The 126,874-nt window shown below is 39.4% G+C and overlaps 2 protein-coding genes across 4 annotated transcripts; one reads left to right on the forward strand and one right to left on the reverse strand.

Annotated features, from left to right (window-relative positions):
- The first annotated feature begins 10,105 nt into the window (after positions 1 to 10,105).
- On the forward strand, positions 10,106 to 22,745 carry LOC138584160 (grainyhead-like protein 2 homolog). Of its 2 annotated transcripts, none has more exons than XM_069656327.1 (15): positions 10,106 to 10,405; positions 11,395 to 11,581; positions 11,691 to 12,125; positions 12,270 to 12,325; positions 13,226 to 13,484; positions 13,659 to 13,770; positions 14,787 to 14,881; positions 18,251 to 18,409; positions 18,516 to 18,573; positions 18,839 to 18,978; positions 19,203 to 19,240; positions 19,540 to 19,631; positions 20,222 to 20,307; positions 20,513 to 20,577; positions 21,492 to 22,745. In XM_069656327.1, the coding sequence occupies exons 1-15, from the start codon at positions 10,392 to 10,394 to the stop codon at positions 21,604 to 21,606; spliced, it is 1,911 nt and encodes a 636-aa protein (XP_069512428.1). In that variant the 5' UTR covers positions 10,106 to 10,391; the 3' UTR covers positions 21,607 to 22,745. The 2 variants fall into 2 exon arrangements, with proteins under 2 accessions (XP_069512428.1, XP_069512429.1); XM_069656328.1 differs by having other exon boundaries at positions 13,226 to 13,382.
- An 807-nt stretch (positions 22,746 to 23,552) lies between these two features.
- ncalda (neurocalcin delta a) lies at positions 23,553 to 97,462 on the reverse strand. Of its 2 annotated transcripts, XM_069655578.1 has the most exons (6): positions 97,375 to 97,462; positions 94,399 to 94,516; positions 36,477 to 36,889; positions 29,438 to 29,543; positions 27,374 to 27,493; positions 23,553 to 25,891 (listed from the first exon to the last, which is right to left on the reverse strand). In XM_069655578.1, exons 3-5 carry the CDS (start codon positions 36,852 to 36,854, stop codon positions 27,396 to 27,398), a joined length of 582 nt encoding a protein of 193 aa, XP_069511679.1. In that variant the 5' UTR covers positions 36,855 to 36,889; positions 94,399 to 94,516; positions 97,375 to 97,462; the 3' UTR covers positions 23,553 to 25,891; positions 27,374 to 27,395. The 2 variants fall into 2 exon arrangements, with proteins under 2 accessions (XP_069511679.1, XP_069511678.1); XM_069655577.1 differs by lacking the exons at positions 94,399 to 94,516; positions 97,375 to 97,462 and adding an exon at positions 58,852 to 59,146.
- Between the last annotated feature and the right edge of the window lie 29,412 nt (positions 97,463 to 126,874).

Here is a 126,874-nt window from a genome sequence, read left to right on the forward strand (position 1 = left end):
TTCAATTCTTCAACTTCTTTAACTTCAACTCTTAAACTTCAACCTTTATTCCTTTAACTTCAGCTGTTATTTATTTATATTCAACTGTTATTTATTTAACTTCAACTGTTATTTTTTTAAACTTTAACTGTTATTCCTTTAACTTCAATTTTTATTCCTTTAACTTCAATTGTTATTTCTTTAACTTTAATGCAATAAAGCCCAATTTAGACGGAATATCACTTCAAACATCAACGCATCACAGCATGTCCGCACAAATGATTCTTTTTACAGTGCATCTAACCAGCTTAAACCCAACAGCCTCATCGAACCAATGCCCCAATATAGGTGAGAAAATACTCACCTAACCGGTTTATATATTGTAGGAGTAGGTGAGGACCACAGTGTAGACTGTAGGCAGCTCTTCAGGAGAGATGGTGGCTGGCTCAGGACCAGGAACCTGGATCAGCTCTGCAGGGGATTCCACAGAAGGGTGGGAAGGATGGGCCGCGGAGGTCTGTTTCCTCTTCTGGGACAGTCCGGCGGACTGAGCAGAGCGATGTAGCTTTGGGTGTGAGTCCTGGGAAAGAATACCAACAAATGAGAGGATGTCAGGCTCCAGTAAACTTCTCAACGACATATTTTTACAAACTCACAAGAAAACTAGAATTACGCCAACGATCTGGTTGGAAGCAGATTAAAGAATTTGGATCTTCAGTTGAGGTTCATAAAGCAGCTTTCAGAAACATTTAAATATTGATTTGCTTGTATAATCAAACAGCTTGAAGTATGAAAACTTCTTGAACAACTTTAAACAAGTCTGAAGATGAGCTGAGGCTCCATGACACCATGTTAAAAATAGTAATAGTAAGTTTTTATAAAATTAAGGAGGAAAAATGCAAATTCAACTTTTTTAGAGCAGAAGATTGGATCAAATGACTTGATAGATTAAAACAATTAAAGACTGTAGGCTCAATGTGACGATGTAAAATGATTATTGCTTCAGGTAAACAAGTGTCTTGACTTCGATCTTCTGCTTTTTGATGCAAAAACATTTGCAGGCATACAAATGTAAAGAAGAAATGTAGACCAGACAGCATTTTAGTTAAGCCATGTCCCTTTTAATAAATCTACTAAATGTTATGCATTAAATGAGTCAGGATTCTGGATAGTGCATATAAAATGTATTACAATTCATGTAGCTGCTTATGAGCTATGAGATATATTTCATTTGTGACACCTCTAAGTAATCAAAGCTGCGTACCGAATGTGGTTACAATAGTTAAAGCAAATTTTGATTGATGATAATTTATGTCAAATTAAACTCAAAGACACATTTTTCCCCCAAAATATGAAAAATAAATGTGTTACCTGGTTCCTACAGCAGGGACACCGGATATGGGCTTGTGGCTTTCCCTCAGCACAGCGTGCAGAGATCCTCCTCGTCTGACAAAAGTCGTAGTCGAGGAGAGGGAAAGTCACATCACACTGCAACAAAACACACAGAACAAGGCTTCAGGATCTTTTTATGGCTCACCGTGAGAAAGGCAGGTCAAATTAGACACATTATAATCTATAAATCACAATATTAAGGTAAATAATTTATTTTTAAACTGTCTTTAAAGTAATGATGAGGTGTTACATTACTTATGTGTATTATAGTATTACATTTACTGTTTTTAAATACAGTTTCCATTCATTCTGACTGTTCTGATCTGCTTTTCTAATCATTAGTTAGAATACAATGCATTCTGTTGTTTATGTAAAAAAAAGTCATATCATTTCAAAAATGTTTTTCTTTGCCACTGTTGCAAAGTGTATGCTAACACGTACTGTTAGCATGAGATGCTAATTGAAATTCATATTTATGTTACAGCATTTAACAAATAATAATGAACAAACATGTTTTTCACTTGAAAAAAAAAGGCCTCTTATAACTATATAATGTCATTTTTGCAATGACATAGTTTTTCACATTCAGATTCATTGGAAATTACATAATTAAGTTTCTTCAATTACTTAGGACTTATGAGTGCATATATAGTACAAATACAACATTATGATATATAGCTGTGTTTGAACCACAAAAGGTTTTTAAAGGGCTTAAAACCATATTTTGTCCGGTAAGCAGGTACAAGTAGTTTCATTCATGGCTACACTAATTCACAGTATTACCAGCACAGAGTTTGATACTATTTCACACATTGTGTGCATTTATATTACAAAAACAACATCATGATATATATGCATTGTGTGTTTGAACCACGATAGGTTTTTATGGGGTTAAAGCTATATTTTGTCAGGTAATAAAGCAAGTTCAAGTAGTTTAATTCATGCAACACTAACATCCACAGTATATTACGTTTATAAGTTAAGTTTTTCTCATTATTAAACGAAGGGTTAAATATTTCCGGTACAGTCTGCATCATACAGTAAACACGTAAATTCAAATCTCACATTTTCCATGACGAGACTTTGTTGTTTTGTTGTAGTCGGTCTCTGAAGTCTGTAGTTGATGTCGGGATGAAGAAAATCCTCAGTTGAAGAGTAAATTTCCGAAAATATCTTGCTTCAAAATTTTAGAAATATTTGTCGTGGCTGTCTGACTGCTTCAGTTTGTTATAATGATGATTTGGTATAAATGATGCACCTGGAGACAAACCATGGCAACCATGGAACGCTGCACGGCCTTTCTATACGCACGCGAGTTTTTACATTGTCACCAAAGTTTTATCCAGTCAGCCTGTTATCAGTGTTGCAAAGTGACTTACTGAAATCATTAGTTTAATTTTTAGGTATTTCTTTTTATTTTAGGACTTTATTTTCTACTTCTGCTCCACTTTTAGAAGGAAATGACTTTACTGCACTACTTTTATTTTGATAGATCTGCAGGTTACACTTTACATATGATAACTTTTTAAGTATTGGAGATATTCATAATGTTTATCAATATTTGATTATTTATTCTTATTTATTTCTTATTTTAAGATATTTTATTTAAAAGAATATAGGAGAGTATTTATTTATGCTTTTGCCACTATGCAAAAGTGAAAGAGCTCCCTTTAAAGTGGACTAGTTGATGGGCTTTATGGACGTTTCAGCATCAGTATGTGAAAGTAATTATTCGTAAGGCTGTAGGCCTAATTGAAAGCGGCATCACTGTTGCAGTGTTTGAGTTATTGTTACTCTGCATATTGATGATTATTTGAATGAAAGAATGTGTCGGACTTGAGATGATACACAGCTGTGATTGCGCAATAACCCACCTTACCGGAGGCGCGTGTTCATTAATTCATAAAAGCTCTGATACCTGAAGGTGTTAAGGAAAAAATGTCGGACATTGCATCAGAAACAAAGAGTGACACGACGCCTGTGCATTCAGTTAAAAGGAGCAAAAAGTTTACTACCAAGGCTTGGTATTTTATGGAGAATTTTATGCTGATGACAATATCCCGTGGCGCTTTAATTCCAATTTCTCCTCCCAATTAATGGTTTCAAACCTGTGCTCGAGCACGGAATGCACTTCATTCATTTTGTCAAGTTCGCTGGCGTTAACGGAGTTAAAAGTGTCTTCCCTCTTCTTGCCGACTAATGTTGGCGCTGTGCCAGACAGATAGCCAATCAACGCTGAAATATGAAATGACGTTGTAGTGGGGCTACGTGCTGTCAGCCCCACTTGTCATCAAATTCATTCGATCTACATTAAATACAGTAGCACATACCAATTACGCCCAAAGAATATGCGGTAATCTTTGATGCAATTCTCACGGGTTCCCTTCTATTTGTAAAGAATTGTAACCTCTCAGAAATAAACGTTATTAGAGCTAAACAGATTTTTATTGGGGATATTGATGTTCAAAATAAACCGTGCAGTAACAGACACATCAGAAACACGCCTCCTGCAGCAAGGTTCTTTTGGTCCTCTATCATGAGCGATCTACAGTGGAAAAAGGCTTGTTTTATTCTAAATAAATACTGTATTAATAACAAAGTTTAAGAAGTGTAGGATTATACCTGTGTTTTTTGTAATACAGATAGAGAAACGATATTTCACTTATTTTTTCACTGTCACCATTCAAATTTATTTTGGAATGAAATGCAAAACATTATAAATGGAAAAATGGGTACTAATGTACAAATTAATGTTTTTGATGTCATGTTATACATTGTGTTCAATGGGATGAAAAGTAATATTTCCTATATAATTCAACTTCTGATTATTCTTGGTAAATTTCATATCCACAAATCTAAATGGTCTGGCTCCAAACCCTGTTTTCATCGTTTTCTGGTTGAATTCAAACAGTATGGCACCTTAATTGAAAATGTAAAGAAGGAAAAAGCTACAAAGACTTTTGATATCTTAAGGTCACTAGATTTTATATAAACTCTAAAAGGACTAAAATCAACTGGACTCCCCTGGCCTGCCCAATGTTCAAGCTTGTATGTATGTTCTGACAATTGTATACACTTATTGTAATGTCTCTTTGGTGTAAATAAAGTTTAACAAAACAAAAAAACCCTCCAAAAATCAAAATAATAATAATAATACAGTAGCACTCTGAGCATGCGTATTCTATGCAATACACACTGCATTGGAAGAGAGGGGTGTCAGCTACCCGATCTGTTCTGCGCATGCACAAAAGTCAGCGCTGACGACACTGTCCGATCTGTTCCACTCAAGTGTCGCTCGACTTGAGAGAGTTGTGTTGGTGTGCTGGCGGTCAAATTGGCCTGTTACATGAGATTAGAGAGTCGTGTCAAATTAGCAATTAGGATGTATGATACAGAGTTCTACGAAGCCCTCCGGCTATACCTACAGAACAGTGTGGCTGGTCACTGTTGAACCCTTACATACTGTTCGGGTCAAATTTGACCCGTATCTATTCAGATGGATTTTAGATCTGCCAGTGTGGGTCAAATAAAGGAAAATTGTGTTTTTTTGGAAACTTGAAACTGTGAGAATGTACATGTCATATTTGTATGCATTTTATATGCAAAAGAGGTGACAGAGTTCAAGGGGACCTCACCACTGTCACGAGAACTGTCTGTGTTCCCAAAACATTTGCCCAGGTTCCCACAGAGACAGACACCTGCTGGTCTTTGAAGGGGCATGGGGAATCCCAAAATACTGAAAGAGTAAACAAACAACATAGGAGTGATCATATATGGTGCATAAAGGGAACAGAAGTCATCCAGAGGTCAGACGGGTGCAGGTGCACAGACACAAGATGCACCTGCACCTGCAATGTAATAAAATAATGTACAAAGTAACAAATTGGAATCTGTTTGGGTTGGGAGGGAGGTGGTGGGGGCCATAACATTATAAAGGTGGGTATGAGCTGCCATTTCAGTGACAGACATCATGGCAGCAAGACTGAATGTCCAAGAGGCCCTGGATCTACTCTTCCAAGATGAGTCTGATACTGATTTAGAGGAGGACGTGTCAGAGCAGGAAGACAACGTGGAAGAAAACTCCCCACCTGATGAAGATGACTCTGATGGAGAGGAGCAGACAGCAGGGCAGACATTTATGTCAAAAAACAGTGCTATCTCTCATCTGCCACCTGCCCTAACTACAACAAGGGGAAGAGAGGTCTTTTCTTCTAAGTTTGCATTTACTCAGGACACCACAGTTGTCTCATACATGCCCAAGAAGAACAAGAATGTCATCCTTATGAGCACACTACATAAGGCTGCAGAGGTGAGCGCACGGGAAGACAAAAAACCAGCTATCATCCTTGACTACAATGCCAACAAAGGCGGAGTGGACAATCTTGATAAAGTAACAGGCACATACAGCTGCAAGAGAAGAACCGCCCGCTGGCCTCTTGTCATATTCCACAACCTAATTGACGTATCCACGTACAATGCCTTCATGATTTGGAGTGAGCTAAACCCAACCTGGGGGGCAAGCAAGAGGAACTGGAGGAGGTTCTTTTTGGAGGAGCTTGGAAAGGCCCTTGTGGCTCCTTGCATGCAAAAGCGACAACACCTCCCCCGCACAGCAGCCTCAGCAGCATTTGTAAGGGCAGTGCAGCAGTCTGAGCCTGGCCCTGATCAAGAAGCAAACATGAGGCAACAGACGAGAAGGAGATGCAGCTTCTGCCCTGCAAAAAAAGGACCATGGGACAACCTCATGCAAATGTGGGAAACACAAGTGCAAGATCCACACACGGGAAGTGTCCCACCTCTGCTTTGAATGCAGAGACTAGTTGACTATAAGCACTTTACATCTTATGATATAGCAGTGAGGACAGTGTTCAGTAGCTATATTATGAAGTCCAAAAGTTCCAGAATGTTGATGTCATTTTCAAGGTCAATAAAATATATTCAAATCATTATGGCTTTTATATTTTTTATTTCTTACATATATTACATGACATTATACTGTGTATAATAAGATATTTTCATCAACATTTATGAAGGATTAATCATTCATTTGTTTAAGTGGCATAGGCTATTTAAACATTCTGAATAGGTTTGTAGTTAAAAATTTGGTGGAAATACTTGCTACAAGGGAATTCTTGGTCCGGGTCAAAATTGACCCAGACCATACTGTGAAGGTACAGAATATGAACAGTATGTAAGGGTTAAGTGCCCCTAACACGCACACACACCCTTGCGCCCCCTTTTTGGCTAGACAATCTTCAATCAAAGCTCCAGCTTGACCACTTTGTGTCTTCCTATCAGTCCAAACAAATCATTGGCTCTTTTAATGCAGGATGTATGCTTCTGTTTCTGATCCAGAGCTGTGTATTTATATCAGATGACAGCTTACTTATATATGATCTCTAGGTGACAGGGCTCTGTGACAGAGTGATAGTAGGGCCCCAGAACAGTGAAGGCCATATGAGTGGGGAGAACCAGGTAGGAGGCCCTTGGAGAATGGGATGCCAGAAGATGCTCGCGGTCAGACTGGGAGAGGCCAGACTCCATTATCCACGGTACATTCACCACAGGCAAAGGCAGGAGGTAGCCTGAACAGCAGTGTGTGACAAACAATAAAAACAATCCTTTTAGCGACCTTGAGTCATTCTTTGTCTGTATTGATCACCACGTTATTTTAGTAAAACATCTTTTAACACTCAATGTTAATAAAACAAGCAGTTGTGCAACCTTTTTGTGCTTTATGTTGGCTAATAACGGCCACGTACTGTTATTTGTATTGCAGTGTAGTGTATTTGTCTAATATTGTGTTGTAAATAAAGTAATTTAAAAAAAAGACTTGTTGCCGTCGTGTTACAAATCGGGCTGGAATAAGTATGCGCACGTGCAGAACGGATCGGGCACTGGGGTACTGACCGAGACATCAGCTGTGTCCCAATCCAGGGGCTGCGTATTTGAAGGCCGATTGCATAACTTGTACCAGAATTAATCAAGCCTGGCTGTTTAGCTTGGTCTGAAACCGAGTCATGACTAAATTCAGCCAGGAGAGGTGGAAAATCCCAGTTTAATCTGCTATCTTGGTTTTGTGAAGTAGCCCTCTGCTCTTTTTGTAAAGTGTCTTGAGATAACTTGGTTATGATTTGGCTATACAAATAAAATTTGATTGATTTTTTTAATTTGATTGATTGATTGATGAACGTAAATGTTTAACCTACATTATTTAGAAGGAAACCCGCATACTGTCCAACTTTACTGTACTAGACCTTCATCAGGCAAACTGTTTGTGAACAGGGGCTGGTCAGCTTAAGTAGGGAGTGGCTGCATGTTTGGACACAATACTAAAAATAATAAAGATATCACCAACATCAGCCTCCTAAGTAAACCTGAGTAAATAATGTTAAAGAAAAGATCCATGATAAATTATCAACTCACAAATTCAAGTTAAGGAAAAGCTTGCCAAAAAATTATATTACAACCTAAACAGAAATCATGACAATAGGTCATGAAAACGACAATGAACTAAATGATGAATTTCAGGTTAACATCTTTCTGTGATTCCTTTTTGATTAAACATATAATGTACAAGTTGATCAAAATATTCTCCCTTTATTTTTTCATTATTTTCAGATTTTCCCCTGCTCAGCTCTCAGTCCTGGATGGATATATTGTACGCACATTGTTAATCAGGGTCATTCTTTACATTCAGGTCACCTGTCTCCTTGTGTTTATTTATATGTGAACGCGTATTCAACATATTTTTTACATTTTCAGTCTCGCAGGACTATCTAGTTTTGAGCTGAGATGCAGTAGACACTGAGTGATTCATCTCTGTCTTTTTATCCACAGATGACCTGCCATGGAGGTGCATTCTTTGACTTTTCCCCCCCAACTTTTGGGACTTCAGGGGCTCTGTATAGTACCGAAACGTTTTTTTTTTCTCTGCAAGTTGGACAGTGTGCGGGAGTTTACTTCTATTTTGACAGAATTTTTCCTCTCCCACGCACCTGTCCACATTCAGCACTTGAGCTTACCCTTATACCAGATATATCATTGTTGTTATATATGTACAATACAATGAATATAATGATAATTATTTATACATATAAATATAATATTCATTGATTTATAATATTCAAATGTCTGTGTTTCAAGTCAAGGAGTCTTCATCAGTTTGCAGTGGACTCACATTAGTCCCATCTACAGTCCATTGCAAATAGAGACTAGGCCTCTGTGTTTTATGGGTTCTACAAGGAAACAATAATAGATTCTTTTCCATATCTTAGTGTTTACTTAAATGTTATATTGTGTTTAAACTAATCGCCTAAACCCTTTCTTGTTTTCAGGACAGCCAATGTCTTAGGCACACAAGCAAGCATCTGCTGTCAGGAGAGTCAAATCTAATCACTGTCAGACTTAAATAGAACAATTATTCTGATCCTAAAAGCTTTTAGAAAGATATACGTTCCATCCAAATGAGTAATATGCATGGTAATATGACCAGGTTACCTAATCGTGTCTGATGGTTGCATAATCTCATGAGAAACAGAAGGATATGAATAACACCATTATTAGTGACAATGTGCCCCCTGCTGGTCATGTTCGAAAAAGGGTGATATTGTTTTGCAAATTTAACTACAGTGGTTTGCGTCCTCAATAAAACTGTAAATGTTTTGAGTTTGATGAATTGTGTTAAACGTAGTGCACTAATGTAATCGTTAAGGCTACCAAATAAAGGGCTATAGTGGAGCAACAACCGTGTCATACAAAATATTGCAATTATTTGTTAAAATATACAATGTAATATTAAATGTTGTTTACAGGATTTTCTGTCACAAGCAACTAGTATACATCTGGATATTCTTGTAAATAGTTATTAATTTACTATTTCATAGCGATTTAGAGTTTAGTCTTGTTTGCCCCGTCACTTGGAGACGTGTTTAAAGTCACATATAAACTGCTTTACTTTTCAGTGGATTTACAGGGCGTATTTAATCGTGTTTTCGTGCAGTGTGAGGATAATGTGGCCCACAGAGCACCTACAACCATGAAAATACACTATCTTGCATAAACTTGAACTACTATTGAACAGTCGCTTCAAAGGCCATCTTATCACACTTTCTTCAGCTGAGTAAAAAATGTTTTTACCACCTGTATCTTTTGCCCTGACCTTACTCCTCTACTCTTCCCGCTGTAATTTGTGGCGTAGCTCCTTCAAAGAATAGCCGTGCGCAGCGTTTGTGCATGGAAAGCAAGCTGAGCAGAGGGAGAGGTGAGTAGTGATGTTGGTCACGTGGCTTACATTCAACACTGTACTAGGCACTAGACTCGTACGTGGCTTTGTTCTGATTTTACACTCATTGTTAGGTAATAGCATATTATTAGTATAGTCTTTAGTCTGATCAAAATAACTCAAATCATTTAAATCACATTTTTAACACAAAGTGTTTGAATGCCGATGTCCCTTAAAATGTGGGCCGACTAAGCGAAGGGACTTTCTTAAAGCTGGCATCAGAACACAATAAAGCTGTAAAAGAGCCTACATCAATGTGAAACGACACAGACACTACATTTGAAATCGGCTTGTCAACCTTTCCCTCATATTAGGTCACGTCCTCCCCCTTTTTATTCACCAATTGGAATACAACTGCTCCACCTGTGTACGATCATCAAACCAATGAGCAAAGCAACTTTCGTTTCCTTGTTTGTCCTGCTTTTTCAGATGCTGAACGCATCTCTGAGTTTAGCAACTTTTCCAAACAGGATAGAAACCTGGCCAGTGCTAGAAAGGTAGTTTTATTATCAGTCAGTGTAACCCCACACTTTACCTGACATCACAGACATTTGTTGATGTTTTAGTTAGCAAGATTACAGATGATTTCATTGGCTGTTTTGACTGAGAAGCTACATAAAGCCAGCCTCTGGTACGCCTAGTTTCCTAAGCTTCCCACACAAACGTACCTGCACCAACTAGAAAGTCCAGTTTCTCAAGCAAGACCAAGAAAAAACCCGGGAGTCCTGGAGGCAATATGGACCTGAACAGGTAAGCGCAAATCCTTAATATTATGAGTAATTACTTCTGTCAGTTATACTGACCATGACATGCTGACCAATGTTTACAACTGCTTAAAATATTTTAGATGTGTTATGTCTATTTGTTCTTGCACATACGTATGTTTCAGACCCTTTCTAATTTAACAGTTAAAACATGTTTTTTATAATTTATTTCTTGAACAAATGTTTGGTTAGAGTAGTTTCTATCAAGTTGTAGTACTACAAAAATGACCTTTCTCTCAATCATTGAGGGGCAGTTATACATGCAGTTTTAATATTGTTAAAAATGTATCTTAACTGTGATTAAAACTGCAGTATATGGAAATCAAAACATTGTAATTATTCTATTTCTTACTCTATACATTTTATTATTCTATGACTGCAATATGATTCACGATTTTGGGGAATGATAATTTTTGCATCACAATGTTTATTTTAAAATCATGATTTTGATATTATTTGGGGCTCTGTATCCAGAAGAAGATTAGTAGACCAGAGCATCTCAGCAGCAAAACGTTTTATTATTGTTATTGTTGTTTAGTCACAGCTTTGTGATTTGGGCTTTGCACTTTTCCATATTGCAATTTCATTAGTATTTCAAGAAATCATGCAGCCATACCTTTGGCTATTTAAAATTGTGTAATGTGTGCCCATTCAAAAACTGGGATCTTATACACGTCTCTTCTTGCCAACCTCTCTGAATGATGTCTCAAAAATTGAATAAAGTAACAGAACTGAATTCAAAACTGTATCAGTCATTCTTATTGTGAATTAAAAAGGATATACAATCAGTTATCCCTCAAAGATTAACCTACATGAACACACTTAGCATGGAGGGGGCAATTAGATTGTAGTTTGGTGAGAAACAACCAGGGGCAGACTTGGCAGCTTGGCAGAGTTATTGTCTGTTAATGACAGATGGTTTTGCAGGAACAACATGGCTCATTGTCTCTTCCCATTGCCTCGTCATTCTCTCAGTAAACGGCTGGTGGTGATGGTACCGAATGAAGAGCTGGTTCCCTCTCGCAGAGTTTTTAGCAGTGAGGATGAGGCGTGGAGGAGCTACCTGGAGAACCCGCTGACTGCTGCCACTAAGGCCATGATGAGCATCAATGGAGATGAGGACAGTGCAGCAGCACTGGGACTGCTGTATGATTACTACAAGGTGTGAAAAGCATCATATTGCAGTCCAAATGATAATGATATAAGTCAAATTCACATGATGTGTTTAATTTGTTTCTGATCATATATTTTGTTTTGCTTAACCATGTGAGGTTCCCAGAGAGAGGAGGCATGCCTCCGGTGGAGTAAAACCTACAGACCCCTCTGCCCTTGGACCTGATAACTGTGGCAGCTTGGAGATACTAGATCATCATCTTCAGGATCTCTCATTGCCTGTCAACCTCTCCCTAAACACCAGCACCACTACAGAATATCAGGGCTCCAAGTATGAAACACCTTGCCTCACAGGAGACACCAGAGGAGGGGATGGTAAAAGTGGAGGTGGGGCAGCTCTGGCTCTGGTCAAGACAGAATCCCAGGTGTCTATGGGAGTATCCTGTTCTGGAGATTCCTACAAAGACGAACCCAGAGAGCAGATAAGGATGGTTTACCAACAAAGTCACTATAATTTGCCCCTTGCTGGGTACTTAAAAGATGAACAGAGAAGCAGTCCAGACAGCTTGTGTGAGGATGCTGTTGAAGGAGAGGTGAGAACTGTGGTAAAGGGGTTGTGAGTTCCAGGCAGTATATTTCCTGCTTTGAAAACCAGCATAATTTTTTTCCTGCTCCAATAGTGGCAGTTTTCATAATTTCACATTATATGTTAATTTATGTTATGTCACTTTTAACAGACGTACATCGCAAGTCCGTCCTCAGGAGTTGAAGAATTACACTACAGCCTACCAGTGTAAGATAAAATTCACAGATCGGTGGAAGACTTAAACATACATTTTTTTTTTTAGACCTGTTTTATGTGTTCACACATATGATTTAAAAGTTGAAGGGTCGAAAAACCATATTAGCTAGATCATAACTTACACAACCTTTTATATAGCACAGATTTTAGGGATATGAAGTATTCAAAGATACACCAAGAACTAACGTCACAGTGTGCCTAAATACCAATGTTGGCACTTGGGAAATCATCAAAATGCATCTGCACTATGCTGATTACAATGAGCATATCTCAAAACCTAAACAATGTGCAGAGTTCAAATAAGTAATTTAGTGTAAGCAAATATGTTCCCCATGTTTCTATGTTCTGATTTGTTTATCACTGTTTTGTGTGTTTGCTTTGCAAAATCTGGTAAAAACATGTCAGATTTGTATTTTTATTTTTACACAATTTTAATACTTTTATGATTTATTATGGTTTGTTGACAAACCTTTCATTTTAACTCTTGCTGCCATAGCTGCCTTCTCATGCTCCATTTGCAAAAACACAGCCTTTCCTTAACCAAAATTCTCACAACATTAAAGGATCAGATATAATTTGAATGTTTTTATTTACTATAATGGCCAAAATGACTTACATGGTTGTAGAATAAAGTACATAGTTGTATTTGTTTAATGTTAGACAAGATACTTCTAGAAATCACAAGCAGAAAACATAGTCTAACTAAAATAAAAAAAAACTTTTGCTAATACTAAGTCCAGTCAGCAAACAAATTTCAAAACAAATAAAAAAAAATTCAAATTTTTTTCTTTAAATTTCGGTCACCATTTGTCAACATTTGGTTTATTCTTATGTTAGAAGATATACTGTATATTCATGGCGTTTGCCCCACACGTGCTCCTGTTGTTACAGTGACAGTTTCCAGTACTGTCTGGAGGCCAGCATGTCGCTGCGGCCGCGGCAGGGAGACGAACCCATGGCTTACCTGAACAGGGGCCAGTTTTATGCGTTGACGCTGTCGAAGACCAGCTGCACATCGTCCCTTCATCAGCCCAGAAGCAAAGTGCGGGTGAGTGGGCTGACCTCTTCACACAGGCCTGTTGGGAGCCAATCCAGTAGTGAGCAATGCACAATGGGAGGCTCTGAGCTGCAGCGGGACAGTATTGTACAGGTGAGGGAGGGGAGATTGTACATGTAGGGAAAATGCAGAGGTTGAGGGATTAACTGTTAGCTTATCGTTGGATAGCTTGAAACCTTGATTAACTTGTATGCATGAAATCATTATTTTTTCACTCATTGTTTAGTTTACTGATATATATTTAGTTTATCTGTGCCTCCGCTTCAGAGTGTTATCATGGTTGTCTTTGGAGAAGACAAATGCAGAGATGAGCAGCTGAAGAATTGGAAATACTGGCACTCCCGGCAGCACACTGTAAAACAGAGAGTCCTGGACATTGGTATGATGATTCTTGTTGTCCTCCTCACTGACAGGCCTACCTACTACATCCATGGCACTATGAACTTTATAAGTTGACAGATTGGGCATAGGTACAGTTAAGCAGAAGATATTTTGACACTTGGGCTCCGTTAAAAAAAAAACAGTAAGCAGTTAGCAAACCTGTAAAAGCCTCCAGGACAATCCTGCTATTATCCTGAGGTGAAACCCGACACAATTTGAATAACTGTCAACCCTCAGTTCCAGCAGAGCACTACGAAGAGACAGCCAATGGCTCTGCATTTGCATAGACGTTAAAAGGAGAAATAGGTGGGACCTGGGACTGAGGCCACGATCAGCAAGAGACAGGCCTCAGCCTGTGGTGGAAAACTCAGTGGAATGAAGCAGAGATGTTAGACACTGTTAGTTTTGTCCATGGCAAGGTCATGACCGTACAATGGTAAAATCTATGATCTCATGTAGGGGCTTGTAGTAACTTCCGTTCACATGTTCTTTAGTGTTTTAGGAAATAACAATGGCCTTATGGTCATTTTTACTCATTTGGAACTTTATCAGTTTGTGAAAAATCTCAGATATTTAACATCTCTCCCCAATGGGCCTTGAACCTTTTGAATGAAAAAAATCTCACAGAAGCAAAGATAAGAAAAAAGTAAAAAAAACGACACAATTAATATTTTCTTCTTTATTCCACATAAACATCCCACAAGCCCTCAAAATTATTTTAAGCCGTTGCAGGGGCTGACCACCAAGTTTGAAATCACTAAACTAGAGGAAAAGCATAGCAAGTAATTCAACTTAGTTCCACCTTGACCAGCTACAATAGTTATCTGCAATATCCGCATTCATGCATCACAATTAACAATTTAATATATCAGGGGACATTAGACATTTAAAATGCAGGAAATCTGCTTGTGTGCAGTGTGTTTATATGGTTGTATTTTAAGTGTCCTGAAATGTTACTGTTTGCCATCCAAAACAAACTGAAACTCTCTTCTCTGATTTTCTTGATCCATGCAGCCGACTACAAAGAGAGCTTTAGCACGCTTGGGAACGTGGAAGAGATTGCCTATAATGCTGTCTCCTTCACATGGGATGTGAGTGAAGAAGCCAAGGTAAGAAGTGGAAGAATTGTAAGATTGTGCTGTTTAAGTCACAAGTGAAGCTACTAAAATGAAAAAGCTTTTATGATATATTCTTTAAGCCTCACCTTGAAACCCAAGTTCCCAATTTGGTTTTGTCATGTTTTTGTTTGGTCCTTTTGTTCGTACAAAACTTGTAGCCACTTGTGGGGAAGATTGCTCAATGAAACCACAAGTTTTTGTCTTGAGCTCTAGCTGCAGAGTCATGTCAGTGGACTGTTGACACCTAAGGGCTGGAGCATAACTGCTGGAGCATATGCCAGGCCCCTGGATCCACCCCCCACCCCTTGGTCCTTTCTTTGTATTCCATTAAAATCTCTTGTTTTGGGATGGGTCATGATTTGGGATCACATACATGCCTGACACATAGCAACAGACCCTTAAAGAGCTGCTTGTGTAAAGACAGACACATCCATGCCCACAGCACAAAACCAACCTCAGGGTGTATCGAGTGTTTGGAGATTTTTGCTTTAATTCCCATTGGGCTAAAATTGAATGTGAACTCCAAACAGTCTCACTGTAAGAAAGGTAAATGCAGCTTTGTCAATCTGTGGGTAAATATTTACTGTTTGACTTAAACCTTCATTACACTGTATGATGACACAGCATCACAGCGTTTTCACTCAGTTTCAGCTTCTTCTGTTCACTTGTTGTACAGCTGATATGAAAATATTATACTATTGAGTACCATTATTTAGATTAAATTGTAGACATTTAATTAAATTAATTGTTATATTGGGGGACAGTATATTACCATACATTGAGTAAAGAAGGGAACATAGCCAGTGCACAGTCATCCACTCATTTTGGAGCAAGGAGTTCAGCATAAAAAGGGTGGATAAACATTGCTATGCCTCTATTCTGGTTGCTGTGTTGGCAACTTGTCAATCATAGGTAGCTACGCCATAAACCTTTATGGTCTGTTTTACAAAATGAACATCATGTTGTATTGACCAAAGTTCGAAACTTACAATTGAAACCATGATCTGGAGAAATGATTTGTATTGGTTCGTTTCTCATCTGCTTCCATACAATCAAACCTCTTTTAGCATAAAGTGGAGTTGCCCCCTGCTGGCCATTAGAAAGAATACAGCTTCAATGGCATTTTAACACATCTACTTCTTTTATACAGTTTTTGATCAAAACCGATGCAGCAAAGGTTGAAGCATGCTTACTTTTATATACTAATATTGGGTCAAGTCCCAAAAATCCTACACGCAGCATAATGTAATCTGCTAGCATTTTCTTTTGACAGACCATCTCTGCCTGTTGAACATCAACTTCTTTTCATTTTAAATGGCCAAAAAATATCATCGTCTTGCACCATCTTCAGGTCAAATTTCCTTTTGTCTTGAGCATAACTTACATCACCTCAATATAGTATAGATTTTAAGCATATGAATACTTTATGTGTATGACCAGATACTTGTAAAGTGAATAGCATTCCCATCAGCCTCAGCTTTACTTTATATGTTGTGAAAAAACAATAAATGCCCATAAAAAAACCATAGTGCCCATAAGAAAAAATGAGTATTCCAACACACTAAATTAAAGTGGAAGACATTGTTATTATGATCTGTTAATCAGAACAGAGTGTCGATTTTGTTATTGTGATCATGTTTTCATGCTGAAGTTCATTCAAAACAGATTGGTAAACAGATGATCATGCTGCACACAGAGTATAAAGTGTCTCTCACAAGCCTCCATGCACCAGCACCTGTTGGCAATAAGGTGGTTAAAGTTGAATAACTCTGTTTTTGTGAGGAAACATGTAGACTTGCATGTCACTGCTATCACCTCTCTTTTTTTCCTTGTGGTGCAGAAATTGTGGTTTTCAAACTTAATTGGATGTCCAATTAGGTTTTGATGGGCTGTCATATAAAAGTGGTATTTTTAATGGAAAAAAACAGTTCTCTTTTTTTTGGCATGCTTCTGCTGTTGCCAGGCAACAACCATCATCCTGTGTTCAAATGTATTGATAGGGGAGATGGGGAGATAAGCTGCTGTCTCCAGTATTACTGTGTTTGTTTGTTGGTTGAGCGGATGGCACTGAACATCCTCTTATCACTGCCCTCATGAACATTTCTCTTTTTAGAAAAGGTTTTTTGAATGCTTACACATGCATACACACGCACACACGCACGCACGCACACACACACACACACACACACACACACACACACACAGATGCCAGTAGCGTAGCCACCAGTGCTTCTGGAGAAATTGAAATGGCTCACGTCTGTCGAGGTGTGAATTTGTGGAGTTGTGTGGGAGGCTCATTTGTGCTCCACGATTTTACAGCAATTAGCTCTCACCTCTGCAGGTTCAGACATGATGCTGTTTGTGCTGCACAGTGGGAAAATTTCTGTTTAGGCTCAGTTTGGAATCTTTACCGTTAGTTGTCTCTGGTGACCTGTTGCTCAGGCTGTCGGTCCTGTTTAACTGGAAACTTCATCAGGAGTTTATGTTGGTTTTCGGCATTGAACAAATGTCATGATGAGTAATAGAAATCTGTTCCGTCATGTTACCATGTGTGTGAGGATAACCACAAGTATTGTTGGTGGGAGAGTAAACTTCATTTCAATAGGATTGTTCTTCGATTTTTGTGGAATTTTGTGACCAAAGCCTTGAATTTCTATAGGTGTGGTATAGAGAGTCCTGGAACTATTATAAAGCACTGGTAAAGCAGAGTTTCAGTTATCAAAACACTGTCTTCTGAATCATCAAAAAAAAGCCTACTGGAAGCCTATCTGTCAGCATATAAAACAGTTAACATGTTTGCAGAGCAGTGTTGCTTCCAGCCTGTGAACTACGGCTGCTGATGACTCATGACCCTGCGACCCTCTCTCTCATCAAGGCAGCGTTTATGAGTCAGGCCGAGATTCACCAGGGAACAAAGTAATCCATCGAATTTAATTCTTCATCTGAGCCAGAGTGGCTTTAAAACTACATGAGCTGTAACTGAACTGATGAAAATACTGTACAAGACAGTAATACTTTTGTTTTCAGCTAGTCTTTGACATTACTTACTAGGGAAATAAAAGTCATCTAGCTCCTAGTTTCTGCTCCCTGTTTCAAACCCCAAATTGTTCAAATGTGTTCATTTGAATTTATTCAAAATTACCACAGTTTAACTATTTATAAATAATTTCAACCATTTATTAATGAATAGAAAGTAGACAGTGAGGGATTTATGTATCTTACCTTTTAACTCAACGAGTAACGCTTGTTGGGAATGACTGATGTATGATGACTCTTTGATAATCCTCTCTCTGCCTGCTTGTTTGAGGTCAGGGAACTCAAGAAACTGACCCTGCCTTTTGTCTAACTGTTGTTTCCTAGGTCTTCATCTCTGTGAACTGTCTAAGCACAGACTTCTCCTCGCAGAAGGGAGTGAAGGGGATGCCTCTGATTATCCAGATAGACACCTACAGCTACAGCAGCTGCAGAAGCAGGCCTATTCACAGGGCCTTTGCTCAGATCAAGGTCTTCTGTGATAAGGTCTGGAGCAGAAGGCTTACACTTGGATGAAATATTTTTTTTTGGTTTTCTTCACTGTCTTTTAGCATCTTCTGTGTCTTCCATGAAACCCTTTTATGTTTTGCAGGGTGCTGAGAGGAAGCTGCGCGATGAGGAGAAGAAGCAGCTCAGGAAGAAGATGAAAGGTAAAAACAGATTTCTGTTTCTCTTTAGTTTGGTTAAAAAAACTAAATTCATAATATAAATAACTTTCAGTTTTATGGGAAATAATTTGAGCTTCATTTAAAATCCACAGAAACAATGTTACAAAGAACTTCCTACTATAACCTAAACATTAATAGAAGAGCTCAGCATAAACTAAAAAGCCAGGCAAATGTAATCAACCTCATCAGATCTGTACTTTGAATGGTTGCCTAGCAGCAAATGCTGAGTTAACACTCTCTGGATTAGGGAAACTCAGCTGCTCAGGGACGACCTCTCCGATTAAGAGGGCTGATAACACGCTGTTAAAAACCGTGATGGACCTGGACTCCCAGCCTGTCCTCTTCATTCCTGACGTCCACTTTGGAAACCTGCAGAGAGCCGGCCAGGTGAGGGGTCTTTTTCTGTCTCATTGTCTGAGCTCTCTCACTCTCTCTCTCACACACACACACGCACACACACGCATACACACACACACACACACACACACACACACACACATGGATGTGGCTCAGTTGTAGAGTTGGTCGTCTTTCAATTGGAAGGTTGGTGGTTCCCTTCATGTGTTCCGTCATGCAGTGTGCCTTATGTTGCTCTCTGACTCCATTTCCAGGTGTTTGCCTTCAACACTGAGGAGGTCAACAGAGACGGGTGAGTATCATTCTATTCTCATTTGTTCTAAACAGTCATATGTTTGCTGCTCACGTCAACATATGCTTCTCAATTAAGTGGTTATTTGTAGATCATCTCTTTTTGTTTAAAATGCTAAAGAGGGATGGTCAAAGATTGTTTAATGGACATGGGATAATTGTAGTTGGCTTATATCAGACCTCATAGAACAGAAAACGAAAGAAAAACTGTTGTTAAGCTAAAATGAGACATTCAAAACAAAGCATCCACTAGTCTTTTGAAGATGATGAAATGTGTCTGTGTGCGTGTGTTTGTGTTAGGAGTGTTCTGGTGAAAAGGGTGTCATGTCCTGCTGAGAAAGATGTCTGTCCACCTCAGCCAAAGAAGCCAAAAGTGGAACTGGAAAGAAAAGGTTTGTAATAGCAAAGATTTTTTTTTAGAATCGCCTCTGGTTGAAGGGCTGCCCCTTAGAGTCCTCTTGCATTTTGTCTCTCTGCAATTTAGTTGTTAAAGTTGTGTCATTGTACACAAATTAATGCAGGGGCAGCATGACAGGCTTTACCATGCTATACTGTACCAAACAAATTCTTAAATTGACCCTTCCGTGGTCCTCGTTCAAGGTTTTTACCTTGTCGAGAGTCGAAATATCCCCAGAGGTCTCCTCTTCCAGCACGCCGGCACGCCCACACGATTAAAAGTGTTAAAACCAGTTTCATATTAAAAAATGAGTGGCTCTGCAGCAGACACATAATGCAGTGATGCAACCTGTAATACTAACAAAGCAGTAGTAGTAAGCTGGAAATTGTTTAATGATTAGTCATATGGCTGGAAAAGGTTCTGTAAAATCAGATACAACTGACCTAATTCTGAGTCTCAATACAGCCCTCGTTTGTGAATGCCACTTTTTTCTTATTTCAAGTCTTTTTGTTTTATTATTTGACTGAGTGAATGAATGAATGAGTGATTGATTTTTTTTGCCTTATCTGTTGCATGCCTCATCAGTTCTGCTGTATGTGAGAAAGGAGTGCGATGAGGTGTTTGATGCCTTAATGCTGCACACCCCAACCCTCAGAGCATTGATGGAAGCAGTGAGTATTACTATTATGAGTATTATTTTTTTAGCTACTTTAGGCTGACCTCGTGAAACAAACACATTACATCCTTTGTAATGAATAATAAGTCAATCCCAGATATTTAATACAGTTCTTTTAAATAATTATAACACTTAGAAAGGGCTGAGGGTGTTTAACAACGTACTTCAACGTAGAAACAAAGTGCACTTTTTCTTTACAGATCTCAGAGAAATATGCACTGCCTGTTGACAAAATGGCCAAAGTTTACCAAAAAAGCAAAAAAGGGTGAGTATACCAAACTACTGAAGACGGCAGCCTTCAGTTTTTAAGTGATGTTGACCTCTCAGTGAGGCTGTACTTAGTCACTTAGGTATATAGTTTGCTGTTAAAGTAATGTTAAGTAGGTATCTTCCATGTTTGTTTTGCTTGTTAGCATATTTGCTAATTGACCCTATACACAAAGTACAGCTGAGGCTGTTAGTTTTTTACCTAATTGGTTGGAAACCAAAGTATTAATTAAATCCTGAGGGGGACTTTCAAATCCAGACCTACTTTCATGACAATCCACCCAACAGTCTCCACACATGCTATCATAAATCACAAATATCAAAGCCACCAGATGAAAAGTTGGAGGATCACCAACCGAGCCAGTAGGATAAAACCGCCCGGGAACAACTGATGTTTGAAAAAATGTGCCAGTCCATCAAGCAGATTCTGATATGTTTATCTGGATAGACGTGTGATAACTATGAACTGCCGGCAGCAGAAAGATGTAAAGTTGAAGGATCAGCAAAGTCATTAATATTCATTCTCTGTGCATCAAACATGTCAATCCATTAAACCACTTCAGATGGGTCGACATTTTTTATGTCAATCCATTTATGATTTATGAATTTCTGAGGCTAATACAGATTTTTAGAGCTATAATTTTACAGATTCACCAATATGGTGGCTGATATAGACTACCAGTGCATCAGCTGTGATGCTCATGTGACTGCAAACGGTGCTGAGAGTTTTGTAAACAATGGAGGTTTTTATATGGTGTAAATCAGTACATGATATAGATATGACCGACCATTTAACCACGCTGCTAGCAAAGCTAAAAACCTTGCAGATTAAATTAAGCCATTTGTTCACTGGCGATTTTGCCTTGATTTAAACGGGGGACCCTGTCTGTCTCTTAATGTGCTTGTCCTCAGGGTTATGGTGAACATGGATGACAACATCATTCAGCACTACTCAAATGAGGACACCTTCATCCTGGCCATGGAGAGCTCAGCAGACTCCTTGAATATCACTCTGTCAGAAATCTGATGGTTGTTAGCCTGAACACTGTTTTCCTCCATCACCATGCTGCCTGACAGAGGTGAATACTGATGGGTCAAGTTTTCACCATGCCAGCATAGACATTGTGAAGTAAGATCAGATGACGACTGCAAAATATGTTCCTCAGAGGAGTCTTGGTCAGGTTTTTTGCCCCTCACTGATCATAATGGCTAAATTAATCCACATAGACCGCCACTTAATGCAGTACCTGTTTACAAGCTCAGATTTGTGGCTTTGGGGAGGAAATGAAAGATTTTTCCATGTTAACTTCCTCTGCAAAGTCTTTGCTATCTGATAGGAATTCACTGCTTTCTAGTTGGTGTAACAAAGAGGGGTTTATCCTGGTCACCATAAAGCATCCAGACAGCTTGCTGTGGTTTCACAGGAAGAGGACATAACAGCGTACAGGGGGTTTATTGGATTAACAGCAGAGACTGCTGTGAGCTTCCTCTGAGCCCTCTGTCATCCTTCCTCTAATGTCTTCATGTGGTGGGTGGAAGCTTTAGAATTACTTGATCACGTGTTTGAAAGGCTTTCGCTTCAAACAAAGTCTCTGCACATCTTCTGGTGACACTTAACATTTAAAGTTAATGGCTCTTGTTTTGTAAGTATGTGATTATTTATAGATATGTCAGCTGTCATGTCATGATTCTAAGTTAAAGGGATCTTTCTTGATGTTAATCATCTTTTATTGATTGGAAGATTTTTACTGCGTACTAAATGTTCCAATTGGTGCCAGTGAATAACAGTAACACCAACTTGCGATAACATGCTGCTGTCTCAGACTCTACAGTATAATTACACTGTTATGGAACAAGACTGCAACTCTAAGGATGCTATTAAACAGCTTCCTCTGTACATGTTTATTGCTCTCCCTCTCACTGAAGAGGCTAAAGTCATTAGCATTTATGACATCAGTCACTGAAGGCCCAACTGGTTGATCCATTTACACAATCCTTTCCAGAGGCTACTGGAGACTATCAGAGCTCATTCGTCCTATCACTGTTTTCTCTCCGCACTGCCTGTGTTTGCACCCGATTCACTGACCGCTTCTGTATCCTTTATGTACTTCATGCACCTGGATGTACAGTCTTTTAAATGAATCAATAAATATAGTTTCATATGCAGTCACTTCTGCTTTGTTTTTCCTAGAACTTTTTTCTTTTTAGCAGTTTTTTGAGTAATATATTTTTTGGCAACTGAAAATTTGCCAGTACATCTTTCTTATAAGAAGCATTAAAAAAGTTGCAGTAGCTTTATATATTGATTTTATATTTGTATATGCCACAATTAGAAAACAACTTTAATTGTCAAATTGTTAATATGATTATCCTTTAGTTAATGCTTAATGAGTAAACTGATCTTCTGCTTCCTAACATTTTGGGTATGTTTTATGGGAGGTTGATAAAAGTCTGTCCCAATACTTACACTTTTATACAACATGGAAAAGTTAATGACCGGATGAAATGTTAAAATAAAACCTATATTAATTAACTATTCTTAAAGCCATTGGCTAGTACCTTAATAGAAAGTTTGCCTGTGAGTTGACATGAAATGACTCTGCTTACATACATGTTATCCACTTTTCAAGTAGCACTATAAACAAATCACTGTCTATGTAGTCTAATACTAAAGATTAAGACCAAATACCTGAAATGTAAATTTCAGTTTAGTGCAAATTTTAAAAACCTGGTTACATGTTATGCTGTTAGCATAATGACAGTTGGATTTGGCAATAATTCCCACTTTGCCCAGGTACAGCCTCAAAGAGCACATTTTAATATTTGCTAGCTAGATCGGAAGCGTGGGGATCATTTCACAATCAAAAAATAAAATGTCAATTTAAAACAGTTTATAATGACGGAGAGTCCAGTAAAACTGCAGTCATGATGTCACATAAACCACTATATTAAAAAAACGAAGCCGACACCACATCACATCACATGTTTGCACACAATAAATTGTAAATTTAATTCTCTCCTTTTAAAGTTGACCAAAAAAAAAACAGGAGTCCAAAACTGCAGCCACTAAATACAGGATACCATACAAAACCTACAAAATGCAACAATTACAAACATTTTGTTCAACAGATAACCATTTTACAGTATAAATTTATACAATACTGTTTTTGTTTAATTTGGCACTTGACCACAAGATGCTATTTTGTGTTTAAACAGAAATGTTACACCTGAAGGAGCTTTTCTTTTTCTTAGAAAAAAGACAAAAATCATTAAAAATACAATAAAAGAAACACATAGTGACAGCATCACTGCAGTAGTAGTGATTCTGTGTTTGTTTGTCTGCATCTTTTTTTCTTCACAAAAAAACCCCAGCAGTTATTTAATAAAACATTCAAAGCTTTTCTTGTTGAAAACAATGCAATAACAGAATCAGCTTCTCTCTGCCCTGTGGAGGGCTCAGTTACATTCAGATGAGGCTCACACCGATACTGTTTGAACTTTCTTTCACAATTTAGGGGAGAACTTTCTGCTTTTCTTTCACTTCTTCTTGTCTTTCAAGTGAATAAAAGAAAGAGGGAGGGAAGATGAGACCAACAAACATGTCAGTCAAATCAAAAATATTGGATGTGTATTGTTAAGATGCCAGCTCTTTCACTGGTGTGTGTGTCATTAGCATGCCAGTTGTTTTTTTTGTAATACTGTAAACTGGTACATGCTTCCTTAATGAAAGTGGCATCAGAATCTGGACTAAAGAATGAATGAATCAATGTGTACATTTGGTTCTGATACAGTCAGATATAATTGATGTTGATATAATTATTCAGCTCGACTTAGACAGAAAAAGGCTCTCAGCTGTGACTACCAAGCATCCCCTTTAAACAGTGTGTCTTCATGTGTACAGATTTTTGTGCATGGTGGTCCTCCTAAAGCTCCTCTTATTTTCCTTCAATCAAGTTTTCCACATGAACCCTAAGTATGTCAGCTTTGGCAGTCCATACGCTGCAGTAACACTGACTACTGGTAGCACTAACGATGAAAACACTAACACACAGAAGCGGGCACAAAGCCTGATTGGTGACTGGCCGTTTAGCTGCTGATATCCATAAAAATACATATAAACACACACATGCGCATAAGTCACATGCATACGTGTTATTTAGTCTGTTCACCTCTGTACCCAACTGTTCACTATTCAACATGCAGCATTTAAAAACATCTAAAAGTGAAGTCTGGACAAGTATGTCTCTGTTCTTTCATAGTATATGTCAGAAAAGGAAGTAGTTTGCATGCTTGACATCCTGCAACAGTTTTAATAAACAAGCATTTTTTTTTTAATTATTTCACAACATTTGTTCTGAACTGGACTTTTGCTTTACAAATTTAGATGCACTTTAATATATCTACACTGTACTCAATGTATTTAAAGACTAGTTTTCTAGAGTTTTCTATTCTGCCTAAGCTAGAGTGCAGTATCACACTGCCACTCTGAAACTCTCTGTCTTACTGGAAAGAAAAACCACTGGAACAGATGATGGATACAGAGATGTGATTCATCCTTCATAACATCAGTGAGATTTCATAAAATCTAACTACTGGTTAGGGCGCATGTATGCATAGTAGCATAATGTTACAATTTCATTTAATTTTGTCCCCAAAATATGAAAACAAAGTCTATCAAATTTGCAAAATACACGAACACACGTACACATTCTCACAGTAGAAAAGAGGAAACTAAAAAGCAGTGCTCGCTCTCAGTAAAGGACAAACTTCACAAGTCCTCTCTGTAGATTAAACAATCTTACCTACAGTAAGAGCTGTTATGTGATGCCGTCGTATCTCTCTCTCTCTCTCTCTTTCTTGTTGTCTCATGCACACGCTCTGTCTATGATACACATACGAGTGACAGAGGGTCTGTGTGGCCCCGGCTGGAGACTCAAATGGCCCAGACAGCCACGCAAAGACACAGATACAGAGACTCCGGTATATACTGTATATACAACCTACTGTGGACCTTCTTTTTACTCTGACAGGCCTATAGGAAAACTGAGGGATCATGGTCAACGATAATCTGGAGATTTTGGATAGCCGGATGAGGATTAAGGGAAGGTCAGGTTCAGGTTCTTTGTTGGTGTTTGGAGTGTTCAGATAAATAGCTCAGGGGGGTTAACTGGAAAATGTGCCTCCTTTGCTCATCTTTGAAATCCTCAGTGCATATTGAAGGCCTTTCATCTTCATCGTCATCAGCTTGTCATTCTTCATCAGTCTGCTCCTTAGTGGAGAGTTAAGGGCATTGAGAGTCACCCATAGAAGCACTGCAAAGAGACAGATGAAGAGTCAATTCAGCACTGTTGTGAAAACAGGTGTTGGTAATATGTATAATTGTTTCACCAAAATATTCATATCACGTGTTGCATTAATGGTTTGCAATTATGATACTGTAATATAAAATAGAATAAGGGAAGTGCTACAAGGTCATCAGCACTATTTGTGGAGCAATCTGATCAAAGTACATTTCCGCAGTACAAGATCATTTCAAAATGGTGTCACTGCTCACTTATATTTGTTGTTCAAAAACCACATGATGTGGCAAAGACGTTCCCAAACTGAGGCACGTGTATCAGTAGTGGCATGTGAGCTGCACATGCTGGTTCAACTTGCTGAAGGTCTCAAAACTGCACGCCACTCTAATATAATTACATGATATTACAGACAGCAGTTACTTATTCTTATTATAACATTGCAATGATGTAAGATTTAGTTGTTAATTGAAATATTTTGGAAATCTAAAAAAATGAGACTAGGCTGATTAACATAGGGTGAAACTGAAGTGATGGAGGAAATAACATGATTCAGTACAGATAACGTAGCTAGACTCAGTTAGATTCTCTCTATGAAGATGAATAACATTTTTAGTGCTGCAAACCACAACTTCTCACAAAAAAACAAGAGTAAGAATGAAAAAAACTTTACTACTTGTAATAGGAAAACAGTTTGAACCAACTTAAAGATCAGTCAATTTAACAGAACCTTCAAAATATGCTCAAAGTGCAGGAGGAGGTAATCATGACATCACTGTTTCTTTTGTGTATTTGGATGGACCAAGGACACCTGCCAGGCTGCTATATTTCCTCTAAACTACTAATTGATTTTATGACAAAAGTTTAACTAACTTTTGTCATAAAACTAAATAAATACTTATTGACTTCACAAAACAGTTGACAAAGTCTTTTTAGTGTCATAAACACCCATGCAGAGGCAACACAGATGCCTGGGACTAAACTTTAGAAAAGAGCTGACATTTTCAGAGAATGCTTGGAATCTTTACAAGAGGTGCCCACAAAGACAGAACTTTAGAAATGGACAAATCCTACACATGGGGGCATTAAACTGAAGTTTCTTCAGAGCCTCAACACCTTCCACAACTTCTCCAAAATAACAGGCCACCTCCCACAAAGTCTCTAATATCAGTCCATGAACTACAAACATTCACAAAGCCAGTGACATGTTGGATGACCCAGCCCACATCCTGCATGGTGCTCAGTCTCTGAATAGCTTCCCTTGAGCAGGAATCATCAATGCCAAGAGGCTCGGCAGCTCGTAGGAGAAACACCATCATTCCTGAGGCTGAACCCCCGCCTTCCTGCTAATGGCTTTCTCATACTAACACCACCAGTGCGCCTTCATATTCTCACCTAAATGAACTTGCAACACTTTCCCTTTTGCCGAAAGTTTAGTTAACTGAAGCCTTTACTGTGAGCTTTACTGCAGGTGGAGATGCTGAATGCAGGCCTTACAGGTTGTGTTGATGCCTCAGGTTTAGAACTGTCCAGCACTGCTGGGGTCACACTGCAACAGGCGGACGATGGAGGGGTCGCTCTTCGCACCTTTGATGAACTCCTCCAGGGACAGCTTACCTAAAACACAAAAGACCGCAGCCCAAAATTTGCAGAGAAATTATGGTTTTGTAATTTACGAGTCAGTGCATACAAGAGAACCAAGTGACAATGAAGGGGCTCAGGTTACAAGGCCCTTATATAGCTATAAGTGTGAAATCTAATTTAGATCAATAAAAATGCAACATTTAACATGTAACCTCGCATTTTGCATTTCAAATACATCCATACTTTACAATTTTTTTTGAGTTCTTTGTAGATTTTTCAGACCATACTTGACATAAGAGTACCAATAGCAGTACCAGGTAGATGTTTAAGATGTAAATTAATGGGTTTAAAATCAAACTTAATGTGTGTTACATTCTGACTGTGCATGCTGTTATATTGCTTTCTATTTGTGATTGTTAAGCCAGCCCTTGGAAAACTTCAACCATTGTGTTTGTTCACTACAAACTCCGATGCAGAAAGCTGATGTTAAGCTGTCTAACATCTCTGCTCGTAACAGACATACACTTAATAACATATCATTTTCCCCTCTACATTTTTTCATAGTTGCTCTAATATTTGTTTGTTATACTATGTATATTGCAGTTGCAAGAAAAACAGAATAGAGGAACACAAATATATTTTTCCACATACGCTTCGTTTTTCCAGATCTGGAAATTATAAGGAAAACATGACCGGCTTGCAACATGCAGAACTGACTAAATGTTAGGACTGATAACAGCCAATCACAGTCATTACTGACACTGACAGAATTATGATGCACTTTAGATCTTCCTGTTGTCATTTGTTCACTTATAATGTTGTGGAGTGCTTATTGGCTGCTTCATAATGAGACATTGATCTGCTCAAGTTCACTTAACAACTCAGTGGCTAAAAGCCTTGAATAACCGTCACCTGATCAGTCATGGCTGGGCATTGTGTCGGGGTTTGACCCAGTAAAGTGTTTTCACAGAGTTTTATTAAAATTAAACAAAACATCTGTTTCAAGGTGAATCTCTTGTGATTCTTTGTCTTTATTCTCATTCTTGAGCCTTCACTACTTGAACTTGTACATGCTAATGATGTTCTACTTTGCACCAACAGGTGGCAGTATTGAGATACTTGTTCTTCCTCCTATCCACCCTCATAATACAGGGACTCAACATACCGCCACTACTCGTGATTTTTATCAGAACAAGCGAAAACGAGACAGCTCATGTCGACTCAGTCCATCTTATTTTGTGTTACTTTGTGTACTTCCCTTTTCTCCCTGCTCCTCTTCTCTCCTCCTCCTCTTCCAGTTCTACTCTTTCACCGTGTCTTCTGACTTGTTCCTCATGGTCCATGTCTTTGTTGCTCCCCCATGTTTATGCGTCTCCTTTGCTAACCACTAGAGTGTTTGTGCTGTATGATCATGTTCTCTAAGTATCTACAGTACAATCTGTCAGAACAAGTGTGTTGTGTCTGACTAGAATCTCAGGTCAGGCATGACTTCAGTTGTCAATAAAATGCTGCTTCAGGCTGGAGGGCTCTGCAAGTGCCTCTGTAGTGGACAATGACAACAGCTGCTGGCAAGCCAGGTGGCAGCGACAAGCTGTAAAAGCCTGTTGGGTCCCTTTTCTCTGAAAACCATCATTCAATAAACTAATGTATCATTTTTAAAAGGTTTAGTATGTTGTTGGAACATATTTTGTACTTCAACTCAGTTCACGAGCTAGAATCAAAATCATCTTCACATGCCTGCTGTTTTTTTTCCCTTCCTGCAATACCATCAACCAATGACTTGATGTTATTTTTTCCAAGTACTACTGAGACTAGGTCATATCAGGTAGACACTCTGCAGTTGTTCATGACTGATCAGGCATCTACATGAGCAACAGAGCGTTTTGAAGTTTTGAATTTTTCCTTTACCATTAATCTGTTGTTGAAACCATGTGACACAAACCCAGCTTAATAAGAATGTAGATGAGCTCAGCCTACCGTCCCTGTTGGTGTCCATCTGCCTGAAGATCTTCTCTGTCCTCTTCTCAGGTGTTGACTCGTCCTCAGGCATCTTCATCACAGAGGACACCATCTTATAGATTGCCTACAGGTGGACACAAGTGAGGTCAGATAACCAATGATTATTGCACAGGTCTTTAAATTATGTATTATATTATATATTTTTACATCAAATATTAACAGAGGAAAGTTGCAACAACGCTTTCCAAAGGTTACAAATAAACAACACACCTTTTCTTATTAATCAACTCCTCACTCAGCAAAGGGGATCCTAACTGAATACGCAGTTTTATGCCAGAGTAGAAGAAGATACACTACCAGTCAAATGTTTGGACACATTTTCTCATACAAGTGAATGGGAAAGTGTGTCCAAACTTTTGACTGGTAGTGTATATTTTATTAGTAAGAGTAGAGTGAGAGCAGTTAAATTAGAATCTAATGCTTTTTTATTCAAATTTTAACCAATGGTTGTTGCACATTTAGAATTGACTATATAAAGTTATAGATATGTTTAAACCATGTTTTAGTTTTAAATTGATGCATCCAAATGAAATTGGTTGACTTTTTATTTTCATACTTATGGACTCTGGCTTTGTAATAATTTGCAAGAAGGCAGTCAAGATTTCTCTACGTATATGTTTGGTTTACACATGTTAACTTCTTTTTGCTGCTATTTTGGACAGGTTGATTTTGTGATAGACATAATGAATCTCAAGAGATTTTCTGATTGCATTAAGATTATTTAGGTTAAATAAAAATAAGAATTAAAACTCCTGAGGAACTGTAATTAACATACATTCAGTCATATAGCCACAAGTAAATATAAAAGGAAGCTAATAATCTATGAACCTGATGTACACACACATGATGGAAATGTCTCCTTTTGCTGTTCTTACCATGCTGATGCTTAGAAAATGTTTAGCAATACTTTTCTTCTCTTAGCTTCTATTCAGCTGAATGAAGGAATGAAGTAAACATTAATTCAAGTGAGTTAAGAAGAGAAAATATTCCAATTTGCTAACCTTGAATGCCTTCATAATGAACATTTTATGCATATCAAATGAACCCTTAAAGTCAAGTTATGTAACCTGCTCCCGTGATTTTTAATCCACTGATATAAGCAACCTTTGTTCTTCTGTCACAGACAATAGACAAACACAGGTGAGTCAATATAACTCCTATTCACAATGCTTACAGCCAGTCAGATGAAAAATTTGTTTCACCGGTTCTGTGGTTGCATTTTGGTGGTTAAGCTAGGGAGTGGTGCAGACAAAAATATGCACATGCACAATACCTCACAAACTATTTATCAGTGTTGTGTCTCCTCTGCTCTCTGTTGCATTGCAGGCAGTTTGGCAGTAAACAGTGAAATCACAGCCCACTCTCTCTGTCTCTAATAAGGAGGCGGATTTGAGGGGAATGGGAGCTGACATGTGAACAGAGGAGGGCTGATTGTGATTACAGTGAGTGCACTGAGGGCTTTAAATAGGTGCTGGTTATGCCTTCTATTCCACAGTAGCAGGGCGACTCGGCTCCTGGGTCGCAGTGCAGCTGAGGAACAAGAAGCAGCCTCAGTTATTATCAGTCTTCATTTTAGTTTAGAGTACGCTCTGTTATTAATCAAAATGCTTCAAACTACTGTGAGTGTAAAAGACATTTAACCAATATTACATGGCGGGGATTTAGCTGCTGGTCTAATCCAGAGCAAGCCAGTGCAATACATTTCTAAATCCCCAAATTACAAGCAACCAATATGAAGTGAAATGATCCACAGCATATAGTGCTCTAAATATTCCTGACCAGACATGGTGCTGTAGAAGCTGTTAGGGCTCTTTCATTACCATAAACTCACACACTGTTGGATTATTTTGACTTGATCCCACGTACAAATACTCACTATAGAAGACTAGACTAGAGGACAAGTTTCCAAAGATTCTTTCAGTGTACATGCATGGGTTTCTTAGTTAGCCAAGTTAACACAATAGGAAGCAAAAAGTGCAATTAAAAACCAACGTTTAAATATTTGTTTTACGGAATCAAAATCAAATCAGATTTGTTTTGAAGATGTCAGACAATTGAGTATTCTTTTAATTAGTCCAATACCACATATGACTTGAAATAGCAAAGAAAAAACAGGTGCCAGCGGTTCTGTGAATTGATTCAGGCTTTAAAAATAATGATCTATTTGTGACTGTTCTATCCTCTGACAATGTATTAGCCTCTGGGGCTTACACCAAATATGTCCATCGAGCCAGTGGATATCCTGATAACTGATATTGGATATACAAGCCAAGACTTCCTTTTTTTATCTCAGGTGGACAATGTTAACAGTCTGTTTACCAACTTATTGCCAATCTGTATGACCACTTTTCCTTTCCTGCAAATTACCTCAATGCTCAAATGTGATTGGTCAATACGTCTAGGACTACAATGCTTCCAACACCAGAATGCTTCCGACACCAAAAATGTTAGGCCTCGCCTGCAGATGCTGCATTTATATGCAATAATTTGAGGAGACTAGAGTTACACAGACAGCTAGGGAAGTCAGAAACAATTGAGATACCTATAAACACATTTAGTGTTATCATGGTATTTGATTACAGTTAAATAATGTAGAACAACACCAGCCTTATCCTCTTACACAGTCAGTCTCCAGAAAGCACATCTGAGGTGGTTAAAATATCCTGTAAAACCTTAAGCTTTGTCTTAATTTGCTGTGGCTTTCTCTCTTTTTTCTTCACACATGACACCACCCCCATCCTTTCTTGATTATTGTCTATCTCTATCTCCTCTCTCGCCTCCCACTAAGGATTTTCTTCATTTCTCTCACAATTTTTAACAATTGACAACCCCCTTGACATTGCCTTTTCTTCTTTGTCAGCTAACCTCTCCTTTGTCTGTAACACAGGTATATAGACAGTCTTCACTAAGCTTCAGAAGCAGCATCCATTTTATAGCCTGAATACCACAAGAAAAAAAAAGACAGATCTTTCATACAAGTTCAGCAGGGATCTTTCAGACAAGAACACAACATCGTCTCCTGTGGTGCCGGAAACAGCCTGAGTCACGGTTAAGTGAGGACGGATAGAGGGAAAAAGCACATAGACTCTGAGCCACAGCTGTGGACTACTACCTTGCCACTTATGAATGAGAGTGAAAAGGAAAGCATCATTATATAAATGTTATTACCTTTCCTCTACACCTTCCCCATATCTTGCAATGCAGAGGGAGTCCGAAACAGACAGGCAGTGTTTAAAGTAATCATCTTGAAGATTAAGTCACTATCTATCGCCGAAAGAAGTAACACAATGATGATTGAGCCTGTGGTCGAATGATGAAAGCCTTTGCATTTGCAGTATTATGAACTGGGTGTCGGTGGGGACTTTTGTGGAAAAAATCACTAGGGGCGCCCAGTCAGTGACGCGTTTTTTATCACCCAGCAGTGGTTGGTCTGCCAGAGAAAACAAGAAAAGATGGATTACTACAGATACAACTTCAAAAATAAGTGAAGTGGGCTCCCGCAATTACTGTTTATCGCCATAGGTGCAACCAAAGAGAACGAAACTTCGAGAAACACCGAGATTACCACTTAAGAGAGACAAAAAAGGAAAGAGTGAGGGAGGATGTCCCCTTGTTGAGACTTATTTGCGCCAACACGGCCTGCTGACTACTGCTGAGTTGTTCATACATACGCAACAAAGCAGAGTCTCTCCTCACCCTCACAGCACAGAGAAATATGTTTCCGACGGTGGCTCTATCCGCCTGAGCAGCCTGAGCAGTAATCTATTCATCTAAACGGCTATTCTGTTCAATCTCACTAAATTACCTGTATGAATGCTCTCTCCCTCCCTTTTTGCTTATCGAGACAGCGAACTTCCCTCAGGGCCTGTCTGCTCAGCTGATAGCGCCCCTTTTCAGATGAAAGGAAGAGAGGTTGGATATCAACTATTGATGAGGGGATGAGACACTTCTATGTTTCTCCATGCATTCAGTTATGGTCATTATCTAAAGATGATTTTTTTATTATATGAAGAAAATGAGTCAGGCTGGCTGCAAGCATTTTCATTCAATTACTCCCACAGAAAGTGTAATTATGAGCATCACAAGCGTTTACACGCACCCTGCAGGAGAGACCATTAGCTTGCTGGAGTGAGCTTCAGCTCCTAGTCACTGTGGTGTACCACGCAAGTACAGGTGTGTTGTATCTAATCTGGACTACCTGAAGAAAAACCCAGGGATGCATAGATATATATATTGGGATGATTATAATTTTGGGTTGCAGATATGTTGGATGACTTGCAATCCTACATATATATGAACTAAATCAATGGGGTTGAGCTATAGAAGCAGTCTAATTGTTGATTCTGATGCCAAATGTGGCTGCTCTCCTACAGCAGAGGCTAATATAACTACTTCCTCCTCTGTTTTTTGGATCTGTGCATGCTCGTTTCTCTCTCGGGCAGTTGAACAGAGTGAGACGTGTACCCTTATCCTGCCCACTCTGCACTCAGACACAGAGCTCAGCGGCTTGCTGTTTTACATTTTGCGTGTCCAGTCTGCCTTACATTAGACACAAAACCTTTTTGGGTACTCAGCTGCAGACTTTACTCAAACACTTTGAGCTCAGCCATTAGTTGAACTTTCGCTGTAACTCGCAGAAGTCAGCGTACCTGAAAACTTTTCTCTTCGGCCTGCTCTCTCTCTGCAGAGGCGGTTGGCTTTGAACCAGGACGGTCAAACAGCCAAATGCATAAAGGGAGGAGATAGAGGTGAAAATAGATGAATACTGTGTGTATGTATGAATTCCTCTCCATGTGTCTGGTGCTCTTTCTTAAACTGCCCCTTAGCAACGATGACTGACACGGTCTAATCTAATGAGAAAGCACAGACCTACTGCTTCTACATTTCAAAAGCTCAGATCAAATTTAAGTTAGAACTGAAAAGCTGTTTTTAATGTGCATGATGGAAATGAAGAACCTTAACAAACTACAGCTACTTACAAACTGCCACCTACAGCACAGAGTAATTGGCTAAACAATACACACACACACACACACACACACACACACACACACACACACACACACACACACACACACATACACACACACACACACACACACACACACACACACACACACACACACACACACACACACACACACACACACACCCTTTCCACACTGTTGTCCTCTTATTCACTTCACAAACTGATGAGCCCCAGAGACAGCCAGACATGAGCGTGTGAGTCATACTTTCTTTTGAACAAGACCACCCTTTAATGGAAAGTGGGCAGCAGGTTTACGTAGTCAGAATGTATCAACAAGTAGCAGGCTATGTCACTGCCGTCTTGAGGTAGGGAGGCTAATATAACCTTGAAGCGTGGGCACATGTGATCCATTACATATTCATATTTCCAAAGATTGGCTTCATTACCTTACTCTCTGGCAAATACACCTATACCATCAGCGCTTTAGGTTTAGAGTCATCGCCTCCCTCACAGATTCCGACAAACTCCAACAAGTCAAACAACTCCTGGATGTAGGGATAGAAATGCAAAGGACCCGCAGCGCACCCCTGTCCCTCTGCAGCAGGGGGACAAAATACAATAAAAATAAATTAGCCTGAAGGTCCTGTCAGGGAGTCCTTCCTAATCTTAACAGCTACTGGCCAACTTTGGCAGCGTTAAAACAAACTAAGTAGGCTTAAAAATGTGCTCATTCTAGAAATAGACAGAACATGCACAAATAAACACCATAGTACAGGACTTAGGTGGGGGGCTAGTGGCGTAATGGATAACGCGTCACTACGCCACTATGGATTATAAGATTCTAGGTTCAACTCCTGGCTGGATCGTTGCTTATTTTTCTTGCACACCCAGCGGTGCCTCAGGAAGTCCCTGAGGGTCATCAAGGACACAACACACCCTCACAACAGCCGGTTCTCCCTGCTGCCCTCAGGCCTGAAGGCACACACCAGCAGACTGAGGGGCAGCTTCTTCCACCAGGCCATCAGACATTTCAATAAATAAAACAACACAAGTGCAATTCAACCCCCTGTGCAACACCTTCACGAGAATGTGCAATACTTCTCTCTTGAATGTATACAGTCCTCTGCCTTACATGTAAATAATTTTGCCTTATAACATATACACTAGAAAAATGTAAATATTTCTCAAATATCCTTATCATTATCATTACTTTTATTTTATGTTACTGTTTTGTTACTGCTTTCTTATTTTATTATTATTATTATTTTTTAAATTCTATTTTATGTCTCTATATTTAATATTTTACCCTTTATAATCAGAGCGTCCCAGCATAAGTATTTCACATGATTGTACTTGTATAACCGGAGTGACAATATACATCTTGAATCATGAATCTTAATACAGTCCCAATACAGACCTCAAGCTCAACTTTAAAAAACTCTAAAGGAGAAACATATACAGTAAAATGTAGATGTATTAGCAGACATGTATTACACTAGGCCTTAGTTCTATTTGTGGCACTAAAATTGTGCAGTGGATGAAAATCTACAATAAGACTAGAAGCCTGTTAATGGAGTAAGGCTAATCACTTCCTGTTTCCAAAACTTCTTATAATGTCAGGAAAGGAACATTTCATAACATAACATGTTACACTTATGTTATCAGAATCAGAATTACAATCAGAATCAGGTTTTTTGCCAAGTAGGTTTACACATACAAGGAATTTGTTTTGGTGGTTTTGGTGCAGAAATATTAACACAGAACTAAAAAAAAAATAAGTAAAAGTTATGTTAGTTTGTAAATGAATAGAGTGTGTAAATGTGCGCACATCTACGCAGCACAGAGATAGATATGAATTCAGAACAGATATCTCATAGTCACAGCCCACACTTGAAGCCATGTCGTCTTGTTTCTGCATGTTTCTGTATTTCAGACACTGCGATCTTTAGTTATACATGAGCTGTTTGACATTTTTTGTGCATAGACACATTGAGTGTGATGTGTTGATCTGCCTCCATACACACTCACCTGAACAATCTCAAGCATCTCAGCTTTACTGATGTAGCCATTTCCATCCAGGTCGTACATACTGAAGGCCCATTTCAGCTTCTGCTCTAGCTTGCCACGTGACGTCACACTGAGTGCAATGATAAACTCCCGGAAGTCTATTGTTCCATCTCCATTAGCATCAAATGTGCGAAAGACATGTTCGGCGAACTTTGACGCGTCTCCGTATGGGAAGAAGTTACCGTAGATCTTCTTGAACTCCTCCATTGAGAGGTTCCCGCTGGGGCAGTCCCTCAGGAAGCCCTTGTACCACTCCTGGATCTCATGCTCTGTAAAGTCAGTGCTCTCCAGGAGGTCCTGCATCACCTCTGGACGGAGCTTGCTGTTCTGCTTCCCCATGTTTGGTGGTTCCGTCAATCACTCGGCACACACAGCTGGGAGAGAGAGGGAGAGGTTTGGTTTTAGAGTGAGATAACATCAGTAGACCATTTAAAGTGTGATACCGTGTTCTAATGATTTATGGAATTTACGGGCTGCTGTTTCTCATTGCAAATACATGTGTCAACTTAGCTCGCTCTAGCTGACAGATGTCTATCATTGTGAGGTGTGGAAGTAACACAAGTTCTGTAGATGCAAGAAATATTTCTTACAAAATTACCTCTAAAATGATTTTTTTTGTTAACAGCAAGTTACTATTTCGAAGTACCCTCCTCAATATGAGCATGCATTTATTGCTTTATTACTGGTAAAATGGTTCACATCCCCAGCCCCAAAATAATAACTGCTAAAGTTAACTGTGTCATTATCATGTTTTCTACAGCTGGTCCTTTGAAAAAGAAGGTGATTTAAATTAGTTGTGTTAATTTGCCTATGGAATTGTATTTTACTTTAATAGGGTACCTCTGCAATTGTTTCCATTGTAATCTTGTAATTTTAATCCTGTGAATGTATCATCTGAATAAATGGACTGTACTTATATAGCGCTTTTCTAGTCTTTGAGACCACTCAAAGCTGCTTTTACACTACATATCACATTCACCCATTCACACACACATTCATACACTGATGCTACCAAAGTGCCCAACTGTCAATCAGTCATTCATACAGCAATTTGGGGTTCAGTGTCTTGCCCAAGGACACCTTCTGATTGAAAGACGACCGACTCTACCACTGAGCCACCATAAGCCCTAAGCCAAAGACAGCTGCTGTGTCCTCAAGTGACTTTACTGAGGTATCAACCAAAAATGTAAGCAAACCTTCTTTTCAGACTTCATCAGGATTAAAATCACTCCCTTTTTACAGACTATCAGAACTTTCGATGGAAAACAGCACTGTGTACTCCGAGTACACACAGCACCATATGCACATCATGGGTTCAATTAGTCTATAAAATCTCTACACACACTCTTTTACCGTAGCAACACTGGAAGAAAGCTGGTGCAGTCAAAGGGCGATAAATAAAGATAGAAGAAGAAGATATACTTTATTAATCTCAGAGGGGATATTCAATCTTTTAACTCTGTTTTCACAAACAGATAAGCTGAGCTGTTAAAAAACATCTTTCAGATTCATAAGCAGGAACTGGCTCATCAGGGTTTGTGCTGTTGATCTTTATGAACAGCTTTATAATCCCTATTTGCAGTCTGTTTAAATGTAAAGTGAGGAATATCACATTTGCTTAAAATAGGAATGATGATGAGTCATCGTCTACATGCAGCTGATTGAGTTTGAGCTGAAGAGTGCATGTTTGCTAGCTGGAGAGATAGTGTTATAATAAGATGACTGGCACAAAGGTCATTAAACACCTCAATGAACAGCCCTTAAATTGTTCATTTAATGAATTCACATGTTGAACTTGACACTATTATACGTTTAATTGATAATGTAACGTATAGTAAAGTATATTGATAATCTTTTTGAGACTCAGAGTTCAATGAATCATTTATTATCAACAGTAAAATACCAAGGGTGTATTTAAGGTTGCCACAGTCTTTATTTCACAGTGCTATTTGCTTTCAAGTGACAGTTTTATTTTATTTATTATTTATTCTTACATTACAAAGGCTTCACGACTGGTGATTTGTAAAAAAAATAAAAATAAAAACCATCAACAAAGAATTATGTCAGTAATGGTTAAACAGCATTAAAATATATTAAAATATATTATCACATTTTTCATTCGAATGCATTTCACTTTGTGCATTTACCTGCACAGTATGTCAGTTACTCAAATAAGAAGACAAATAAATTGTCAAATGTGCCAAATTTTCACTAATGGCAAACTAAAGCTGATGCCTTGTTGTTAGCCCTTCAGTCAGTTTCTGAAGTTAACAGCCTGATGTATAATATTATAATTTTGTATGATTTTTTTATCCCATAAAAATCTTGTTAAGTTACTTATTTTCTTGACTATCTTGGGTGTCCATAAAAAAGATGTCTCCAGTAGCAAGGATAATAGATACTTAGACAGACGTGGCAGCAGAGACAGCAAGGGACAAAATGGGAAAGAGCAACAGTGAGTCTGTTTTCTATCTACTCTTATGATGACACAAACAGGAAGTGCCTGCTCCTAGTCTCAATGAGATTATGCTTGCAGTACAGTAACTATATTCTCCTTGTGACTGTGAATTTCGATATATTCTCCTACTTTTGTGTGTCTTTTACTTTTGTGTGTTAGTCTTTATCAAATCAAGATACAATTTTAAGAACCAAACATGTATGAGTGGACAACAGCTGCATTTCCCCAACACAGATCAAGCTTTGTATGGTTTTATGGTTTTAATGTTGACATCATATACTTTTTGGTATATTTCTGTTTTATTTTTTTATGTTGTGAAATTTCTAATTTTACATTTTACAATTTTCATGCCAAAAAAAAGCCTTTGTTCTGAAGTGAATTAAAAAAGTTGAACCTTGTATTTCCGTGAGGGATGCACAATAATGGATTTTTGCCAGTATTAGATAAGCTTATAGTTTTGCAAAAATGCAGAGGGATTTACATATTGTTATGTAGTGATTGCTCACAGGCACATGCTGGCATAAGACTAAAAACTTTTCAAAGTCTTCACATTCAATGGTTCTCAAGCGGTCTAGCCTCAGGACTCACCACCACCTCCTTAATAGCAATTTGTGACCCAAATTTCAGACATTTTTCAGTTTAATGTTCAACCAAAATGACCAGCAAGGGAGAACCACGGTCTTACATTACATGTAAATCATGCCATATTTATTTGTATGTAACACTTCTAGAGGTAGATAACCCAACCTCTGTGTCAAAATGTGTAGTTAATATGTTCATCAGCTCGCAGTGCATGAGCATAATTAAAGCATTGAAAACGTCATCAGCCTGTTGCATCATCTCAAGTTTTCAGTGACAAGGATGCTGATAAAGTGCTGTTGTTATCGTGCATGAGATGTCCTGTTCACCTCACCTAACATCTGTGGTAATGACCTTTTTGTGCACTCTAAACCACCTGGCAAGGTCCTTGGGAGAGGGTAACCAACAGTGTCTAGTTAACCACTACTGTAAGATCTCATACTGGCATGTACAAAAAAAACCCCAGACCTTCTGCACTCAAGGTGCAACCAAGGCTATGACTGAGTGAAGTGTCCACAATGTAAGCAGGATATTTGAGAAGTGGTAACGTCTAGAGTTAAGAGTTTTAAACTATCTACTTCTTAAGATTGATAGAAAAGCTTAAGCTTCCACATTGGCCTAAAACACAGTAAAATAATCAGCCAAGTAGATAATATTACACAAGAGCTTCTGCCTCTCTTTGGTAGACATGAGGATTAAAAAGGCTCTGATGTCTGGTGAGAAAAAAATCATAGTCAAGGGGAATAATCATGAATGAATAGAAGAGTGGTTGTATTTATCTCACTCTCCTTTGTTGTCTTCTATCACAGACCTATCCTTGCACAAACACAGTGAGCACAGATGAAAATGCTTTACATTGTAACAGCAGCATATTGAAAACTGGGAAAGAGAGATAACAAGGGAGTGGATTCAACTGGCTACACCGAAATCAATAAAACAGACAACATGGAAACTGGAATCCAGAAGGGAAAACAAAGGCTCTCAAGGCCCTGTTGATATTAAGCCCCATATTTAAACTACACGTGGCAAGATGCTTATTGTAAACCTAAAGCTATACCTGGGAAGTTGACACAGGAGGAAGTTGACACAAAAGCATCATCAAAGTTATTACAAATTCATCCTGCGGAGGACATGGACTTATGTGCTAAACTTCATGACAATCCATCCTGTAGCTTTCAAGACAATTCCCCTAAAACCACAGATGTCAACGTCATGGTGGTGCTAGTGAAAACACATTTGATTCATCCTCAGAGGACCACGAAGGAATGCACAAAATTCCTTGGAAATCAATGCCATATTTGTTTAGATATTTTTAGTCTGCAAAGGCTTAAAAGAGTTGGACCAATCAATCAACAATACCATCCATAGAGCCATGTAACTATAATGGATAAAAAGCACAAACGCGTTGCAACCTACATGTGTAGGCACAGCTTGGTCAGAATAAAATACACAGGTTGTAGTCTCTAATGTACTTCCTTTGCCTGTCCATGCTCTGTACAGTGTATCATGTACAACATTCACAGGAAAGATATAATACAAGAGAATGTCTTTCTCTGTTCCTCTGCAGGTTGTCCTCTAAGCTGAGACAGTGCATTTAGTTTTACCTTTGATCTTTGACCACCAACCTTATCAGTGTTATAAGAATGGGACAGATAACTGAAAACATACCTAAATTGAATTACGTAGTATATACCAGGCTTGTAAAAATACATTACACCCCCCACTCCAAAAATGTTTTGCCACAAGCACTATTTATTTTAAAGCCCTCTGTCCTATGTTGGCAGGAGGACGGCACATGTGAGGGTTTGATGGAGAAAGTTTAAAAACTGACTTCATATCAGTGACAACAGTGATTTATGTTTGAGGAGTAGGTCCAGCAACTGACCTCAGAGTGATTACGCTTCAGTCTGTCCACATGCTGCTCACTAATGGAATCCACAGAAACGACCCTGTCCACCGCTATAACACAAACTACCAACCACACACAGGCACACACACACACACACACACATGTTAAAAAAACTGCTGGCCCACTGTGGCTTGTCACCTGTTATGATGCACTCTATTTCCAGTCTTCATATAAACCTCACAGACACACACACGCAGACACACACAGACACACACACAAACACATGCGCGCGAGCACGCACACACACACAACTACAGTAATGAAACCACTCTGCTGCTGCTGCTGGTGACATGCTCAGCCAACATAAGTGTGAGGACATGGATTTTTTTCAGCTGCTGTTCTGTATGTGTGTAATTGAAACTCTATTCTTGTGAGAACCAGTTTAAATATGATGTATGATATGATGATAACATGTTTGGAATTAGTCATTTAATTTTAAGATTTAATGTAATTTCGCTTTGTGTTCGAGATAATGAGATAAATGTAGTCAGATGAAGGCAGAAACATGGACAGACATATGTCTGTTTGTTTTTGTGAGGAAGTGTTGACAAGAGAACAAGAGTTTGTGTATTTACATTCCTGTCTGTTTGAGACTGACAGTGGCTGACATTGAAATGAGTAGGCACTGGTGAGTGACATAAAAGGTTTCTGTGCCTAAAGCTGCTTTAGTGTGTCAGATATGTATATCAGAATGTCAGATAAAGTCAGAAAGAGCAGCCTCACAGTTGGGCAGCGGCTGGTAGACCTAAACATACTCTCAACTTTCCAGAAACTGGCAACTGATGATTTTAGAAGACGAGAGCAGGACAGTAAATTTGGTTGAGGCCAACAGAGAATATCCGCAATGGTTACAACAAACAATGGCGTCCAAAGTTCAAATATTTTTGGTGAACCCTGAAGGTGAATTGTGGGGCAAAAGCACAACGCTGTAAAGGAAAGAGGAGCACTGAACGTGACAGCATGTAGTGTGGTACAATTATAATTGTATCTCCATTATCTTGTTTTCATTAACCTTGGAAGTAAAATCTTAACCAAAATTAAAATTCCATTAATCACCGAGCTCCAACTCCCGCTATGTTTCAGTGAAACCGCAGCTTTTTAATGAGGAATCAAAGATGGTTATTTACAGTTCAAAGTGGTTGCAATATATAAATGAACATTTTCTGTTAAATATCTAACATAAAAAGACTTTGTGTCTACGGTCATCAAAGCAGTGTTGTGGGTCTGTAGTTAGGCACATTTGTGCTTTGAGCTGAATGTTAGCCTCATGTTAACCCTGAACTATCTGCAGAGGTCTCCTACTCTCAAAAATAAACAGACCTGGTGATTAAAACCAAAATAAAACCCTGACTAAAGTAGTTAAACATCTTTTTCAGCCGACATGATATGAAAAGGGGACTGCAAATGAGCTGCTTATTCTCAGCTTTTTTGTCAGCTTGTTTTAAGGTTAGGATTTCTTTACTGTTTATCATTCACAAGGTTTTTACCAGCAGCCCAACCATCCAACCTCCTCTTTCAAACAAATAGACCTGGTGAATAAAACCCATGAAAATAAAGCAGCTTCATATAAAAAAATCAGGGCTTCTCCGACGCTCTTCGGCAGGTCCTAGGGGGCTGTGAGCTGAGTTCAGTTATCTGGTTAAAATGATTTAGTTATAATTGACGGTGACCAGACTTATACCATGAAGAGAGTAGTCGGCTGGAAGTGTTTGACTGGTCTGCAGGCTTTACCGGTCACATGTAAAACGTGTCTCAAGCAGGGTGATACAGGACTTTGGTGTGGTGCTGAACTGAACAAAAAGGAATGACAATTCTAGGCTTCGTATTTAACAGCAAACTATGAATCAATTGATACAATTCTGGGCCATGAACAGTTGAAGTTTACCCATTTGTTTAACTATGTTTGTTCATAATCCTAGACCAGTTTTGTTGCACCACATCAAATATAAGTTTTACTTCAGAAAAAGGTAAGACGATATTAGCTTTACAATGTTATTAGTCAATGTTTGTGCAAAGCAGTGTGTCTAATGTCTAAAGCAGGCAGAACCTTAAACTTCTTTCGTCCCTCAGATTTCATCTCTTGAAGCTTACGAACCATTTGGATTCTGAAAACAGTCAAATCACTCCAACAAAATGGATTTGTATTTGAACAGGACACATTGTTCAGGCTCAAATTGTGCCTGGGCATAGCTCTCTCTCTCTCTCTCTCACACACACGCGCAAACACACGCACAAACACATGCACACACACATGCACACACACACACACACACACACACACACACACACACACACACACACACACACACACACACACACACACACACACACACACAGAGCGGTTAAGCTTCTCCACGATGCAAGGCTTTAAAAACTGGACTGTTTAAATGCTATTTATTAAGCAGCTCTCATACAATGAAATGGGAAAGGTATGGAGAAATAGAGAGGGGATATTTTCCGTACCTTACATAGCTCCATTACAACCATCTCAACAGCTTGTTTTATATTCCCTTTTTTATCATCTTCATACTCTTCAGCTGTCCATCATCAATCCCACTGTCAACAGATCTCATTCATAAACTCCTCATCCTCTCTTCCACCATGCCCGCACTTTATGTTAATGCTCCTCATCCTCTGCTGAATCTCATCCTACACATTAACAATTCACTCTCTTATGAAGCAATTTCACTGCAGTTACCATAGTAACATTCGGCAAAATCTCACAGCCATTGATGAGCTGTCTGGCTGAGTGTGCCGCATTCGCTTGGGTACACACACTGCTAGGACTTGAATACACAGAATCAGTGACTGCAGGATGGGTGTGTGTATTAGTGTGTAAGCCTATAGGTGGTTGTGTAGGTGCAGGTATTGGAGGTTAGTAGCAAGTAGCAAATGTGAACAACAATGGTAAAAACTCAAAGGCATTAAAAACATCCTCATATTAAACAGGCAGTCAAGTAAACCCAATAAATTCTAATCATTAGTGTATTGACTAATAGCAAAGCAAAAATGTTGATATGTGTGGCTCTGTGTGATCTAGTGTATTGAATATATGTTTCAATATGTTAAGATCTTCTTTAAAACATTACTATGTATTATTATTGTATCATAGTATTTGTCTACTCTGCATTGTATCCACAGCAGGCTACTGATTGTGTTTTATGTTGCTTAGCAACATGTGATTGTTTCAAGAGATAGGATGGGGGAGGCGAACTGCCACATTATTTCTCCATTTAATGCTGCAGTGATTTTTCCATTACAACATAACTGTTGCATTAAAGCAGCCTGGATGTGTGGATGCAATAATAAATAAGTTAAACTTCAACATCAGACTTTCTAAGGTTATAGCGTTGAAGCTACTTTCACAATGATTCTAAACAAACTGGCTGCATCGCATTTACACATTATAAAGCTGAGCTAGGCAACTTTTGAAAAAAAAAAAAAACATACCCAGCAAGAGTAGGCTATATTTTCTGTATCCAACCGGATAAATGTCAAAGCCACTCCCCCAAAACACATAACCCGCTCTGCCTTACTTTCACACAGCGCATGTTTGTTATCGCCAACTACCTTTCTCTGGCATTCTTTTGCATCTAGCTCGCGGGCTTTAGTTTGTTGAGGATCCACTCAGACGTAGTACCGTGCATCAATCAATGGTCCTACTTCAGCCACATACACAGGATATGTTTCTTTTCAACAAATATGACAAAAGCTGCATTCAAAATAAAATGACTGTCTGAATCATCAATAGAGCAAAGTTTGAGATTAGTAAATAAAGCTTTATGTAAAAGCATTACACTAAGCGCTAACAATCCCTCAACCAAGAAAACAATAGGCTGCACCAGCAGGTCCCATTTCATAAAATTGCTGCTCTTTTAAAGCAAACTATAAAGGGGTAATGTCAGCAACATACCACCACACTATCACAGTCTGAAACAAACTGAAAGCAGGGGACTTACATAAGCAGAGTAACAATACAGCAAAGTGTGGTCTTAAAATGTTACACACATAACCCCTCAGTCGAAACAACAATAGGCCATAAAAGCAAGTCCCATTTCAAAAATAGAAGCTACCTAAAAATATAAGCAGAAGTGAGGCCTGCACAAATAGCACATTAGTATGACTTTAATGTGAGAATCGTTAGAGCTGGAGCTTGAACAATTAGATAATTTTGTCATATGCAAGGAGACTTTCAGCTCCCTTTCAAATGAAAGAATAGATAAAATGACTTGTTGCTTGATCCAGCTGACAGTGGGAAACCCTCCATCGGCTGTGCAGCTTGTTATAGAAAGAGTAATGAGGGCTGAAGTAAACAGTTTATGTTGGGAAAAATGTCTTTGGGACAGGAGTCAGGAACCTTGATAAGTGAGGGATAAGAATGATCCCCACTTTTTTTAAGATGGTACAGGCAAATCTGGGCACACACGTTGCTGTGCTGTGATTTTAAGTGCTAACAGGTTGGCAGACTTCAATAGTGACTCATGTTGTATGTCTCTTTATATTGTGGATGTCAATTCAAACTTAAAGTACAAAGAAAGAAGGTAACAAAGCTAATATTCTGTAACAATGTTTTTCAGTAGAAAAAGTAGCTCTAGCTTCAGTTCTGGATGCACAGGCTGATAGAAATGTGGTGCAACATGTGACAAATATCACCACCAAGTTCATGGTACCTTCCTAAAACCCAGGACATGTACATCTTACCATAATATTAACATTTGTTGAACCACAATGTGCCATTCCGCTCAAAAGATTACAGCAGCACAGCTAATGATCCAAGCTACTCCTTTATTGCTCCTTCTAGCCTTGGCTGGCTGCCCTTTCCCAAACCTACAGCTTCAGCTGTTGCAGAGGGTGAAAGGGCTCAAATTCCAGCTGCAGCAGAATCCTGTGGAGAAGGAATCTCACATGGAAGGACTGAGTGCATTTCTGAGTTGTAAGGGTTTTTAGAGTAAACAATCCAGTGAAGTGAGAAACCTTATGTCTGAAATGTAAGAGTCTTCCATATGCAAACTCTAAACTTCAGAGCCAACAAATAGCTGCATCCTTAAATCCTTTTAACTGCATTTTAAGACTTAATATGTTATGAGAACTGTTCAAATGCGGCTTACTAAAAATGTCCTGAAATTATTATGTTTTATGTATAACTTGGATATATTTACAATAAGTGTTTGCTTCAAACATGTGAAAGAAAAGGCAAACCTTTGTAATATGAAACTGGTGCAGATTCACTCTTACATTTTGACCAATTAAGCTTCCAGGTAAGTAAAGCTGTTCTTTCATGAGGACTAATCAGTCATGCATTCATATATTCTCAATGGTACTCACACTGTGTCCCTCTCACTCTGAGGTAACAATGGAGCACAACAAAGCAGTACGCACCTACAGGTGGGTCCTCTATAGTGGCTGTAAACAAGGACCGCCCCCTGTCAGTAACTTAACCCCGTGTATCCACCATGAAAACATAGCTTAGCTTAGCAGGATTCAAAGAGCCCTCAGTGAAGCCTTATTCGTTCCATCTGTGTTGTGGCCTGCTTGAACTGTGGCTCAGGGTTTGTTCTGTGTTTTACTCTCTGAGATGGACACACAAAAAATAAAACACAAAGCATTGCATGTTCAAATCAAGGTTAGAAAAGCACTGGCTTGATTTTGCTTATAAATAAAGCCAACAGCAAATAACATTTGATCTACTTCTTTGCAACATGACTATAAAGTGAGTGAAGGTAGAGTGTTTGGAAGCACTTAGTATAACAGGATGCTAATTTGTAAATTGGTGGGTAGTTTTGTGTTGTGTTAACATCAAATGTTAAGAGCAAATCGGAAATATGTCTCGATGAGGAAGCAAGATACTCTCGAAATTCCGTTTCAGCTCCACTTTAAAATAACAGCTTCAACATCTTTTTGATGGTATACTGACTTGTAATAGGGACTAGGGAACTCATTTACTTGCAGCATATACATTGGGTTGAGTAGTTAGATTCTTGTGGGAGATTTATGGAAAGACCTTTTAGGAAAAAACCACAAGGGCAAACACCTCTGATGAACTATCTCAGCAATGTATTTTTATGGACACTATGGCAGGGTGGAAGAGAACAAGGACAGTGACAGAGAAAGAGAGAAAAAAATTGAAACAAAGCCAGAGGCTGGAAAAGTGTAAATCTGAATGGCTTTTACTTGTTTGTGTAAAAGTGTATTGCATTGTAGTGAATTTTTAATGTTGCTTTAATCGAAATTCAATTGGTGATGCTACATTTTAAGTGATTCGGGATGAAACCCCCGAATAATAGAGTGTTAACCACACTGTGATGTGCAACCATTAAGAAAACATTTTGGTTTGTGGAACATAAATGAAAGAGAAAAGTAAGGAAAAGTCAAAAAAGGAGAAAGTTTCCCGGGAAAAAGGAAGGGGGAGTATTTTTCTTAGGGCAAAGCAGCAGCTTGAGACACCAGAACAACAGGCAGCAGGAACCTCAGAGACAACAGTTTGGTGCTGAGGCAGAGACACAAAGACAGACTCAGAAATTGAGATCAAAATAAGAAAGAAAATGTTGCTGACTGGAAGATGATTGTGTCTGCCTACATCCTACCGGGCCTTAAGGGACACGCCTCTGTTCTCTTTTTTCCTGTCCCAGCAGGAAAACCCGAAGACAATTCAAGCCATTCAATAGCAATTCACTACTGAAAGAACACACTGTTTGTTTAACTAGACTGATTAACAACTTATGCACCTGGTATATGCTTTTTTATGGAGACTTCCAAAACCATATTACTAGAAAAAAAAGGACTTACGCAATCAAAATTCGAAGGTACAGCACAGCCTTGGTCCCAAAGAAATCTCTAAAAGGAGAAACCTCTCCCCTCAAACTTCCTTTCAATGCTCTGACACCAAGGAGGCGAGGTGGGAAAACATTCAACAGTGAAAGCCGGCAGTAGCTTGATAGAGAGTGACCCAAGAGTGGGGCAGATGACTATGTAATATGTGGCTGTGGCTCAGTGGTAGGTCATCTTTCAATCGAAGCACAAGACTCGGAACCCCAAATTTCCCCTGAAGGCACAGTCATCGGTGTATGACTGAGGGTGAATGGTTATCTCAATTGGAGATTGGCACTTTGGCAGCTTCTGCTATCAGTGTATGAAAGGGTGACTGTGACATGTAGCTTGAAAGTGCTCGGAGTGGTCTGAAAACTAGTCAGTGCTATGTAAGTGCAGTCCATTTACCATTTACTACATGGACTAATTTTGGACACATTTCCTGGGATCTGACTCATTGACTCTTACATATTCTTTAGCTGACAATACTTGTCTAATTTCCTTCACATCAAATTAACAACAAACCTGAGACAGCAGACAAACACTGTTTGTGGTTGGGTCTGATTGATTAGCGTTGCTAGCTGGTTAGCCTGGAGCTGCCCACAGTCGATATTTTCAGCTCCTATACTTTTAAATGGCCTTCTTAGCCTTCATTAGGTTGTCATGGTAACAGACCTGACAGGAGGAGGAGGCAACCACACATTGTGCCGATTGATACAGGGAAAAAAGAGTAAACCAGTGAGAATAACAGGATGACATGCTTCCTGATTTCATAATCAACTTAAAGGTTACGTAATTTTGTATTTACGTAGCCACATTGGAGAGATCTGTGCTCACTGTGTCTGTGTTGTTACCCATGTTAGAGGTATTAAATAAGTATTATATAACATATCTAAAGATATTTCTGGCTTGCAAGCATTTGATTATCAAATGCATAAATATCTGGGATAACACTGGATTAGACAGCATCTCAGCTCGGTCACAACTATTTTGCTAGACTGAGAGTCAGCTCTGGTTACATGCCTACGTGGAATCTTTTTTTCTTCCTTTTTTCATTTCCTCTTGGTCCAAAAGAAAAAGACCCCTGCTTTGTACTTTGTTCTTTAATTTGTTTAATTCCCTGTCTGTGTTGCTCTGGTGGGTGCTCTCTGTTTGCATGGTACTGGATCATTGGACCTGGTCAATTGGCTGGATGACGAACTCCAGGGTCCCAGCAACAGAATAGAGGTCAAACTATCTTTTAGTGCAGGTACTGTTGTAGTGTGATCTAGTCCACTGGCATTGACAGCTGTAGTGTTAAGTCAGATTAGAAATGAAATCACTTATCCCTCCTGTCATTTCAGTTCCTTGCCCTACGCGTCTCCTGATTCCCTTGATTACATGCATTTATGCTAATTAATCACCTGTCCCTGTGTTTGCCAGCATTCCACCCACTTATATAAACTGCCTTGTTTCCGCTCCACTTGCTCACATAGGCTTACACAATATTACAAGCATACAGGACCAGCCTTATTAGAATGAGAAAATATAGTGCATCTGCTAATTGTGAACATGGAGTATTATAAGTTAAGTAAGTTAACTTTAAATCCAGATGATAATGCAGACAAACACCTCTGAACTTGAGTAAATACTTCTGAAGTAATCTTGTCACACTATTGTTAGGTGGTTAGCTTGAAAAGCTAATATTTGAAGCTTACTTTAAAGCAGACAAATACTGCATTTAATCTCCTTACTGGTTTTGGAGGGTGTTAACAGAACAGCATCCACAAATATCAACCTTGTTCCACCACATGCACATCCCTTAAACATGTGGAGAAACCCACATTTCTCTGCTTCCTGCCATGTCTACTTAGAGTCATTATGACTCAACAGTTAGTGTTAGGAGGAGGCTTAACTGTGTTGTGCTCAGTAACATTGTATTAATGGTTTAATGTTGCCTGCCATCTGTATGGAACACATCCGAAGTAAACATTTCACACTTCAGGCACAATGATTACTTTTCTATGGCTTTAAATGTTTAAAGCACCAACTGCTACCTTTTTTGATTATCCTTTGTTTTGAATTTTCCATAAAACTGATGACTGATCATGAAAAAGAACTGCCTCCCACTCAATCACACCTGCTAGATACAAATTACCATTAGCATTGTTAAAGATGAGGTGGGATGGCTGTAAAATGTGCCAAAGCTGAACTATAAATGATAAAAGATGTTTGCAGAGCAACTATAAGAGCAGCTGGAGAATGTAAGGTTGTTGTGAAAGAGGGCAAGGTCTACCACGTCTAGTATTGTGTGCCTTAAGAGAGAAAGAGTAGAGAGACAGAGAGTGAAAAAAGAGAAAGGGAAAGAGAAAATGTGACTCGGGCAGAGCGTGAGCCTGGAGATGCTTCTGATTGAAGAACGCCTCTGGGGATGCAACAAAGCTCGCTCTGCTTCCTGTGGTCAATGGAAAATATAGTAACAGGATGTTACATCACGGAAAATAGCAAACAGAACGGAAATTACATCACAGTGGAGGTCAGGGGTCAGGATGAATCCAGAGAACGGGGATTTGTTAAACAGTGAGAATGTTATGTCAGAATACTGGCAGCTATTAATTTCCTCTGTTGTACACAGTAGTGATAATGCAAACATAGGCCATTTTAGAATTTGTTTTGCTGCTCTCATCAAAGATTAATTTCACATTAGTGTCATTCAATCCATAAACAAGTCTGCTCACAAAAGAAGCAAAGATGGGAATACAGCAGGGTTATTCTAGACACGAAGCTATTACTGTTTTAGAAGGCACGGACCTCTCCATTGCTTCTCTGTTAACTCGGCTAGATTCGTGTTCTTGTTTTTATTTTGCAATATCTGTAGTACTATGGTAAATAGTATTGTACAATGAATGGGCAAAGGTACCTCGATTTGCCAATTATTTTTGTTGGATTGACAAAAAACAGTTATTCCTCCTGTGAAAAATGCTTTCTGAAATATATTTGGAATTAACAATATATAACAAGCATGCATACACAGAGTCATGCATGTAGGGATGGAACAGGCTAAATCAGTGATGGAACAGTTCACTATGCTCTCAGTCAATACAAAGTAAGAGTTGTAGAATAACTAAAGACTCAAGAGGAAGTATCAGTTACTGTTTAATGTAACTATTCATAGAGTATGAAAGCATGTTATAAACAGTGACAGAAAGTCCTAACACAGCATTTGTCATATCTGCGCAAAAGATATTCAAAACCAACATCAGTGAAACACAAATGTGTGTGGGCTTACAGTATTTCTGTCTGTGTTGAGAACAGCTGCCACAACAACGGACAAGCTTGCACATAACAAGGAAGAACAGTGCTGCAATATCCCCTCTCCACGATAGCATCTTCTTCAGCTCACAATAAATCCACAGCTTCAGAAGGCAATTTCCAAGCAGATATTACATTCAAGTGATTTTAAGATGACAAATTCAGTGATAGCACTCTTCACTGTTCGCCTCACATCCCCCAGTAAAGCATGCATCCTGACTGCCAAAGATCTCTGCGAGCACTGAGGAATTCTAAGTAGTTGTGTAGCTGAGATCCATCACCTCCGAGCTGCCACGCTGTCATTTGCAGCTCTCCCTTTGGGAAATAATTCACATGCGATATTTTGAATAATTCAGTATCTTCCATACTGGCGGAGAGTTCCCTCTTTGCTCCATGAGAAAGGTGGAAACAGCAAGTGCAAAATAATGTCAAGAATAATTGTACTTTTTTCAAATAAAATTCTTTAAAAATCATGTCATGTGTTCTAGTCATTTCCCAAAAAGGACCACATTTGATATCGTATTAGGATGAGTCATTTATTGATTTATGAAAGCCCTGATCTGTAATGCGTGTACAGTGACCCAGCACCAAATGTCTTGACAGTGATCATTGCATGAAACACATCAGGGCCTATGTTAGTACACTTTCTAAATCAAGCCTTTCAGACAAGGTTTGCAGGATGATTCTTTATAATAATTTTGACCAAAGTGTGTAAAGCCACAAACATACCTTGGAATTGCTGCAATCAATAATGAAATATGTATGTGGTAACTTTCCTCGGCTGTAAAATCCTTCCTCAAAGATGTCATAGACTCATGGATGTCTTACGTAAACTGGACTGCATCTTATTTTAAGTTGTCACTGGTGCCTGCTGTAACAGGCCAAACCAAAGCATGTATGAATACCCGCCAAGCAGCCTTTAATAATTACCAGTCATTTTGAAAAGACCAGCTCAAATGCTGTTTCACTGAACATCACAAACATAATGTTAGAATCAAATTAAAACATGAATAATCTGGCAGTGGTTAAATATCTGTTTGCTATAATCATCAGTTTCTTTTTATCTGTGTAGCAGTGTGTTAGAAAGAAAAGACCACATACACATAAAAAATAATTAAATCACTGCAATTTTGTATACCACGCCCAACTGTCCAATTTTAAATGTCCACCTGCATTATCATAATGGGGGGAAACAGTTATCAAGTGTCTGGCCACAGTCACAGTTTTTCTGGCACTGTGGCAAAAACATGCAGTGGCAGTTCCATTCCTGGCTCGATGCTTCAGAGTGTTACAAAATAATTCCCAAAAAGGACTAACACAAATACAATGAAGCAGCTAACCACACTGTCAACTGAACTGAGATCCTCTGAAACCAGAGAGAGAAATACCGTTATTTAAATCACAGAACCACATGTTAATAACTTAACTACATTGTTAGTCACTTTACATTGTTATTCACTCTAATAATAATCTATTAATTTACAAACTTTAGGTGTGGTTTAATGAAACTCATGCAACAGAGAAGTCCTCAGTAATGGCAGCAAGGGAGTTCCCCTGTTGCAGTGTGACGTATAACCAATGACTAGACTCTGGAAATGGACAGCTGCTCACAGAAAAAGAAACTCCTTCTTTTGTCTCTTGTGTGAATTCCTCTGTCACTCTAAAAATAGAATTTCTGGTTCCCATAGTTCCCGTTAACCAATGCATGGGAGCCTATAGGCCAAGGTTATCCTTTAAATCCCGTCACTGTGTCTTCCCATGTGGGAACCTTTAGCTTGGGGCAATCTCTCAGTGCATTCTGCACTCCATTGGGGCCGGATTTCAGTTGAATGACCTATGACCCGTTCATTAAAGAAGCCTATTGGAGAAAGACAAAAGCATTGGCTGACCAGCTGTCCCTCTGAACTACCACAAATGTGTCTGTCTACATGCTCTGACTAAACTTGTACGTTACAATGATGGAAGACACAAATGAAATCAGATCATAATGTCTGATGATTCCATGACACATCTTTTTAGTGTGGTGGTGACTTCCAATGAGTAACTATTATCTGAGAAGTGTAATGTGCTCAGTGTCACTAACCCCCTTCTTTTTGTTCTGATCTTTAAAGTGCGAGCGGATTAAGGAGTGAAAGATGTCACGGCCATCTAAACACAGTAACTACAGCGACATCTCCACACTTTGGTCAAATGTGTTTCTCATCACCTGCTTCTTCAGGTAAGTTTAAAATGTACCCTGTAGAAAGACAATTTGATTTAAGAGTAACATACTCTATTTTAACAGACTGCCATTACCACTCTTGAAAATGTCACGTACAACTGTACAGGAGCTCTCATAGAGTTTGTCACCCCGTATGTCAAGTACCTTTTGTGTAACTGAGACATCCAAGTCGCACAGTGAAGTTTGTGTTCCCCAATTTAGACTAACATTAATGCTGCTCCTCCTGAGTGGGAGTTTATGTGAGAGAGGCCACATTTTCCACTTTAAATTAAATCCATGCTACACAATTTTTTTAATTATACAACGAAACTTCATTAAACAAATTATGTGGTGCATTTACAACAAGTACTGCTGTCAAACATTGTTTTACTGAGCAGGTGCTGTTAGGGATCACGTGCTCGCCGGTCCACATTTCTGTTAACTGCTGAATGAGTGCAGAAAAAAAAGCCCACTTCATTTTACAATGAAAACTTGACAGACTACTTTGAAGTAAAGGTTAATCCATTGCTCAGACCATCACACATACACTGAACATAAGGCTTTCCCTAGAGCCTATAATAACTCACCATTATTCAATCTCACTATCCATCATCTGACAACGATTGAGCCTTTGAAGTCGACCAGCAATATTTGGGGCCTCCAGTGTAACCAGCACATACCCGAGTAATTGACTATGGGTATCTGGACCAAGTCTTCCTCTTCCTTTAAGTGGTAATTGTTTACAATCGAAGACATAAGAAGCAGGAATGGAGTTGGAAGTTAAAAGACGACATCTTTAAGCGGATTGTTAATAAATTGACATCACATGTATAGCTGGTCAGTTCCAGGATTGCATTTCTGCCAAGGTGTTCCACCTCTTTTGTTCTCCACACGAACAGTTTTCCTGCATACAACCAGCTCAGACATGACTGTTGATAACAATAATCAGATTACAAATGGAAACAAGAAAACTTCAGACAGCAAAACTCTTGTCCCTTGCCAGCTGATTCTGCATATATATAGAGATTAAACACTATCCAACACTTATCACTGTACATGGAATGTCAGTAGTTTCCATCTCTTTCTCTGACTAATAACAGTAACATACATCAAAAACAGAGTCCTGCGGCCTTTAATTCAGTCAACCAGTTTTCAAAATACTCTACCAGTTTGAGCATCCATTATTTTGCACCTGATAGAAGACTGAGAGGAGTGCAGACAGAAAAACATCCAGCTGCCTCCCGAAGTCTTCTCATTTATCTCTAAGTGTCTTTCTCACTAGATCTCTTTCCTTCCATTTCTCTCAGTTTCTGTCCTCATCTCTGGCTCTGGTCATAAATCAACAGTTATATAAACTGCCTTCAAGTTAGTTTCCATCACTGTTACATGAGACTCCCTTAAGTACAAAACAGGATGTTTCAGAAGCCTGGTTCATGCAGTTCAGCTAAGATTGTGCATAGCATCATGAAACTACTTCGCTTTCTCCAGGTTTTTTAAATGGATGTGGGCATAAACACATAAAACATCTCTGTGTATGTGTGGGCTCAATAGGAGGGAGTAAAGTCACCTTTTCCATGATGTAACTATCTCAAATCAATTTAGACTTTTATTTAAAACATAATGCAACACTGCATCTCCATGTGTTTCACACTAAAACACACACACACTCAGTGTTAGGCATGCAGGAAACTGACACTCTTCCATCACCTGCAACCACACAGACACACATTGCATGCTCACAAACTCACACATCTGAAACCAGGTGGTGTGATGGTAAAAACTGTAGAGCAGATACAAAACATTTGCCCTTCCAGTCGAGGCAGACGGCTGTTTACCATGAGTTCTGCTCGAGGTTTCTGCCTGTTTAAAAGGAAGTTTTTCTGCCACTGTTGCCAAATGTTGCGAAGTGCTGTTCATGTTGGATTCATATCGTGCCTCTCTAAATAATATAACAAAGACAGGGGTCGACAATGAGTTTTTTTTCGCTGATAATGGGAATACACACACTTATTGCCACCTCACGCAGCTGCCCATCTGCTTTGGTCAGTTCACTCTGTGCTCTCATTTAAAGCTGCACTCTGTGATATCAGACGGACTTTTCCTGTTGTTCTATGTGTGGGAAACACTGTTATTGTTGTTGAGTGGCTCATCTGTGTTGGGGGAAGTCAATCTCCCTCGCGTGTGCATGAAAACTAAAACGTGTGTGTTTATACTAGTCTGCGGTAGCTTGCTAACGTCAATTAGCGTGTTCTAGAATGACAGCTGATCTGTCGCGAGTGCAGCGAGTAGCGTGTAACATGTCGTTGACAGCAGCAGCCGAAGTGCCTGCAGTGATGCTGACATCGGACGGAGATTACCGCAGGGTTCTGTGTAAAAAGTAATTCGTCCCGTTCATCAGAACTGTGAATCTCGGGAGGGCTACTATATTGTCTACATTGTGGGCTTATAGATCCTACTGGCACACCGGGCCAGTTCAATAGGTAATCTACTGGCAGTGCTTATGTCGAGCCCTGAAAGAGTACGGTCTGGACCTGCTTTATTTGAATTCAACCCTGTTTTCTGGATATGTGTCAAACAATCAATGCATTGTTGTCAAGGGTATTGCTAGCTTATGAGTCATTGCGATGCATTCTGACAGAACCTGTCAGTATGCTAACAGCAATGACCGACTCTGCTGACGTTTAGCTGTCACACCAAAGAGAAAGTCTGTCTTTAGGCTTAGGCTTTAGGAAGAGGAGGATTTACAGGGAGAAACACACATGACAGGGAAGAAGACTCTGAAAACAGTTTCAGTATGAAGCTTTCATAATTCAAGAAACAATATTATGAAACTGTACTCTTTAGCTAGTACAGCGCACACACACACACCCATACACACACACATGCAGGCACACACGCGTCAAAAGAATAGTTCACTACTGCAGGATGTCAGATAAAGCTACTGGCCGTATGCTAGAGGTGTGTGTGACAGTGGCTCTCTCTTCAGGGTAAATGCCTGCCAACAAACCCGGCTTACACTGGCACAACATAAAAATAGCATTAAGACCAAGGACAGCCATCACATTAATTCTTTATCTCTTGACCCAAAATTGCCTCTTGTGGTTTTCCTGCAGCTCTTCTCACAAGTAGACTGTTCTGAACGATGAAGCCTGTAGAACGTTTGGAATCACTTATCACAAAAAAAAACACAGTAGGAAGACCAATATTCAATAATACTCAAAGAAAGGCTCTATAATTCTCTGTGAAGACTAAATGTCCTGATGATCATCAACACCTATAAGTCTACCATACATCTATGGTATATTTGCCCGATCCAGGGATGCCCCCCAAAATCATCAGAGAGAGCAAAGCATGAACAGCATGGCAGGCTGTAAACTGTACAAACTGACTCTCAAAATGACCCATTGGTGTTCATTGTTTTAAGACACAGAATATTCACAGAGGGCTCTTCCTCTCCAAAACAAACAGACCCGGTGATTCAAATCAGTAACACTGAACACACTTGTCGACGGGGCTTCAGGGGCTGCGAGCTGAGCTTCTGCAGTCTTCAGCTCACTAACTGACATAAATCCCTCATCAGTGGAAATAGTATCCTAATACGAAGGTGACATGATGTGAAACACTGAGAAATGAGTCAGCTGGAAGTGTTTAAATGTCCAGCTCGCAGCCAGTGCTTATGGAAAACTTTGAAAAAAGTGCACCCTCCAGGTAAAACTTTGGTGTCACTAAATTGAAAAAACAGGAACTCCTGAAGCTACTGAAAAGCCAAACTCAGATTCAACTGAGAGCACAGCCCTAGCCAGGTCCTTATCAAACCTAAAGCTATTTACTGAGAGAAAATACTTGAGAACATGCTTGAAAAAAAACCCTGTAAATCCAAGTGCCCCTATGATACTAGTGTGGTAAAAAAAATAATGCCCACAATATTGGTGGAAAAACAATTATTGCTAACTTTTGACCAACTGTAGACTCTCAGTTATTGCCGTTAGTTACCTCAAAGCAGTTCATTTTGGAGGGGCTACTGATAATAGTATCAGTATCGGCCTGCTTGTCACTGCTTCATTACGTTTGAGACGGCAGGCACTACTAGGGAGGAAAAGAGAGTAAGAGATAAAGTCTCACAGTAGATGAGTAACAAAATCAAAGAGAGGAGGAGGAGAGACTGAGAAACTGTGAAGTATTGTGGGGAGATGCCTTTTGGATTAACCTTAGAATTACCATGACCTGGATGACTGAGAACCTTCACAGACATTGTAGGGAGAACCAAACCACTTGTTATGCACATTTCTCTTTCTTTCCACCCAATGTGGGCTAAATGTGGGATGCTTTTGTTAGAGGCACACAGCAAGGGGGATGGGTGGGGGCAAGGGGTTTTGGGTGGGTGGGGGGGTGGTTGGTCTCAAGATAGACACTTGTACATTTCTTGACAATCTAAAACTCCTTTGAAATGCCCTCATGTCACCCCCAAAATTGAAACAAAAAATCTTCTAACTGAATCCGAGTTTCATTTTTGCAATGCATACCTCTGAGGCTTTCCCATCCCTCTGAGGGGGGGCAGAGCAGCTGCAACCTGCCCCCCCTGCCCCTCACTCTCTGGCAGACAGAACCAGCAGCTCCAGCCCACACTACTGCCTCTAACATTAGCAACGCTTTGGGAGGAAAAGCCATGTGGAGCTGCCCATCACTTCCAGCTACAAACACATAATCAGCCCTGTAACAATCACACTCTCTTCCTCGCTCTTCTATCATGCACTCACTTCCTGCAGGTGGTGAAAACAGATCCGGCTGTTTGCTTGCAACTAGCCTTCGAGATCCAAGCCAGGGTACGGCTTTCCCCTGAAACCTCAAAGATCACACTACATTTGTGAACTTCTTAAAGTCTTTGAGGTAATCTAAGTATTTAAGGGCAACAAAAGGAGTTTCCAGATATACACAGAGCCTCATCCACCCTCAGTCAATTCATATAAGAGACAACTTCCCTTCTGTAAGTATGTGACTCACAATCATGAACTAAAAGCTCTAGCCTCTGGAAGCAACCACTAGCTGCTAAAACACACAATACACACATAAAGAGAAAACACAGGAAGCTTACCTCACTTTGTAGCGACGTACAAGCCGTTCAGCAGTCCATCACCCAGCACTTTCTCTCTAGACTAAGTTTGTGGAAGCAGCAGCAGCAGCAGAAGCAAAAGCAACAGGCGGGAATAAAGACGAGCACCAGAAAGAAACAGAGAGAGAGAGAGAGGGAGAGAGAGAGAGAGAGAAAGGGGGAAAGAACAGCAGAGAGGGGGGAGAATATACAGACTGAGCGACTGAGACAGAGCTAATAGTAACTGACAGACTCAGAGAGGCTCCTAGTCTGAGCAGGAGGTCTGTTAAAAGCCCACAAACTAATTCGTTCCTCTGCCTGCCTCCTCTCCAGCTTGACGTCAGCGTGGTCACATGACCTCACTCTGATGTGGAGGGGAAATGAAAGGGGAGGGGAGACAGAGCGAGAGGGAGAGAACGAGAAACAGAGACACTAAGAAGCCTGCGTTGCCAAGGTAACAGGCACACTGCACCGCAATGATTTCAATAGGTCATCTGACACACATACACATTCACATAGATTCTTACATACAGAGAAGCTGGTTAAGGACAAGCTCAGTGCTGCAGACAGACTACAAAGCATTAGAGTGAAGGAGGTAAAGAAAGTGAACACAAGGCTTCTAAATTCTTTTTCTTTCAGGTCTCTCAAATAAATGCAAGCGAAATAGAAACGTGCACCAGACTAATCACCCTCTTACAATTGTGCTTTGACTCATATGACCACAATATGCAGCATGTTCTGTTCTTCAGACATCAGAGGAGAGGACTTTAACCTGAAACATTTATGTTTTGGCTCAACATTTCAGCTTTATAAAATAATAGAATAAAGGTGGTCTCATTTAGTCCTTAGCTGTAAGTATAATAGAAAAAAGAAAAGTGTTGATTAGATTAAAAACAGGAAATAAGACAACAGAACCAGAACACATCTACAAAATATTTACACAAGGAAGCGAAAAAAGGTTGACTTTATAGTAACTGCGATCAACATTTGGTTCCAACTACAGAGGAGCTTTTGTTTATCAGAATTTAAACATGACTTCAGTAGTTAGACACAGCCTTTCTGTCGACGTTGTCCCTCTGAGCCAAAGAATTCTCATTTTCATTTGGACTCTTGTGATCAGTTCAACAGATGGCTAATAAAAGAACTACGTCTGTACAAAGGAGGAGTGTGGATAGGAAATGAAAAAGAAACTAAACAACTTTGATAACTTTAGGGAAGTGGGGAATACAACAGCTCCAGTTCCAGTTGAATTATTATTTCATTTATATAATAATACTGTGAGGTGAGCCCAAGAAGTCCCTTTAATAAAAGATCAGCTTTCAAGTGTAACACAATAATAATCAGCTGTGGAGGTATGGTTATGATTAAAACTTCATATTAGCAGAGGAGATCATAAATAGATGTATTGTTGGCACTGTCAGAATTGATGATTAACACCCTCACAGACTCTTTCAGGAAGCGGTGTTTGTTAAATGGATGTCAGAAACTTCTGGCCTCACACAATAAGACTTCAGCTCAAGCAGACCAGTCTATGCTGCCGGGGATCAGCATGCCAAGGCCTCCACCTTTGCCTGCCGCCCTGTTTGCAACGCACCCGACCCCTATGCCTATCCTTGCAGGTGGTGGGCCCACATGGCGCCTGAAGGCAAAGATTTCGATTTACCAGTCGATCTACGTTCCAACCCTCACCTATGGTCACGAGCTTTGGGTAGTGACCGAAAGAATGAGATCGCTGATACAAGTGGCGGAAATGAGTTTCCTTCTGAGGGTGTCTGGGCTCAGCCTTAGAGATAGGGTAAGGAGCTCAGAGATCCGGGGGGAGCTCGGAGTAGAGCCGCTACTCCTTCGCATCGAAAGAAGCCAGTTGAGGTGGTTCGGGCATCTGATTAGGATGCCTCCTGGGCACCTCACTTTAGAGGTTTTCCGGGCACGTCCAAATGGGAGGAGACCCTGGGGCAGACCCAGAGCTCGCTGGAGGGATTTTACATTCTGTCTGGCCTCGGAACTCCCAGTAGGAACTGGAAAAGATGGGTCACCTTGCTTAGCCTGCTGCAAACCGCGACCTGGCCGCGGATAAATGGAAGCTAATGGATGGATGGATGGAGCTCAAGCAGACCTGCAAGACTGCTGGGAATGAGTTATTTATTTATTATTTCATAGAAAAACTGAGCAATAGTTCAACATTTTTATAAGTGCACTTGCTAGTATTCTTGCCGGAATACTGAGCATGCAGCCAGTTAGCTAACCTTAAAGCTATAAAGAGTAAAGATATCCTGTAAAATTATGAATGTATAATCACGCTCAATCTTCCCTCATGAATCTCTTGCGTTGCGGTGTCTGTACATGCAGAGACTCGGTTGACGATGATTGAGCAAAGGTCTTCGTTGACCATGCCTAGTTGCAGAATAAACAAACAAAAACTCAGGAATTCATTCAGGATTTTCCAAATCCACTCAGGAGCTGCACCTTGTCCGTCACTTATAGCCTACATATGACATAGTCTCTCAGCTGTGTGTGTAAAGAAAAGTTTGAGGATGTACAGCTGAGACAGTGAACTAATGCTTTCAACAACAGATGCAATAGTGTTAAGGTACAGTAGTTAGCAGAACGTGTCCAGAAACGTTTTCACAGTAACTCACAAGCATTCCTCATTAGTAAGTTTGATAGGTAGTAAGCAGCTATGAGTCAGACTTCAGCAAAACGATCAGCCTACAGAAACCATTATCATCACTGCTTTTAAGCATATATTATTGTAATGGAGCACATTGTAAATACTGTTACTTGTGACCTTCTTTTTCAGGCCTTGAACTCAAACAATTTTCTGAAGCCTCCATAAATATCTATCTAAATAATTAAATTAATATTATAAACATGTGATGACTAGTCGACTTATGGCTTAACCTTCAGTCTGGTAAACTAGCAACTAGTAAATCTTAAAGGAGCTCCTTTTAGTTGTGCAGCTTGATTACTGTTTTTTTGTTGTTGTTCCTGTATAGGAGATATAAGATACATCTGTCAAGTTAGTGAATGTCTTGGTGCATGCATGTGTACATTTACATACAGAAATCCTCTATATTCAGAATTTTTACATTTTTTATTCTCATCTATTAAATTGTCTGTGCTGTGCATTGTGTCAGCATTATCTGGGGCAGGGCTTGAGTATCAGACAAAGAGTGAGGGTGTGCACTGTGGGAAGAAAAACTATTTCAAGCCCAACCAACTCCTTATCCCATCCTCCACTCAACCAAGCTGTGAGCATTAACAGCTCTGGGCTGAATAGCATCTGCTCGACTGTTGAATGGATCGCAGTGGGGCCCTGATTAGGGTGGGGTTGTGTGGAGGGTGGGGTGGGGTCAGCCAAGTAAAAACCCACCCCCCACTGCACCACTGTGAGTAAGGGTATGCATGGCTGAGAGAGGTACATAGACAGAGACACAGGATGAAACAGCACACAGGCCATGGAGAATCAACAGAGGAAAAGTAATTTAATAATAAATAATAAAGCCTGCAGCTTGGATAAATATGACTGCAAAGGTCCTGCTGAGGAGCGAAGCAGAGATGAGAGTACAGACATCAGGATCGAGCAGAGCACAAAAAAGAGACTCTGACGGTCAGGTGAATAATTCGGTTCAGGGATGAATTATTTAGATTTACGCCAGAGTCGTGGGATCACTGGGCTGACTGGTGATGCCTTAAGATGAAAACATGACTGTTCAGGATAAACTTTGGTGAAGCATTGTATTTCTCATGTGCTAGATTTTATTTTCAATATATTGTATTCCTGTATTTTCACTGCTTCACTTTATTTCTCATGTCAAAGACCCTCTTTTTTATTCAGGTAACTTTCATTTAAACACATATTGTTTAAGCACTGTTACGGGGAGGCTACTTCACTGTTACTCGTGCAAATATGACAATAAAGGACTTAACTGAATATAAACAAAGGCACTTATACTGTTGTGGGCTGTTAGGGAATGAAAAAGGGGAAATATCCTTTGATAAATAAACAACAGAAAAATGTATATCTACAGGAAACCCTTCGGTCACTGCGCTGCATATTTCACATTTCAAACATCACCTAATCCTGAAGAAAATGTGAGCATGACTGTCAGACTTTAAATTGAACAAAACCGGCCACAAAGATTTGGTTCTGTAGACCACCCTATCTGACCCTGGCCTTTTCACTGCAGTTAGACTCTCTCAAACTGTGCTTCTGTAGAGGCATGTAAGCAGCCTGTCTGTGTGTGTGTGTGTGTGTGTGTGTGTGTGTGTGTTTGTGTTAGGATGTTGGGTGGGTAACCAGCACTAGAGGGAATTCCTTCCTCCAGAAGACTCAGGAAGCAACAGCATGGGCGGAAGAGAAAACAACTTCTCTTTCCAAGGCAAACCCTTCAGAAGTTGTTCCTTTGGAAAAGGAAACACTCCCCGCACTGTGTAACTGTTTGAAACTTACATCTTAATGGCTCCATTATTGTCTGCAGAAAGGTTCTAAATTCAGACGAGGATAAAAACAATCGACATGAAACAATTCACAATTCTCACAAAGACTCACAATTCCTAAGTTGCATCTGTAACAAGCAAATTGTCATAAACGCAAACTAAAAATAAAGTTATTGTATGAGTTAAAGATGATATTTGGCTGAGAGCTCAAAGTTGGACCAGTATCAACAGAGGCATCGTGTTAATCTGAGCAGCTCAGTGGAGGTTTTAGATAACAACGGATTATAAATTGGATAATCTGCTGCCAGAAAGGAAAGACCCAGAACTTTTAACAGGGTTTAAGTGTCCCATTTAACTGACAAATCAGTGAGAGCACAGATGCCTCCACACACCCACACAGCGTTTTCCCTACATCAGATTATAGTGGATAGTAATGGTATCAATGTTTCATTATTATTCTGAGTGAATTTGAAGCATTTGAGAGAACAGTTATAAAAGGTCAAGCTCTGTGACGTGGTTGGGATCAAATATTGTTTAATCATTGTCATAACATGCATCTCAAAATCTCTACAACTGTGCTACGACATGATCCTCACCTCAGCCCCTATAGTACCAGCTGTTGATGATGCCTTCAATGCAAGATACCTTGCAGGGTCTTATGTGTTTTACTAGATAGGTTAGCTGGGTTAGCATTACGACTAGCAGGCCGCTATGGAAGCATTTTCATTCTCCATACCTCAGACTTTCACTGGTTCACTGAACTTCCTGCCATTGGCAACAAACTGTCCTAACAGCATGCAAGAGTCATACTATCAAGTCACACTCAGTGAAGACTCTGTGACAGCAGCCCTTCTGAGTGCAGTGGCTTGTGCCTTCCCCTCCATGTTTATTATCTACATGGTTTGCTGCTTCCTGTTTGATGCTGACGCGAGCATACATATTTGTTATTGACATTGTTCACATCGTTGTTCTTCACTATTTGCCTGAACCAAAGGTAAAAACTCACAACACTATAGAAACAAGTTTGATTACTTATGAACTACGGCTGCAACTAAGGATTATTTTTTATTTGGATTAACATTTGGATTATTTCTATGATTTATGATTATTGCTAAATGGTAAATGGACTGTACTAATATAGCGCCTTTCTAGTCTTCCGACCACTCAAAGCTGCTTTTACACAACGTCATTCACCCATTCACACACTCATTCACACACTGATGGCAAAGGCCTAAGTGCCAATCTCCAATCACGATTGATCAATTATCAAAATATTTGGCACACATTTTTTACAATAAATATATTTTATCTTATAAATCTTCTTATAGTTTCAAATTTTATTGTAAAATTCTGGTTTGAAGGTTAACAAGTGCAGATTAAGATGGCTGATGCAACACTTGCTCCACCCTCAAGAGGAACTGCTTGGACCATAAAGGTTTTCTGTCAACACAGGTTACAGCACATGGTGACTACAGTGATATTTGAATGTGGTGTTGAGCTATCATAAGCGGAGCCTTTCAACACATGGAACCAGCAGAAACCTGGCTGGATGACAGGGAAGTGAATTCATCTCCCACACACCATATGGTTATGACATAACAATGCACTGTCCTTAGAGCAGAGGGAGAGAGTCGGAAAAGGACATCCACATACATCCGCACCACCACCACACATGTAAATGTACAGCCATGTATAAACTTAAGGCACTGACTGTAAAACAGTCCAATGGGTTAATTCACAACTCACAGAAATGAGTAGACAAGATTGTTAAAAAACGAATCTCCCCCTTTTGCGTTGTGTAACTGCAAAACATGAGGTAGGCGAGCCAATACACCTCGCTGAACAGGCTAATCCAATGCACCACACTGCTTGCCAAAACATATGACGAAAGCGTCTTACTGTAAAGGTCTGTGTTGTTGTGTAATGAAACAGATTATGGTAATGAAACTTAAAAGATGAGCAATCGTTTATGACAGGAAGAAAAATCAGTGAACATTTGGGTTTTTAATTAGATCATTCTGAAGTAGCTGCAAATATAAAGTAATGAACTGAATCCTAATTATGGGTGGTTTGAAAATAAAAACAAACAGTGTTCTGTAAATCACAAAACATTCCCTTCATCTGGTGCTGTTTTATAAAGACTGTAAATTGAGTAAAATTAAGGATATAGTCCATGAGCCAGATGCCCAGAATTTGGCTGTCGTGCCAATTTGGAGGGACATTGACTCATAGTGTTTTTTTATAAACGTCTATGTCCCTAGTGATGGAAAATGTATGCTCCCTCCATCACTACAATTCTTTCAAGTTTTTTTGTTTTGCCATTTTTCACATAGAGCCAGTATATAAGAGGGTAACCTACACAGAATATCACGAAGTCAAGGCAAGAAAATTTAGTCCGTGGTTAACTTTTTGGTTTTTATATTGTATTATATCATATTTATGTTACACCAATTTTTTACTCTGTTTAAACATTTCATGTTGGTTTGCAGTACTTGAATTGTCTTCGTCATCATTGTTATCGTTGTCTAGATTCACATCCTGCGCTATGTCCTCATCCTCTTGGGGCTGGTTTTCACAGCTCTTCAGTCTGCACATCAGTACTCTTAAGGCCATTTGCCAAGCAGACACATGTGGGTGCCTCACATTTACAACGGTACAATGTCACAGTTTTATTTAGCAGCCGCTTTTGTCCAAAGTGACGTACATCTGAGAGTTAATACAACACAAGCAACTATCAAGACAGGAGGGAACAAAGTCAGTAAGTGCCAACAAACAGCTTCAAGTGTGATCGGACACTGGTGCTGACAGGAAGTGCACGGAGGCAATGCACAGGGCGTCAAGTAGTATGTTTTTTTTGTATATACGTATCAACAATATCAACAAGGTCAATATCATCGTCATCATGAATATCCTTATCAACATCAACAACATCCTCGACGTCATCATCATCAGTAGCATCATTATCATCAATATCATCAATATCATGAAGTGCTTTTTCTTAAAGGTGAAAGGGACTCTGCGGACCGAATTGAGTTTGGTAGCTCGTTCCACCACCTGGGGACCACAGAGGAGAAGAGTCTACTTAGCAACTTTGGGCCTTGTTGTGATGGGAGTACCAGGCGCCTTTCATGCAATAGAAAGCCATTGCTGCAATGCCAACATACATTTTCCAACACTAGGGACATAGACCCATATACAAATCAATATGAGACATGGTCCCTCCAAATTAGAACAACTGTGCTCATGGACTAATATTTCTTTTTAACTTCTTGCCCAATGTTTCATGAATTACATTGTTTGTTCCAAATCCAGCCGTACCATTTTTACCACAGTGAATAAGGTGAAGAAATTCATCTTCTGTACACAAATTGTTATCAGTTAAATCAGTGAAATATAGATGATCTTTGATGGTACACTGAGATTATGTAACAGAATGAGGAGATGATTTGAGAAGGGATGGATGCCTCACTGAGAGAGAGGAGGTGAAGTACAGCATACACACTACCAAACACACTTATCACACTTTTTTTTCTTCTTTGTCTTTTTCTTGCTGCCTACTACTTTTTTGTTTTTTTAATTCTGAAATCCCACACTAACATTATAAAACCTTACACAACTTGCTTTGGCAAAACTGAACTTAATTACTTAAATGAATTATGATGCAAAAAAAACATAAAAAATACATTTGGATTTAGAAAGGAAGAGGGAGACATACTGTGGTCCTTCGTCCTCCTCTATCTCTCTCCCCGTACTTTCCTTCTGTCCCCGATCTTTGACCTTCCTGGCTTTACAAACTGCTATTATATTATATATTAGGGCAACACGATTGTGGCCAAAATGCTAATCATGATTATTTTGATCAGTATTGAGATCACGATTATTGATCACACTTTGTTTTTTATGTGGTTTCACATTTAAATAAACTGAGCAACGCCTCCAGTTCCATTTTGTGCTGCATTGTGGTTCATGTACAAATTTTGCTTCAAACTAAGACTTAACTGGGTTCTAAATTTGGTGCATCATGGGTAATTTTAGTGTATCTCTGGTGTTGGGTGGATAGGGTATTGCGCTGTACAGCGTCTCTGTTATGGATGTCTGACTTGACGCTGGACAAGGACTGGGAGTAGTGACATTCTTCCTCATGGCCTTCAAACACTTATGCTGCACTTTGTGCTGTTTTTTCAGGTGGCTGAACAAGTTAGTTGTGTTGCTTTGTGGCGACACAGGTTTCATGCACTCTTTGCATATTATTTTTCACTTCATCATCACTTTCCCTAAACCCGAAATACCTCTGAACAACTGATGACGAGCCGTTTGGGGGGGATTGATCAGCTGAGGCTTTCTGGCAGATGGAAAAGTAAAGTACCAGTGAAAAAAGGCAAAATACCTTTGTTTTATTATTTCAGTTATTTATTTAAGCTTTAGAAATATGATGGTTTGGAAAGAAATCTCATCTAAACTTTACTTGAACTGGTGCATTAACAACTTTCTATTATAAATGAATTCACTCATTCCATCTGCACCATTAATAATCAAGGAACAGTCGTAATAAAGAAAGTAACTCGGCAACCACTGACAGAGCCTACAGCCATATTGGCTTATTGAGGTAGGCCAACATAATATGAGGAAAACCTATGATGTGCAATAACATTGCTTATTGCAATGACTGTTGACTTGAGATCAATTAACAAATATGGAAGAGTAAATATTATCTATCATTTACTGTTCCTATGTTGTTCTGCTGTTTGCATGGTTTACACAGTAACCGTGTTGGAAAAGTGTTGTCTCTCCTGAATCCAAAATAATTCCAATTAGCATAAATTATTTTCTTTTTCACCACAATGTCCTTGTCGACCATATTTTCCTTGCTCTTGTCCTTAAAAATGTGCATTGATTTGATTGGCAGACAAAAGGCGGCACAAATTCAGCCAAATACCAAAAACAGAGCTCACAATTTAAGCAAATACTGCACAATGAATGAAGACTGTCTGGACGTAGAGACAGCTCCTTGTAATCTATCATACCCTTGTTGGTAGTCTCACTGGCTTTACGCCACTCAGAATTTGTTAGCTAAATCAGATTGGGCTGTATAATAAGAAGCTTCAACTATTAGTCCCTTTTTTTGTTTTAGTCCAGCATGGCGCCAACCCCTTCTATCACCCTATGAGTCTTCTGTTTTTTCTGTAAGACGCACATTTATTTGTTTTACATAAGTGCAGGCTGTTGGCCAGACATTAAAACATCCAGCCTAAAAGCGTCTTAGTTATTTAAGCTACATTTCTGTTTGTTTTGTTTCATCAGTATATTTTTGAAGGATTTTAGACGGCTAGTGAGCTAGAGCTAGCAGCAGCTCGGCTTGCAGGCCCCAAAGCCCTACAGGGAGGAGCAATGGAGCAACACTGTGGAGCTGCTTTTTTCTGTGTTTCTTAATGTTTTTTGAGAAATGAGTCTATTTGTTTTTTAGGGTAGGAGACCTCTGTGGATAATTCAACTCTGGTAAAATTGCTAAACACTGAAGGAATCCTCACTTAGAAACAGGCTGTGCCCCCTAGAAATGAGATTGTTGCAGCTCCTCTTGCAGCCTGTCCTGAGGTCCTGAGACTAATGAACACCTAACTTGAACTTCTTAATTCATTGTTTCACTGGTTCTCATCTTTTGGTGCAATTGTCTTGGAGAGGAGGAGATCTCTTTGGATAATTTGGCTGCTGGTAAAAATCTGGCAAACGATGAATACTGAAGGGTCATAATATAAATGTTCATGTGTACACAGATGCAGCCTAAGACAATAACAGTGCAGAGGTCTGACTGACAAATGTGAGTCGACTCTGGATCCCTCCACTCATTTATTTTCAGTAACTGTATCAGATTACAAATACATTTTTGGTTCATTTATTATGTAACACTGTTACATGTTCTTCCCTAACACTGACTGCTTATGACTCAAATAACCTTTGATGTTTCTGCATTTCCCCTTAATCCGGACTGGTGAGAAGCAAATTATTTAAGGACTCTATTATTTAATCCCATTTATAGCTGGGGAGGTGGGATGTGAAGAAACAGGAAATTGGGAGTGAAAGTGTCTCAAGAGTTACTCAACAAGATTACAACCCACTCCATCCTTGGTGATTCGAGAGCTATAAACAGATGCCAGAAGAAGGGATGGATGACCAACCTCTCCCATCCATTGTTCTTCATGGCAGACAGCAGGCTCAATGCATGGAGAGGATTAACCAGAGCCCGCTGCCTCAGTGTCTCTCTTATCAGAAAGCAGCAGGTTGGGAGTCAGGAGCAAGAAAAAGACTCATCACCACCTCCCAGATGAGTCACTCTGGTCCTCTGTTCACTATTACTGACATACACATGCACACACACACCACACACACAATGAATACATATATACAGACCCAGCATACATGCACACACACACACTCCCACATATGCATCAATAATATTCATACAGAAATAGAGCTGTTGTCTCTACATATTGATGACTTTCTAGTAAACTGGCGTGGAGGGGATAGACAGATGCAGTTCGCCTATCAAATATAAGACACAAGTAGGTTCATCGTGTGAGCTCACAGCAGCTATGACGCTTGTTTTTGTTGACCGAGCACTTCCGGTGAGTCACAGTTTTTTTTCCATCATTAAGTATCTGCTTATGTTTTTGGATCTAAATCTGTTGGAGGGTACAACTGGCTTGATAATCACCTTATTGCATTTAGATTTTAACAATAAGTGAATTAATTGATTAGTTTATTCATAGTGTAAACATTTAATAACTTGATAATTGAATCATCATTTTTAGTATGTTGGGAACTTTATCAAGATACTTGATACTATGATGCTGCCACAGGGTCTCAAATGCGTACTAAAGGAATTGGACAGGATATCAATCTGATCTGGCAACATGAAGGATGTTCAAATGCTCTTGATTGTGTTCTGAGGCTACTGAGAAGCCAAGGAATCTCTTAACATAGAGACACCACTGGATTGGAAACCTGTTAATGATTATTTTCTTATTCACCGTTTAAATTAGTGGATGTCTTTTTAATAAAAACTATAATAAACTTTATGTATTCATTTCAATGTTTATTTCTTGGCCTGTTATGTTTACTTTGATCTGTAAATGATGATAATGTTATATTCTCTGACAGGTGAATCTGTTGCTTTTCAGCAATGAGCACATTTAAATTCTCTGTGCGTCTGATAGGAACTATTTTCATCTGTGATATTTACCCTGTAACATTTAGACAAATTACCTTTACACTTGATAAGACAGCCTATTTGTTACCTGGAATATTAAATAATACATTTTCAAACATCATATTATTTAATTAAGATTTTCTCGTCATTTAAATCTAAATCTCACCGGCCACTTTTACTGCTACTAACCCCTGGGCTCACAGCATTAAAGGCTGCTAGAGAAAGTGTGATGATCCACACAAACAAAGCCTTTGTTACATGGTGGCTCTGCAAAACAACGAGGCAGCAGGATAGGGGTCATGCTTCTAATAAGCACCCAAATATTCTTAAGTTAAAAAAACATTGTTGTGTTTGTATGCCTCCACCGGCATTCCAGTAAGGCTGCAGTTTACATCCACCCACGGTGTCTCCACAGAGAGAGATAGTCCTCTGATCAATCGTGAATGGTTCTTTGGAAAGACAAATAAAAAACATATCACCAAATTACAATCAGTTCATCTCCAAATGGAAAGTTGTGCCAAATTTTAAGATATTGCCTTAAATTCACACTCACATTCACACACTGGGCAAAGGCCTAAGTGCCAATCTCCAATCAATATCTATACTCATACCCAAAGGCATAGCCATTGGGAGCAATTTGGGGTTCGGTGTCTCACCCAAGGAAACTTCGACATGTGACTGTAGCAGTCAGGGATTCGAACCCCCAACCTTCCAATTGAGAGACGACCGACTCTGAGCCACAGCCGCCCCTGTGGGGTTTTCAAGAATGGTATTGAAAAGAAGAAGAAGAAGAAAAAAAAAGAATGGGACTGAAGGACATAAGTAGGCTACACTGGGATGTACGGAAAACCAATAAACATCACCTCTGGCCACCGGTGTCACCAGAGCGGATTCATAAAAACCAGTAGACACTGAAGAAAATGACAAAATGAGAAAAACTCTTTTTCCAGACCTGCCAACCTCAAAGAAAGTCTTGAGTAGAGAACCACCTTATGCCGAAAAAATGTTCAGGTCATGTACATGTGTGTGACCAGAAATAGACATAACACATACAGGGCTGTACTCAGGATTTTAGAAATAACGGGGTCCAAAAACTGAGATTGCTAAAGGGGTTTTGGGGCATGCCCCTCTGCAGAAATGTTGATTTCCATAATCTAAATATGCCTTTCAAGACGTTCGGAGAGCCAGAAACCATGTCAGTGGGCAGTAGCATAAGAATCAGGTTAAATGTTGCAATGAATGATCCACACTAAAATAAACATCTGAAAATTATTGTTGACCGTTTAATTAAAGTCACAGTACAGACACCATCTACTTTTTGTTCTCTCTCACCCTCCGTATTCACCGCTAGTCCCTTTCTCTTTGACTTCTCGTTTCTCCTGCCAGTGTATCAAAAATAGTTTAGAAAAATGATTTACACCTTCATTTCATCTTTATGTTTGAGTTTGCATCAGTACATAAACTTAAGCAACATGTGTGTTATACAATGATTTATTTATAGAATAATACTATATTGTTACACTATTATTATGCTAGGTGTTTTTGTTAAATTGAGCCTATAGGTTCCACTGTAATTATTAAAGAAGAAGAATACTGTATGTATTGTGTGGTAATTACATTGTTTGAATTGGATCAGCAGAGGGACATAATGCTAATCCTATTCTGGGCACTAAGGATGAGGGTTAGGGTTTTCTAATACCCGCACCCACCCAACCCATTATGAGAACCAGTCAGCACCGCCCAACCCGCAAATAATCTGCTCCTCTCATTGCGATTACGTGTTTGGCTGCAATAATTTATATAATGAATACTAAGAATAGTAACGTTTAACCATCTGTGACACACGGACAGGATGAACTTACTGTCATCTTAAATGACTGGTGAACAAGCAAGCTAGCTTGCCAATACTACTATAATAGCTATGTAATGTTAGACTAACGTTAAATTAACTCTATTCACAATCTGAACTTTGCCAGCTATTGGTAAGCTTAGCATGACGACTAGAAGGGAAGAGGAACAGCTATCTGCGACCATAGTTTGTTTTACAGGACAATACGTGAAAATACAGAAAAATATGTCTTGACTCATGGAATAGTTCAAGCATTTAACTCACTGTTAGTTTTTCTGTTTAAATCAAATAATCAAGATATAACATGTTACTGAGGAACCTTTAAGGGTGTATGCAGAATGTATTGTGATTTCAGACTTTGTTTTAAGCTAAGCTTATTGCTTGTTGTCTTGAAGAAGCCTGATTTATACTTGTAGGTGGAACTGAAGCAGAGCTAACCCAGTAGCCTACATAAGTGGTCTACCCTGTTACTGACATAATTGTCGTCACTAGCCAGTTACAGCACCTCACCAAAATGTTAGCTGCTGGTGGGATTATAACTTTACATACTTCAGACAATGGCCCGGTGATTAGATCATGGAATTAGAACTAATAAATGTTGGGGCGCTAGTTTAGCTCAGTTGGTAGAGCAGGCGCCCCCAGATACAGAGGCTATAGTCCTTGTTGCACTGATCGCAGGCTCGACTCCCTGCTGATCATTTGGTGCAGGTCGTCCCCCACTCTCTCCTCCCAACATTTCCTGTCTATCTTCAGCTGTCCTGTTGATTAAAGGCAAAAAGCCCCAAAAAATAATCTTTAAAAAAAACAATAAAAAACAAATAAATAATAAATGTTGAGTAACAGGTACTGTCACTGTAATTAATGCAATGCAGTGAATATGCGCTTACAATACACTTATAGACATTGAGATTGACAAACACCATTTCAGTTTTAGCCTCAGGGGGAATCCAATGTTAAAAACGAGAGAATAACACATTTTCCTCCGTTAATTCTGTGCGATGAAGCTGACCAAAACAATCACAGTTGTTGTAGAGCCAGTATCAGAAGTGCCTCTTATACTGCTAAAAATGAGGGATCAGGTATCAGCAAGTATGCCAGTAAGTGCATCGTGCCAATACTGTAATTCATTAGCCCAGAACAAAAATCAACTTGTTTCACCAGAAATTAATTCTTATTTACCACTACAAAAGAGTAGCCTACACTTTAAGCAGCAAAATAGCACCATGGATGGTTAATGGGTGCCGGTGGTAACTACTGTTTGAGAGCAACAAAGAAGAACTAACAAAGAAAGAACTTATGATAAGATTAGTATGAACTTTTCTTCATCACAACTGAAACAAAGTTTCATGTGCCTTTCGCTTTACTTTATATATATATATCTGTTTTATGCTCAGAGATAAGTGAATGTCATCTTAAGGAAGTTCAGAGGTTCAACTGACAACAAGTGATCTGGAGTAAGAGTGTGTGGAAGCCAGTCGGCCCGTGTTCTGTGAAGCGCCTATCTTAACTGGACAAGCTGCAGCTGTCCCTCGGTCTGAGAGTCCCGCAGGCCTGTTTGTATACGTGTGTATGTATGTTTTAAGAAGCAGAGGATGTGCCGGCCATTTATCTCTTTTAATGTTACTAACACACACATATTTGTCCCTGATTTATGAGCCAGAGAGCATGTGTTACTATGTGTAATGGCCTGTGTTTGGAAGGATCTGGGGCCTGGGAACCGTGTGAAAATCACACTGGGCTTCCTCTGGCTCAGCTGAGATTCTGGGTAAACAACACTGACCATAAACAAAAGGGATCTTTCATGTTGCAGCATCACACTGAAGTGGACTTCACACTGTTTAGACAGAAAAACATACACCACTGTCTGTCATACACCACTGTATGCAGTTAAATGGTAAATAGACTGTACTTATATAGCGCTTTTCTAGTCTTTGCGACCACTCAAAGCTGCTTTTACACTACATATCACATTCACCCATTCACACACTGATGGCAGAGGCTGCTACGTAAAGTGCCCAACTGTCAATCAGATCTCACATTCATACCCGCTGGCTATGCCACCGGGAGCAATTTGGGGTTCAGTGTCTTGCCCAAGGACACTTCAACAGGAGCTGGGGAACCTTCCGATTGAATGACGACCGACTCTACCACTGAGCCACAGCCGCCCCTGTTCGAGAAAATCACATATGACCTGAATAACACATACGATGTATTTTTAAGGATCTGGCAACCATTTATTGAATACATGGAAACATCACCTCTAGCAACTGTGGACATGCTGTAACCTTTAAACCGAATCCGCTACAGGCTAATACTAACGTCCAGTCTTAGTGATATTTATGTCACGTCGTGTTGGTTTACTCCTTCATCCTTAAATGTTTGTGTACAATTAAACCTGTGTGTATGTATGTACATTAGTATGTGTGTATACGCAAGTGTATGTAAGTGTGTATATGTAGCCTACATGTATATATATGAGCGATGGGGACGAATAATCGAGTACTCCTTGTTGACGTCATTATTCGAGTAACGTTACACTACTCGTTTTCGGTTAAAGTAGTTTAGCTCAGTTACATGCACCATGTCAGTCGTGACCAAGAAAAGTAATGTCTGAAAGTACCTTGACAAAAAAAGACGACGATAATGTGCTACGCAAGATATGTGGTGTTAAACTTGTATATCATAGAAATGCTAGTTCTATGGTTAACCACACACGCTTAAAGCACAAGGAGAAGCCAGCGGAGACACACAACAGGCAGTCTCGCATCACAGTATTTGCTAGCCCTGTTAGCACACGTTGTTGTGATGATACCATAGCGGAGAAGATTAGCCTGCTAATAATGAAAAAAAAAATGTTTTGGAAGGAGAAGGCTTCTGTGAGCTGATGGCGTTTGTTGAGCCAGAGTACAAGCCACCATCACCCCAGCTACGAGAGTGGAACAAATGTGAGTTACAAGTTAAGCAACACAGAGCAGAAGCAGCTACCGCGGTGACGTTTGACAACGGAATGTAACAACAACGTTAATTGAAGGGCCTGTTAAGGTTGTTCAATAAATGTATTTACATTAATGTGAAAGTGTTAGATAGTAATGTTCTCCTAAAGGCATGTGGAGACGTGTCCGACATGTAAAAATATATAAGTTCATGAGGTAATTAGATTACTTGAATATTGAGATTACTGGAAATGCCTATCCCTAGTATATATATAAAGTATATGTAATTATAAAAAGTTATAATGTTTTTACTACTAATAATACTAATAATGGGGTACACAGGCTTCTATAGCTTTGCAAAGTGTGCCACAAAGTTCTTTATGTTCGCTTTTACTAGTCTTTCTATGCTTTTAAATGATACTTTATGGTTTTTATGGTGCAATGGAGTTAGACATTAGTACCAATTCAACAAGTGAGCAGTGTGTCCCTCCTAACTGTACCAGAGTCAACAGTCAATGAGGCTAACAATGTATCTCAATGTCAAACCCTTAGATATCACAACAGTTAATAGACTATTAAGAAAATGTCAATACACTTCATTATCATTGTTTTATGTTCAATGATCTTGTACCAATTTTAAAACACTGAATATTTTTTATTAATGTTTTTCATGCATGATTTGTGGTGGTGGTTCTTTTTTGTGTTTAAAGCCCTGAATGCTAGTTTCAGATATTTGACTTTTCAACTCCAACACACCAACATAAGGAGAGACAGGAGAAAGGGAGAATATATTTCTGGTGTACTAAAGATAGATCTTAATATTCTGTATTATGATATAATTCATCTAGATTCTTGCCAATACAAAGCCCTAATAGTTAAAGGGCCCTATCTCTTACCCAATCCAAGCATGGTTTTGGTGAAGAAATAGCAACATGTTGACATGCTGTGGGGTTAGTCTGGTGCGCAGTCTTCTGTGAGACCCGCCATGGACAATACCCACTCCGAGGGTACTGATGTCCCCCAGGAACGCAGAGATATGTAGTAACTGTTTAACCAACTAATCGGCCAACATTCTTAATGTCGGTTAAGGGTAAATATTAACATCCCTATTGATTAATTAGGCTTATATGTTTCTATTCAAAGCATATGTTCGAGTTTTTCTATATGGCTGGAATTCTCGAATGTGAACGGCCAAATCGACCTAAAAAAAAAAAAGTATAGCGTAAACTCTGTGTCCATCCCATTTCCATCTTTCAGCCACGCCGCTAACTTGTCAAAAAGTAGTTTTCATATGAATTGAAGTGTTTCCCATCTGCCAGGAAACATCCCCACTGTACTTCTCACAGAGAAATAGCCTCGTAAGTCAGAAATAATTGGAATTAAGCAAGGTCCATATTTAGATTGGATTAGGCAAGAGTTGGAAAAATCACAAAGCTCAATCACATTTCAGACCAAAACAAATACCTTTAAACTGAAAGTAGGTAGAGGCCAACAGAGTTGATTTTGCTTGCTAAAAAAAACCTTTGAATTTAAGTGTGTTGTATACAAACAGAGAAAAGACTCTCTTAAAGACAATCTTAATTGATCAAACCTGTATGCTGTACATTCATTGTAAAACATCAAGATATATGATTTGAAATACAGTATACTGGCATGGTTAGAAACCAACACAATTTGTTTGACCGCAGCTCCACAACTAGACTCTCGGAAATACTGAAAGGAAACCTGTTTTATAAAAGGCACCAGGGAAAAACACACACAAAGTTATAGCTAATGACATGACAACAGGGTTGCAAAGGGATAATATATATGAAAATATCTTGGTTTCACAGTATATGGTATTAAACAATTATTATCAGTTACAATGACCATTAAAGAAAGTTTTTGGTTGTGCAAACACTGAATTTCAGTAAAAAAAAAAAAAAAAGTCCTAATACAGTAGAATTTTTTTTGTAAATGAGGTAGAATTGCATATTTTTTAAAATAACAATAATACAGTAAAATTCAATACATGCTATATAATATATATATATGTATAATCATCAATTTTCATACCATTGAATACAGCTGGAATCCTACATAATAATGTACAACAAGCAGTGAAAGGATGCTGACAAAAAACAATATTTAATCTATTTAAGAATGGAGGATTTCGGCCCATTATTGTGCTTTATTAGCGAGAACTAAGTCGTTCATAATAATTACTCTTCAGTTCTTTGTATTCCTTTAAAATGCCAAGCTACGTGACCTGCTCTTTGCAAGTACAGAGTTTATTTTTCTCAGCTATGACAATCAAAGCTGATGCCATTAAGGCTTTTTCCTGCTGGGTACCTGAGGAAGAGGAAATGATGGGGAAAGCTACCTTCTGGGATGCAGCAGCTGAACAAAACAGCTTCTTTGGTAAACAGACATTCAGAAACACATTTCTCTCTTGCTCAGGCATTATACACCGGTTGCCTTAGCTTTGCATAAAGGCTTAAAATAAGGGGAAACAGCAACATTAGACTCAGTCCCATCTTATTTCACATAGCAAGAAAGCAAAATGTCAAACTATTCCTTTATGGGTCTAACCTGCCACTCATGCATTCAGAAGCAAAACTTCTTGACAGCTGTAGCTGGTTTTCCCAACTGTGACACAAATTTTCTACAGCCCAACGGATTTATCGTGTGGCTGAAATATTGGACTTTAGAAGGCCATCATAGATACAGTATATCAGTATCAGTTTTCTGCTATCAAACATTTTTTAATACTAAAGTTCATGCTTTCTTTTAACACTTACATGTATCACTCACCATGTATCTTTGCCTTGAACAATGTAAAGGCTTTTTTTGCACCATGCTGTCAGTCGCCTAGGCAGCAGGTGACAGGCATGTAAAATAACTTCGTAGAAATTGTCTTGTCAATCTTGTCGCTGATGGTACGGTTTGCATTTGGAGCATGGAGGCATTAGTATTAATTACAGTCTGTCTCATGACCGGTATTTTCTCATCAGTATTGTATCAGTCTCAAAAATATATGTCAGCTATAATATTTTCAAACCCAATGCAAATGGGCAGCAACTTCTAGAACAAATAGCACTACCATTATTACTAGAGAGAGCATGCCTTGCAAAGTATACTGACTGCACTAGTAGTGATGTAAGTGAGTCACTGTGAATCCTTACCCTATCAGTTCTCTTGTGTTTTTAGCCATGTTAGCGGCATGGCTCTGGGGATGGCATGACGGTCTACTACTATAAGGATGAGCACAAAACATAGGCTAGCTTATTAACTCTATTTCAGTCAGTTAGATTGTGCCCCAACTCCTGTTACTTTTATTATAACACAAACAGTCGCTTTAAAATGATGACTGAGAAATATTCCAAATGTTTATTTTTCAATGATTATAATGGTGGAACACCACGACTTCCCGTTAAGAAAAAACCTGCGAAGGGGCTGTCTTAACAGCTCCAACAAAAAACATGAAGTGTTGCGGCTGTGGCTTTCCCAGAATAGTTTCTTAGTGGGAAGATTTTGCAATTTGAAAGATAAATAGAGGCACATTTTTTCTTGTGATAACATCAAGTGTTGTGTAATTATGTTACAACAGCCTTAAGTATTTCTCATGCCTTTTCAGTGGCAATATTACTATGATTCTGCAATAATTCAACTTTATTTCTGAACCCTTCTACACACACACCAAAGAGGGAAAGAGAAGAGGAAGAGGAAGAAAATGCTGGTTTTAAAATATGTGTATTTGACTTTCCATCAAAATGAATTGCTAAAACCTACTGATGCCTTCAAACCAAAGGGCTTGTTCTCTGAGAGCTGGTTTGGCTCATGGCAATTTTATAAATCCCATGAGTAAAAGCAGAATCGCTGGTATTTGTGCACATTCATAGTCTCACTCTCCCCCCTGCCTGCTCTTTCACACAGGCCGACATACGTGTGTAGACACCACAGAGCATATTTCACACACCATTTGTGACACTACACAAACATTACTGACCTAAAAGTTAGTCTGCCAAACAACCGTATATGGAATGCAACATCTGGCTCAATAACAACATTACCCAATAACTTAGATGTAACAGAACAGGGAAAAAGAGGAATGAACTAAAACAAGACTAAAAATAGAGCAACTCTTAAAATCCATGACAGTGTCCAACTCTTGTTTTCTGGCAAAAAAATCCAATCCAATGCCATCAGCTCATAGCCATTTAAGCAGGCCAAAAGAAAACAAAAAATATAAATAGGAGTTAGTTATAATGGGGTACTATTGTAATTAGGACTCAGCTGAAGTGAGAATATCCTGGCCAATTAAAAAATTATTTTCAAAACAACGTTACAAGAAGCTTTTAGATTTCTTCCATGAAGATTATGTTGTTAAGTTTCTTAAAGTTTCTGAGGAAGTGGTCAGCTCCCCTGTGGAGACACATTGTGTTAGTCACAGGCTAGGAGAGACAAACACAGTGGAAATAATCATACTGAGAGACAGAAAGGCAGAGGGGTTGGAGAGCTCAGGTTGTCTTTGAACAAAATGTGACAACAGGGAGACCTGAGGCTTTTTATTGATGCCATGGCAACATGTTCCATGCAGATGGTAGTTAGGCAGCAGATAGAATCAGGTATAAAAACTACAACAATATTCTACCTTGAGAGAATAATCAAGGATCAAAAAACATATCTGTCTGTACGTATTCAATGAAAACATCAAACACCAGTGACAGAGTCAAATGTGCAGGTAGACTGTGTAATTCAGGGGATTAACATTTCATTAGCAGCCAGCTCATGGGCTCTATTTCTGTTTTATTCATGGGGATAAAAGATCCTTAAGTGACCGAAAACATCTAATACTGACAGCTGATCAAAGAAATTAATACATTCAAGGGCTTTAACATGTTTTTGCAAGGAGCGTCTTTTTATTTCCCTCCGTATTTCCTCTTAACATCGAAAGTTTCACAGTGCTATTCATGTCTGGGAAACCACCTGTGCCATGCCACCATCACAGGCTCTGATCTGGATAGCTTACATGGTGGTGCATGTAAGGTGGATCCCTATGAAAATTAGGCATATGGAAGGTATATTTTATGAAAATGAGATGAGAAAACTTTCACCCCAAAGCAAATCACATCTGACCATTACTGCAGCTGCCAGCGCTCTGACTCTGCATGTACACAGAGGACTGGATTCCATACAGGTCGCTGACAGATTTTACACACCAGAGTTCGAGTGAGAGTAGAAACAAGACTGGAGTAAAATTTCTTTGCCCCTGACATAACATCGGCGCTGTCTTTCTGACCTGAAGGCCAGTAAGGGCTTTAATAATACTTGAAATAATCAAGCTCAAACAAAGGGGTTACATTAAATAAGTGTTTTTTCCATTGGTGAACAACCTAGCTCACAGAGAAAAAAAAAAGCCGTAACAATATATTGCTAATCTCCTTGGACAACAGCCCGGGCAGTGTGGGTGTCTGGACGAGACACGCTTGCTTGCTCACTCGCTCATCTGCTCAGTGAAACCGAGGCTGCTGCAGCGACGTGTTTTCTTTCTACCATATTTGCTGTGGTATACTCCCACATGTAACCCCCTCCTCTTGTTCAGTCTTTCTCTCGCATTCCCCTTCTTGCGGCAGACTGGCTGTCACGGTTTCCAGCCCACTCATTATCGTTACTCTCTCGTATAACTGTCTCTCCAAGACGCTTTCATCCTACATGTCCTCTACTGCACACTGGGTGGCAAAATGGAACATTACATAAAGACTATGTGGGTCAAATGCAAGTGTGTGTGGTTGTGCAATTGTGTGCATTTACTTATGTGAATTTGGCTGCATGAATAAAAAAGGTTTGTGATTATAAATTATGTGACAGATTATGGTGGCTTGTAGAGGTACTGCATACTTTATTGAGTTGTTACCTTATGAAACATGTCCCTGCCAGTTTTAACATTGAATCTATAAAAATGACCCTGTTGTGGGTTGAAAATGGCTCAGCAGGTCATCTACTGTTTTAAATCAGCCCTGAACCTCGCAAGACCAATGCAGATATAGAGGCGACTGGTTGAGACTTATCAATGTCATTAAATTTATAAAAAAAGAGAATGTTCACAGCGTATTATTGATGTCTCCGAACAACTCATGTGTCACATTTGTCTTACACATGCATGCACCGTGTCCCCCACCAACACCACCCCCCTCAACTCCTTGCCCACCTTTAATCATTTTTCTAAATTATGCAGTGGGTGGAGTTAAGGTCAGACCTGGGGGTGAAGTTAAATGTAAAAGGCAGAATAAGATTTGTTTTTTTTGCTCACTGTTGTGAGTGGCCGAGGAGAAGGGGCGGTGTTAGCGAGAACAAAGCAGTTCATCACAGAAATCTGCTGATAGTTTCAAAGTGGATTTGTTCTAAAGCACATATAAACACACCTGAACCTCCTTTCTTCCACTGGATTTCCTCAGCCTGTGTGAATCTAGCCAAAGTGCACATTTCATCGAGCCCGCCATGGCCTCTCAGAGAGATGAAAGACAGAAAAGGAGCCACGTCACTTATGCTTTTGTGTCCTGATCTGCACTGTTGGCTTAGGGCAACACACAATTGTCCAAACATTGTAAGGCATAGACACTGCTACACAATTGTAGTGGGTCATAAGTGATAATTTAGATGGTTTTTTTTTTAAAAGTAAATCTTCCCCATAATGCCTTAAAGGATAACTTTGGGATTTTTCAACCTAGACCCTATTTTCCCAACTGTTTGTGTGTAAGTGACTAGTGGAGACAACAATTATTGAAATCGATTCAAGGGAGGGAGCACCGGCCGGCAGCTGCGAGATCAGATACAATGTAACTAAAGGTGGCACGGGCATACGCCAATATACAGCCACTAAAAGCGCTTGTTTTTGCTACTGACAGGCTCAGATTGTTATAATAAGTGTCTGACAACACTGTGGCAGCCTTGCTACTTTACCTTATGCTCTCTGTTGTAACCAAGTCTCGCTCATGGAGAAGTCTTGTGCTGAAATCTCGCACAAGACCGTAGTTGTTGCAGGAAGGAGAGAGGAGTGAACGAAAACGAAGAGGGAGAAGTGCCGTTTGTTGTGTTGGAGTACAGAGAGCGTTGCTCAGTGCTATCTAAAAGATTGTCATGGCTGAAGATTTATCTGATTTATCTGACGATTCATTCCTCTCTCCTTCTTCCTGCAACAACTACTACGAGCCCCTAAAGTCCCTCCATTCATTATATAGATCGCTATCTTCGAATAGTGACAAGAGGCCGGAGCAGCTGACATTGGGCAAGCTGGGGTTCACCTTGGACAGGTTGCCAAACACAAGGCTGACACAAAGAGAAAGGCAACCATTCACACTCAGACCTACAGGCAATGTTTGAGTCACCAATCAACCTAACGAGCATGTCTTTGGACTGTGGGAGGAAGCCTAAGAGAACCCTTGCATCCACAGGGAGAACCAAGAACCTTGTTGCTGTGAGGCAAAAGCGCTAACCACAGCACCACAGTGCCCTGAGTCTTTTGAGGCGATGAGAATAAAGTGATTTAGTGGATTTTGTAAAATTTATTAGTCCATCAGTCTCAAAAAATGTATATTATGAATATGAACAAGTCTTAACAGTCAATGTGTTTCATTTTCCATAGATAAAAGCAAGATTAAGGAACATTTTTGAATCAATAAAAACAAAATGTAGATGTTTTTATTCACCAGTTTGTTAAAAATATATATTTTTATTAGTAATTGTTGTTTTTAAAGCAGATCATAGAACTACATAAGAGTTCTGCTTAATGCTGCTCCGTCTCTACCTTTCCATTAGGACCATGTTTATGATTTTATATGAAACTAATTTTGATGCCCATTTTCTTATCATTGCCAGAATCACTTACTCATCCTAGATTTGATGAGTCTCTAAGTAAACGCTTAACAAAGACTTTAATGACTCTGGAGTTTTTACTTAAGGGGTTAAAGTATGAGCCATTCCAGGTCCTTCAAAATCCCTCTGAAGTCAATTGTACACCTAAGACTTCACACTTGTCTGACAGAGACAGGCGCTCCAGCCACCACAATACTCTCACATAGTGGGAAAGCCCTATGCTAATTCTGGGCATGCACATAGACTCATGGCCAGCAGGGTGTGAAACCAAAGACTGTCAGTGAAGCTTAGCAACTCCTCTCGCCTCTCTCAACAAAACCAGCAGCTATTGATGCCAACATTCTGTCTGGCCTTGGAGATGGGGTGTCACACTGTAGCTGGTGAGGTAATGGAATGTGTGGTTTAAGGGTATTAAAGTTAATAAGATTTTTAGCACTTTGGATTAAAAATGTACACTTTTCAGTTACTTTTTAATTCTTGTCTGGCTTTTTGTCATTCAGCCTTTTGCCTGCATGGCTACGTTAGAGCTGAGCAAACAAACGGTCTTGATATGAGATCTTGATCAAATTTGGGGCAATAACCATCAGGGTTTTTCCTGGCTCAGACTTGGCCGTTGGGGGGTTGCGACGCACAATCGCATAATCGCTCCGTGTACAATAAAGGCAATAAGTCTCTGCTACCTTATTTGACAGAAAACTATGCTTCTTCCTGTTATTTCTGGTCATTTTGATAAAATGTGTATTATGCTTGAGTAAATGAAATTTAAAGCAGTAGATTAAAACCTAATTTACAAAACTTGTTAAAAAAATTAACTACATATAACATTTGAAGATGGGAAGGGGAAGTAAATTAAAGGGGGGGGGGTTAAAGAAGGGAGGGCAGTGACGGAAAAGTACATTAACCCTGCCGGAGAAAAAACTCACAGGTGATCTGACGGTCTTCGAAAAAGCTTCGCCAGCTTACAATGTCCGGAGTATCAGGTTGGGACAATTTCCGGAGTAGTTAAAGCACACAACAGGAGATTGTCGTGTCAGACGCGTTGTCACCTTCTGGAAATACTCTGTTTGCCTCAGGTAGGGGGGTGCAGGAGGCAGGACATGATGAAAAAAGTACGTAGCGGCTGTGACTCAGCGATTTTAACACTTACATCAGAATAAAACGTATTTGACAGGAAGTCCCCTCTCACATTAGCGCTAGCTTAACTGCGAGTGCCCTGATTCAGTGAAAATGATGCAGCGCCAGCCGCATGTGTAAGGTAAAATATAGCGGCTGTGGATGAGAGGAGAGGTGACTGTTGGAAGTCAAAGAAGTTTTTTTTCTTTTTTTTACATGTTCTGCTTGTTCAACAGTTGTTTGATAAATTGCAAAACACATGCATTATTTTTTTTCCATTCTCAATTCTGGCTGGCATAAACCTCTTTGGGGGGCGCCAAAAATGTCTCTATGCAGGAAAAACCCTGGCCATGATAAACTTCAACATCTAGTCAGGCTGCAGTTTTAGGCTTACATGCCATTAAGGCTTTATTCAGTGTTTGATCCAGTTTGTTCCTTTAAAAAAAACCCACAATTACTTATTTTACTATATTCAAGTTTAACTTATGATTACTTTACTTTACTTATCATTATCACCAGCACCAAACTGTATTTAAAAAATCGATCTTGATCAATATAGAAAAACTTTTGGGATCATATCTAAGTCATATCGCCCAGTCCTAGTTTACATACAATATGCTCTGTTACACCTGTGTGTATATCTGTAATGCTTACATATAATGTGTGCCTGCATTTCTTCCTACACTGTGTTATTGGTCTATTTTAGTCTATGAATGTCATGGAGACCAAATAGGCCTCAGTGTAAAATTTAGCAGCTGTTGAAGAGATTACACACACATCTGACATTGGCAACAGCAACAAGTAAAAAGCACTACAGTAGCATTTTACTATGTTCAGCTAATGATAAATGGGAAAAATACCATTGTGAATTTTAGAGAGGCAGTTTGTTTCATTACTGTCTGGACAGGTAGTCGGGGCTCACCTCTATTGTAATATTGACCCAGAATGGGCGCAAACAACAATAAACAGGCATAATCTAAGCAATTCAGTGCATTTGTGACTAAATATTCACCTTTAAATGGGAACCCCACACTGTGCTGTGCTTTAGATAAATGTCTGAAGCCACATTCAGAGTGGGTGGAATGATGTTCGAACAAAGAGAGATCACTGTGAAATGACACAGCTGCTGAGCATTAAGGCAGGTCATAAATGGATCCACCGTGGCTGCCCACTGGGGTACATGTTCCACTCTTACTTTGAGCACCTGGGTGATGTTGAAAGTGTCTACAGATAAGGCTCCAGTATTTTTATTTGCATTTGAGGGGTCATTTACTTCAGCTCAGAGCATAATATACAACATAGTGTTACTTTGGGTCTGTTTCAAATGATGCAAACATTCAGTTGCTTACAAATAGTAGATGCATTTAAGAATGATTTTCGTCTTCTCTTTCTTATACGTGGGTTTTAAGTAGAGATAAGTATTTTATAATAATTTAAAGGGATTACTGAAATATTCCAGAGTTATGTAGTACTTGAAAAAATCAGGTGCTGGTTTTCCAACACCATATAACTGGTGTTGTCATGGACACAAGCACTAACTTTCTCCAATACGCCCCAGTCCTCAGGGGCTGCTCTGAGGTAAGCTGATATGACATCTGCGGTGTGCCGGTAATTGGAACGGCTTGTCTTTAGGACGGCAATCTTTAACTCCCAGTAGTGAATGAAAGTGATGGTTACATAACATTTTGTCATAAGCGATGGCCACAGGTCTGTAGTGATGGATACCTTGTTGGAACTTAGCAGATCAGCCATCAATTTCACTTCGATTTCTTTGATTTGAATTGTTACTCTATTAAAGTTTGTTTGCCACAATGGTCAGTCTTGTGCTCTGGTTCAACAAACACAAAGGTTTATGACAGCATACCTCCAGTCATCATTTTTGTTTTGAGCTAGCTTATCTTGTTATCTGTCTCTTCTGCTTTCTCTGTGATGCCAAAAGCTCACGATAGGTGCTGCCATCTTGCGATGGTGACGTCATTTGAAGCCAGAGTCTGCACAGTAGAGATCAGCAGGTGAAGCCCCCGTAGCCACTTCCGCTAACCAAAACACACACTTAATGAAAGAAACGGCAAAGATCCTGCACGCCGGCGTATTTAACAGCAGCATTCCAGCATTGGAAACTTCAATGACTGTAGTGATTGTTTTTGTTATGTTTCCTCTCGCTGTTCATCCTCCACTCTGCTAATCCAGAACAGATCGGCTGCAGGAGCCAACAGATGTCAATCTTGCTTTTTACAGCATCAAATATCCATCCATATATCCATCCAATATCCATCCATTATCTATACCGTTTATCCTGTTCAGAGTCGCGGGGGGCTGGAGCCTATCCCAGCTGTCATTGGCCGAAGGTACACCCTGGTCGCCAGTCAATCACAGGGCTGACACATAGAGACAGACAAACTTTCACACTCGCACCTATGGGCAATTTAGAGTCACCAATTAACCTTACAAGCATGTCGGGGTTTGAACCAGTTACCCTCTAGCTGTGAGGCAACAGCGCTAACCACTGCACCACCGTGCAGCCCAGCATCAAATAACTGATTAAAATAAACTTGTCAGAAAAATGAACACTTGGACCTAAATCAGCACGATAAGAACTAACTATAATGACAGAAACCATGTTTGACTAAAATGTATTTGATGTGTATTTTAATTTTATAGTTTGACTCATGTCCCACCTGTTAACATGGAGGAGGCAGGCTTGCCTATACTGCAGCCAGTCAGCAGGGGGCTCTCGAAATGTTTTGGCTTCACTTTTAGGGAGCTGTCACGTCGTCCATCTTTTCATACAGTCTAACTCCATATCTCACCATACATTTTATTATTTCCATTTCAATGCGATGAGGTAAGAAGTAGTATTTTTGGAAAACTGTGAATCAGGTTTTTGTAAAGATTGACAGACACACTGAAGAACTTTTCTTTCAGTCTAATTCAAATTTTGGCTGATTCATACTCTGTACGGCTATGAACAACAGACTACACTGAAATCCTTTTCTGATTATGTATTGAGGGACAAAAAATTGGCTCTGAAGCCAAATGCCAGATTGTTATACACAAGCAGTTGGTGTCTTTCTCTTCTAGGACTTTAATTGAGGGAGGTCATACTAGACAGACAGATGGACATAAACAGATAAATAAAAAGACCCATGCACGAAAGCACACGCACACAGCTGGTGCATCCAGCTGACATGTCAATGAGAGGCCACAGAAGGATCCGGTCTTCTAGGCAAACGAACAGAGAAGTGTAGTGAAGGATGCAGCACTGATCGAAGAGCAAATACCCAAAAATAACTGTCCAGGGGGGTATAATACGAAGCAAGTTCAACATACCCAGGCTTTCTCAATGTAAGCTGGCTCAATAAAGCCTCAAGCACCAGTTAGCGATAACGGATATCAAAAAGGTGGTTATAAACTTTCTCTGTTAACCCTGGCTTTCTGCTTCAGGCTCTGTGTGCGCTCACAAAAAAGGGGCGTTTTACACGACATTTGCCACTTCTTCCACACAAAAAGGAGCGATCATTGTCTGTCTGCTTCAGTCAGACTGTGTATATGACAAGTGATGATGAAAATATAAAAAGTTCTAACGGTAAAAAAACAACACTGCTGCTGCAATAAGGCACGAAAGGAATGCTACAGAAATATATTATTTAAATATGTAAATCAATGTAAATTAATTTATTCATTTTACCTTACGAAACGCTCTCAGTGCCTTCCATGTATTTCTAATGTAACAACTACACAAAGTACAACTAAAATTAGCTCAGATACTTTCCCTTCATGAAAAAAGAAAGGAAATAACTTTAGTATTTGGCCAAATAGAATTCAAATTAATTAATTAATTTGATTTAATCTGTGATAAATACCTAAAGACTCATCAATTTTATTATCTGCGTTTTAGTTGCAAAAACAGCCGTGTAAAACGGACTTGGCAGGAAATTAGGACCAAACATAAAAACGTAATCCAGTGTCCTTAGATGCTGCATCTGTATGGATGATCTGCTGGAATTTCACCCAAAGCAAACAGGTTAAAAGGAAAGAGGGAGACTGGAGGGGTGTCAAATTATTTTCATCAATAACTGAATGCAAAGGCTCCGTGATGTGATACATACAGTATGTGCTACTGTACCGGCATGGCTTCGTTCTGCGTCTTTACATGTGTAACGTTATGTTCCAGAAGTTTCCTTTTACCAGTTACCATGGTGATTTAGCCTGGTTAAAAGCGAGCCGCTTCGTGACACAGAAAGGCTGAGGCTAAGCCCGGCTAAGCCTCTAATCTTGATTCATAGTACACCCCTCTGACCACTAAATCATCGTTATTTTTTACTTTTACTACCAACAGGACAAAACTGTAAACTGTTATGTCAAACATACTGGTGATAACACTTTCATTCTGTTAAAGGCTTGAATTTAGCTTACCTGGTTTTATTTTGTAACATAAAATTTATAATATCAATAATAATTATTATTATTATTATTACTATTTCTTCCCTGAGCCCCCTTATAGAAAATAGTTGTATTATAGTAATCCTAGTGTTATACTGTGATATCTTTACTTAAAATGACAAACATTACAGCCAATAGCAGGGAGTTTTTAGCACCCTGACAGAAAACACTGCAGAAAGTTCCAGCTCCCTGGAAAGCTCCCTCCAACCAGCTGCCACCTTATGGTTGGTTGTTTGGTTTTTCTCTGTCTCTTTTTCCTTATCAAACACAGTGTGGGAAACAGTTCCCACATTTGTTCTTCAGTTTCCCAGGATGGATAGTTAAAATTGTTGGAATTCCTCTTTGAAACCAAGGACACAGCTATACTGCAGCTTGCTGAGACCTCTGCTTATTTTAAGAATGTCGAACAAGTCAAATTACGGGCATATTTTAATTATTTTTCCACTTGGCATGGCTTCCTTTTTGGAAATATTTTTTTTAAAAATTGAGACGGGAGAGTTTGAAAGAACTTGAGGGGGCTAACATTAAACACATGCCAGATCTGAACGTCACAGTACCATGGTATGTGTCTTTAGACCACAAAGCCATCAGGGTGCTCCATATTAGGGAAATATAAACACAAAGGCTGAAACTATATTTCCATGATGTACGAAAGAAAATAACTACCTGTAACTGAAATTCCAAATGTCAAGGCATTTCATAAAAACCCTTTGAAGCACAAATGTCCATATAAACATCACAGCATCCCATCCATTCTCACAGCACAGAGCTATGCAGTTGTTCTCTCAGCCTCTGCCCTGCCAAACATGAGTGGCTGAGATCAGACAGGATCATCAGCTGTCAGCCTCATGCTTCCCATCAAAACAGTGGTGACTGCTTGGACGAGGGAACACAATGTGCTGCCCGCTACGTTGGAGAGAAGACCTGGTATACTACAGCCCTCACTACATTCATCATTTGTAAAAAAAAAAAAAAAAATAGTGTTTGTATTGTTGTGTGGCTAACTTATGAGCTGATGCTAAGTCCAGTTACACACATTTTACAAGGTCCTCCAGAAACCTATGGATGACATTACTGTTATTACATTCAGGCCAGGCTTTTCTTAAGTCTTTGGTTGTCCATCTTAAACTACAGTAACAGTGGAAAAGCATGTTTTTTTGTTGGTATATTTTGTTGGAGTAAAGTTGTTTTTGCCTAGAGATGGAACCTTGCTAAAAGCTAAACATTTCATCTGTAAATTTAAGCTACAATTCAATAGTGTTGGGATCCTTCCACCTGAACTCAAAGTATAAAAGGTCTGAATCAGTGGCAGCAGATCATGTTGACGTAACTCTATTTTTTTTCTCTGATTGTACAAAGTAATTTACAGAGCTACAGGGTTTATTAAATCATTTTTCGATGTTAGTGAGATTAAAAAAATAGAAACAATATGGGTGGAAAAGCACTGTGTGCTGACATTTTGCTTGCTTTGGCTATCAGTACATGCTCTCATAGCACAACACTGTTGTTGTTTGTTATTGTAAGATGATACATTTATCTAAAACCAGTTGATTTTTTGGGGCTAACTGATTATGGTATTGGATCAGTGTACTGACAGGCTTACTTGTCTGTTCCAGATACCAGGCAGTATTGGAGGCCAATACTAACACTGGTAATGGAACAACTGTCAGACATATATCTTTTTTTGTTAGACAATATATTCCATAGAGGGATTACCTAGAATAAAAATCACCCATCATGTGTTGTGTGACAGAGCGAGCCTGCAGTCCACAGATGACTGAGTGCTGACACCTGGCCCTGTAATTGGTCAGATGCTATTCTCTGACCTGTGAGTCACAGCTATGCGCTCACTGCAAACTGCCTGTTTGATGTGTTAGAGGGTCAGTGACAATAAGTGTTGGCAAGTTGAGCAATTCCAAAGTCTATTAAAAACTTATTTTAAAAGCATAAATCAGGTTTGTTGAAGTATACATTTTTTATTCATGTCACTTTTTACATAATCTTAAATTACATGTGCATAATTTGTACAGACAGATATGACTTAATGCACCTGAAAATGTCAAGAGGTGTAACCACCAAAATATATTTTAAATGTTTTAACCACTTAAGTGTATGACAGTGTAATCATAAAGAGAATAAAAATATCATGTGATGATAGATTTATTTTGATTCCCTCTAAATTAAAAATTATGCACTTTTGTAATCTACAATGACTGACTTCAAAAACTGTGTGGATTATCAGATTATCATAGCATACTAGGAGACCTTACTATAGTTGACGGTTGAGTTGTGTAAAGGCGAGTATAAATAGAGCATCTATAAGACCCTCTAAAGTACAGTCACATCTATAACCTTTTATGACAGTTGATATAGTACATATGAACGCATCATGTGTGCTTTTGAGGGTAGTCATAGAGCATTATTAATGAATGATGTGCACTATGAATTCACCATATCACAGTTTAGATGTGGTCTTCAAAGAAAGAAGAACAGAAGTGAATAACACCTCACTTAACCTTTGTAGGGATCATTAGTTATTATGTTACACATTACATATATTTCTATTTAATCAGGTCTGAGATGCCTGTGGGAGTGAGAGGCCAAAGCAGCCTGACTTCTTTGTCCATAGCTAAATCCTGCAGCTCTTGCTGGGACACCCCCGAGCATCCCCCAGTCAGATGGGATGTATTATCCCTTCAGTGTGTTATGGGTCTTGGTCAGACAAATTCTTACACATAGAACATTTTTGCCTCACGCAGCACAGAGATAGTGTCTATATATAAATTATATGGATCATCCTTTCCTACAATGGGACTGGACCTAAGATGAATATAACATGGTTTTTAAACAACAGCTTACTCAGTATTTGCATTATTGTGTTATATTGTTACATAAAGAAGTATGGCTCTACAAAGAAAAACTGTCGGTCAACTTTTTATCTACCGAGAAATGAATAAGAACCTTTATTTATCGTGTCACCTGTCATCCTCCATTCTCTAAACTGCTGATACTGTTTGGGGTTGCAGTGAGCTGGAACCTATCACAGCATACAGTGGGAAACAAACCAGCCTCTAAAATGACTTACATTACAGTTTTTCTCAGTGGCTTTGGTACATTTCTCAGATCAGAATTTTAATTCTCAGAACTACTTGTTCAATCTTCACATCATTGTGTCACTTGTGCACATCAAAAAAGCAGTTTCTCATTTCTTTGGACAAGTTGCAAATGCTTCGGTCCATCCATGCAAATGATTATGTACAATTCTCTGCTGTTTCCTACATTATCAATTGCTTATGTCATGTTGATCAAAATGTATTATAATGGGTCTCTGTTGAATAGTCTCACCCCAACAACATTTAGGCATTAGTTCATCACATAAGTCGTTACATGCAAAATGGTTGAACAAGTTGTCATAATATGTCAAGCACATTTCTATACATTTCCATTAGACTTTTTTTCTAAATCTGTCCTGAATTGATAAATTGCTCCCAAGTGAATCTTGACTTTCTCTAACGAAGGGAAATGTGTGAAGCATTAGATCAACCAATGATCAACCAGTTTTCTGAAATAGCTCAAAGGTGCAACTCATGAACCATCAAGTGGCAAGTATATATATAGCCGGAGCACAACACAATGTTACAATGGAAGGACAATGGAAGGACAAGGACTTGGACGGGGTCAACAGCCAGAGAGAAGAAGAAGAGGAAGAGGAGTGAGGCTGCGTGGAGAAGGAGCTGGGAGGCAAAACAGAGGAAGAGGCAGAAGAGGCTGAGGACATATGTGCGTTCCTGATGAGATAAGAGCCACACTTGTAGACCACGTTCTCAATCATGGGCTTACAATGGCAGAGGCCGGTCGAAGGGTGCAGCCAAATGTTGGGAGAACAACTGTGTCCTCAATCATTCAGACTTTTCGTCGACAGAACAGGTATGTAATCTAACAATAGGCACTGTACTGTAATACTGTATACTTTCTGTAATGCTTCATACAATATTACAGCATTCCAGTAAGTATACTTTATACAGTGACAATTTATCTTACTCAATTTTGTGTTTTGCATTACTCTATTTTTTTTCACATAGGACTGCAAGACAACTTCACAGGGGTGGCAGAGGGCCCCTTCTCACACCTGAACAGGAGGAGGCTTTTTGCACCATGGTTGTAGAAAACAATGCCATGAGACTAAGGGAGATAAACAGTGCCATTATAGAGGACAACAACATCTTTGAAAACATCCAAACAGTCAGCTTCTCAACCACTGACAGGGTGCTGAAAAGACACCAAATGAATATGAAGCAGCTGTACACTGTTCCATTTGAAAGAAATGGTGAAAGAGTGAAGGAGCTGCGCTGCCAGTATGTACAGGTAACACATGTATGAGCATGCAGTAACTGTACCTCACAGTACAACATCGTATAGTGACATACAGCACAGTAAGTGTGACCTTTACACATTTGCTATGGCTGTAGAAAAGAAGATGCAATATGTGCTGTATACAGTGATGTAACTGTATCTTGTCCAAAATGAAAATGCATGTAATTCATCAAACTCATTTTGTGTCTTCTGGATATAGCGTATAATGGAACTGGAAGCAAGTGAACCACCGCACAACTTCATCATCAAGTACGTGATAGTTTGGGACAATGACATTTTCCATCGCTCCTACATCATCAGGCAATGGTTTGCGACCCACAACAGGATGCTGATGGAGTTCCTCTCAACCTACTCCCCATTCCTTAACCCCACTGAGGAATTTTTCTCAGCATGGAGATGGAAAGTATATGATGGCCAGCCACATACACAGATGACCCTTCTGGCTGCCATGGATGCAGCGTGTGATGACATCACAGCAGATGCCTGCAGAGGCTGGATAAGACACTCTAAAAGATTCTTTCCACGCTGCATCACAAGAGAAGATATTCGTTGTGATGTGGATGAGAATTTGTGGCCCAACAGACAGGAACGCCAGGAGGTGTAGGAAGACAGCACTGTAATTCCTACAGCACTGCATGTACAGTTTTCCCTTAGGAGATTGTCCTATGCTCACATTTCTACTTTTGTTTTTTTCTTTGTGCTATGCAGTGCTGTCTTTTCCTTTTTGTATCGCAATGACATGGTCTGTCAAAAAATTACAGTACAAACAGTAAAAGCGTAAATGTGAATCTTGCAATCAATCTCCCACATACACTAAGGTGTAACTTACAATTTACAATAATTGTCATCTGAACTTTAGCCATAGTTTACATCAGAACACCCCTCCAGAGTACACTGTTATATTGACAACATGACTAAGCAATTTGACTGTCTTATCCGTACACAATGACACAAGGACTTGTCATTCTGATAGCACTGACATGTTCATTGACACAGATATTTACTTTTGAGAGATGAACTAAGGACTTTGAGACTAAAGAGGCTTTTGCAGGTAATCCATGGTGTTTTGCTATTTGTACGAATTGTTTTGAGAAATGCACTTACTGTTTTGCAAATGTCGAGGATGATTCAAGAAATGTACCAAAGCGACTGAGAAAAACTGTAAACAGACATAACACACCTACAGGCCAATCACCGGAACTGCATCTCTTAAAACAAAGCTGTAACTAACTAATGCAGTGTGCAGGGTAAGTGTGTGCAAACAAAAGTCAATATGATGATGGCATCTCTGCTGTCCTTACTGATTTAATTTATTTGATTGCTGTAGTTCTTTCACTCACCAGTCGAATGTTGGGACGCCTGCAGCCCAGTCGAGTGCTGTCAGACTACTGGGTCAATCCTTCTGGGGTTTCGAGTGTCCTTCTTTTGACCAATGACTTGTCTGAAAAATAACAGCACCTGAACAAAGATAAAGAGACACACTTTTTGACTCCATTTAGACTCTACATTTTATGTCACATAGGTGGTATTCAGTTAACAACCGATGATTTTGCTCTCATTGTGTTTTTCAGTGAAAATATAGATGGTGATACAAAAATGATAATTCCCACTATTCATCATATTGCAATGATTTTTTAATGTTAGTCAAAATTATCACAATATGATTCTTTACCCATACCATGTTGTTCTAAAACATGCATGCATGGGTTTCTGTTTGTAGGTTTATTAGTGTGCATTTTGAGTTAACAAATAGGTCAAAGGGTGGTTGTATATATACGGTTGAGGTCCAGTTATGTGTGACCTCACCTGCATGATTCAGTGTATATGCCCTGTAGACAAACAGAAACATCAGATTCTGCTCTGAATGTTTTCCAATATGTGCTGATATGAAGACTTTTTCTTGAGAACATATGTTGCCGTAATGGTGGGTTTTTAGACATGGTGTCATCAAGTAGTTTATCCAGCAGAGAATGCACAGAGACCATAATTCTCTCAGCAATGTCTGCAGCATGTGGCAGAGCATCACAGCTCAGCAGACAGTGGTGCACAATAGAAATGGTTGAAAAAGCATAATAATGTTAAATATTCTTTTGTAAAGCTATTTGTTTAAGAAACCATCCTTCTGAGCATCTTCACATGGTATTTTCAGTGCAAAACTGGTGCACAATTCACTTACGTTTCAGGTCAGATATTAATATTGCATATTTCCCACCGTATTGCTTGATTGGTAGATTTTTCAATCTAGACATTGGTATATGTAAATAAAATGCTTAACTTAAAAAACAGAGAGAGGAGAGTATCATTCACTTGTTGCTTAGTTTGAAACTTAAGCTTTATTTCTCTTTCAAATCATTATAATAAAAGTTGACTTAATCCACAATTAAGGCCAAACAGAGGCAGTGAGACACCTATCTACATAGTCTGTTGATGCTGATACACCTGTCAGTGATACAACACTGCCTAGTGATCTGCGACCTGCCCCAGATGCCGGCTCATCTGGTTCCCCATACATGTAATAAACTGAGGAGATAAGGTGAGAAATCTACTTTGCACATCCAGAAGGGGGGTGCTACCACTGCTTTCTTGTTGTTGATCTCCACCTACCAACTACTATTAAGGAGGTCTTAATACTGCCACCTGATGTTTTACACTTCCTTAACTACATATGAACTAACTGAAATTTTACGAGATATGCTGAAAAAATAAGAAAGTATTTTGATGTTTGTAGGAAATTGATTAAAATATATATATTTTTTCTTTGTATATGTTCTTAATGTATTTGCTATTGTTGCTTCTGTTCTTTCTTTTATGTAAAGTGCCTTTTACCTTTTAAAGCGCTATATAAATAAAATGTATTATTATTATTATCATTATTATTATTATTATTAACACACTACCAACATCCTATTGTAGAAAGTAGTGTTAACAGTCATTTAAGTAAATAATGGTATAACCATAAAAATAAAGAAGTCATAATGCCTTAAACTGAACTTGACAATCAAATTGTTAAAGTAATTTAGTAATTTTTCAAGCAAAAAATGAAAAGTGAAAAGTTAGTAAAAGAAGTGGGCCTGATAATATTAAAAGTTTAGAAAGTCCAATAAGTGTTTCTGCAGATAGTAATAGTTATATAACACATAATCAAAAAATCTTGACAACACTTAGATTGAACACTTAGGATTGTTACCAACATGTTTCATCAGAGGTAGTTTTGCATTTGTACACTACAGTTATAAGCACACATGTAAAACTTGATGTCAACAATAGCCTACCACACTGGCAAGAAGTCAATTTAGCCTACATGTCAACCTAGCATGCCTGAGAAACGCCACTTAATGTCATATAAACAACAAATTTTAACCATTACAACTAATGTCATTACATAATTTGTTAAATCGATACTTAAGTTGGTAATCAAAGTTTAGGTTTGTTTATTCTCTACCTTATTTGATTGTACGTCAAATCATGTAGACCTTTGAATAGTATGTAATCTTTGTAGTAAAATATGTAAAATCTTTAAAAGGTTATGTATTTACCCAGACTAAACCTTAGACGTATGGTTAAGAAAATGGGTTCATGGTTCTAATAGCCAGCAGCATAAATGAGGAAAAGCTTGCTTACCTCGTGTTAACAGTTGGGATTATGTGCAAAGTATTTTACAACAAAGTACTACAGCATACTACATCTTCTCAGAAATGGGTCTATGTGGTCGTTGTTCACTGAGATTCCCTCTTTGGAGTTCCTAATTTTGTTTATAAAAGAAATATCTCTAATTTAACCAAAATTCCTGTAAACGTTCTGTTTATGGCACAGGAAACAACAAACAGTTTCAGTGCTAGTGGAGGCTCTGTTCTCCGCCTGCAGCACAACCTGTGGAGATCTTTATGGCAAACGTAAATAGGCTACACAACAATGAGAGCCTAACCTTAGCACATGATGGAACAACGTGATACTACAGATGTTATAACAGTGGAACAGATGCCCGCGGTACATTAAAACCTTGTGGCATCACACCGGAGCGAAAAGAAGAAGTTGGAATCTACTTTACAGGGCTCAATTAGCATAGGAAGCTAACGTGCTTGTACTTGGATGCGCCAAACCAAAGCCACAAACGGTATACTGCATGTTGACCTGACCTGCTACATTAAACGCTAAACTTCTTTTTTTAATAAACGCTAGTATATATGGAGACCGTACTTTAGTTTTGGCGGTACATATTGTCATGTTTACCACAACGTAACATGATTCTATATAGCGTCTATTTAAAGGAACAGGAAAGAAGCCAATAAGAGCTTTAAATTAAGAAAATAGCTAACCTCACACAGGAGAAATAACGCCTATCCAGGTTAGAAATGTCACCAGAAGTAGCTTCTTCATCAGCCGGTAAACTGCAGAGCAACTCACAGGAACACATGTATCCCCAACAAGTGTCAGTGTGTAGAGTTATATCAAAGATAGCATATAAAGAAGACGTTATGTATGAGAGGAAAACTGGCTTCTCTTCCGGTTAAAGAACATGTTCTTATACATCCATGGCTTTTTTTGCCCCTCGGAAAAAGGGAACTTTACCATTAGATTAGGGTGTTAGTTGTTTTTACAAAAATGCACGTTTTAATTTTGTACTGTTAACGCTTTGTGTGAAAGACATAACCGAGTACGATGTAGTATGTAGTATTCATTAAAAAAAAAAAAGACAGAGTGAGAAATCTTTCTTCTTTCTCGTCTCCATCCACATCATTGTTTAGACTCTGGCTCCATCTATTGGTGTAACAGGTAAACTAAAGCATTTCCTCACCTAGAGCGATTTGGTGTCACAAAAAATATGATATAAATGTGGATTGTAGTGCAAAATTTGTTTCTAAAAAGTACATTTTACCAATTAAATATTGAGCGGAGGTCTCATACAGTTTTCATGTTACTTGATGAGATTCGTCTTTGGCATTGTTAGGTTACATACATGTCTCTCTTAAAGTTCAGTGCTTTTTCTCATCAATGATTAAAGCAATTTAAATCAGAAATGCAGAATAACACTTGCCTGCACATCAGGCTCAACTAGATGGCTTTTATAATCATTTGTATAATGTGCTGTAATAGTAAGGCTGTGTTCCAATACATAGCCTATACTTCTATACTTTTGTATTATGGCAAAAAGGTAAAGTAAGTCAGAATGCAATGTGCAAAAACAGGATGTCTTTTAATGCGCCCAGTCAAATTTTAACAGTATAAAAGCTTGTTTTTTATTGGCTATTCTGACCCGCTATCCACTGCTCAGCAAAATAAGTCATGCTGGTACGTCATTTTGTGTATCCAAGGCAATCATTTTTTCAAATTTTGAACTAGGACGATATGGCAAGCAAGCAAAGTATATTTATGTAGCACCTTTAACAGAAACCAGTTACAAAGTGCTACACGCTTTAAAATTAAAAACAACTATAAAATAATAATACAAACATAAAAAATACTGCTAAAATGTACGGAGATAAGTCATTGGATAAAATATAAAAGTGAAGCAGACATATGACCCAAGCTAAAACTAACATGACACATGCTACCTAAATGCTTGTCTGAGCAGAAGTAGGAGCACAGGGGTCAAAGTTCAAGGTACAATGTTTTGAGTACTATGTTACATTTGTATGCCTACAAGTGCACTCTGTGTAATGGCAGCATCCATAGGTACTTTAATAAAAAGGAAATGTGCTATTTGGAACTCAGGGTCAGTAATATACCTGTGCGCTCTCACTAATACATAAAAACTCATATTTTGTCTCTCAAAAGGTCATACATGATAATATATCGTATGAAACATGCCAGCTTTTACCTCCTTAACTGTTTCAAAGGCAAGGCAGAGTGTTGTTTGAAAGACCAGCAGGTGGTGATCAAGTGCTGTGCTTCAGCCTACAGCCTACTCTTTTCTGCATCACACTTCATCTTAAAAGTGAATGTACCAAAAATAAGATGAATTCATGTATTCATGTATTTTATTGTATTGTATTTGTCCCATTAAACTCAAAACATGATGTTATGTAAAAGACATTTCTCTGAGCATTATTTGTTACAACTAATGGAAATGGATTTTATGATAGATGAGGAGAGCCAAAATGTTCCTTAAATTTTAAAGAGTAGTCTATATCCATAGATGTTGCGAAACACATAAAGAAAATAGAATAGTTTAAAGCTTTATTTTATACGTATATGTTTGTTTGTGGAAAGATGAGAGACATTTTGTATGTGCTTATGACGGACCTTATGATAGATTGGTCACTGGTCTTTTTTTTGGTAAAGCAGGTTACCCTATAGGACTCCTGCATCCGTTAGGATCATAACAATGATCAAACAATCTCTGGCACTTTTCTAAACCATCAACAAACTGCTCTGGATCATGCATAGATTTGTCGCCATTTTGACAGAGTATCCATAAATCTACTCTCACTTTAATCAGGAGAGAGGTAATCAACAAAGAGTGATGCCAGGCGTGGTAATAAATTCTACAGGAATACTAATTGGGGTTTTGAAGGGTCAGAGGACTGTGCCTGTAACATAAACCAATGTGTCACATGCTTCTCACATTGTGGTTCACATATTATGCACTGATGTTTTTCCATTTAAGCACTGACTAAAGCAAATAATAGATTTGTGATAAAGTATATATTTTTGACATAAATCTGGTGAAATTAGAAAAGGCTATTAGGATCAACTTAAACACAAAACATGGATCTGCTATGTTCTGCTTTTAGGGTGCTTTATCTGATCTATTCCTTCATATAGAGAAATAACATCCAGTTATCATTGAACACAAAAATGCTGCTTTATGTTTAGCTTAATTGGAACATTGTTTTCGGAGTAAATCTCTATTTAAGAGACAAAAAAAAAACAAATGTACTTTTATTCAGCTGAATCTTAATTCCTGTTAATTACAATTAACTGGCCAATAAAGTAGATAGAATTAATGGACAATTAAGGGCAGAATGACCATTCTTTACCTCAACAATACCCACAGGCAATGAAGGCAGAGAATTCTATAATAAGGAAAGCTTGGTGATCAGAGGAGAGCGTCAAAATGGCCCAAAAACAAAAGAATGTGTCCAGAGGGGAGGATTACATTTATCAGGACTGCAGAGCTGCCATGCAGAGAGAGAATGGATCAGAGAAGGATAACTCACAGAAAGCAGCTTAGTGAAAAGGAAAGAAAAGCCGGAGCAATCTGAACAATAAAAGAGTAAATGTATGAAATAAGACAAAAAAAAGTTTTTAATTATTTCGGTTGTATTTTGGAACATGAAATTGCTAATAATGTCAACAATGATTCCGTAAAATTGTTATCTCCAGAAAAGATTTGCTCATGCCTTTTACGCCGTGCAGCATTTTTAAACGAATTAATTAGGCGATCACAGTAATTACTGTTTATATTGTTGTTAATGAGCCCAAAGGCAAGCGAGCTGCACTCATCCAAATTACACTCATGAGGCACAGAGCCAAGAAAAGGTCCAAACTGGAGCGCGGCATGTTAAATATTCCCTGAGTCTTCTTGGTAAGGAGGTAACCAAGAGCTTAGTGAATTAGCCTTTCACCTTCCATTTCCTGTTGACCACACATCTTTCTCTTCACGTCATTAGTTTTAAGTATATAGTTTTTTAAAAAGTTCAACATTTTTTTCTTAAGCTGCCATGCAAGTCTGTAGGCATATAAAACAAAGACACTAGATCACAATCACTGCGTCAGTGTGCTCATTTTGAATTTCATTTTTCATGTTGTCATGCATCTATCTCAGCTTTTTCCTCCCTGTCTGTCAAATTGATCTGACATTTACAGGCTGCATCTTGCCCGCGTTGTATTTCATGACGCACTGCAGCTATCTGAAGCACAATAACATAACAATAAGGTCTTATTGTAAATATGATAATTCCATCAGATGCTGTAATCATGTTTGGGTGAGAGTGACACACACAGATCTCTGCTTTAGAAATGTCTGTCCTTTGTTTTTTCATTAGGGAAAATGTCAAAGCAACAGAGTCCACAGTACAGTGGTATGAGAGTCTTTAGTGTTCAAGGGGGTCACAACCTTTTTGCCCGACACAGTCACACATACCAGACAGCGTGCTGATCAATGGATAACATCTCTCAATCTTCTTTCTTTCACCACTGCTCCGATTGTGAACATTACAAAACAAAAGATAAAACAGTAATATTAGGTGTTAGCAGTTAGTAAGGGACTGTGTGAAAATACTCCTGTCTCTTAAAAAAAAGAAAAAAAGCTAAATCCTCTCCAGCAATAAGAATAAATCCATCTTTTTGGACCATTACCTTGATGTACAAAAAAACATGCTTTCACTTGTAATGCAAGCTAGCTACTTTTCCAAGTGAAAAAATGGGACTCCAAAATATAAGTGCAGAGGATGTTATTGATGAGGATACGTATAGCTAAGCCAGAAATTCAGCCCTGGTCGTCAAAGGAGCTATGCTACTCATAATACAGGGTGTTCTGATGGTCAGCACTCTAACATAAGTAACTGAGGGGAAAGTAGAAATATCAGAGCGTAAGGGCACATGTGGAAAAGAACAACTTTTTTTGGATGTTTCCATCAGAGACGAAAGGGTAAGAAGTTATCTTCTGTGACAACTATTCATTGACGGTTGAATTTCCTGTGGTTTTTTTATGAAATACATGTTTTTTCCACATGATTGTAAGATCTGTTTGCAGGTCATACTTGTCTGATGCCACAGTATACCTCCATGGGATAAAGAAAGATGGTAAGAGGTGAACAGCGCAGGCCATACATGCCAAAACTATGTCAGAATTGTGTGTAGAGATGTACAGCGCATACTTCGTACAGCGTGTGCTCCATGCACTGAGGCTGCAAATTCGTCCTTATAGTACATGTGCTAGCAATTCCACGCCTTTGTTGCATATCCCCTCTGTCTTTCCCCCTCATTCACTGTCTCTCATCAATTCTCACTTTTAGGCAAAAATGTTTGAAAAACTGTGCTTGAGTTGAAGTTGGTGAGGGCCTGCGCTTTTGTGTTTCTGACCTATTACATCTACTAGCTGCTAGTTCTCTGTGTTGAAGATTGGACAAAACGAGTCCTGACATAGTCCAATTTTGTCCAATTTTTCTGCATCTATTGTTTTTTTTTTTTCTCTCTTTTTTTAAATCTTATGATTCATCTTTTTAGAAAAAGCTGAACTATAAAATAAGTCTGGGGCAAGAAAGACATCAGAAAAACAACAATTCCACCTCTCTTAAAACATTTTAAATTAATTTAATACATTTAAGTTCATAAGAAAACTAAAAGCAGTAATAAATGCCTGTCACAACTGGCCAACACCCAAGTTTACATCCTCAGACTGCCTGTCTTACAGATGCAGATATTGGCACCTGTGTTTCTGGGTGCCCCCCTGCTGTTTCTGGGGGGGCATCCTGAGTTGATGTCTTCCTGCTTCCTGCTGTAAAAGAACAGGGTAAAGATTTCTCTGTAGCCTTGGTAACCATCATGTTACCCCCGTGCCTCGGACACTCACCCGGATAAACACGTGCACCAAAAATGTAGATACTGAAGAGTGATCTCAGGCTGACTGAGGTTAACATTAAAGCAACGAAAGAGCCTGTGTATGTTATCTGGTACATGTCACAAAGTTTCACAGTTTAGCTTCTATAGTTTGTGCTCTTGCAGTGGAAAAAACGGGGAAACGCCCCTTCATTTTTTATGTAGAATAAAACTGCACTCAACAAACAATAACACATTTAATAAACATACAAAACGACCAAATACATGGAAATCAGATTACTTGCAGTACTAACCATTGGAAGAAGGTGTGAGCAGAGCCTGATCACGGATTCCGGCAGTGTGTTCTGGCTGGGTGCCGGGCAGCTGCAGCGCTGACATGAGAACGACAGCAATCATCAACTCTGATTGAGACGCTGCCTCAAACTGTTCTGCCTGCCAGATGAAGCATAGAAACCTATTTGCAGAGGGTCACATACATACATGCATGCATGTAAGAGGTCCTGCAGATGAACAAAAAGCCTAAACACACATTTAGGCATGTAGGCTGCTTACATGCAATTATACATCTGCACACACCTATATGTTCACAGATATAACTGCACACATGTGAATACACAACTGAGATGGGAGAAATGGGTGTTCTGTGTTTTGTATGTTTGTTCCAGTTATTTTTTCGTTGTGTCCCAGCTCTGTGTTGCAAGGGGCACATACACCCACACACAGACACATGCTAAGAGGATCCAGGACAATAACAATATGTTACTCTCCTAACCAAAAAAAAAAGAGACTTTGCATGCAATGCTGGTTTTATACTGTTGAAGTGAGTGACAAGGCAAAATGCTGCAGAAATATGTCATGTTTAACAAATGTCATATACAAATATAAACACACACACAAAGGTAATATAAAGTGGAAATTCCTTGCAAACCTTTTTCTCATGAATTTCCTCAATAAAGTGATGACAATAGTACAAGGAAAATATATTGCGTAACTACTCAGGAGCCATTCCAACATATTGGGAAAAATTGTGCATAATTATTTTTTATATCACATATTAATAACTTCCCTTACCCCCCCCCCCCCCCATCTCTCAGACGTTTATCTTAATAGATGCTCTCTAATTAATGTGTCTGGCGGCCTTATTATTCCTTGAGGGTGATATTTTCCTCTGATGAAAGGCAGGGAAGGTCAATTTTAACAGAGACCCATGGGAGATGATCAGAGACCCTGTTTGTGTGTGTTTGAGTGTGTGTTTACCTGTGTGCATGCGCATGATAACACAGAGATTGAGTTCAATGTGTGACCTGTTTCGTTGTGTGACTGTGTGTGTGTGTGTGTGTGTGTGTGTGTGTGTGTGTGGACACCTATGTTGTGCTGTTAACTATCAGGCTCCTTTAATTCCCAGGAAAGTAAATAATAAACCTGAGACTGACCATCACTTCCAACTAATTGCTCTGTCCCAGTGTTTGCCAATCAGGAATCTGGTACATTCATTCGAACAATGTGCTTTTGTCACTATTGTACTTTGTTAGATAAAAATATAAGTAGGAAGGTAGTTGTACTTTAATGCTTTTTACTTTTATTTCCCACATTTCTGCTTTAACCTTAGCTACTAATTACCCAGCAGACAAATTTAAAAGATAAAATCTCAGTTTGTGACATTTAACACATTGTTATAGATTTAATTAACCAAAAATATTGTACATGAAGTAGCAAAATTTGATGAGCAAGAGAATGAACATACTTCTTAAAGATAAACAGTATAAATTCCAATAATAACACAATTTTGATAATATTTCTATGTTTCTGTTTTACTTAAAATTCAGTGCTGGACTTCTTTTTGACACAGAGCATTTTCACATTTTAGCACTAAGATTTATACTTATGTAAAAACTCTTAATTAGGTTATGTCCTATAATATGGAAAAACATATAGCATTATCTGTGAGTCTTAACAAATGAGGTAAAAGACAAGTAGACAAGACAACGGCTGTGTGGAATTTTATCTGTTACAATCACATATTTATTCATTAGGCTTCTATTTCAAAGCAAACATATTTAGCTATATAAGCTACATAATTCAAATGTGAACAGCTTTACTTGTTGCATGAGCTTGTTGAAATCTACTTAGGATATTGTAAAGTATGGTAAAGACACATACAATTGTTATGATGCAAATTACTCTTTTTACATTTTTCTTCTCATAATATTATCTCTTAAGCAAGCTGAAATGTGAAGATTCATTGTGGATTTTGCAGTCTTTCCTTTGATATTTTGATTGGAAAATCCTACCAATTCTCCAACACAGCGACATCTCAAGTTACAGAATATTTACCAGTACTTAATCATCTAAATTTAACAAAAAAGGAAATGAAACATGGATATGTGTGTCAGTCCATGATTCCTCCACTTCATATTGCAAGCGGAACTTCTCATGTGGGTAGAAAATGTGAAGAGAGTCATGCTGCTGGATCTTAAGGCCCACAGCTTCCCCTTTGTCACCTTTGGAAAAAACAGTCTGCTTTCTGTTCACTTTGGCTAACACAACAGCAAGCCAGTAATTATTCAGCAGTTGGTCTTGTGACATATAACAATACCGTCAAAGGAAAAAAAAGGTGAAATGAACACAGTGATTTTTCATGTTGCAGAGGCATCAGGGTGGCGTTGAAGTAAAGGAGGCAAGCCAAAAGCTCCAGCACATACAGTATATAAAAAGTGGACAGTTTCTTGGCTATGAAAATGAAGCCTACTTGGAAGTGCCTTAAAACTGATTTCCTTTCTAGTGGCCAGCAGGGGGAGACTCCAAAAACAACTCCGATTGTTAGGTAGGAAAATGAGTGTGCTTGTCATCTGATTTATTTCCTGAGAAAACATTTCCCTCATGAGTCGATGGTCTTTACACTAGTTTCAAAAATTTGTAAACACAGCATGATGTTCTCATATGGCATAAAATTGACAATAAAGCAGAGTATGCTTCGGGCACTGCTGCCTGTGATCGAGAAGTTGCTACAGTGGTAGCTTGTCAACCTGGATAGAGATGTAACAACGCATGGCTGTTGATAAGTGATGGCCAATATATCGAACTCCAGGCCTCAAAAGGGGTGTCCACACACCAGCGGGTGTTGTCAGGGTGGTTATGACTACTACTTATGTACAGTCTATGAGCTCCACATGTCATATTATATTATGAGGAATAAAAGTCTACTGTAGTTTATCTGACATGAGATTAAAAGACTTCATTCGCACACTGCCACCCCAGCAGCTGAAAGGGAGCCGTTGTAAAGCCGACCTGAGTCTGACCTCACACTGCTGGACCATGAGGGAACTTTCCTACCAGGTCCAATAAAATATGTCGTTATCAGGATCCACGACAGATATAGCAGTATAGACTTTAGCCCGCTGATCCCCAGAGCACCTGTATGCAATCTCATTCATGCTATATATGTTTTGCAGTCACTGCTCACTGTTAACCCCTGAACTCAGCTGCTGTGATAGCCACTGGCTGAAACCTGCAATAATGAGACCTGCAATTAGCAATGGCCAATCAATGGGGTAATTGCAGAGCGGGACTGATGGACTGTGAGGGAAAAGGAGGGGCTTGCTGCCAGCACCATATCGATTTCCCTCAAACCAATTAGTTGGCTTCCACCACTTCGGAGTGTTGGTCCCAAGCCATCTGCTTCTGTAATACAGAGAGGAGAAAACATACTGTTGTATAGATCGTATGCTGCACAGATCCCCTTCCTTTCTGCATGTGGCTGCTGGGGGAATCTTAATTAGGATCTTTGTTCATAAACACAGTCTCATGTATTTGGTGAAAAGCACAGAGTCTACATTGTAGCCCTCATATTTACTGTGTCATGGATAAATGTGAATTTTACATTCCTTTAAAATGGATGGGATGATGTGGCGATGGTTCAGCAGTGTGGGCAGTTCTGTTTGACCCAATGATCGACAAAATCTGTGCCGGAAATAAATCATGGCAGGAATTTGAAATCTCAAGACTTACAGAGATAATGAGAAACCTAATGCAACGTATGTTTTCCTTAACCTGACCATGTGTTTGGGCTGCACAGTGCAGTGGTTAGTGCCTCAGTGCCTTGTCAGTTACAAGGTTTCTGGTTCAAATCCTGGTTTGGACATAGGCAGCCTGTCTGTCTGTGTGATCTTCAGGAGCCTTAATCTTTCCTTGTAAAGAATTTGCCATAGAAAACGCTGCATTCGTGGCATCAATGATGTTTACAGGTGCACATGTACAAAGCCCGAAAAATGGTCCCACATCTTGATTAACACTCCCCTAATCTGCATATCGCATACTGTTACGTCAGGTGGTAGGAGCCCTAGCAAGCCACAAACACACTGCTTCAAGTCACTTCCTGACAACCCACGCTTCTTTGTGTAACCTAGCCAATAGTTATAGTTCAAAGGCCAAAAGTACACATATTTTCAAGCCCCAGGACCTCACATAAGTGTACCTCACATTCATTCAAGGATTTGTGTGTTTTGAGCAGTGTAGCGTGTGTTGTCGCTTTTGCTTTACTAACAATAAAACCAGAACTTTGTGGCTTGCTAATGATAGCTACTACCACCTGACGGGTTTTCATTTCTATAACGAAAATGATAATGATAAATGTTCGTCAACAACCATTCTTCCATGATGAAGATGTTAAAAATAGATCTTTGATAACAAAAACTCTGTATGTTTTGTTTTATTTAACGAGACAAGACGGGACAGAAATGTTAGTGTGCCGTCGGACATTCAAAATCCATGATTTTAAAAGCCTCAAGCACCAGCACCAAGATAACAGGAATCATGAAACTGGTTATAAACTTTTTCTGTTAACCCAGGGTTAACCCAGGCTTTCTGCTGCAGGCTCTGTGCGCACTCAGAAAAAGGGCTGTTTTACGTGTCATTTGACGCTTTTGCACAAAAATGAGCGATCATCGGCTGTCTGCTTCAGACAGACTGTTTAAATGAGAAGCGATGATGAACAGTAATCTTTAGATGCTGCGTCCTCATCATTCTTTTACTGTTTGGATGATCTGCTGGAGGGAGGGGGTCATATTTTCTCAAGAGGGAAACTAAAAGTAATGACTAAAATGTAACTTTTTATTGACTAAAACAAGACTCAAATGCTTTGAGTTGTCATCGACTAAAAGTAGACTAAAACTATAAAGTGAAAAATTACAAAAATGTGACCAAAACTAAAAAGCAGTTTCATCTAAAGACTAAGACTAAATCTAAAATAGCTGCCAAAATGAACACGGTGCCGGGATGACAGCTAACATTTCACATTGTGAAGCTTCCGTCAGAAAGAGTTGCAAGCTTTTTACCCTACCACGCTTGCCTATGAATCATAATCTTGCAACAGCCTTGAGAGCACATTGTTTGATTGACACACATACAGTGTTAAATTCAGTGTGTGGTGCTTTAATATTGAGTAGGACAGAACATCATAAATGTCTCAGTAAGCACTGAAAACATGTATAATTTTATAATTATTCTTTTAATTATAGTGGAAACCGGGACAATTCGATAGTGAATATTGAGATCTGGGCTGCACCAGTGCAGTTGTTACCACTGTTGCCTAACAGCTAGAAGGTTCCTGGTCCGAATCCCAGTTTGTCCAGCAGGGGCTTTTCTGTGTGGAGTTTGCATGATCTCCCCGTGTAATCATGGGTTCCCTCCGGCTACTCCAGCTTCCTCCCACAGTCCAAAGACATGCTCGTTAGGTTGACTTTGAAATTGCCTGTAGTTGTGGGTGTGAGCGTTAAAGGTTGTCTGTCTGTGTGTCAGCCCTGTGACTGACTGGTGATCAGTCCATGGTGTACTGCCTCTAACCCAATCTCAGCTGGGATCAGCTTCAGCCCCCCGCAACCCTGAACAGGGTAAGCAGTATAGATAATTTTGAGATCTGGTACAATGTTTTACATTTGGAGGGTTAAGGACACCAGGCTGAAACGGGGATACTGGACAAACGCCGATGTCTGGTTACATAATGGCTGGTTACTGTTATCAGAATCAGAATCAGCTTTATTTGACTACAGGTTTTCCTTGCTCTCAAAGTACAGACACACATACTAAACTTAGAAACAAGGACAGGTTAGACAAGGTAACACAGACACTTAAACATTAAAAACTAAATCTTAAACTACTGTATACAGACCTATGTCCTATGACCTATGTATTAATATATATATTAGTATGTGAATTGATGAAAAGAAAGTATGATGACAGAATGGCTCACTGTTGTGATCCATTAGATTAGGTCAGCGAGATCTTATAATCCTAACAATGCTCTCTATTGTCATTCTTCCTCATATTACATGTGAAGAATGAATTTTTTAGACGTGTGATCGTCCACAGCAACTTTTACTCCCGATGAAGTCCTCCTCTGCTCATTATTTTCTCTTTGCTGAGGTGAACACACAGACACTTACAGACCTTGTATTGATTTGGAGAGCTATTCCAAGACGTCTTTTTCCATTTGTGCACGAGCAATGTGCAAAAGGCCAGCCTCTCCCCCAAGTGAAGCCCTTAATGCATGCAACCTGTCCACCCAACCATAATAATAGAGCCACTTGAGATCAGCACTAAAGCTTTTTTCCATCTTCTTTTTCCAGGGACCACAATCACAAAAAAATATTTTGTGCTTTTCACAGAAAAGCTAAATGGATCTCTAATTATAATGACCTTCTCTGAAAAGGTTGGACCATAATTGGAAAACAGCCCCAGAGTAGAGACCATCGTCTGTAGAAGGAGGGGAGAGAGAGAGGGAGAGAGAGCGAGATACAGAGCGAGAGAGAGAGAGAGAGAGAGAGAGAGAGAGAGAGAGAGAGAGAGAGAGAAATGAGGGATTTGTAAGGTGGATCAATTTTGGCACCAAAATGGTGAAATGATGAAGAATATAAAAATCTTTTCTTTTCAGCCATGTCAGTTCCTCTTTCAGGATAAAAAATTGTGTGTGTTCAAATACGCAGAGGTAAATGCTGACGGTATATAAAGATTGATGATGATGAATCTGTAATTAAGCAAAACATCTTTCACTGAGATTTAGCTTGTCTGCTGCCATACTTTCCATAAAGTCAAACCTTTAAGATGTTAAAAAAGAACACACAATTTGTATTGTCTTGTGAGTCTGCCGTCTTTTTGAAAGAATCTAATTTAAAGTATTTCTCCCAAAGCATCCCCTACACAGCCAGTGAGAGAAACTTAAACAGAAGCATCTCAAAGGGAGGATAGAAGAGCGGAAGGATTGCTGCAGCTAAATTAAAAAGTCCTTTCAGATGAGTATGGCAGCATTTTACTTCAACTAATTTTCCCTCCCATACCGTATTACATATTTTATTTCTGCAGCCAAATTAACATAGGGTGACTGTTCTGCGTTGTTCATTAGCAAACTAATAGATTTTAATCTATTGTTCTTTGCATTCATTTTACTCCGACTCATCAGGATGTGACACACACACACACACACACACACACACACACACTGTGCTGTCGGTCTGCAGCGCGTGCTACCCATCCTTCTCTCTTTTCTGCCTCTTTCAGAAGCCATCACAATGAAACTGCTAGCAAGTAGAGAAAACTGCTTCCTCAAGCACACTCTCTTCTTCCCTTTATTGTCTTCAACAAAGCCAGTTTATTAATCCAAAGGGGGAACAGAGAAGAGAAGAGAGCAAAAAAAAGGGGGGGGAGAAAAGAAGGGAGAGAGGGAGTGTGGTGAACAGAAAGGCAAGTCAAAGCAGTTTTGAGTTTCATCTCATTTTTCTTTTGAGAACTAAGGGGTGGAAAAAAAAATCAATTATGGAGCACACCTGAATATTATTTGGAGCACCCAGCCACCCACTCGCAGCCCGTCCCCTAGAAAACCAAATTACTCAGCAAACTTATCGCTTGCTGTAGCAGGTCTGGTATTAAAGAAAACAATCAAGCAGGCCTGGATTAATCTCTGACAGGCGCCTTATCTTTAACTTGCACCTTTGTTATTTTCTGATGAGCTGCTCTTTTTTCCCCGCCACATTGTACCATACCTCACTGCCCCCTTTCATTTTCTCTATGGGCCACGTCGGAGGACCTTTCAGTTTATTAAAAAACCCTTTATTTGTGAAGAACAAAGAAGAGGCGAAGGCAAACAATAAGGTCAGGCAATCTCCTTTCTGCCAGCAGTCGCTCACCTGTTATGTGGAGTGTTATCAGCGGTGGGGAGGGATTCGCTGTAGGTGAGAGAGACGGACGGAACGCTGCTGCTGTGAGAGGTGAAAAAAAGCTGATTGACATATATCAGCCTCCAGCCAAAGACCTTTCGGATGCTCTTCATATCAAAGGAAAGAGGCCTCTGGCTGCTGCACACCTCTGCTGGATTGTTATACAGGAAGTAGAGATTCAGAGGGCGATGCTCCAGAGCACACACACACACACACACACACACACACACACACACATATACACATTCAAACACAAAATGTGTGCACATACACAAAAGACACACACACAAAATGCATTATAAAACACACACATCAACAATGTCATTTGAGGTACTTTTCACTGGTTGCCAGAGTTACTGTAGCCTCATGGAGCCTGCGGCTGATGGAGCTGAATAGAGCAGAGATGTCTCACAGATTGCTGTTCGTTACTCACCACTGACCCTCCGTCTCCCACCATTTGTCCTTGACAGAACAAACAGAGAAACACCTGCTATAACTGGACACAGCCACATATCTGCAACGCTGGGTCAGTATGATGGACAGTTATTGATTGCACGGATGAAATGCAGGCATGCATAATGTTGTAGAAAAAAAAGATAAATATTTAATGAAGAGCCTGTGACATGGCAATAGAAGACTTTATAGCTGATCAGTCGACGTTGACACTGTCCACTGAATAAGAACAGAAAACAGTGAGGGTGACTCCATCAAAAAACCTAATATTTAAAAAATCTGCAAGCAATGATGCAGAATTACTACCTGATTTTTTTAGTACTTTTTTGTATGGCAGAAATATGATTGGATTTCAACAAAATGGTAAACAAATGTCAATACAGTATATATTTCATTGTACTTTGGTGACGTTGCACATTAACATTACCACTGCATCCCACCAAAAAGATCCTACTACCTTCACCCTCAGCTCGTCCCGCTCCTGCCTTGCTTTGGTTAAATTTGACGCGTCCCAGTCTGAGGGGTGGAGGTTAGTGACAAGTTTACCTTTCCGCTCTTATCTCCATCCTTCCACAGAGCGTTTCCTCTTATTTCGCTCTGTCACTCTGCTTTATTTCTGGATCTTCTTATCTCCTCTCTTCTGCCTGGACTCTTCCATGGAGGAGAGAAGAAATATGCAAAGAGACACAAAACTCTCTCCAGCTCACACTTACATTTATGATGATGACACACAATTTTGCATGCCCATAAATTTTGGACACAAAACTTGGGATGCACGATATTGGATTTCTTGCCCATATCTGATATGCCGATATTTTCAAACCCTTTTTGCCGATTGCTGATTTCGATGCCGATATATTAAGCACGTTTTTTTTCTCCCACCTAATTGCAGAGAACATCGTGTCTCCCCTGTAACAAGTAATTTTGTCAAAGATGTGTGTTTTTAGTCAGTTTGTAATGTGAGAGGCTCTTCTTGTACCTTAAGTGCTCCTGTAATTACGTTTGTAAATTTGAACTAAGAATATATGCATTAATGCCAGCTATGGTGTTGCCTTTTATAATCTGATGTTAAATCGGCCTTGCTAGTTGGAGAACAAGCTGCAAGGAAAACTACACTCAAATGGCCGATTCAGGTCTTAGCTCAATTATGCTTTTCAAAATGACTTTACTTGTTCCTGTCGCTTTGCAAAGGACAAGCATTCTAGTGTTATTATAGTATAGTATCATTCATTTCATTACCTCAGGAAAGGAGCTGATCATGCCACACACTGAAGAAGCAGAATATATTTTTTCAAACCTCTATGTGATGATGGTAACCATAGGAAACTATGACAAAAGTTGTCTCCTTTGTATTTCTCTCAGGCTCAACATAGATCTTTAAATGGATTAGTCTTTATTCATGAGCCCCGCATAAGCTTCTCTTGGCATTAACACATTTACTTTGCAGGTGTTTTTAGACTCACAAAGGGAGATGTCACAATTGGGATGCTGTTTGTATACATTTACAGACATACACAAACACACACACACACACTCTGCATGGTGATGATGGATTCAAAATTACATTGGAAGAAGAAAAAATGTGTTGAACAGCACAGTTGGGTCTGCTTACAGCTGCGCGGCCTTTCTGTCTTGGCTGTGCTCGGATGAAGACCTGCAGCAGACACCACGGTCTCCTCACAGTGCTCATAATACACAGCACTCACTTTTTCTGCAGCGCTGGGAAGGCTGCTGGAGATGGAGGGCTCTTCTCTCTTTTCTTTCTTTCTCTCTATTCCTTTCACTCTTTATCTCTGTCCCTCCCCCTCTCCTCCTCTCATCATCCTCCACAGCCGGGGCGTCATTGTGGCCCTGTGTGTGCATTGTTTGATGTTGTTCTAGAAGTAAATAGACGTGGCAAACACTTGACACAGTTGTTAAACAGAGAGCATCTAAATGTCTCCTAACTCGACATCAAACACTATGCTAATGTCTGTTGCATTAGTGATAGGGAACGCAGCAGAGAGGAGGGAAGTGTACACAACCAACGCTTCTCAGAGCCACACGGCAGAGCGCCTGACAACACAGCACAGAACAACACACCTAGTGCACCATAGAACAAGATAATGAATAGAGAGGAGTGGCATGAAGAGCCTCTTCTTTATGCTAGCTGTGTGTTGGAGAGGTTTGGCCCTCTCTCGCAATGAAAGTAGTCACACTTAAAAACCACAAAGTGCCACCGCTGATATGCAATAGTTAGCTACACCTCAGAAATGAGCTTGCTCAATTAATCTTATACTTGACAGAGCTGATTGGTGCACCCAGTGAGCTGTTTGTAAGGACAGGATGGTTCAATTAAATTGCTGGATGTATCTTATGAAATGATTTTATTAACAAAAATCATTTCAATTACTTTTCCAGGTATAACTCCATGTAGCTCTATGGCCATACGTATGTGTACACTACAGCATTACACACAGAGCACACTGTATGTTGATCATGTCCCTTCAAAGGCCTGTTTTGGTGGAACAGGGGACCTCTCTGCGTTTGAAAGAAATGCTGAAGTCTTCTGTATTCTTCATCGGATGCAAATCTCCCATGTGCAAAATATATAAACTAAAGATTCCACAAAACTCTGATGTTTAATTTTATATTGCATGGTGTTCTTTTTTCTCTGTGCATTTTGTCCGATGCTTTCCCAATCAAGAGTTATGGAGACTACACTGACGATTCCAAAAGAAAGCTGTGACAGCATTTTTAATGTTCAGGAGTGCATCTCACAACTCCCAGCATGGAACAGTAAGCTCAAACCTATCCCTTCAGAGGCAATGTGGGTGTAGGCTAATAAATACTGTGTTAACCTATTTACTATATAACTAATACCACGTTTAAACAAAAATCTAGTGCTTAGTTGTCTAAAATGTTCAGTATAGACAGTGAAAAAAGCCCTGTGGGAGGAAGTTCTTCCTGAACAGAGTAAAGGACATTATTTTCTCCTGACTCTGTTCTTGCTCTGCCTGGTGCAAATATCTTTTTGTCATAGTAAAGCATAGACAGCCTGTTGCATGTTAAAGTAATAATCTCAAGATTTACATAAATGTCTGTTAAGTCACTATCTATCGCCGAATGAGGTAACACAATGGTGATTGAGCCTATGGGCCACTGATGAAAGCCTTTGCATTTGCAGTATTACAGACTGGGTTTCTGGTGCGACTTTCATGGTAAAAATCACAAGCTGCGCCCAGTTAGTGACGCGTTTTCCATCAGCCAGCAGTGGTTGGTCTGCCAGAGAGGGTAGGCGGAGCTAAGCTGCTGCTTTTCCGCTCTCTGCAAGTGTTGCGAGTAAACAGTAATCTACTATGGCTGAACAAACAAAGAAAAGATGGATGACTACAGATACAACTTCAAAAAGAAGTGAAAATCCAAAGAAAAAGAAACAAACTCGGCGCTCAGATGAAGCAAACAGTCTAAAAAGGAAAGTGACCGTCAGCGAGGAAAATCAAGAGTTACAGCCGGAGCCAACCGCGGACGTCACACACGCAGCACTGTCTGGATATCTGGAAAGTGTGCTGCCGCGTTTAACCAAAGAGAACGAACTGAAATCTTTCAGATTATGACTTTAAAAACACATTTTTTGAAAGCTACACACTATGACATACACCGCTGTTGGAGTATACTGATGCTTACAGAAAAACACAATGGGCCTCATTCACTAATATCTGTGCAGAAATGTTCTTACTCTCCGCAAGTACTTGCGCAAAATCACCGTCGGATTTATGACACGTGCGTACCGGCCAATTTTGTTCTCACCACCGTGCGTATGTTAGTAAATCAGAACCGTTGTAAATTGACAGGCGCGTGTCCACGATCTGCTATCAGCAAACTGCCACGCCTCTATTTCTCTATATAAGGACATCTGTTTGGTGCCGCATGAAGAGAGCGGTGTTACGGAGAAGCTGAAAGAACGTGAAAGATGGCCTCAAAAGGAAAAAAGAAACATTTCACATCAGCAGAAATAGAAACAATTGTAACAAAAGTGTTACATTTCAATATGAACATTTTCATACGGTCTACCCTATTGTAAACTTAATAAACTAATTCAACTGCTATAATTGAAGTTTTAATTATATGACAATAAATTATGAGGATGACACGGCATTTACGTTTGGTCCATACATTAGTAAATTCAATTATTGTTGTCTATTAAAGCCTTTTTTTCAATAAATGAAGTTTTAATATAGTATGCATTTAGTTAAAAGGATGTGTTAACATTTCCTAGGACATTTCTTTCATCATTTGTGCGTACGCATGGTCTGAGGGAGTTCTACATTTGTTCGCAGAGTACGAAGAAATTTAGGTAAGAACAAATTGATGAATTCCAGATTTGTGCGTCAAACGTGCGTACGCACAGTTCAAGCACAGATTCGTGCGTATGCACTGTTCGTAAATGAGGCCCAATGTTAATCCTGCTTTTTTGCCACAATTAGATGTTTCAGGTTAAATAAAGTTTTGGTTTAAAATAAATGAAAATGATGTAGTTGTGCAGATATTCTGTACAAACAATTTTCATTGGTCGAAAAACACTTTATTCACACACATATTCAAGTTTAATTTAACTGCTTCTTTATATGTTGGTAAAAGTGCAGCTTTGTGCCTCTTATCAAACATTTTCTGTAATAATTTATGTGACACTGGATTTTCCCTTCATGCCTCTTGGTTTTTTCATGTTTTGTGTACTACAGTGTGTCCATTACCCTCTGTTGACCCTGGTGGTTTGTCCACAGGTCACACCGAGCTGTCTGCTTGTATGCCTGTGTGTGAGAGAGGTGGAGAAAGAGAGTGATGGAGAAAGAGAGCGAGAGAGAGAATTTATGACAGTCAGAGTGATGGTCTGACAGGAGGCATGATGATCTCAGGAGGCTGCTGCCTTCAGACCCTGCTGGCATCCTTCAGTCGCTTTATGTTCTTTTTCTCTTCAGAGGAAAGACGAGAGTGGACCCTCCACCTCCCACTCTGTCTTTCTCTGTCTGTCCACCGACTTCTTTACCTCTCATTCCCTGCTATCTGACTTTCTTTCCACTACATTTTTTTCTTGACATCTTCTGCCCTTCCCTTGGCATTCCTCTTTTCTGTCTTTTGCAAAAATATTCAGTCAACTCAGATTACAGATACAATGTTACAATTTCATTTAGCAGACGCTTTTGTCCAAAGTGACATATCTGAGAGTTAATACAACACAAGCAACGGTAAAGACAGGAGGGAACAAAGTCAGTAAGAGCCAACAAACAGCTTCAAGTGTAATCAGACACTTGGGCCAACAGGCAGTGTATAGGGCGTTTTTTTAAATAATAATCATCAGCAACATCAACACGATCAGTATAGTCATCATCATGAAAATCTTAGTAAGCATAAACTACATCCTCGATGTCCTCATCATCAATAGCATCACTATCATTAAGGTCAGAGGTGTTCATAAAGAGCTGGGTCTTTAGCTTCTTCTTAAAGGGGAAAGGGACTCTGCAGACCGAGTGGAGTTTGGTAGCTCGTTCCACCACCTGGGGACCACTGAGGAGAAGAGTCTAGTTAGAGACTTAGGGCCCTGTTGTGATGGGAGTACCAGGCGCCTTTCATCGGCAGAGCGTAGTGGGCGGGACGGTAGGCAGGAGCTGTTTTTTGTCTGTTTTGTAAGCGAGCAACAGGGTTTGAATTTGATGTGAGCGGTGACTGGGAGCCAGTGGAGGGATATGAGCGGTGGAGTGACATGTGCCGCTTATCCTCAGAGAAAACACAGAAACAAATCATGTGACTGAAAATCTCATGGCTGCTATACCAAACTTAAGATCTGCAGTTGAAACATCACTTAGACTAGAAAAATAATGTACAACAACAACAAGTATTTATGTTATTATAACAATAATAATAATAAGCCCCACCAGATTCCTATAATAAAAAATATGCAACATCATTGTTAGATAAAACAATTACTTTTGAATTTCGTTTTTCTCAAAGTGTTTGATGCACACCTGTGAGAACTGCAACGTGACATGTGACGCTGTCGCTCAGATCGATTCTAAATGGCCTTTAACTGCGGACTCTTCTTGTGTTGAACCTCTGTCTGTACTGCCTCAGCGGCTTCCTCTCACCCTCCTGAAACCACAGAGAGAGAACACGACTGGTGAACCGTGAACCCGTTGCTCCAAACCAAAAGTGATGGATGTGAATAAATGGTCCATAGAAAAGCAGCCGGACTCTCCCACTCTGTATTAGATCTCAGTGTGTCTCTGTGATCTGTATCGTGTGAGAACGTAGGCCACAGGAATAATTCTTCATACAAAAAACAAATACATGTACAGACACCCACATACCATGGTCATAATGGCTTATTTACTGCAATATAGTCCTTAGTTATTGCTCTGCAGGTTCTACTAAGATTGAGATTTAAAAAACTGAAAGATTTAGGTAGACCAAAACAAGGAAGGAAAGACGAGACAGCCAGTTAATTTTTCTGACCTAATTAAAAAGTATTTTCAGCTTTGTCTGTTCTGAACACAGAGCTGAAAAAAAGACATTCATTAAGCCTGAAGACAGATAAGGAATGCAAAGCTCTCTTAATCCAAGGTTAGTCCACAATGTCCATCATTTTGCTGTATCACCTCATCTACGAGGACAGACCTCAGACTGAAGAGAGGACAGACCTCAGACCGAAGAGAGGACAGACCTCAGACTGAAGCGAGGACAGACCTCAGACCAAAGAGAGGACAGACCTCAGACCAAAGACAGGACAGACTGAAGGGAGGACAGGCCTCAGACCGAAGAAAGGACCGACCTCAGACTGAAGAAAGGACCGACCTCAGACCGAAGAAAGGACCGACCTCAGACTGAAGAGAGGACAGACCTCAGACCAAAGACAGGACAGACCGAAGAAAGGACCAACCTCAGGCTGAAGACAGGACAGACTGAAAAGAGGACAGACCTCAGACCAAAGAAAGGACAAACTGAAGAGAGGACAGACCGAAGACTGAAGAGAGGACCGACCTCAGACTGAAGAGAGGACCAACCTTAGACCGAAGAGAGGACAGACTGAAGACTGAAGAGAGGACAGACCGAAGACTGAAGAGAGGACCGACCTTAGACCAAAGAGAGGACAGACCGAAGACTGAAGAGAGGACAGACTGAAGACTGAAGAGAGGACAGACCGAAGACTGAAGAGAGGACCGACCTCAGACTGAAGAGAGGACCGACCTTAGACCGAAGAGAGGACAGACTAAAGACTGAAGAGAGGACCGACCTCAGACTGAAGAGAGGACCAACCTTAGACCGAAGAGAGGACAGACTGAAGACTGAAGAGAGGACAGACCGAAGACTGAAGAGAGGACCGACCTTAGACCAAAGAGAGGACAGACCAAAGACTGAAGAGAGGACCGACCTTAGACTGAAGAGAGGACAGACCGAAGACTGAAGAGAGGACAGACTGAAGACTGAAGAGAGGACAGACTGAAGACTGAAGAGAGGACAGACCGAAGACTGAAGAGAGGACAGACCTCAGACTGAAGAGAGGACCGACCTTAGACCGAAGAGAGGACAGACTAAAGACTGAAGAGAGGACCAACCGAAGACTGAAGAGAGGACCGACCTTAGACTGAAGAGAGGACAGACTGAAGACTGAAGAGAGGACAGACCGAAGACTGAAGAGAGGACCGACCTTAGACCGAAGAGAGGACAGACTGAAGACTGAAGAGAGGACAGACCTTAGACTGAAGAGAGGACAGACCGAAGACTGAAGAGAGGACCGACCTTAGACCAAAGAGAGGACAGACCTCAGACTGAAGAGAGGACCGACCTTAGACTGAAGAGAGGACAGAACGAAGACTGAAGAGAGGACAGACCTCAGACCTCAGACCGAAGAGAGGACAGACTGAAGACCTCAGACTTTACATGAATCTTTATGCAACTTGTACCCTAAGTCTGCATTTCATTGGAATATGTTGTGCTTTTTGCTTCGCTCTTTCTACATGACCTCTCTTGGTTTTCATTTTTAGGTGAAATATCAATAGTTTTAGAATAAATAACATATAAATCAGCTTAGCTGCAACCATTCAGAACAAAAAAGCTGCTCACACAGTAATGCATAAATCAATGATAATAATCCGATATTAAACAATATGAAAAGGGGTCACCTGGTCTGTATAGCAGTATGACTGCTTTTACCAGATCTGAATGAGAATGAAGACTATGTTTTGGACACAAATAAAGAGTTTACTGTCAAAGATCATTCAAGAAACACTTATGAATCACATGTCTCTGCTTGGGATGAACCTCGACATGAACAAACAAAAAAACAAACAAACAAACACATAATCAACCCAGTTCCTCTTCATCAGGACACCATGTGTTATGACACTGATAGTATGTAGAAGAGAGATGGGTAGTAGCATTGGTCAGTGTCAGTTTCAGTGATAGCCATGAAGGAAGCAAAGAGCTCAATCATTAGAAACTGTGTGAACTGAACATTTCAGGGTTAAATGCTATTGTTGTTCTATATCATGCTCAAGTTCTAATGCAACTTAAAACACTTTTGATACCTCAGAAATGTTTCTTCGGTTTAAATGATCTTTTTTTTTTCACTTAAGAACTAGTGTGGGATTTAGGGGTGAGGTCAAAGATTTCAACCAACTGACAACCGCTCCCCTTTTCCCTCTCCTTCCAAACATGTTTGTTTGTTTGTTTGTTTGTTTTGTCTGTTCATGGTCTACTTGAGAAACATAGCAGTGCTACATGGCAGACCCTTCCTGACTCCAAAAGGATCCACTTGGTCTTAAGATATAAAGAGATTGTAATGAAAGCGCAATTATTCATATTTTCAAGTTATTATATTATTCATCATCAAAACTAGATTCCATTTTATACACATTTTATCTTAAATCTTAATCGTTTTGTTACAGGTTACATTAACGTGTTCGTAACCTCATTTGGACAAAAGCTTGTCAGAGCAGTTCATTTAAGACTCGACAAACTAATGACAAAAGCTTTTGAAAAACAGCCCTTTCTGTCCATTAATGAGCACAGCCGTCACCTACTAAATTCCACATATCCACTTAACAGCTTTATTGTGTAAATGAAAGAATTTATACTTTACACACAAAAAGCCTGTTTCATCAAGTATCATCATTTAATGAACTTATTCATTGTAAAAAGAACATATGGTATATATTACTTCAACCACATCATCAATTAAATAGAAATTAAGTTATTATTAATTGACAACTTCCCCCAAAAAATATGCACACACTTTTATATATTTATAAATATTTAAAATTTACTTTAAAATTACAATGTAAGAGTCAGGTTTTTCTCATCAAGCACAAACAAACTAGAAAACCAGAAAATGTCTCCAGTAACAGAGACGTGATTACATGTATTAAAAAAGGTAGATGTCAGATAAAGGATAATTGAGATGGACGAAAAGAATCCCTCTAACACCCCCTCTGCTTCTGCACTCTCTCTCCTAGGGAACTTTTAGGGGGTTGATGATTTTTCGACAAGGTACAGGGTAGCCAACCAGTGTTGGATTGGAACTTGTTTAAAATGAATCAAATAATATAATAAAAATACTATTATATGTGAACCCATAACTAATAAAATAGTTTGCCAGGCAGACTTAAATGAGAACAACCAAACTCAGGGGGGATAATGTTGGGTCTGCTCAAAAGGGGGATGGCACCACTCCTTAATTCTGACTGAGAATGTGTGAAATTTGGTGTAAAGTTGGCCGTGTGTCGCTTTATGACTTTACCTCCTCTCAGCTGAGTGACAAAGTCTGGTCCACCAACAAGGTGATGCTGAAATGAATGTAACCATATATTCAAAGATACGGTGTTTGGACAAAACAGCAAGAGGAGAATGAAACAGATGATGTGAGAGAGCAAAAATCAAAAACAGATGCAGAGCTGAGCTGAGGAATGGAGAAGAGCTTTGTATATGTTTCAACCGACAAAGGCAGACAGAGAGAGGAGAGGTGAGAAAGATGGACAAAGCAGGGGGCAGAGGAGAGAGGCAGCTGGTGGGAGAGACCAAGCAGACACACAGGGAGCAGAGAGAGACTTATTAGAGCCACAGCCTAATTACAAGGTACTCACCAACACTAACAGGCACACGCCTAGGCCACAACACCCACACCTGAGACCTGCCATTGGCCGAAAGGAGGGCTAATTTCAGCCAGCGGGAGGTCTGCAGAGATGCTTTAATAAATAACGATGCCCATGGTTTCAGATGTGCACCTGCGCCAATTAACAGGTTACTAATTGGCCACTACTAAGCAGGATATAACAAAAATGTGTGTTCGCCTCAGCAGACTGATTGATCCACAAGGGAGGAGGTGTGCGGTTACTGTGTGTTGTGCGGATCAATCAAAAAGACAGAGATTAGTTATTATCTTTTGATATTTCAGCTATTGTTAAAGCCTCCATCTCTCCAAAGTAAAAAATGAGAAACAAAGAGAAATTCACTGCCCATTAAATCATCATTTAACCATTAAACCACAGTGTTAGAACAACAGGATGTATAAACAAGGACTTTATACTTTCCTCATCGTGTTATGAAGATTTATTTTGAAGCATCACTTTCATGGTGCACACCTTTTTAAGGGCAAAATGATTCACTGGATTTTGTCAGAGCAAATACTGTTCAAATGCGTGCGCTGTTTAAAGTGTTTGATCTACAGTTCTGTCTCTGTTGAGTATTCATTTTGCACTGAAATAACCCACTACAGTGGCTTTTACTGCTCTAAGTCCATCTGCCTCCCTTCCTGTCTTTATTCCTGCATCCTTCATTCTGAATCTTACCTCTTATTCGCTCTCTGCAGTTCTTTAATGTCAGAATATTTCTCCGTTTCAGTTTCTCTTGCGGCTTTATTCCTCATCTCCAGGTCTGACTTAGTCTCTCTTTATGCCTCCTGTCTCTGTCCATCCATCGCTCTATATATCAATCGCTGCACACCTTGTTTGATCCTCTCCCTTCTACTCTGCTTAGCACCATTAATTTTCTTTTTCTCTGCCATCTTCTCCCTTCTTCACTCTCCCTTGCTCTCCTTTATGTTCTCCACCCCAAATTCTCTCTCTCCAGCCCACTCTGTCCCTCTCTCACCCTTGTCTTTCTCTTTGCAGCTGCACACTTAAAGACCCTGCTGCATTATCCTTTTAATAAAGGCCTGGGCAGGAAGCAGGGTGGCAGAGGACGGAGACAAAGACGAGGCCGCCGCTGCAACAGCAGCCTTCAAACCTCATTAACTTTTGTCTTGTTGTGGCAGCAACACATACACAGGCACGCACGCACGCTCACACACACACACACACACACACACACACACACACGCACACACACGTACACACAGAAGGACGCCCTGGTTGTATTTTACGTGCAATTACACACAAATTCATTTTGTGTTTGGCTTGCATTAACACACACTCAGCACACTCTTGTTATCCAGCCGTCTTTGGTGACATTTGGTTATTTAGCTTCTCCTAAAACATGACAAACCCTCAATTTATCAATATGAATATACAAAGACAAACACTAAAATACATATTATACTCATACAAATATACTAATTTCTGCTTGACTGAAATTGTGATCATTGTTTTTTACATAATCAGTGCTGAGCATTTGGACGTCATTATAAAATCAAAACACTTAAATGAAATTATTAATATTAACATCCAGACTGATGGTGACTCACACTTTAAGCATTGTTCAGAGACATGTTAAACTGAGCCATTAAAATCACACTGTATACAGATATACATCAAATGTCTCAGTGCTTCAGAGTTAGCAGCTTGTAATCGCAGATTTTCAAGGCTAAGACAGCTGCTGTCTGCCTACATTGAAAGCAACCTCAGTGCTAGCTGGGTGTCATATTGTTGGACTGATGCAGATCGATTGGCACTCCTCAGTAGCACAGAAGCAAAGACGTGTCTGTCAGAGGAAAGTAGAGGGACTTTGAATCACTCAAATTGCTAAATCACACTGATATACAGGCGATATCACAACTTCCTAGAGGGTCAGGCATATGGATTGTAGTGAGCATGTGCAGTGCAGATGAACATTTAATGGCAATTTACTTCTTTACTAACAAATAATTTTCTACATTTAATGCAAATAATAAAAAAAATGTCCAAGTCTATCCATCAGGATCTTGTGTAATGTCTTCACACACATTCACACACTGATGGCCATGTCTTCTGCAGTCATTATGAGGTCATTGTCTTGCCGAAGGACACTTCGACATGGTGATTGTAACACTGATCTACTGATTAAAGGGCACCCAGCCACTCTGTTCTCAAGCTTTCTGGTGAGTGAATTTGAGTATTTTTTGTATTTCTGGCGGCCAGTGCATACAAGTCAGGATTGTAGTAGCTTTTCCGTGCTTGAGAAGAACACCTTGAGAAGACACCTGGTTGTTTTTGGTTAACTACAGAATTACCTACTTTTCAAAAGCTCTCTGAAAACCAAACAACTCCAAAATTCCACCTCATTCTGTGTGAAACACTGTTGTTAACTATCTAATTATCCAGCTAGTGAATTTGTCTTGCACATTCAATGTATAACTGTAATTTTATCAATTGGTAACTTAATCACTCACTCCTCTCCAGCTCCACCCTCTTTTCCGAAAAACTGAGATGGTGTCAGCCCATGCTTGCTGCAGCCCACTCATGAATGGATAATGTTGCTGTGGCTACGTCCACTTCTTATATGCAGTCTTTGCTCCAAACTTGCAGACAAACATAGAGTTATATTAAATCTTATATGTTCTTAAGAGCTGATGTAAAAAGAGTGGAAACATGCTGCTTCCTGAGTATGGACTGGATGTTAATCTCTCCTTGTTGGTGCGGGGTAGTCTCCTGTGCAACAGTTAACTGTACACCAATTAGAAGTACATACAGTAAAAACACAGGAGGGGAATTTAAAGGGGGTGCCAGGGTTGTTTGTGCCACTCAGTCACCCGCTAATGAGTAATCAACTTTCACAGCTTGAGTGTTAGGGTGGTAATTCGGGCTGCACACCATGTTCCCGAACCGTGGAGTAGCGATTCATTATCATGAAGATCTGTATAATCAAACAATTAGTGAATTTCTTCTCATCAACAAGGCCTGCTCCCTGTCTGATGTGCTCGTCGGTGACGGGGGTCGGGGATGGAGGGGGATGAAAACTGGCTGCCTCTGTGACGTTCCCTGGCTGTTTTCCAGTCGGGGGCGATGCGAGGGTTAAACAGCTCTGATGAATGCTCACACAGTCTGTGGATGTGTCAGACTGAGGAGGAAGACCACTGGGACAGTAATTGACACGACAGTGAATGTGAGAGCGAATGAGGGAGTGACAGCGACAGAGAGGAAGGGTTGTTTATGAGAGATGAAGGCAGAAACAAAGAGAGACATCTAAATATGTCAGCCCTTGTTCCTTGTTTTCAGAATCACTTCTGAGAACAGATCCATTTAAATCTTTATAGACCTGGGAAATGAAAAGAAAGCAACACTCTCACAAGATGGTACATTTTTAATATATCTTGTCATTTCTCTTGTGACTGGGTTGAATAGCTTTCTGACATGAGCTCATTCTTTCACTTGGTTGAAAAGACTCAATCCCTTCGGATTGATAATGTCTTCTCTTGAATTCTTTGAAATAATAATGGATCATTTTCATTTAAAATGTCTATATTATTAAAGTCTGAAGGAAACATTCTCTCTTCTTAACACCCAATTAGAATTTGCTATACAGGATGCGATGTCTTTTATGTTTGCGGCAGCATCAACAGTCATTTGTTTTAAATAAACAGGAAAAGGATACACAGTAATTCGCATAATGAGACATAATGGCATAATCAACAAAGATTTTAGATTAGACACAGAAACTTGTGACCCTGTTGGTCAAATCTGACTGCACTGAATGAGGCCTTATAGATTCATTGTGTAAGGAAAAAAATAGTTACAACTACATAGGTGGACTAATAAAATTAACGGGTAACTTTATTTAGACACAAACGCATCGGAGTGGTTAATCAAATTTCTCTGTAGCGTCCATGTGTAACTGTGCCAGGCAGCAGGTAGTCATTAGACAAACACACAGTGCCCACTTGGCATCAGATCTGAATAAGAAAGGAAGACACAAAGATGCAAGAGAGAGAGACAGAGAGAGAGAGAGAGAGACTTAAAGCAAGTCACACTTAATGCAATGGAAATCAATGAAGCTAAGTGGCTAATATAGCTCATTGAACCATTATTAAGGTGTTGTCAGAGACAATACATGCATTTAAAACAAAGCCATTCAAACTTTGTTGTCCTTGAGTATCCATGTTAGCACATAACCATCCTGCAGCTTATTAGCTACCATTGGCTAAAAGGGTCAATAGACTGTGATGTACATGTTTGTAATTTAAAAACAATCATCCTCAATAGGTTATGCGTTAAGTGTAAATCCCAGTGTAACTGTTGGCTGCCCTTGTTGGTAATACAGTAGTCTCATTATTCTTGGCTCTTTGTGCAGGTGCTCTGCTGGAGTGAGTGGGTTATTAGTGGAATTGGAAGCACCTGGGCCTGTTGCTTCTTAAGCAAACATGATAAAACTGTAACCATTTTCACCCTGACATGTATTTAAAACAGTACATTTGTCAGAGCTGTTTTGTTTCTGTTATTACTATTTATTACACTAACAATAGTTTTGTGCATTTGTTTAGTTTTGTAAAGGCCAGATTGTGGAACTTCTCTGAACATTCAGCTGCTTCATTGTGCTAATTAGATGATTTTACAGGATCACTGATGGCTAATAACATTTTTGCAACATGTAAGAAATGGCCTGAAATCAACTGATGATTAAGATTGCAGAAAAGAGCCAGAGTGAGAACTTATCTCACTAGCTTCCTTTATTAATTTGGGTACAACTTATTATACACTGCTCAAAAAATAAAGGGAACACATAAACATTACAATGTAACTCCAAGTCAATCACACTTCTGGGATATCAACCTGTCCAGTTCGGAAGCAACACTGATTGTGAATCAATTGCACCTGCTGTTGTGCAAATGGAACATACAACAGGTGGAAATGAGAGGCAATTACCCCTATAAACCCCTATAAAGGAGTGGTTCTGCAGGTGGTGGCCACAGACTATTTCCCTGTCCTCATCCTTTCTGGCTGATTTTTGGTCACTTTTGCATTTTGCCAGTGCCCTCACCACTAGAGGTAGCATAAGGTGATGTCTGCAACCCACAGAATTTGCTCAGGTAGTGCAACTCATCCAGGATGGCACATCAATGCGCGCTGTGGCAAGAAGGTTTGCTGTGTCTCCCAGCACAGTGTCAAGAGCATGGAGGAGATACCAGGAGACAGGCCAGTACACCAGGGGACGTGGAGGGGGCCGTAGGAGGACAACAACCCAGCAGCAGGAACACTATCTATGCCTTTGTGCAAGGAAGAACAGGAGGAGCACTGCCAGAGCCCTACAAAATGACCTCCAGCAGGCCACTAATGTGCATGTTTCTGCTCAAACTGTCAGAAACAGACTCCATGAGGGTGGTATGAGGGCCCGACGTCCACAAGTGGGGCCTGTGCTCACAGCCCAACACTGTGCAGCCCGATTGGCATTTGCCAGAGAACACACACTGAGCACATGTCACAGACGTGAC

The sequence above is a fragment of the Semicossyphus pulcher genome, unplaced genomic scaffold, assembly GCF_022749685.1.
Source record: "Semicossyphus pulcher isolate SPU_LCO1_2020_fin unplaced genomic scaffold, fSemPul1.0.p SCAF_9, whole genome shotgun sequence".
In the NCBI taxonomy this organism is placed as follows: domain Eukaryota; kingdom Metazoa; phylum Chordata; class Actinopteri; order Labriformes; family Labridae; genus Semicossyphus; species Semicossyphus pulcher.

Excerpts from the sequence above, each read along its gene's own strand:
- ncalda (XM_069655578.1), bottom strand. The coding sequence starts at position 36,854 with ATGGGGAAGCAGAACAGCAAGCTCCGTCCAGAGGTGATGCAGGACCTC. Across the intron at positions 29,544-36,476 it reads AGATGCTTGAGATTGTTCAG|GCAATCTATAAGATGGTGTC; the intron begins GTGAGTGTGTAT and ends GTCCACCTGTAG. Across the intron at positions 27,494-29,437 it reads GATGGACACCAACAGGGACG|GTAAGCTGTCCCTGGAGGAG; the intron begins GTAGGCTGAGCT and ends TTTGTGTTTTAG.
- LOC138584160 (XM_069656327.1), top strand. Across the intron at positions 11,582-11,690 it reads TGCTGTATGATTACTACAAG|GTTCCCAGAGAGAGGAGGCA; the intron begins GTGTGAAAAGCA and ends TAACCATGTGAG. Across the intron at positions 13,485-13,658 it reads AGCGGGACAGTATTGTACAG|AGTGTTATCATGGTTGTCTT; the intron begins GTGAGGGAGGGG and ends CCTCCGCTTCAG.